The 143,563-nt window shown below is 39.4% G+C and overlaps 1 protein-coding gene and 1 long non-coding RNA gene across 6 annotated transcripts; one reads left to right on the top strand and one right to left on the bottom strand.

The window, feature by feature from the left end:
* Positions 1-58,393: 58,393 nt before the first annotated feature.
* Positions 58,394-61,196, bottom strand: LOC147915246 (uncharacterized). Its single transcript, XR_015554244.1, has 2 exons — positions 61,139-61,196; positions 58,394-58,750 (listed from the first exon to the last, which is right to left on the bottom strand). It is a non-coding gene; the product is annotated as an uncharacterized LOC147915246 (long non-coding RNA).
* On the top strand, positions 60,217-125,587 carry PPP4R1 (protein phosphatase 4 regulatory subunit 1). 5 transcript variants are annotated; one of them, XM_087438911.1, is made up of 20 exons: positions 60,217-60,378; positions 60,561-60,605; positions 79,535-79,619; positions 80,780-80,886; positions 87,381-87,523; positions 88,247-88,393; positions 92,150-92,257; positions 92,394-92,459; positions 93,156-93,314; positions 98,074-98,201; positions 105,519-106,042; positions 111,512-111,684; positions 113,192-113,287; positions 116,139-116,324; positions 118,034-118,195; positions 120,638-120,738; positions 121,951-122,071; positions 122,169-122,303; positions 123,077-123,218; positions 124,418-125,587. In XM_087438911.1, exons 1-20 carry the CDS (start codon positions 60,372-60,374, stop codon positions 124,579-124,581), a joined length of 2,799 nt encoding a protein of 932 aa, XP_087295037.1. In that variant the 5' UTR covers positions 60,217-60,371; the 3' UTR covers positions 124,582-125,587. The 5 variants fall into 5 exon arrangements, with proteins under 5 accessions (XP_087295037.1, XP_087295034.1, XP_087295039.1 ...); XM_087438908.1 differs by having other exon boundaries at positions 79,484-79,619; XM_087438913.1 differs by lacking the exon at positions 118,034-118,195 and having other exon boundaries at positions 79,484-79,619.
* Positions 125,588-143,563: the final 17,976 nt, after the last annotated feature.

Genomic DNA, 143,563 nt, shown 5'->3' with positions numbered 1-143,563 from the left:
ATTAAAAACTTCTGCTCTTCAAAAGACACTGTTAAACAAATGAAAGACAAGCCACAGACTGGGAGAAAATATTTGCAAATCATGATTCTGATGAATGACTTATATGTAGCATACATAAAATACTCTCAAAACTCAACGACAGAAAACAAACAATTTTAGAAAGGGCAAAAGATCTGAATAAACATTCATCGAAGAAGATATGAATAGCAAATAAGCACATGAAAAGATACTCAACATCATTACCTGTTAGGGAAATGTAAATTAAAACCCCAATAAGATACCCACCTATTAGAATGACTAAAATTAAGACTGATCATTCCAAGTGTTCGTAAAGATGAGGAGCAACTGGAACCTTCATATACTGCTGGTGGGAATGCAAAATTATAAGTGAGCATAAGTGAGGCCATCTTGTTATGCTAAACGGCCCCAGGCCTTCTTCTGTGTGACTACTCACTGCTCTGCGTGTACTCTAAAAGAATTCACATGCTCTCCTAATTTATGGCCTCCACTTACGTATGTACTCTTCGATAGCTTGATAAATTAAAACTTTGTTCTATGAGTTTCTCTCCAGGAACAGGCTGACCACAGGCGGAAAACACACCTGCAAGGTATCTATCACAGCTGACAGAAGAATGGAACAATAAAAGACCCTGGAGTCCATCATGCCTGAAGGAAACCCCCTCCTTACTGCCCATTTTCCCTATATAACTACCTCAAAATTCTGTAATTTTTGTAGATGGTTTTCTTGAGATGTTAGTCTGCCATCTTCTCAATTATGCCAGCTAACTGAATTAAAACTTCCTTTCTTGGGCCAGTCCTGTGGCATAGTGGTTAAGTGTGCACGTTCCGCTGCTGGCGGCCCGGGTTCGGATCTCGGGCATGCACCCATGCACCGCTTCTCAGGACACGCTGTGGCAGCGGCCCATATAAAGTAGAGGAAGATGGGCACGGATGTTAGCCCAGGGCCAGTCTTCCTCAGCAAAAAGAGGAGGATTGGCATGGATGTTAGCTCAGAGCTGATCTTCCTCACACACACACACAAAAAACCTTCCTTTCTCGATCCCTAACTTGTGATTAATTGGCTCAGATCGTGGCGAGCAGAGCAAACCCATTGCTCAGTATCAAAATGTTACAACCCTTTTGGAAAAAAGTTTTGCTGTTTCTTAAAAACTTAAACATTCACCTGTTTTATGATACAGATATTCCACTCTTAGGTGTCTACCAAGAGGAATGAAAATATATGTTTATAGCACTTTATTTGTAATTGTCCCAAACTAGAAACAATTCAAAGTCCATCTACAAGTGAATGGATAAGCAAATTGTGGTTGTGATATTGTAATTTATAGTAAGAAATACTATATTTGTCCCTGTTCCTGGCACAGAGCTCCTAAAATCCTTCAAATTTCATAAGTGACAAGAGCCATAAAGGTGAGAGTCTTCTGTTATTCATAACAAGCCCCTTTCAAACACACCTGAGTTTATGTTAGCCAGGTGACTTTTGGAAAGCCTAGATAACCAACCACAGGATGGGGCTGGTTGCCAGGGGAACCAATCATGTGACTAGAGGGTTGGAACTTTCAGCCCCAACCCCCTGGTTTCTGGGGAGGGGAGTGGGGCTGGAGGTTGACTTAATCATCAATGGCCAATGATTTAATCAACCATGCCTATGTAACGAAATCTCCATAAAAACCCAGAAGGATGGGGTTCCTCAGAGGGTCTGGGTTGGTGAACACATGGAGGTGCTGGGAGGGTGGTGTGCCTGGAAAGGGCATGGAAGCTCTGTGCCCCTTCCCCCATATGTTGCTCTATGCATTTCTTCCATCTGGATGTTCATTTGTAGCCTTTGAAATATACTTTGTAATAAATCGGCGATAGTAAGTAAAGAGTTTCCCTGAGTCTTGTGAGCCACTCTGGCAAATGATCAAACCCGAGTGTGGGTCATGAGAACCTCTGATTTATAGTTGGTAGGTCAGAAGCATGGGTGACAATCTGGACTTGTGATTGGCATCTGAAGTGGAGGCAGTCTTGTGGGACTGAGCCCTTCACATATGAGATCTGATGCTATGTCCGGGTAGATAGTGTCAGAATTGAGTAGGACACCCAGTTGGTGTCAGAGAATTACTTGATGTGGGAAGAACACCCACATTGATAACCAGGAGTATCAGAAGTGAAGTAGTATGGAGAGAACAGAAGTATTCTGTGAGTAAAATTGCTCTCAAAATTGAGGAGACACAAGAGAAATTTTCCTATTCAGTGGTATATCTGCCAAATCTACTGCCCCTCCCCCCCATACACCCAAAATATAAGCAACCAAGATTGATCATTCATCCGATGTAAACATGGAGGCACAGCAATGCCCCTTCATGCCATAAATCAGTTGCAAATTCTTTTGGAGTTTAATCATTTACGTGGAAAAAGAGGATATTTAAACAGCATCAGGGTGAGCCGTACTGCGTAACCAGTTTAAGAAGCAGAAGTTGGTGCTCAAAAGCTAAGAAGTACCTTCCTAAGAAGTCTTCCCCTTCTCATCATTTCGGGATAGGACTTATATCCCTTTCTAGCATCTAACATTCCTCTTTTCATCTGGAATTCACTTTTCCCAACATACTGTCAATAGACCTTGGCTTTATCTATTATTTTTGAAGAGCAAAACTCCCTGGAGCCAAAGAATTCCACTGATCCTTGATCCAATCTGGGCTTTCAAGTGTTCTCCGTCAAATGAATATTGAAAAGTCACCAGTGGATACCCTAGGGTAAAAACCCTAACCCCTTGATGTTGAAATTCTCTTGCTGATCTGATGTTGGAGGTGGGGAGGAGTATAAAGAATAAAAACTATGGACCTGTGCTTAATTTATTTAAACCTTTGGTTAAAAATAAGTTTGCTGCTTTGAATTTGATAAGAAATTTTCACATACTGAGGTGTACGGGGTAGCTATTCTGGCTTAAATCTGATTCGACCTAAACTAAAGAAACCTGACTTATGGCATGTCAAATACACATTGGACATCTGCTTTAACCATTAAAGATTGCATTAAACATTATCTCAAGGTAAAAGAATGCACTCTTTGAAGATAAGAATGCATATTTCCTTTCCTACCATGCCAGTATCAGTAATGCCAGTTATCAGTACTCCTGAAGATAAGTTTCCTTTCCTTGACATTAGGGTCATGTTGACCTGCTAATTTGCAACAAAATATCTCTTTGAAAGTTTGATGAATATGTATCTTGGGCATGTTTAATGTATGTTCTTTGTTCTAAAAAGGTATAAAACTCGGGCTGGCCCCGTGGCTTAGCGGTTAAGTGCACGTGCTCCACTGCTGGCGGCCCGGGTTCGGATCCCAGGCGAGCACCGACGCACCGCTTCTCCGGCCACACTGAGGCCACGTCCCACATACAGCAACTAGAAGGATGTGCAACTACGACATACAACTATCTGCTGGGGCTTTGGGGAAAAATAAATAAATAAATAAAATTATTAAAAAAAAAAAAAAGGTATAAAACTCTACTGAAAACCATGTTTCTCCAGAGCACTTTCATCCGTTGTGAAGGCTGCTCTCCCCAGTTATAATCCTCAGCTTGGCTCGAGTAAAATTCACCTTATCTCTCTTATCTATAGAATGGTTATTGGTTATTTGCATCAAAGAATTGTTTTAAGAGAAATCACAAAGTTCATGTTCAGTAGTGGAAGCAAAGAGTTGCGTGGAGAGGGCTGTAAGTACCCTATAACCGTGAGAATATCTCCCCAGCAGTTAACTCACAAAATATTTTTTCTATAGAAAATTGACCTTTTTCTTCATATTGTATAAATTGAGTAAAATCTATGCTGTCTTAAATGATGTGCAAGTAGGTAAGAGATCTAAGTAAAAACTGTGGTTTTACTGTGAAATATTGCTCTGATTTCAGCCAGATTGCTACCTCTGAACATTTCTTAGGTAGAAATGCTGTGCTCAGCCCATTGGTTTCATGAGATAAATTGAAAATACCTAAAATTCTGAAATCCAAGACTGTTCTATTTTCCTTACCATCTAATTCTAGGATCCCAGGGACACCATGACCATTGGAGTGTTGAAGATTCCAAGTGTCCAGGTATCCATTAAAAGTTTTAAAAATTTAAGCCTACACTTACTTACTAAAAGTGATATACCAATTACCGCACTAAGCACTTGAAATATGTTATCTCTTTTAGTACTCACAATAATAGTATCTAGCAAAGGTATAAGTGCCCCGGTTTCACAGATGAGGAAATGAGACATTATGGGAAGAGTAGACGCTGAGAGATCTGGGACTCGACCACCCTCTTCCCAGAACTCCCTGTGTCCTTGGGCAGTTCAGTAGCTCTTCATTTGCAGACAGGTTGGGCCAGCCTCTGGGTGGTTTCCAACCTCTAACATTAGATGGCAGTGACTCTAAGCTAACAATGCCCTTGAAGGTCCACTGCACTCGTATTAAGCAGTGAAAAGGAAGCATCCGTGTTATAGAAACTGAGAGACAAAAGAAACATCTTTTACTGCCTTATTAAACTGCTCCAGTAGGAAGTTTTATTTCTGGTTGACATCCATTTACTACACATGAGAGAAATGGTTACATTGCTTGAGGAATTATACACTAAAATAGCCTGATACTTGCATACAGGTGAGAGAGTGTCATTTGAGTGAGATGGTTCTATTAGTATCTAATTACCTTTCCTTAGTAGCTCAGAACCACATGACTTGTTGACTGTAAGGTCTCTTAGCTCACAAGGGTGCGGTTTTAGAGGTGGTGCAGGTCTGAAGACACCGCTGTGACAGAGCTGTGACTAAGCCATCTTAGGACAATGCATGTAAATTATTAACTCCAAATCTCAGAACTCGGTTATTCCATTAAAGACAGAGAGGCCATAACTAGGGAAACCATCCAGGTGATGATGATTGGAGCCAGAGAAAAGGCAAGGCCTGCCAGTTCAGGTTTAGAATTTCCAGAAAAGCATTCCTGTGAATTTGGTAGTATTTATATGCTGGAATATTTCTATACTCCTACAAAAAATATTTTTTATTTTCCTCTTGTCTAGTGTCTAACTCAGAACATAGCAGACATTAAAAATTATTCAGTAAATGAATGAAAAAAATACTTTTCCTTTAAATTGAAAACAGATATTTCTCATATGCAGTCACTTTTTCTTCTAATTTCTTTTTCTCTAAGGAGAACAAAGGAAGCAAATGATAAAGTCAAAAGTAAAAATGAATAAATTAGAAAACATAAAACAATATATTTGATAGACAAATCCAAGAACTCTGAAAGAAACAATTTGCGTACAGATGTAAGCAAGAAAAGAAGAGGTAATTCAACACCATTTCACTAGGAAAGAGTAAGGGAATATACCCACAGTTAATATGTGAGATTTGTGTGAAAAAAAAATTGTAATGTGTATGGAATAATTTTCTAAGAAAACATAAATGATCAAAACTAATATAACCAATAAAAATATTAACAGGATTATTTAAAAGTAAACTAGTCGTTTCTAAATTTCATTGGAAAGATAGACAAACAGTAAAAGCCAGGAAAAATCTGGGAAAAATATATATATATAAAAGAGGAAAGTGGTCCTATCAGATATCAAAATATATTAAAAAGTCACCGCAACTAAAATTATGTGTTACTGACACTTGAATAGAGAGATCAATGGACTGGAACATCATAAAGTCCAGACCAGACTCAAAAAATTATGAAAATTGTGTATAAGAAACAAGTGGCATTTCAAATCATGGAGGAAAGATGTTTTATCCAATACATAATATTGGGGACAAAAAGAATCACAAAGAAATCTTAAACTAAATTGATAGCGATAGCGATAATGTTAGTATTGTTGTTTTGAAATTATTTCATATACATAGTAGGATATATATACACACATGGATATGTACATATATGGGTATATGCATACATACACATATGTATGTATGTATACATATATACGTATGCTGTATGTACATATGTACCAGTCAGGAATCAATCAAAGAAGCAGAACCACTAGAAATGATATAGAATAAAAGATTCATATATAGGGATTTGACCTTACGCAATTATGGGAGCTGGTTAAACAGTCTCCATTCAGCTCTTTATTCTGTACCTGGTATTAAGCCTAAAGTCACAGGGCCATGGTAGGGAAAGAAAAATGCATGTGAAATGAGGGAGAACAGGGACTTCCTCCCTACCCTCTTCTCCTCACACCTGGCCCAGGATTTGGAGAAGCTGAAGGAAGAGATCCCACAGAAACTGGAGGACGCTGTCCACATCAACAGGTGAGCTGGCAGATCCGCAAAAACATGCTCCAGCTGCAACAGGGTCTAGCCTACACTGACCTGCAGAAAGTAAGCATGGCCACTTCAAAATCACAATTTTGAAATTTTGTGATTTGAAATCACAAATTTCTCTTGTGTCCAATCCTAAGCAGAGATCTACTGGGAAGGGAATTCTGGAAAATGTAGTTCTGTTTAGCCAAGTTGACATATTAGCCATCACTACACCCACACTCACACTTACACATACACACACACACTATATACATGTGTATATATAGTATATATGTATATACCTATATATATATAAAGTAATTATATTAATCTTATTAGGAACCAAGCTATTCAACATAAGAGGAAAAAGATACAAACATAAAATCAAGAAGTTAAGTCTGTGAGATATTTAATTTCAATTGAAAAATAAATATGAACACATAATGTATTTTTCTTTTTCAGACAAAAAAAATTAATATGCTTTACCTAGCTCTGAGCTGAAAAGACCTTGAAGCAATGATAACACAGTAGCAATGAGTATACCTGGCACCCATTCTGTGGTCTCTAAAGACCATTTCTCACTAAAAGGAACCAGGGCTTCTTGGAGAAATGGATGTTTACAGGTCTAGAGCAGGAAAAATACAAGATGAGCTTCTAATATCTTATATCAGAAAGCAAGGAAGCTATCAGAGACTTTGAGGTTTGTGTCGAAGGACACAAGAACCACCTTGAAGGGAAGATTGAAACACATTGACTATATAAAAACTCCTTAGTTCAACATGATGCTAAAAGACAAAGAGGAAAAAAAAAAGCCACTCAACAACTCATTGGAAACCACTGGAAAAATATGAACAAGTTGTTGAAGAACTTTCTCCAAAAAAGGTACTTTTAAGCCCGAGCTTCTGAAAAGATGGAAAAAGTCACAATTCATTTTATGAAGGTATTCTAACCCTAATATGAAAATCTGACAAAACAGCACAGAAAAGGAAACTACCATCAGATATCACGTACACTAGGAGCAAAATATTAACAAATGGAACACAGTCCCATTAGAAGACTAACAGAAAGTCAAGCATTTTTAGAAAACCCTGCTGCATTTTGAGATTACAAAAACAATTCTCCGATGGTTTCTTCCAGTGCTTTTTTGGTTTCAGTTTTTCCAATTAAGCCTTATTTATCCCATTGTAGGATGTGAGATATGTTACCCAGTTTTCCCAACATCATTTTTTTTTTTAAAGATTTTATTTATTTTCCCCCCAAAGCCCCAGTAGATAGTTGTATGTCATAGCTGCACATCCTTCTAGTTGCTGTATGTGGGACGCGGCCTCAGCATGGCCGGAGAAGCGGTGCATCGGTGCGCGCCCAGGATCCGAACCCGGGCCGCCAGCAGCAGAGTGCGCGCATTTAACCGCTAAGCCACGGGGCTGGCCCCACCCAACATCATTTTTATTGTGAAAATATTCAAACACGCACAAAAGTTGATTTTATGTGCAGAGTAGAATGACTTCCTATGACCCAGCTTCAACAATTACAAAGATTTGACCAATCTTGTTTTACCTATATCCCTCCCACCCATCTCCCCCAACTCAACTATTTTATAGCCACTCCAGAAAACATAACATTTCATCAGAAATACTTTGGGATGGACTCTAAGAGATGAAAATTCTTCTTTTTTTTAAAACATAACCATAATATTATATTATCTTCTCTTTTAAAAAAGGTGCCTTAATATTATCAAATACAGAGTCAGTTTAAATTTCCTTGATTGTCTTACAAATGCATTTTTACAATTAGTTTGGTCAAATCAGGATTCAAACTGGGTCCGGATAACGCATGTGATTCATAAGCCTCGACTCATTTAATCTTTAACAATTTACCTCTCCTCTTCTTTTTATTCCTGCCATTTATTTGTTGAAGCCAGTTTGACAATTTTCCTGTAGAATTTCTCACAATCTGATTCTGGTTGATTGAATTCTCATTGGTAGTTTAATATGCCCCATATTTCCTGTAAACTGATGTTAGATCCAGAAGTTTGTTGACATTCCAGTTCAATTTTATCGGAAGTAAAAATACTTCAAAGGTGGAGCTATACATTTCCCATTGCATCTCATGAGGAAGCACCCTCGGGTCTGATTGTCTGACCAGTTGCGTCAAGATTGATCAGTTGTTCAGTTTGGTCAGCCTGACCACCAGTAGAACGTTCCCCACCAACTGTTCACCTACTGGCTTTAGAGGCCATTCTTCAATGCCTGCATCTATTATTCCATTAGAGGAGGCACATGGTGATTTTCTATCTCTCCCCACAACCCCCACAGTCATTAATTTTGATCATTCTGTGAAGAAGAACATCTCCCATCAACTATTGTTTACTCTGAAACATGACCCATCAGGGAGGCAGGATAAATGCTTGACCCTTTTGCATTATGTTTCAATTATAAAAATAACAAATTGACTCTATATCAAACTTAGGGCTATCTCACTTCTTGTTCTCTCTTTCCCATCTCCTCTTCACCTAAGTCGACTTTTATTTAGAGGCGTTCTTCAGAGAAGTCTGTTTGTCAAATCCCCCACCATGTGCTTTCGTAGCACCCACTACTCCTTCTATAGCAGTTAAGAATTCTTTTGGTTGCAAATAACAGAACCCAATTTGGGAAAGCTTAAGAAAAAATATACAGTTTTTTGGAAGGATACTAGTTATTGCAGAATCAAAGAACTAAAGCAAAAAGAGAAGGAGTCAGGCCAGCTCTGAACACCTCAGCAGCAGGCATTGATGGACTTTCTCCTTGGAGTCACCACTCATGTGACTCGGCAACATTAAATCCCAGAGCCTGAGTGCAGGAGGTTAGCCTGCCGTCCAGTCAGAGAACAGTTCCCACAAGAGACCGCCATTCCTTCTGACACCAACTGCAAGTTTGGGCGGTTCCCAGGACCACCCTCAGTTTTTATAATATTGATGGTTATGGTTTATTACAGAGAAAAGAAACAGATTAAAATCAGCCAAGAGCAGGGACACATAGGGGCAGAGTCAGGAGGGTCCAAACATGGAGCTTCTGTCTGGCCAACCTCTCCACGTTTGTTGTGGACCGTGTTAACTCCTCCCAGCCATGACATGACAATATGCATGGAGTACTGCCAACCAGGGAAGCTGACCAGAGCCTTTGGTGTCCAGCGTTTTCTTCAAGGCTTAATCACATACCGCCCACATGACCAGCCTTTAGTTGCTAGCCCCTCCTGGAGGGCGGGCTGATACCTTTCATCTCTAGTCCCTTCCAGAGGCAGAACTGATAGCATGTGGCCCAAAGTCCCCATCACCAATCACATTGTTAGACTGTCCAATGACCAAAGCTCCCAGGGGAACAAAGACACTTCCATCAGGCAGGACACTCCAGGGCCAGGACATTACCTCCCAGCAGCCGAGGGCAAAGGCAAGACCTCTCTTTGGATGAGGTTAATTCTTCACCACACACTGGATCTCTCCATTCCAAGTTTAAAATTACACAAGAAACAGAAATGGATTAGTCCAGGTATACAAAATCACTTAGTTCAGACATGGCCACTAGAAAAAGACTTTGAGAAGGAGCCCTCTGTATTTCATATACACACCCCTTCCCTGATCCATTTAGAGATGCCCGTGTCTGACACAACTGAGCTAACCTCCTGTGCACCCCTGTTTCCCCAAGAGGACATAATCCCAAATTAAACTCAGCAGCTGCCTGTGGACATCATTTCACGGAGCCATGTTCTACAAGGCCAGGATCACAGGCCAGGCCCACATCTCTAGTTCTGCTGAGTTCCTGCTTCAATGTTCTGCACTTTAGAGACTGATACATTCAGGCAACAATACCACATCCGATATCAAGTAGAAGAAAGAAAAGAAAAAAGGACAAATTATGATAACTTCTTTTAAAAAGGGAAAATGGTGATAATTGGTTCACTCTGGCGATAAGCAATGTAATGTAGATGGAAGCACTTCATTTATTTTTCCACAACTGGTTATGAGGTTGGGCTGGTGTCATGGAATGAATTGTGTCCCCTCAAAAAGATGTATTGAAGTCCTAACCCCCAGTACCTCATTTGGAAATAGGGTCTTTACAAAGGTAATCGAGTTAAAACGAGGTCATTAGGATGGGCCCTAATCCAATATGACTGGTGTCCTTATAAAAAGAGGAAATTTGGACACGGAGACAAACTTGCACAGAGAGAAGATGACGTGAAGAGGCACAGGGAAAAGAAGGCCATCTACAAGTCAAGAAGAGAGATCTGGAACAGATCCTTCCCTAGCGCCTTCAGAGAGAGCACGGCCTTGTTGACACCTTGATTTCAGCCTTCTGGCCTCCAGAATTGTGAGGCAATCAATTTCTTCTGCTCTAAGCTGCCCAGCTTGTGGTACTGTGTGACGGCAGCCCTAGCACACTAATGGAGCTGGTGTTTATAATTTCCTCTTTCACGGTATAGTCTCTCTTTCCCTTGGTTGTGGCCCACCTTTAGCTCATTGGGTTACTTTTCTGGGTGAGGAGGCCCAAACCTTACTTAGGATCTAGGTCTTCAGCCGAAACTATGATGCCCTTGAGCATGAAAAGCCCAAAAAAGCCCTGTGGTCGTTTCATCTTCTAATTCAAAGGAACAATCATCCTGGCCTGCTGAAAACTTCACTTTAACTATTTAAACGAGTGATGAATAAGGACCTACTGGCTAATTCCGGAACTAACCTAATTCCAGGTTTGTTTTCTTTGAAATGAGGAGCGTCACTCACAGCATAGACTTCAGAGCCTACGTAGGTTCAGCACAACCAGTCTTTGATGTTCCTGTTCTCCTACGACCCGGAGGTGAAGAAAGGGAAAGAAAGCCCGAGAGTGGAGTTTAGAGGAACGATATCTCACCCTTCAGGCAGGTGCAGGATAAACTGACAGGGCAGGAGGGAGCCTCAGTCGTTCCAATAGCTGGAGGGTCCCCAGTCCTTGCTGCAAGTCTGCTAATGGCCGCCAGCAGGTGCAATGGGAGCAGCCCCACGTGAGTCATTCTCCTACGGCCGCAGGCTCTCCCAAAGAGATGGCCATCACGGAGCCCTCCCTTTTATAGGTTGCCTGGATCTAGTTCTGACTCTTATCAAGAGCAGGCAAGCATTCAGGAGCCTGGATTGAGCAGGACAAGTACCCCACAAATGTTTTTTTAATACATTTCAAACATAGTATCAAAACCTAACTTGTCCTCTAATCAGGTTGCACCAGCCAGCTTTGAATCCAAGGCCATCAGGATTCCAGTCTGTAGAGGACAACCTAGTGACCAAAGGAGGAAAGACAAGGTAAGCATCTACGTGTGCTTCTGCAAACACACAACCCTTCCAGAAGGACACGGCTGAGTGCTAAACAAGAGTTACTGTGGTGAAGGTGGAGGATAAAGAGGAGTAGGGACTTTTACTTTTCATTTTATGCTTTTCTCAATTGTTTGGACTTCTAAACATAAATATGTATTAGATTTACAATTTAACAAAAGAGTTTCTCCACTGACAGATGAAAGGATAAACAAAATATGGTATATCTATACAATGGAATATTATTCAGCCTTAAAAAGGAAAAAAATTCTGACACATGCTACAACATGGATGAACCTTGAGGATATCATGCTAAGTGAAATAAGCCAGTCACAAAAAAGAAATACCATATGATTCTACTTATATGAGGAACCTAGAGTAGTCAAGTTCATAGAGACAGAAAGTAGAATGGTGGTTGCCAGAGGCTGGAAGAGGAGGGATGGGGAGTTGTTTAATGGGTACAGAGTTTCAGTTCGGGGAGATGAAAAAGTTCTGGATATGGATGGTGGTGATGGTTGTACGTATGAATGTACTTGATGTCATTGAAATGTATACTTAGAAATGGTTAAAATGGTAAATTTTGTGTTATGTAGTTTATGTATATGCATTTATCACAATTTTTTCTAAAAAAGCAACTTTCTTTTTGTGTTCTCTCCATTGTATTTTTGTTGTTGTTGTTGTTGTTTATTGTGGTAACATTGGTTTATAACATTGTATATATTTCAGGTGTACATTATTATACTTCTATTTCTGCATGGATTACATCATGTTCTCATGTTCATCACCCAAAGACTAATTACAATCCATCACCACACACATGTGCCTAATTATCCCTTTTGCCCTCCTCCGCCCCCCGCCCCACTTCCCCTCTGGTAACCACCAATCCAATCTCTATGTGTTTGTTTGTTGTTGTTATTATCTACTACTTAATGAGTGAGATCATATGGTATTTGACATTCTCCCTCTGACTTATTTCACTTTGCATAATACCCTCAATGTCCATCCATGTTGTCACGAATGGCTGCATTTCATTGTTTCTTATGGCTGAGTAGTAATCCACTGTGTATATATACCACATCTTCTTTATCCATTCGTCCCTTGATGGGCACTTAGGTTGCTTCCACGTCTTGGCTATTGTGAATAACGCTGCAATGAACACAAGGGTGCATGTATCTTTACACATTGGTGTTTTCATGTTCTTTGGGTAAATACCCAGCAGTGGAATAGCTGGATCATATGGTAGTTCTATTCTTAATTTTTTGAGGCATCTCCATACTGTTTTCCATAGTGGCTGCACCAGTTTGCACTCCTACCAGCAGTGTATGAGAGTTCCCTTCTCTCCACATGCTCTCCAACACTTGTTTCCTGTCTTGTTAATTATAGCCATTCTGACGGGTGTGAAGTGATATCTCATTGTAGTTTTGATTTGCATTTCACTGATAATTAATGATGTTGAACATCTTTTCATGTACCTGTTGGCCATCTGTATATCTTCTTTGGGGAAATATCTGTTCATGTCTTTGGCCCATTTTTTAATTGGGTTGTTAGTTTTTTTGTTGTTGAGATGTATGAGTTCTTTATATATTTTGGAGATAAACCCCTTATCAGATGTATGGTTTGCAAATATCTTCTCCCAATTGTTAGGCTGTCTTTTCGTTTTGTTGATGGTTTCCTTTGCTGTGCAGAAGCTTTTTAGTTTGATGTAGTCCCATTTGTTTATTTTTTCTATTGTTTTTCTTGCCTGGTCAGACATGGTGCTTGAAAATATGTTGCTAAGACCAATGTCGAAGAGTGTACTGCCTATGTGTTCTTCTAGAAGTTTCATGGTTTCAGGTCTTACATTCAAGTCTTTAATCCATTTTGAGTTAATTTTTGTGTATGGTGTAAGGCAATGGTCTACTTTCATTCTTTTGCATGTGGCTGTCCAGTTTTCCCAACGCCATTTGTTGAAGAGAATTTCCTTTCTCCATTGTATGTTCTTGGCTCCTTTGTTGAAGATTAGCTGTCCATAGATGTGTGGGTTTATTTCTGGGCTTTTGATTCTATTCCATTGATCTGTGTGTCTGCTTTTGTGCCAGTACCATGCAGTTTTGGTTACTATAGCTTTGTAGTATATTTTGAAATCAGGGAATGTGACACCTCCAGCTTTGTTCTTTTTTCTCAGGATTCCTTTAGCTATTTGGGGTCTTTTGTTGTTCCATATAAATTTTAGGATTCTTTGTTCTATTTCTGTGAAAAATGTTGTTGGAAATTTGATAGGGATTGCATTGAATCTATAGATTGCTTTAGGAAGTATGAACATCTTAACTATGTTAATTCTTCCAATCCAAGAGCATGGAATATCTTTCCATTTCTTTGTGTCTTCTTCAATTCCTTTCAACAATGTTTTATAGTTTTCAGTGTACATATCTTTCACCTCTTTGCTTAAATTTATTCCTAGGTATTTTATTCTTTTTGTTGCAATTGTAAATGGGATTGTATTCTTAATTTCTCTTTCTGCTACTTCATTGTAAGTGCATAGAAATGCAACTTGATTTTTGCATGTTGATTTTGTATCCTGCAACTTTACCGTATTCGTTTATTACTTCTAAAAGTTTTTTGGTGGATTCTTGAGGGTTTTCTATATATAAAATCATGTCATCTGCAAACAGTGACAGTTTCACTTCTTCCTTTCCAATTTGGATCTCTTTTATTTCTTTTTCTTGCCTTATTGCTCTGGCTAGGACTTCCAATGCTATGTTACATAAGAGTGGTGAGAGTGGGCATCCTTGTCTGGTTCCTGTTCTTAGAGGGATGGCTTTCAGTTTTTCACCATTGAGGATGATATTAGCTGTGGGTTTGTCATATATGGCCTTTATTATGTTGAGGTACCTTCCTTCTATACCCATTTTATTCAGGGTTTTTATCATAAATGGATGCTGTATCTTGTCAAATGCTTTCTCTGCATCTATTGAGATGATCATGTGACTTTTATTCTTCATTTTATTAATGTGGTGTATCACATTGACTGATTTGTGAATGTTGAACCATCCCTGCATCCCTGGAATAAATCCCACCTGATCATGGTGTATAATCTTTTTAATGTATTGTTGTATGCAATTTGCTAGCATTTTGTTAAGGATTTATCCAGGGCCGGCCCCGTGGCTTAGCGGTTAAGTGTGCGCGCTCCGCTACTGGCAGCCCAGGTTCGGATCCCGGGCACACACCGACGCACAGCTTCTCCAGCCATGCTGAGGCGACGTCCCACATACAGCAGCTAGAAGGATGTGCAACTATGACATACAACTGTCTACTGGGGCTTTGGGGGAAAAAAATAAAAATAAGAAAAAAAGAATTTACCTATTTCTTCCAGATTCTCCAATTTGTTGGCATATAGCTTTTCGTAGTATTCTCTTATAATCTTTTGTATTTCTGAGGTGTCCATTATAATTTCTTGTCTTTCCTTTCTGATTTTACTTATTTGAACCTTCTCTCTGTTTTTCTTGGTGAGTCTAGCTAAAGCTTTGTCAATCTTGTTTATCTTTTCAAAGAACCAGCTGTTTGTTTTATTAATTTTTTCTATTTTTTTAGTCTCTCTTTCATTTATTTCTGCTCTGATTTTTATTATTTCCCATCTTCTACTGATTTTGGGCTTTGTTTGTTCTTCTTTTTCCAGTTCCTTTAGGTGCATTGTTAAATTGTTTATTTGAGATTTTTCTTGTTTGTTGAGACAGGCCTGTATTGCTATAAACTTCCCTCTCAGAACCACTTTTGCTGTATCCCATAAATTCTGGCATGTCGTATTTTCATTTTCATTTGTCCCTAGGTATTTTTTGATTTCTCCTTTGATTTCTTCGTTGACTCAATTGTTGTTCAGTAGCATTTTGTTTAACCTCCACATATTTGTGGCTTTTCTTATTTTCTTCCTGTAGTTGATTTCTAGTTTCATACTGTTGTGGTCAGAAAAGATGCTTGGTACTATTTCAATCTTCTTAAATTTATGGAGACTTGTTTTGTGGCCTAATATGTGATCAATCCTGGAGAATGTTCCATGTACATTTGAAAAGAATGTGTATTCTTCAGTTTTTGGATGGAATGTTCTGTATATATCTACTAGGTCCATCTGTTCTAGTGTGTCATTTAAGGCCAATGTTTCCTTATTGATCTTCTGCTTGGATGATCTATCCATTGGTGTAAGTGGAGTGTTAAAGTCTCCTACTATTATTGTGTTACTGTCTATTTCTCTTTTTCTGTCTGTTAATAATTGCTTTATATATTTAGGTGCTCCTATGTTGGGTGCATAGATATTTACAAGTGTTATATCCTCTTGTTGGATTGTTCCCTTGATCATTATGTAGTGCTCTTCTTTGTCTCTTGTTACAGTTTTTGTTTTAAAGTCTATTTTGTCTGATATGAGTATTGCTACCCCAGCTTTTTTTTCATTGCCAGTTGCATGGAGTATCTTTTTCCATCCCTTCACTTTCAGTTTGTGAGTGTCTTTAGATCTGAAGTGTGTCTCTTGTATGCAGCATATATATGGGTCTTGTTTTTTTATCCAATCAGCCACCCTATGCCTTTTAACTGGAGTATTTAGTCCGTTGACGTTTAAAGTAGCTGTTGATAAGTATGAACTTATTGCCATGTTTTAACTTTTTTTCCTCAGTGTTTTAGTAGTTCTTCTCTGTTCCTTTCTTCTCTTGCTCTCTTCCCTTGTTGTTTTTTGGCTTTCTTTAGTATTATGTTTGGGTTCCTTTCTCTTATTTTTTTGTGTATTTATTATGGTTTTCTGGTTTGTGATTACCATGGGGTTCATATACATAACTTATGTATATAGCAATCTATATTAAGTTGATGGTCTCTTTAGTTTGACCTCTGTCTGAATGCTCTACTCTTTAACTCCCCTCCTTCCACATTTTATGTTTTTGATATTGTATCTAACCTCGTTTTTTTGCATTTGTATCCATTACCTTCTCATCATGGAAATAGATAATTTTTCCTATTTATGGTCTTCTCTTTTCTCCTTAAATAAGTCCCTTTATCATTTCTGTAGTACTGGTTTCTTGGTGACAAACTCCTTTAGTTTTTCCTTGTCTGGGAAACTTTTTATCTCTGCTTCCATTTTGAACGATAACCTTGCCAGATAGAGTATTCTTGGCTGTAGGTGTTTTCCCTGTAGCACTTTAAATATGTCATGTCTGGGGCCGGCCCCGTGGCTTAGCGGTTAAGTGCGCGCACTCCGCTGCTGGCGGCCCAGGTTCGGATCCTGGGTGTGCACCTATGCACCGCTTGTCAGGCCATGCTGAGGCCGAGTCCCACATACAGCAACTAGAAGGATGTGCAACTATGACATACAACTATCTACTGGGGCTTTGGGGGGGGAAATAAATAATTAAAGTTTAAAAAAAATAAATATGTCATGTCACTCTCTCTTCACCTGTAAGGTTTCTGCTGAGAAGTCAGCTGATAGCCTTATGGGGTTTCCTTTGTATGTAACTTGTCTTTGTCTTGCAGCTTTTAGGATTCTCTCTTTAAGTCTGGACATTTTAATTATGATGCGTCTTGGTGTGGGCCTCTTTGGGTTTATCTTGTTTGGTGCTCTCTGTGCTTTCTGTACCTGGATGTCTGTTTCCTTCCTTAGGTTAGGGAAGTTTTCAGCTATTATTTCTTCAAATAGATTCTCTGCCCCTTTGTCTCACTTTTCTCCTTCTGGGATACCTATAACATGGATGTTAGTGCTCTTGATGTTGTCCCAGATATTCTCTCTATTGTAAATTTTCTCTTCTTGCCCTTTACCATTAGTCGATTCATTTGAATGAACTCTTTATATTAGAAGATACTAACCTTTTTTCTTCCATATTTACTTAGACTATATCTCAATATTTGTCATTTATTTCCTTTTTTATTTGAAAAAAATGGGATTTTTTTTGAAACTTAGAAGTTTAGCATAATTACGTAGTCATTTGAAAATCTTTTCATTTGGGATTTCTCTCACAACTTTAAGTTTCTGAAGTGCTCCACCTCCCCTCAGTGTTTTGATATTTTTTCTGCTGTTTTTTTCACATTTAATTCTTTAAGTCATCAGTTGTTGCAACATAATTAATTGAATAACTTTTCTTTCCCATTAAGTTGAGGTGATTCTTTAATCATATATTAAAATTTAAATATAATACGTCAAGTTGTTTGGCTTCCTATTTTGTGCCATTGGCCAGGATGTTTTGTTTTACATTGCTACAGTCCTATTCAATTATTGCAGTTTTATGTGCCAGATTATATTTTGCAAAAAATGGCTGCAGTAATATTTCCCACTTACATGGTCTTCTAGAACCTTAGCATTCCTCCATTAAGATATACAAGTATTCTCTCCACTTGAGACTGGGTGGACCCATGTAACTGCCTCGAGAACTGTTATGCAGTGCAGGTGACCCTGGTGACACTGGCCTTGGGAGTCCTGAGCTGTACGTAAGAAGTTTGGCTACCCTGAAGCAGCCATGTTGGAGGGACCACATGGGGAAGACAGAGATGCCCAGGAGCACCCTAGTTCCAGCCTCAGCAATTTAAGTCTTCCCAGCCCAAGTATCTACCAGGCATGGGAGAGAGCAGTTCCCTAGACATCGCAGCTCCGGCCACCATCTGATTCTAATGCCGTGTGGAACCCCAAGCAAGAATCACCCAACTGAGCCTAGGCAACGCAAGATTTACGAGATGATAATAACGTGATTATTGCTATGGAAGCTACTGCATTTGAGGTGATTTAGTATACAGCAATGATCACCAGAACACTTTATAATATGGTTTAGAGTAGTCCTGCCATGGTTTTTTTTTTTTGCAAAATTGTGCTTACTGTTTTCATCTATTTATTCTTCCCGTGAATTTTAGAATTGTTTGGTTACATTCTAACTTCCTTGTGGTTTCTTTTCTTAGAGTCTATTATAGTTGTAACCATGTCTATATAGAATTTCATTATCTTTTTTGAAAGTATATTTAAAACATTTTTCTCTGTAGCTACATAGCTTTGTAATTAGATTTACTTAAATTTTGTCTCCATTATTGAACATTTAAGTAATATCAGCTTTTTCCGCACTTGTAAATAATGCTATAACAAATATGTTCACATATGTAATCTTTTCAAATAATGGACTATCTCTCTAGGGTAATTTTTCTGAGGTGGACAGTACTGGGTCAGGGAAGTAGGAGCATTTTTAGAGGTTTGACATAGAATGCCAAGCTGCTTTCCAAAAAGGTTATAACAATTTCCACTCCCCACGAGTAATGTATACAGGTAGCACCACAGGTCCTCTAGAACTGCCTGTTATATTTTGTATATTTTAATTGGCAAACAATTATGTTTTATTACTTTTGTTTGACTTGTACTTGTTTGATTACTAGTGATATTGGACATTTTCCCATTTATGAGTTGTGGATTGTTTATTCACATCCTTTATTAATGTATGTATTGGAGTCATTGTTTTTCCTATTAACACTGTGAGTTCTTCAGTGAGTTCTTCAGTTCTTCAGCTCTTCTTTTTTTTTTTTTTTTTTTTTGGTGAGGAAGATTAGCCTTGAGCTAACATCTGCTGCCAATCTTCCTCTACTTTATATGGGACACCACCACAGCGTGGCTGACGAGTGGTATAGGTCCATGCCCCAGATCCAAACCCGTGACCTAGGCTGCCGAAGCCAAACACGTAGAACTTAACCACTATACCACAGGCTGGCCCCATTCAGTGTTCAGCTCTTTATAGTGAATCCTATGGTTGCCACCCAGAACCCTCATGAAGATGGGGGCTCTTGTTGCTGACATTTCACAACTGCTTCCCTCTCTGGTAATTGTCTTCAGGGAAAGGAGTGCCTTGCCCAAGGTTAGGCTCCCTCTCTGGTGACACCCAAAGACAAGTCCAGTGGAGACTAGCCCCCTTGACTCAATTTGAGACAATTCTGAAGGGCCCTCTGAGGCCTCAGCTGCTGCTGTGTCACTGCTGGGCTTCTCCTTCCACCCAGCCTTGCTGCCCTCACTCCCTCACAGGTGCTGTTTCTAGAACGCTCCCCAATAAACTTCGTTTCTTTCCCCAGGTTTATTAAGGTATAATTGACAACAAAATTGTGAGATATTTAAAGTGCACAATGTGATGGTTAGATATACGTATATGTGGTGAAATGATTTCCCCATGGAGTTAACACATTTGTCACTTCACATACTTAGTCTTTTTTTTTTTGTTTTTGGTGAAAACATTTAAGTTCTACTCTCTCAGCAAATTTCAATTATATAATACAGTATTTTCAACTACAGTCACCAAGTTATACATTAGATTCTCAGATCTTATTCCTCTTAGAGCCAAAAGTTTGTTCCCTTTACCAACCTCTCCCATTTCCCCCACCCTCCAGCCCCGGGCAACCACTTTTCTACCCTCTGTTTCTATGAGTTTGACTTCTTTTTAGATTCTACATGTAAATGATGCCATGCTGTATTTGTCTTTCTGTGTCTGGCTTATTTCACTTCACATAATGCCCTCCAGGTTCATCCATGTTGTTGCAAATGACAGGATTTCCTCCATTTTTAAGGCTGAATAATATTCCACTGTATATATAAACCATATTTTTTTGATCCATTCATCCGCTGATGGACACTTAGAGCCAAAAATCTTCTTGTAGAACAAAGCTCCACTGCAGCCTGCTGCCAGGACCCTGATATAAGGCAGAAATTAATCACTCATTTCTCATTGATCTGTGATTTTATTTCTCAGTCTTTTCCTTCTTCTTTTTTTTTTTTTTTTGCCTTTTTTGTTACTTGAGATATTGAATTTCAAAATATCATACGTTCACATCTATCTTTTTTCTATGTGATTTCTTCTAAACTTAAGGGATCCCTTACATGCACACACCAGAGGTTCAATTAATGCTCAGTTATATTTTCTTCCAGTCTTCCTGCAGTTGCCATTTTCTTCTTAACTTCTAATTCTAATGAATTTAATTTTTATTTTTTTTATTGAGGTAACATTGGTTTATAACATTATATAAATTTCAGGTTTACACCATTATATTTTGATTTCTATGTAGACTACATCATGTTCACCACCCAAAGACTAATTGCCACCCATCACCATACACATGTGCTCTGTCACCCCTTTCACCCTCCTCCTTCCCCGCTTCCCCTCTGGTAACCACCAATCTAATCTCTCTATCTATGTGTTTGTTGTTGTTTTTATCTTCTATTTATGAGTGAGATCACACAGTATTTGACTTTCTCCTTCTGACTCATTTCACTTAGCGTAATACCCTCGAGGTCCATCCGTGTTGTTGCAAATGGTAAGATTTCATCTTTTTGTTTATAGCTGAGTAGTATTCCATTGTGTATATATACCACATCTTCTTTGTCCATTTGTCCCTGATGGGCACTTAGGTTGTATCCAAGTCTTAACTATTGTGAATAATGCAGCAATGAACATGGGGGTGCATATGCCTTGATGCATTCATGTTTTCATGTTCTTTGGATAAATACCAAACAGTGGAATAGCTGAATTGTATGAGTTCTATTCTTAATTTTTGAGGAATTTCGATAGTTTTCCATAGTGGCTGCACCAGTTTACACTCCAGCCAGCTGTGCATGAGAGTTCCCTTCTCTCCACATCCTCTCCAACACTTGTTATTTCTTGTCTTGTTAATTATAGCCATTCTGATGGGCATCAGGTGATATCTAATTGTAGTTTTGATTTATGTTTCCCTAATAATTAGTGATGCTGAACAACTTTTCATGTGCTTGTTGGCCATCTGTATATCTTCTTTGGAAAAATGTCTGTTCAGATCTTTTGCCCATGTATTTAATTGAGTTGTTTGTTTTATTGTTGTTGAGGTGTATGAGTTCTTTATATATTTTGGATATTAACCCCTTATCAGATATATGATTTGCAAATATCTTCTTCCAGTTGTTAGGTTGTCTTTTCATTTTGTTGATGATTTCCTTTGCTGTGCAGAAGCTTTTTAGTTTGATGTAGTCCCATTTGTTTATTTTTTCTATTGTTTCCCGTTCCCAATCAGATATGGTACTTGAAAATATGCTGCTAATACTGATATCTTCTAGAAGTTTCATGGTTTCTAGTCTTACATTCAAATCTTTAATCTATTTTGAGTTAATTATCATGTATGGTGTAAGATAATGGTCTACTTTCCTTCTTTTGTGTGTGGCTGTCCAATTTTCCCAGGACTGTTTACTGAAGAGACTTTCCTTTCTCCATTGTATGTTCTTGGCTCCCTTGTCAAAAATTAGTGGTCCACAGATGTGTGGTTTTATTTCTGGGATTTCAATTCTGTTCCATTGATCTGTGTGTCTGTTTTTGTGCCAGTACCATGCTGTTTTGATTACTATAGCCTTGTATTATATTTTGAAATCAGGGAATGTGATCCTTCCAGCTTTGTTCTTTTTTCTCAGGATTCCTCTGGCTATTCGGGGTCTCTTGTTGTTTTAGGGTAATTTGTTCTATTTCTGTGAAAAATGTCATTGGAACTTCAATAGGATTGCATTGAATCTATAGATGATTAGGAAGTATGGACATTTTAACTATGTTAATTCTTCCAATCCAAGAGCACAGAATATCTTTCCATTTCTTTGTGTCTTCAATTTCTTTCAACAATGTTTTACAGTTTTAATGGACAGGTCTTTCACCTCTTTGGTTAAATTTATTCCTAGGTATTTTAGTCTCTTTGTTGCAATTGTAAATGGGATTGTATTCTTAATTTCTCTTTCTGCTACTTCATTATTAGCGTATAGAAATGCAACTGATTTTTGTATGTTGATTTTGTATCCTGCAACTTTACCATATTCGTTTATTATTTCTAAAAGTTTTTTGGTGGATTCTTTAGGGTTTTCTATGTATAAAATCATGTCATCTGCAAATAGTGACAGTTTCACTTCTTCCTTTCCAGTTTGGATTCCTCTTATTTCTTTTTCTAGCCTGATTGCTCTGACTAGGACTTCCAATACTATGTTAAAAAAGAGTGGTGAAAGTGGGCATCCTTATCTGGTTCCTGTTCTTAGAGGGATAGCTTTCAGTTTTTCTCCATTGAGGATGATATTAGCTGTGGGTTTGTCACATAAAGCCTTTATTATGTTGAGATACTTTCCTTCTATACCCATTTTATTCAGAGTTTTTATCATAAATAGATGCTGTATCTTGTCAAATGCTTTCTCTGCATCTATTGAGATGATCATGTGATTTTTATTCTTCATTTTGTTAATGTGGCGTATCACATTGATTGATTTGCAGATGTTGAACCATCCCTGCATCCCTGGAATAAATCCCACTTGATCGTGATGTATGATCTTTTTAATGTATTGTTGTATTCGATTTACTAGTATTTTGTTGAGGATTTTTGCATCAATGTTCATCAGTGATATCGGCCTGTAATTTTCTTGTTTTGTGTTGTCCTTGTCTGGTTTTGGTATCAGGGTAATCTTGGCTTTGTAGAATGAGTTAGGAAGCTTCCCCTCCTCTTCAATTTTTTGGAAGAGTTTGAGAAGGATAGGCATTAAGTTTTCTTTGAATGTTTGGTAGAATTCACCAGGGAAGCCATCTGGTCCTGGGCTTTTATTTTTTGGGAGGTTTTTGATTACTGTTTCGATCTCCTTACTGGTGATTGGTCTATTCGAATTCTCTATTTCTTCTTGATTCAGTTTTGGAAGGTTGTATGATTCTAAGAATTTATCCATTTCTACTAGATTGTCCAATTTTTTGGTGCATAGCTTTTCACAGTATTCTCTTATAATCTTTTGTGTTTCTGACTAATGAACTTAATTTTAGTGAAGGCTCTGAAGCAAACAAGTAAATGCCATTTCCTGACTATGCCTCTCCTCCTCCTTTCATTTGCGATGCTTCCATTACATTTTAAGTTTTTTTGAAGAAGATCAGCCCTGAGCTAGCATCCATGCTAATCCTCCTCTTTTTGCTGAGGAAGACCGGCTCTGAGCTAACATCTATTGCCAATCCTCCTCCTTTTTTTTCCCCAAAGCCCCAGTAGATAGTTGTATGTCATAGTTGCACATCCTTCTAGTTGCTGTATGTGGGATGCAGCCTCAGCATGGCTGGAGAAGCGGTGCGTCGGTGCGCGCCCGGGATCTGAACCCGGGCCACCAGTAGCAGAGCGTGCGCACTTAACCGCTAAGCCACGGGCCGGCCCTCCATGACATTTTAAATGGAGGCTGTGTTCTTACCATATTCTGCAGCTGCAAGAAGGCTGCTGATGAACCACCGCTTGGAAAGGATTTCCAATGCTATCAACAATTTCTTCCCTGGGCGTGGAAGATTCATGTGTTCTTGCCCAGCACCTCTCCCCTCTGCTTCCCTTCAGCACAGCCCAGCACGTTACCACGTTTATGTAGAAGGCTGATCCCAACACTGACCCACCTTTTCTTTCCAAGGAACTTACCCATACATTAATGAACCGGTAACTTTGCCCCCAAATACCAAATATTCAATACGCATGTCCATGTTTATTGACAATTTGCCAAGAAACCATTCACAATTACATTTCTTAATTAAAACAAATATTGTAAATAAGGGGGAGAAAAAGAGTATTAAGTTAAGGTCAGAATTTTGTTGTCCAATAAGCATACTTTTTGTGTGTATTGCCAAGTAAGGATAATATGCCCTTTTAATACACAGTCAGCATTCATGTCTTGCCAAGCAGGCATGAGGCTATGTCAAAAGATCCCAGTGTATTTTGTGCCAACCAAGTAGCTTTTATTCAGATCTGTCTGCAGAACCTTAGCCAATGGGTATGTTTTCACTTGTGTGTTTTTTCCTGATAAGTGTTCATGAGAAACCTATTTATAACTTTTCCCAAACTAGAATTCTGAACAGGCCTGAATGCAATTCACATGTTCAAAGCTTAGGTGCAGTCTAAACAACTTCTGTGACCAAGTGAGGAGCCATAACATTCAGAGAGCTTGGTTTTCCACCAAGCCCTCTTTATGAACTGTTCACACCTGTGTAACCCACGGACAGCGTCCTTAGCACTCCTGGGTTGGAGGAAGTGGAAATGTGGATGTCCAGTGCATTCACACACATCACACAGGACTCAAGCAACTTAAGGTCTCCAGCATTAAAACCCACGCAGTACAGAGTTTGGAGGCATTAGGAGAGAGTGAGAAAACCCCACTGGGGACTTTATATTCTCACTGATGCGTCTTTGGGTGTCGTACTAGACAGCCCTGCTTCACTACCCAAACTTCCCTTAATAAACACTCTTATGAGCACGACTTTTTCCTCCCCCAATGCCATTTGTCTCTTTAATTCCTTCTCTTCTCCCAAAAATTCCTGCCTCCCCCATTTTTTTGTAGCACCATATTCCCCCTGCTTTCCAGATGTTAGCAGATCTCAAAACTTCTCTGATGTCTTATAAATTTTCCCAGCCCCCTCCTTGAGTTGTAAATCAAAGCCATTCTCAACTCTGTCTATATCTGCTGCGCAGTAGAGGGGCGGTACAAACACGGGAGCCTGAGATTAGATGCAGGGGGAGAAAGGTTTGGGGTGATTCTCCGCTTCCCAGATACAGTTTAGCTTTCTGCTTCTCTTTGGTTGTTTCCAAATATATATATATATTTTTAAATTACACATAGCTCACACTACAAGAGTTAATCACTTTATCATTGCCTTCTTTGAGCTTTCGTATGGACTCAAATCACCATCCCAACTCCTGCCGGTATGTGTAAGTTAACTATGAAAAAAAAAATATTGGTTTCACACTGACCTTGAATTACATGGCAAAGCCTCTTCCATCAATTTGGCATTGGTAGGAGCCACACCAAAGTACCCTTTCCTAATTCCTGAGTAATCCAACCACATATATTTGATGCCATCTATGTATTCCCACTCATAGAAATGTTTTCAATTCTTCCCACCTCATCATTTGCTCCTCTCTATAACTGCTGTTTAAGTGTGTGGAGTGAAGAAGTTGGGGCAGCTGACTCTGAGGCCCACAGACGCCTTTGGATAGCCACTGAACCCAATCTGAGAAGTGGGTAAAAGCCACACTCATGGATGACCCAAGAGCCCTTAGTTGAGACACTATGACAACTTCCCAGAAAAGTTTCAACATGTTTTGGCAATCCTGTTGCAGAGTAACATGCTGCACAAGGTATTTGAAAGGGCATGACTCAGGCCACCATTACACCGGTATCTTCAGCATTCTTCTCCAAGACCCAAAGAAAGCTACCCTACTCACCCTTGGGTCATGCAGTTACTTACTGACACACCTGAAATATCACATCTCATATATCCATTGTTGGAGAACCTTGGAGACCTGATCACCCTACGTGTTTTCCTGAGGGGCAAGCTCAGCATGAGAGCCCAAAAGCAGTGCCTGATTTCCCCAGGAGACTGCCCCAGGCCCTGGCGATATGTTGCCAAAAGGCAAGTCAGAGCAGCTAGGTGACTCAGCAGTTCCTCACCCTGGGTGGATGTCCATTTATGCTGCTATAAAAGTCTACCCCACCAAACAATCGCCAGGACTGTCGATAGCATCAGGTGGTGGAGACTGCTAGTAGTCAATCACTCTTTCTTCCCTATTAATAGAGTTTAGACTGAGCACATGGCTGCCCAGCCAGAGACTACATTTCCCAGATACCCATGAGGCCAGGTGTAGCCAAGTGGCTAAACTATTAAGTGACTAAGCAGTGAGCAACTTCCTCTTCATTGCCTGAAAGGAAATTGCTTGTCCTGAACTTCTGCTTTTTGTCCTTCCCTTAAGTTGGAAAACCAAAGTGCCCAGCTTTCACCAGGCGTTTGACCAGGTCATGGTCTGACCAGGACTGTGATCTAACACAGGGGTCTTAGAACCTTTTGTGCCATGAACTCCCTCGAGAGTCTGGTGACACCTATGGATCCCTTCTCAGAAAAGTATTTTTAAGTACGTAAAATAAAATACACCACAAAACCCCCTCTAGAGTGGCTAAAGTTTAAAAGACTGATAATCCCTAATATTTGTGAGAATGTGGAGCAATAGAAAGTTTATGCATTGCTTGCTAGTAAGAGTATAATCTCATTCAACCACTTGGAAAAATAGTCTGGTAGTATCTACTAAAGCTAAATCCGTGTTTACCCTATGCCCCAGCAATCCCATCCACAGGTTTCTACCCAAGAGAAATGAGTGCATACGGACACCAAAGAGGTATACAAGAATGTTCATAGTAGCTTTATTTATAATAGTCAAAACCAGGAAACAACTCGTATGTTCATCAGCAGGAGAATAGATAAATCAATTATTTCTATTCATAAAATGAAATACTACACCACAATAAAGGGAATGGATTGCTAATATACGCAAGAACTTGGATGACTCTCACAGACGCTATGTTGAGTCAAAGAAGTAACACAAAAGTGTCTACACATTAACTAGACATATTGTGGTGATCATTTCGCAATATATACGCATATGGAATCATTATGTTGTACGCCTGAAACTAATATAATGTTATATGTCGATTATATCTCAATAAAAAAATATCCTGGGGTCAGGAGGAGAGATCAAGAGGCAGAGCACAGAGGATTTTTAGGGCAGTGCAAATACTCTGTATGATATTATAATGATAGATATATGTCATTATACATTTGTCCAAATCCATACAACACCAAGAGTTAACTGTAATATAAACTATGGAGTTTGGATGATTATGATATGTCAGTGTAGGTTCATCCTTGGTAAAAAATGTACCACTCTGGAGAGTGATGTTGATAATGGGGGAGTCTAGGCACGTGTGGGAACAGGGGGTATATGGGAAATCTGTACCTCCCTCTTAATTTTGTTGTAAATCTAAAACTGCTCTAAAAAAAAATCTTAAAAAAGAAGTGTACACACTATATGATTTCATTTATATTAATGTCAAAAATAGATAACACTAATTAATGATAACAGAAATTCAAATAATAGTTACCTTTGCAAAAGAGGCACCAAAAAAGAACTGGGAAGGACCACAAGGAAATTTTCTAGGGTGATGAAGTCCTATATTTTGATACCAGTAAAATGTATAATTTTAGCTAGAGGTACACTTAAGATTTATGTGTATTTTATTCACCTTACTGTGTATATATCATAACTCAGTGAAAAAAGTAGAATACACAAGTAAATAAATAGAAAATAAAATTCTTAAAATTATAGGGGGCCGGCCCTGTGGCTGAGTGGTTAAAGGTCCACACGCTCTGCTTCAGCGGCCCGGGTTTGCAGGTTCGGATCCCGGGTGTGTGTGTTCGGATCCCGGTTGTGGACCTACTGCACTCATCAGCCATGCTGTGGAGGCATCCCACATACAAAATAGAGGAAGACTGGCACAGATGTTAACTCAGGGCTAATCTTCCTTAATCAAAAAAAAAAAAGAAAGAGGAAAATTGGCAACGGATGTTAGCTCAGGGTGAATCTTCCTCATTGAAAAAAAATCTTAAAAGTATAAAGAAATTATATTGAAATACATTGTTAAAATAAATGTTTAAAAAGATAATTTGTGATATAGTAATATATATGCTTCTTTAGTGATGCATTAAATAATAAGAAGCAGCAGGTCTAATAATTACCATAATTTCAAAGTAATGATGAATATAAATGATACTTCAAGGCAATTGAAATTTATATAAAATATCTATTATTTGTATTGGTGATAAATTCATAAGTACTGCTAATAGTACTATGGTTTGTTACCTACATTCATACTTGAAGGAAGTGCTCAATATAAAATAGACATGGAATTTTTTTCCCATCCAAATTTATGGAGCCTCTGAACAGTCCAGGGACTCCTTGGAGGTGCATAATTTTGAAAAATTATAATCCCACATACTACCCTCGATGTTTAAATCAGGTAGTTTAGACACAGAGCCCCACTATGAGATGGTATATCCAGACCCTGGGCTCTAAGTCTCCACATGGCCATCTTCAGCAATGCTGATTATCATTGGGCAAACAAGGTCTACCATCGAAGAGCTCCAGGTAAAAACTCGAAATCCCACTATATATAGCGACTAAAACTCGTGCTCAGCTTATCCCATCCATCAGTGTCCCTTCCCAAAAATGTGACTGATAAGCAAGGAGGAAATTTTCTCCCTGAGAAGATTTAGAATTAAGTCTAGAAATGTTTAAGGAAAATCAAATTTGTAGAATGTTTATAAATAATTTTTTTTTTTTTTTTTTTTTTTTTGCTGAGGAAGGTCAGCCCTGAGCTAACACCTGATGCCAATCCTCCTCGTTTTGCTGAGGAAGATTGGCCCTGGGCTAACATCCGTGCCCATCTTCCTCTACTGTATATTTGGGACACTGGCACAGCATGGCTTGATAAGTGGTGTGTCGGTGCGCACTCAGGATCCCAACCTGGGAACCCCGGCTGCTGAAGCGGAGCACACGCACTTCACTGCTGCGCCACCAGGCCGGCCCCAATAAATGTATTTTTGTGTTATGGAATTTGTGAATTTAAATTTTATATACTTGCAAAGTTTTTAATAATTGGGTTATTAGAGTCAGAGAAATTATCATAGTGATTCAAATTTAAAATGTGTAACTATTTGATCGCTATTATTTAGTTGAAGTTTCAACATGCTTTACACAATTACAGAATATGTTTAATATTTAAAGCTTTACTAGCTATTTAAGGACTTGAGAAAATTGTTTCATTAAAGTTTGAGGTACTTAAAAAAATCAAGTATAATTATACAAACAGTTTGAAATATCTAAGGGAATTTAAGTTGTAACCTCAAAAAGTGATGAATAAAATGTTTCAAATTAGTAAATAGAGTAAGATACGGGAATTAAATGTAAATGCTTAAGAAAGAACTAGTTTTTTACAAATTTTAATTAATTGCAATTAATTTTTAACATCAAAGTAAACTCCTGGAAGATTAGCAAAAACTCGCCTTTGACTGAGACCAAACCAAGACACCATTCCTGATGACTAACGGCTCAGAAACCCCTTTTTGAGATTCTTGCCCTGGGCTGGTTCTCAAAGTCTCCTGAGAAGCTCGTTTAAAATGCAGATTGCTCGGCCTCCACTCCCAACTGAGTCAGGAAGTGGGGTGAAGTCTGGGACTGTGGATTTCCTCTTCACGTACCAGGGATGAGGAGACTTCTAGTGCGTTGAAGTCTGTTTAATACTAATTTCATTCATCTCTCTGCTTTCAGTAAGGAACTTATATCTGAACATGCGGTAACCATGACTCCAGGCCTGGTGGACCTACAGATGTCTCCATGGTAACGGTTCACTCTCTGGTCTCCATGGTGAGGTTTATAAGGACCCTCAAATTGACTATATTTTAAATTCTAAATTATTTTGCTGTTAATCAGACACACACAAAGAGCAGTGTTTTTAAAAATAACTCTCTAGCCCTATTTCAGGAGTACTATAAAAAAGGAAAGGAAAGAAAGGAAATAGGAAAAAAAGTAACAGTAATAAACCAGTCCCTCTCACAAAAGCTCGGTTTAGGTGGCAATGAATTAGAATATCAAGGTCAAATGATGTAAAACTGAATTAAACAACCTACATATTTTTTTAATCTGACACCTATTTGTCAGAATTTATTTTGTATTATTTAACACATAAAATGATCCATTGTTCAACCAGACATCATTTTTATGCATTAAAAACGTATAAATCATCTCAATATCCTTTATGTAGCCAATGTATTTCTCTTTATACAGCACGCAGCTTACTCAGATGTCTGATCATGGAAGAACCAACTGACAAGATGCTGTTGAATCAGCTGCCAGGCCCTGAGGGGAAGAACACCCCGCAATCAAATATGTGATTTAAAAAGAAAAGTTGTAACACAAATTATCCCTTCAAAAATGTCACAAGGTAAGTGAACCATTTTTCCCCTTTTGGTAAGATTTGGGTTAATTTACAAATGGAATTGTTAAATAAGGAAGCACCCTGCACATTCTAACCTCAGGGCCCAATATAGCAATAAACATATATTTATTGATTCCTTTCCTGTAGATTGGTAGAAAGACCAAAATGAACAGATTATAAGTGGTCCATTGAGTTATAACAATAGTTTCCAAGGGATGATGAAATAACCCCGAGCAGCACGACAAACTCATACTTGCCCTCAACACTCACTGCCTCTGATCTGGTCTACAAGATCCATCCTCTCTCAGGGTACTTGTCCGAGTGTCTGCCTTCTTCCTGGATTCGCCCTCAGGAGGACCTTCTGCACACTCAAACATTTCTAACTGCAGTACTTCCCAAGGTGGTGTTTACCTCTACAGACTGTTGGACAGAACTCAGTTGTGTGAAAGTTTAATACTGTGAACAACTCGATGGGACAGTAGGCTCTGTGAAGTCAACGTCCACAGGATTATTCATCTTTTCATTCTCTCCAGTCCCTACCACACCTACGCCCAGAGCAGGTACTTATTAGGTATTTTTCGACCGAGAACGAATGAATGAATGAATGACTATAGAGAGCATGAGCAAGGGTATGAGGCACTTGGATAGTCTGTATGTCATTGTTTCCTTGGGCCAGCAGGCTGGGACTACCAGTGCTGGGGTGCAGCCTCATGAGTCCCCCACCTGCTACCAGAATCTAGGGGAGGGACGCGCCCCTTTTTGGCCCCACTACCACAACTGGAGAACTCTTAGGAGGATGTACCATCTCCCTAAGCTTGGCCTGAGTACATGAAAGTAGCTTATTTTCAACACAGGATGAACCATTATCTTCGCTGTGTTACTTTTCTTCTATTGATTTTACCAAATCTTATCTCACTTATGCTTTCCGAACAAAGGACTTTCATTTTTCTCTCATGGGGCTCTAATCTTGTAACACATAAGTGACATTGATATTCTTGTTGAAAACAAGTATTCATCTAAAAGAATTACAAATGTTACCAGTGGTTATTTGGGAAGAAAACAATAGATTCTGTTTTGCCCCTCAAAGATCTGCTTCTGGTTTTGGTTTTGGACACTCCCTGCATGTCTTTTTAAAGTCACCTAGCATCCTGAGGCCTCATTTTCTTCATCTAGTAAAATAAGCTGAAAAAAATAGATGATCTCTAGGTTTCCTTCCAGCTTCAGAATTCTCTCTCTGCCTGTGGGTCTCCTGCATGCATCACAGTGCCAGCTGTGTTGGACACTGAGGTCATGTCTCTGGGACACGTGCCCTCATGCGGCACAGCTGGTGCCCTGGGGCTGAGGAGAGAACAAGTCCGGGGTTGTGCTGGGCCAACAACAATAAATGATGAGTGTATGTCATTTATTCTGTTACCCAAAAGGCAGCATCATAAGGATCAGGAGCTCAGGTGAAATTACCAAGTGCCCTTCCTGGAAATCTGGAGCCTATGGAAAGTGGAGGTGGAGACTGATGGTGTTGGGAGCATGAGTGGTTCAATCACCAGTTTGTTTAGACAAATTTAACTAAACCACATCTTGGTCAGCTGTATGTTTTTTAGTAAACCAACCACTTCATTCATGGGATAACTTCTGCTCTAAATCTCCTTAAAATGACATTCAATCTCTAATATAGTATGTGATAGCAGAATAATGCCCCCCGCCCCCAAAGATGTCCACATCCTAATCCCTGGAACCTCTGTATGTGTTAGGTTACATGGCAAGAGAGAATTACAGTTACAGATGGAATTAAGATGGCTAATCAGCTGGCCTTAAAGAGAGTATTCTCAATTATCCAGGTGGGCACATTGGAATCACAAGAGTCTTCTAAAGTGGAAGAGGGAGGCAGATGGGGTTAGAATCAGAGAGATACTTCAAGATGCTACACTGCTGGCTTTGAAGAGGGAGGAAGGGGCCATGAGCCCACAAATGCAGGTGGCCTCTAAAAGCTGGAAAAGGCCAGGAAACAGATCCTCTTCTAGAGCCTCCAGATGAACACAGACCTGCTGACACCTTGATTTTAACTAAGACCCATTTCAGACTTTTGACCTCCAGAGAATAAATGTTTGTTATTTTAAGCTACTAATTTTGTGGCAATAGGAAACTAGTAGATGGTATGTAATCTACTGCTTCAGAGATTTACTACAATGATTTCATTAAGATGGCTAAAACTGATAAATTTAAAGCAAAAGAGAGAGTAAATTAAAAATTCCAGGATAAAACTACAAAGAAATGAAATGCACGTTACTCTTTTGAGTTGAAAAAAATACAATTGTTCCGTCTTTCATTGTCACTATGAGCTGTCAGCACCAATAGATCACGGAGCAGAGTGAGGTGCCCAGACTGGGAGAAAGCGGGGAAAAATAAGCACCAGAAATGAAACTGGGTTGAACCTGGGGGTTGCTCAAACACCAGGTTCCAAATTCAAGAGAGAAATCAGAAGGTCGGAAACACGTGGGTGCTGGAGCTCTCAGCAAGGCAGCTGGCCAAGCAAGTGTCGGGAACCAGATCTTGCAGGAGTCCTGAGGCTCAGAGCAGAGCCAGAAGCTAGGAAGAAGATAATGACAGCAGACACGGGGCCCCCAGCAGGGAAGGCCTTAAAATAAGGCACCATCTACGTCAGCCAAGATGTCTCTTATACACCGCCTGATGGGTCAGGAGCCATTCTGGGGGCACAGAGGGAGGGCTGGGTGAGACGTGTTAAGGAGATGCTAGTTCAGCTTAGCCTTGCTGGCAGGGAGTGCAGGCCCACAGCAAAGGACACAATTTGACATTTGCCCAACGATAGAATAAGTGATTTTATTTATCTGGTCATTTTTAAAACTTTTTACTGTGAAAAATTTCAGATATATACCACAGAAAAGAGATGGCCAATTTTATCTGTACCCTCAATTACTTGTACCCCCCGCCCCTCCCCCCGGGAAGCAAGTCCCAGACATCATATCAGTTCATCTGTAAATATTTCAGTATTTGTCTCTAAAAGGTAAAAACTCTATATGACCAGTTTTTAATAAAAATACTCATTCTAAATTGTTTCAGCTCCCTTGCCCAACCTGCTTCTCTGGCCCCTGCTCTCCCAGCAGTCTGACTTACCTTCATCCTTTGGAACTGCTGCAGTTGGCTAGCAGCCAGGGAATCTGTGAACCATCTCAGACAGCCAAAGTCATGTCAACACTAATTCCCATGCACGTTGGATTTTACAATTTACCAAGGACTTACACAGATGTACATCCATCATCTCCAGAATGCTTTACATACCGGCCATCACTGGCAACATTTCTTGCAGTCCTTTCTTCATTTCAGGTGTAGAGACAAGTGAACAAGAGTTATAGACAAGAAAGTGGGTTTTTGCAAAGCTCTTTGAAGTAGGTAGCATCACAGTTTCCAGATGACTCGTCCCTTCACGTTGTTAAACACTTGTGGCGAGTTGGAGATTGGGCTGGGTATTTTAGAATGTTGTTTCCTTGAAACTATCCTCTGAAGTTGGCACTATTACAAATGATAATGACTATTTCCCCCTTTTTACAAACGAGAAACCTCAGGATCAAAAAGGTGGAGTCACTTGTCCAGGATCAACTCTGGAACATTCTGGAATGCCAGCCCAGGTCTCTCTGGTTCCTATACCTGTGCTTCATCTCACCCCAGCCTTCCTTCCTCACCCTCACCCTTTCCTGCACCCCAGGGCAGCAAGAGGTGGCCACTGGAACTCTAGTCCCTCTCCCCCCAAATGAGAAACACGGCACCATATTTTACTGAAGAACAGAGAATAAACAGATTCCTGGTCTGCGAGCATTTCAAATCTCAGAGTTTGATTTTCCAGAAAGTTAATGAAGCTTAAACTTCAGGGTCTCTCACTTATTGAGACTCTTGCAAGGCCCTGGGAGGCATCCTACTAGTATCTTCACACAGACTTAACGTTTTTGTAAAATTGGCAAAAGTAAGTGATTTCTAAATTCTTTTTCTTGAATAGAGCCACTAAAATTATGTAAGCTGATCCAGGCTCCACAACCTGGATTCACCCTTACAAATGTCCCCTGTCAGAGAAGCCCTCACTGTCCTTGTGTGTTGGCTTGAGACCTGAGGGAGCTGTAGACAGGGAGGAAAGCTGAGGGGGACAGCAGGAAGTTGTGTGCATAGCTTCAAACATTTGAACGGCCTGAATTTTCCCATAGGACCCCTGACATAATATCTATGTGTGGTTGAAAGAATATATTTATAATATTCCTCAGGGACATTGTGGGTTATATGAGCTCTTGTGAACAGACCAGGGAGACCGAAGACCAGATAGAATATTGTTTTTATGCAAAATATGTTCCAAATACCAACAGTCAACTTGAAAAGAAATTGTCTATGCACTATTTTTTTTTTTTAAGATTTTATTTATTTTATTTTTTCCCCCCAAAGCCCCAGTGGATAGTTGTGTGTCGTAGCTGCACATCCTTCTAGTTGCTGTATGTGGGACTCGGCCTCAGGATGAACGGAGAAGTGGTGCCTCGACGTGCACCCGGGATCCGAACCCGGGCCGCCAGCATCGCAGCGCGCGCACTTAACCACCAAGCCACAGGGCCGGCCATCTATGCACTATTGATGGAAGTGATTTTGATCAGCTCCACATGGACAGATCCTGCCCATTCTTTGAGGCTCAGTCTAAGTATCTGCTTTATGAGCCTTCCTGGATTTGCTCCAAGCTGAGTTATCCCTTTGTGTTCTGAAATCCCAACACATTTATCTCCATCCCTCTTATAGCACTTACCACTTTTCTTCCTTTATTTATAGTTATTTGTGTACATGACTTAGCTTGTCTACTTTACTACAAGTCCAAGGGGAAGGCCTCTTTCTTATTTGTCTTGAAATCCTCTTAGCACATGAATACAAAAGTCCATAAATACTCATTGGTTGAATGAATTGGTGATTGAGTGAATGAAATTTGTTAGAAGTCCATCTCTTTTCTGAACTTCTAAATCACATGTTTACATTTTTCCCTTAACAGTTAATTATATGCATATTCCCTGTGACAGCTCTTGTTTTGTTCACTTTTTTCCCCCAAGAAAGTTAAGCTTCTTTAAGAAGGAATCATGACTTCTATTTTTTGTATACTCCACAGTAATGAACACTGGGGCTTGCACAGAGTAGGAGCTTAGTAAATATGGTTGGCTGATGATTATCTTCAGGCAGAGGTATTCTAGTATATGCAGGACCTCACAATTATTAAATATAAATAGGCCTCGATATATCATCCATTCATTCACTCTCAGGAAAAATGAGCTACCAGAGATTTAATACTGATCAGCATAACTGACAGTATCTCCATTCTATTTAAATATCTTTACTACCAGGTGTGGAGCAAGGTTGCTCTGGAACTCCTTGGACTGCTAAGAATAAAAGACTAACTCCTTTAATTTTCAAAATGAAATCAAAAGTGAAAAAATTAAATACAATCTAACATCAAAAAACTAAAGAACAAAAGAGCAATTATGTTGGTCTATGTCATTATCTTAGATTGGAAACTTCTCTTAGAGGGAATTGGTACTTTTCTTGTAGGGAATGGGTACCCTGAATTTTTATCCCCACAGGCGCAGTGGGGACTTGGCAGAATTTCCTTTTCATGCCTTGTTAACAATCTTAAATAACACAGGGAGTTCTGGTCCTTGCCTGAGGCCCCTCCTATTACAGTTTGAACAAGGACAGGTGTGGTTCAGGGATAGTTACATTGCCAAGATAAGGGCACCGCAGGGCTCACGACCACAGGGCTGAATCACTTTGTCTCTATGCCATTACCAGAACATTCTTTTGCTTTAAAGTGGTCTGAAATGAAGTGGCACTTGTTAAAGAAGAGAGAAATTCCATACATTTTTAAGAACAAGAAAAAAGCTAGACAAACAACTCTCCAGTTCAGGTCATATTATCCAGTGTTACAAGGGTTACACTTAGTGACCCATGCGAGGGTGCCTATACAGTCAAATCAGAACAGGAAGCACCAAATTGGTGCCACAAAGAATGTGAGCACACAGCTTGTCCGTATCAGAGCAAGGCTGTGAAAGGGCGCTGTCACGACAGGCTCACACTTGGGTCGGTGACGCCATTTCATCACCTCAGACAATAGATGTGGAAAGTCAGGCCCAGAAAACTTGAGTGGATAGCCCCAGGTGTTGTTTAGTGCTGTAAATGCTAGAGAGGAGAAAGAACGTGGGGAGATGGTGGGGGAGCGAATTGGAGCTCCACCTAAACTCATCCATTTAAGGTCTCCTGCCTTTTCTGTTACCCTAGTCATGCTCCTAGCGATGAAAGTGGTTAAAGACTTCCTAATCAGACAGATTTGGGTGAGAATCTTACTTCTGACTCTTGCCAACTCTGCAACCTTGGGCAAGATACTTAATCTAAGTTTCAATTTTCTCAGCAATTTTCTATTCTTGGAGATAGTGCTTCCTCCCAGGATTATTGTGAGCACTAAATGTAATGGCGTAACATCTGCGTTACAATAGACACTCAGTAAATGACATTTCTATCCCTCCATATCCATATTCCAAAATGGGATTGTACATCCTACAGCAGCCAGCTTTGTATGTTTTTGTTTGTTTGTTTGTTTGTTTGTTTGGTGAGGAAGATTAGCCCTGAGCTAACATCTGTTGCCAATCCTCCTCTTTTTGCTGAGGAAGATTGGTCCTGAGCTAAAATCCAGGCCCATCTTCCTCTACTTTATATGTGGGACGCCTGCCACAGCATGGCTCGATAAGCGGTGCGTATGTCTGCGCCCGGGATCTGAACCCGTGAACCCCAGGCCGCTGAAGCAGAGTGTGAGAATTTAACCACTATGCACCAGGCTGGCCCCCAGCTTTGTATGTTTTCATTGCATCTTTAGCCTGAAAAGAGCTTTGGTTCCAGGGTATCGAGAAGTGGTGGACAGCACCAGAATCACTTCTTCCTCTGCATTTGCACAAGTTGGCTTTTGTAGGAGCCGGGAAGGGGCTGAAAAACTGCTGCAGTGACTTCCCCTTCACTCCCAGCAGCCCCTTCAGCTTCCCCAGTCCACTTACTATTCTTTGCCAGTTCTGAGTCACTTCAAGTTTGACTTTCTGATAAGAGATGGGGGAACAACAACGTTGCTCATTCGTATTACTTGCCCTAGACTTTGAGATTGCACAGGACAGCAATACATGGCACAGCCTAAGGGCCCTCGGTACTGCTCCTCACAGACTGGAATTTCCTGGAGCACACTTAGTGCCAAGCATTTATGTTCTCCTGGCTAGAAGGGAGTAAATGAGGCACAAGAGATATCCAGCAACTTAATTGTCCTTGGTGCCCAAGCTCAGTGGACGTTTGCAGTCTTCAGTTATTGATGCGATTGGAGCAGCAAAGAACTGATACAATTGTGCAAAGAACCATTATCAACCAGGGTTTAAAAGAGACAAAGATGCATAAGCAAGCGCAATAGGTCAAAGGAAAAATTTAGTTCGGAGGACAAATCAGGAAAGATCATTGTGAATGCCAAATAGTATCAGACGTTTTAAAGGGACAAGAGTCAATATTCTTTTACGTATACTATAAATAGCTTGTTTTTGGTGTCCCAAGATATAGCATGTTGGTGCCAGTCTATCGTCCATGATAGTGCCTAGGCTTCATTTTACAGAAACTGAGATGGTGGCATCTTGCCTAATTTTTTTTTGTCTGTCATTTGAGAGAATCTCATATGAAGAACTTGCATTTTCGAGCATTCTGAAAGATGGCATCTTGAAATTACCTACGTAACCACCAGCAAGTACAGTTCTCACATTGTTGGGCCTGAATTCTGGAAGCAGAGGCTGGGGGCTGGGCCGTGAGAAACAATGGTCATTTGTGAAAGAGAGAGCACTGATTGCTCCGTGTCTTCATAACAGGAGGCAAAACCATGTTGACCAATAAGGTTTCAAACCCTATTTAGCAAAATGAATTGTTAGGAAACACGGAGTAGATTTTTAAGAGACTGTACATCCACCAGAACAGAGCCACACCAAAAATTTAGTATAAAAGCAAGTATGAGAAGGGAACCTCAAAGGGCAAGAGATTTCCTCAAATGCCTTTGGCTTTGTGTAAGTTGAACTCTATAACAAGGCAGTCTGTTGTTCTACCCTAAAATTGTTTTAAATTTTTAAAGAAAATCTTGTTGACTTATTGACTCACGGTGGATACATAACTCTGTGAGTGATTTATTAGACTTCTAAAACACATCATTCCCCGAAACAGCTGAGTATCAGTTTAGAGGAGAAAATAGTTGTATTTCTGCCTAGCAGATAGTGTTTGTCATACTAATTATAGGCACATTTGCTTTAAAGATGCACCTTTGAACATGTAGCATATACTGCATTCTTTATCTTGACAAAAGGGCAGCAACACATACATGATCTTAACGCTACAACACAGTTGTACTGTCTTGGAAGAGGTTGACCGTCTTAGAAGAGGGAGGGAAAGGGTTTCAGTCTCTTCATAGAAAATGTTTTAATCAGGGCCGGCCCGGTGGCTTAGCGGTTAAGTGCGCGTGCTCTGCTGCTGGCAGCCCGGGGTTCGGATCCCGGGAGCTCACCGACGCACTGCTTCTCCGGCCATGCTGAGGCCGAGTCCCACATACAGCAACTAGAAGGATGTGCAACTACGACATACAACTATCTGCTGGGGCTTTGGGGGAAAAGAAATAAAAAAAAAAAAAAAAGAAAATGTTTTAATCGATTTGATCTGATTTCAAATTTAAACACAAGAAAACTCCTTGGCCTGTAATAGCAGAATTTTGCCTGTTCATAAAAATTACCATCTGTATAATCATTTTACTTTTCCAAATCTTCCATATACAAATTTAAAATCCCTTAGGATAAGCAAGGGAAACTAATACTTGGAGAGTGTCTGGAATATGCCGGGCATTTTGCTGGGAACTTTAATACATTGTTCCATTTAATTTTCCCTGTAACTCTAGGGGACGTGTGGTTAGGAGCTGCCCGAGAATGTGTTGGGGTACTGCTCCTGTTGTGGTAAAGATAATGCACCTCTTTCTATCTGTCAATTTCCAATGTCTCTGTTGCCAGGAAATAGAATTAGGGCATGGAAATTCCTTTCTCAGAGAATATGACTTTATCACTGTTAAAACATTTGTATCTTGAGTGATTTTAAAACTACTATAATATTGTAAAATTTCATCCAAGAAAGGGAACTAAACAGGAGTTTTTCTAGTCACAATACAAGTGTTTGCGTATCATCTTGAGGTTACCACTTGAACGATGGGTGTAGTGAGCAAGGTACATTCGTAATAGAGCTTAATATACAATTGGGGAACATTAAACTACCCCTCTAGGTTTTTGGCTTATTTATTTTTAAAATTACATTTCTCAGTGTAATATTTGCTCGAATGATTATAGTCTATCCGAATCCAGCACTACAGCTGTGAATTTATATAAACAGTTCTTGGTCAGGTTTCCTGTTAAATATATGGTTTTGACTTTGGAGACTGATGGAGGTTTGTGAAAATGATCACCAAATCCCTGAAGTACTTTTGCTCGTTCTTCACCCCTTAGATCATTTTTATATAAGTGCATAAACATATGGGTGAGTACCCTAGCAACCACAAAGACCACGTCAGCGGAAAGTCATCCAGCGGCATTCCACAGCCAGTACTCCCCCAAGCATCAGCAGCTTGGAACATCGCTCTTTCATAAATGTGGAAATAATTAGATTATTTCTAATGTAAATCTAACTGTATGTATGAGGGGGGAAGAGAGAGAAATACTAAAAATAAACTCTATGGCTTTCATGGGATTTGATTGCTCTGCAGTTATAAAGGTAGAATTGATTATGGATATTTCTGAATTGTCAAAATTGGAAAAAGTCATCACTAAGGAAAAGAAACGTGGGACATCTACTAATTGATGACTTGATTGATAGATTGAGTTGATCCCTGCTGAAGTCCTAAAATGACAGTTTTAACATATTATCCTTTGTGAGGTATTTACATTTTGATTGAGCAATCTGGAAAGTTAAAATCCTCTCAGGATTTGAAGGAATACACCCTAAATGGTGGCACTTTAGGCATTTTATGGCCTGAGATGACGGTCAGGGAGATATTTTGGGAAAGGCACCCTGAACTGTTGCCCACAATTAAAGCCTAGGGCTGGCTCCACTGAGAATTCTCACCAGAAACAGTTAAATTATTTCAATGTTTGGCACGTCATTCCATCCATATGAAAGATTCCATGCAGAATATATTTGGACACGATCTTCATATTTTACTTAACCATTGCTACTTCAATAAACCTGATCGCCAAATGTCCAGACAAGAAGTAAAATGTTTCAGATTAAACTGAAGTGGAATTTCTTCTATGCATGTGGACTGATGCTAAATTGGATCATGGAATACACACATGTGATATCCTGATCACACTTCACTAATTGCACTTTTGATACCTACTCAGTTCCATTGTCATGGATTTCTTCATTAATATTTCCTGAGTGCCCACCTCTGCCAGGCACTGCCCTGGTTACCAAGGCTGCAGCAGAAAAGGGACAGAAAGAGTCTTGTTCTCATGGGTCTTACAGTCTTATTATTATGGAAAATAAGGAATTGACTATATTCTGTTTGAGGGTAAATTTTAGATAGGAAGTTATAGGAAAGACACCAATTAAATTTAGATGTATTTATTTCAACCCCCTAAATATTTCTTGCTGGTTGGAAAGCTATGACAGTGAATGACTCAGAATGGCACCAATAGCAGGTCACTTTTGTGCAATGGTACAGAATTCTATAGAGCAAAACACTAGATATTTCATTAATCAATTATTTATTAAACATTGGGATGGTTAATTTTATGTGTCAACTTGGCTAGGCCACAGTATCCAGATATTTGGTCAAATATTATTCTAGATGTTGCTCTGAAGGTATTTTTTAAATGAGATTAACATTTAAATCAATAGGCTGAGTAAAGCAGATTACCCTCCAAAATGTGGGTGGGCCTCATCCAATCAACTGAAGGCCTGAATACAACAGACTGAAGTCCGCCGGGGAGCAGGGAATTCTGCCAGCAGACTGCCTTCAAACTCGGACAGCATCATCTTCTCTTCCCTGGCCATCCAGCCTGCCAGCCCTGCAGATTTTGGATTTGCCAGCCTCCACAATGGTCAATTCCTTAAAATAGGTCTTTCTGTCTCTCTGTTTCTCTCTCTCTCTGTCTCCCTCTCTCTCTCCTTCTCTGTGTGTGTGTGTGTGTGTATATATATATTTATTTATTATATATATTTATCCATCTTATTGGTTCTGTTTCTCTGGATAACCCTAATTAATAAAAGCACCTAGATCACTTTGAGAGATGATGGACCTCTTTGCAATCCAGAGTTTATTTCAAGACTTTACAAAGCCACGGGTATAAACAAGAAGGAGCAAAACTTGTGAGCTTTGCCCATTTGTGAAGCATTTTCATATTATTAAATCTTCACGTAACTTTGAATTTATTGTTATCATCACCAATTTACAAATGAGGAATCAGAGGTTCAGAGAATTTAAATGACTTGTGCAGCTAATATATGAGAAAGCCAGGAAATTGTTTAAACATAAATTTGAAATATATTTTTAACCTTTTATTTTGAAAAATTTCAAACATCAGAAAAGTAGAGAAGACAATCATGTGACCTACCCATTATTTAGATTTAACAATTAATATTCAACACATTTGCTTCATCCTCTTCTTTTGCTGGAACATTTTCTATTATAGACATGTCATTTCATCTTTAAATACTTAGAAGTTGCCTCTGAAAAATAAGGATATTTTCTTACATAACAATAGTAATGTTATCACACCAAACCTAATTAGCAGTCATTCCCCTCTCATCAACCGATACCCAGCCTATATTCAAATGTCCCTGGTTGCACCAAAATTACCTTTGACAGTTGGTTTATCCAAACCAGTCTCCAACTGAGATTATGCCTTACATTTGATTGTTTAAAAAAATTAAGCTTTTCTTTTAATCCAGAACAATACTCCCTCCTGTGCTTTTATTTATTTTTTTAATAATTTTATTTATTTATTTTTCCCCCAAAGCCCCAGTACATAGTTGTGTGTCATAGCTGCACATCCTGCTAGTTGCTGTATGTGGGACGCGGCCTCAGCATGGCTGGAGAAGTGGTGTGTCAGTGTGCGCCTGGGATCCGGCTGGGGCCGCCAGCAGCAGAGCACGCACACTTAACCGCTAAGCCACGGGGCTGGCCCCCTCCCGTGCTTTTAATTTTGACATTGACTTGTTGAAGTGGCCTGCTGTCCTGTCTAATTTCCCACTTTCTAGAATTCTGTTTTCTTGAGATGCTGTTTAACTTGCTCCTCTATCCCCTGTATTTTCAGTCATCTGGAAGTTAGATGTTAAAACTTGACTATATTCAGGTTAAACGTGTTCTCGCTCTGTTACATCACTCTGATTTCTCTGCAGAGAAATCTTAACCATAATAACTACCCATTTAGCTTTGTCATCGACTTTTTTGTTTTGGGAAGTTGAGAAACCAGGAAATAGGTTGTTAATGAAGACTTGGGGCATGCTATGGCAGGCTTTAGTGCTTATGGTTCTCATCAAAAGGGCTCTCTGGCTCTTGCTGCATTATCTACCAGGCTGGATAAACTATTGACTATTTAAAGACTGCTTGTGTCCTGTCACTTTCTATGATAAAGGAATAAGGCTCCACCTATGAGAACAAAAAGAAAGTGCTACTAATCTGCCAGCAAAAAGAACTTTGGTCTTTTCCCCAAACACGCGCAGTGGTCTGCACAGCTGCAGGCTCGAGTTTTGGGCTGGCCCCTCTAGCGACTGACAGCTGCTTGGAGTAAAGAAGCTTCTGTGGCTACTGCCAAGCACAGACCCTATAGAGGGGTTAAACCTGTGGTCTGGCTTTATTATAACTATTCTCCAGTCAGCTGAGTTGACCACTATTTACAGAAGAATTTACAAAAAAGATGTGATTTCTGGAATTTAAGGATTTAGCCTTTCACATCTTTCTCCTTAATTGTACCTCTACAAATATTTTCTTTTCTATGGAAGTAAATTGTAACTTTACTTCTAAAGTAAAAGTCAGCATGAGATGGAAGATGTTCATTTCATGCTTAATTCAAGAGACATTTTTTGTTTGTTTCAAATACCAGGTGGGAGCGGTTGTGGAATGTGCCACGGGAGAGAAAATTATTGGGTACTTCTTAAAATCAATTGCAGGGGCCGGCTCGTGGCACAGGTGGTTAAGCGCACCAGCTCTGCTGCAGCGGCCGGGGTTCCCCGGCCGGATCTGGACTCGGACCAATGCACCGCTTGTTAGGCCATGCTATGGCAGCATCCCACATAAAGTACAGGAAGATGGGCATGGATGTTAGCCCAGGGCCAGTCTTCCTCAGCAAAAAAAAAAGGAAGATTGGCATTGGGTGTTAGCTCAGGGCCGGTCCTCCTCACACAAACACAAAAAAATCAATTGCAAATTCCTTTAGATAATAACTGATTAAAAGCATTAGATTTGAGGGGACTTGGTTCAATTCCATAAACAGTTGAGCTCCTGCTAGGTGCAAGGTCCATTGTTAGGGGCTTTGTGGGGACTGCACAGAGGGCTTTAATTTTGTAATAATGCCAAGCTGCTTCATTGCAAAAAGCAAGGGTGAAGATAAAATAAGCTAATGTGTATACTGAGCCTAGCACTGCGTGTGGCATGTTCTGGGTGCATGAGGTGCTTTAAAATGGCTTCACGTGTCTGGTGCCTTAGAGCTGGGGAAGCGTCTTCCAGGCGCTTGCACTCCTCTGTATTTCGTCTGGCTCTCTGAACATCCGACGTTTGGAAGGTCACAGTAAGGGAGGCCACAGTCACCGGACACTGCATAGAATAAGCTAAGCACCCTGGGAGTGGGTCTCATGGGGGGGCTTGTCATCAAGAGAGAAAAGAGGACCCCTAGATCCACAGAGTCCCTGGAGTTCCATGCACGTGGTCCCGACAATAGGGAGGTAGGTTAGCATGATCCCTATTTTACAAAAGAAAAATTTTAAGACCTTTTTGTAAGCTATGTGCCTGGCAGGTAATGAGCCCTTAATAATTATGTTTTCTATATTAATGAATAAGTGAGTTCAGCTAAGGTCACACAGAGATAGGGTTAAGTCCCAGCTACTCTTTCAACCCCCCCGTGTCACCTGCTCTGTGTTTATCATACATGGGCAGACCAATAGGTTGCTCGTTTTTATTTAAATAGCAAACAGCCCAGCCTCATTCCTTGATCTGTAGGACTCCAAGGAAAGGCTTTTAATCAAAGATAAGACAAGCCCTTTGGGGAACTCCCAGGGACTTTTCTCCCCGCTGACTCAACAACATACCCCACAAGTGATTGATTCCATTCAGATACTGTGTGTCGTGCGCTTGAACCTTACCAAAAAGATCAATATCATTGTTCTTTAATTTTGTAAAAACGGAGATTTCTTTACTCCTCCCCTGCAAGGAAGGAGAGAAAATCAGAAAACCATATCCCTAGCTGTCACCTCTGCATTCCCGAAGATATAGATGCTTTTTAGAATTGTAATTGTGTCCTTTCATTGCCATCCTTTTCATCTACTTCACATTTTTTTTTTTTTGGAAGATTGGCCCTGTGCTAAGATCTGTTACTAATCTTCCTCTTTTTTTTTCCTTTTTCTGCCCAAAGCCGCAGTACATAGTTGTGTGTCATACCTGTGGAGTTGTAGTTCTTCTACGTGGAAGCCACCTCAGCCTGGCTTGAGATGAGCGGTGAGCATGTCTGCGCTCAGGATCCGAACCAGCGAACCCCGTGCCTCTAAAGCAGAACGCCCGAACTTAACCGCTGCGCCACGGGCCGGCTCCTAGTTTGCATTCTTAATGTAATGCTATAAACTCAGCTAGTTAGGGAAGGAGAAGGGATTGGTCTTGTTGCCCTGGACACGTCCCACAGCCTCTCTCCAGCCTTGTCTGATCTGTGGGCTGCTTAGCAGGGTCTTAAGTGATTCAGAACACGGGCCTCTTGGTTTATTGTTCCCTTTTCTTACAATACAAAGATGTCGGGGCGGCCCGGTGGTGCAAGCAGTTGGGTGCGTGCGCTCCGCTGCGGCGGCCCGGGGTTCGCTGGTTCAGATCCCGGGCGCGCACCGACGCACTGCTTGGCAAGCCATGCTGTGGCGGCGTCCCATATAAAGTGGAGGAAGATGGGCACACATGTTAGCCCAGGGCCATCTTCCTCAGCAAAAAAAGAGGAGAATTGGCGGATGTTAGCACAGGGCTGATCTCCTCACAAAAAAAAATAAAAAATACAAAGATGTCTTCTATAGGAACAATGATACATTCTTTCTACCTGAATTTCTGAAAATCTCTCTCAAAGTTCCAGCCCTTCTATTTTTTAAACTTTTTCATTGCAGTGTAATATGTCTTCTATTTAAGAAGAGGAAATATGAAAATTTGAAAAGAAGCAATTGTTATTAATGCAAATTTGTGAGGTTAGTACGTGCTTTCACCACAAGCTTTGTGTATGTCAGTGGTCCTCAAAGTATGGCCTCTAGACCAGCAGCGTCGGCATACGTCAAAAACTCACATTCTGGGGCCAGCCCAGTTAAGTTGGTACACTCTGCTTTGGCGGCCCTGGGGTTCACAGGTTCAGATCCTGGGAGTGGACCTACACACCACTCATCAAGCCATGCTGTGGTGGCATCCCACATATAAAATAGAGGAAAATGGGCACAGATGTTATCTCAGGGCCAATATTCCTTAGCAAAAAGAGGAAGATTGGCAATGGATGTTAGCTCAGGGCCACTCTTCCTCAGACACACACACAAATGCTCATTCTCAGGCCCCACCCCAGAACTGCTGAATCAGAAACTCTGGGGTGGGGCCCAGCTACCTGTGCTTTGAAAAGCCCTCCAGGAGATTCCGAAGCAAGCTACAGTTGGAGAACCACCGCTAGATGTATTATGCAACTTGCTCATCAGGCAGCTAAGCTCCCTAACCCAAGGGGGTCGATTGAATTCATAGTAAACTAAAGCGTGTCAATTATAAAATTTTCTCAGTATGATACTTATTGAAATACATTATGTCCTTAAATAAATATCGTCTCTTTAGTCAACAAATACAATTTAAATAAGTATGCTACAGAAGTAGTTCACACACATTCTTGTGCTTATCCTCTGGACTAAGGCAGACAGGTTAGAATAGTTAGTGGCAGAGTGGCCAGCAGACGCAGGGCTGGACACGGAAACGCAGGCCCATGAGGGGTGATGATTCCGGCCTGTTCATTGCGTGGCCAGACCTGCAGACAAACGCCGGGTGTGCTGTTTCGATAGACTTTTCACCACAGTCTGTGACTGCAGGGCAGTGGTCATAAATTAACCAAAATGCTTTTCCAGTGAATTTGTTCATCCTGCTAAACGAGGTTTCTCCAGAGGCTGGGCAAAGAACTCAGGCCCTCAGCAAATTCCATTCTCTTTAAATTAGCTTACGTAGAAATGTTTATGTAAATTAAAAGTGAAAAAAATCATGCTAAAAAAATATATGTACAAATGGATCCGTGTACATTAAACACAGACTGAAAGTAAATTAGAAATGACAATTATTTAAAATTCAAAATTATGAGGTCCCTTTTTTCTTCAATGGTGTCTACATACCTACTTTAAAATGTTTGTAGCTACTTGAAAATAAAGTATCTACTTTAAAACTTCTGACTGAGTCAGAAGAGCTGGGTTTCAGTCCTGACAGCCACAGACTACCCACACGGCCTAACCTACATTTCTACCGTTCAAAGCTGCAGGCCCCTCATCAGTAAATTGAAGCTAACACCTGCCCTTTGATTTCATAAGACCGTTTTGATTAACTACTGAGATAACTTATAAAGGGGCTTTATACACTGTAAAATGAAAAAAGGATGATTTTATTGGGCACCTGGCAGTTCTGGACTCAGGCAGTCATATCTATCAAATGTCCTTTCTAGGTGGTGCCCAGTGGTAGCTAACGAGGACATGGAATGGCGACCAAACAGTGGTCTTACTGACCAAGCTGCAAGCCCATGTCCTGGGTAGCACTGTGACACCAGTACTGGGGAGGTGGTGGGAACAGAAGCAAACGACTATGGAAGCCAACCTTTATTGAGCACTTACTATGTGTCGGGTGCCATGTAACTCTTTTCATAAACCCGGTAGTCTGATGATCACAGCAGCCTTAATATGAGTATCGTTGCCCTTGCGCAGCTGAGTGAGATAAAGCACACGAGGGACTCGTTAAATTAAGTGCGGAGCTGTGACGGGAAACGGCATGTGTATCCTTTCTGGCAGCCCAGTTCTGCTGCTGTAGGTCAGCCCAGCGTGCCCACACAGCACACTGCACATCTGATAAAGCAGAGGTGTGCGTGGCGTCTCTCCCGGGGCCTTGAGGCCTCTCTTGTTCTCGTCCTCCTCACTCATCTGAATCTGGCTTGGAGTCCTCAGGTACCTCCGTGGCCCCTGTTCAGAAATGTCAGGTGATTGTGACTCCAAAATACTGCATCCTTTTTGATGCAGCTGCAGCTCTCTGTTGACATCCAAGCTTGTAATTTGGTGAAACCTAAAAGGTTGATATTTTCAGTGTGTTGTTTGTGGGGAGAGGCAAAAAGATGCCACACTCTCCTTATGCAACCAGGTAATGCTCTCCTGGAGGACTCACCAATTCTAGCCACACTTTAGGACCTAGATAGCACGGCCAATGAGACCTCAGGCTAGTTCCATGTGGTCTCTCAGCTTCAGTTTCCTCATTTGTAAAATGGGGGCAACCACAGTCCTTGCCTCATCGCCTGCTCTTTGATATGCAGTTGTTTTGAGTTTCAGGAGAATCTCATGAGAAAGCTGCAGGCTGAAGCATATGGAAGGCACTCAGTAAATATTTTTCTGAAGGAATAAATAATACTTATGTAGTAGGCCTGGTTCTTGGACATTTGCCTCCATCTGAGGCCAAACTTCCTGAGAATAAATTGACATAAAGGTGAAGGTTTATTTGTTTGTCAGCATCTGGTGCTATTTGACAAGAAGAAGGATGCTAAACCCTGTCCTAGAAGGATGAGTGTGTCCTGGGCATGCTGGTCTGGATTGGTGTACGGTGTTTCAGATGTTGAGTCTAGAGGCCTGCAGAGACCCAAGATACAGCATCCTTAAGAGGTGACTTACAAAGTCATGGAAACCAGCCAAAGGGTCATCCATCCAGAGGGAAGTCAGGAAGGAAGACTCTGGGTACAAGCTGAGGATGAAGACCAGGGCAGAGAAGCTTCAAGCAGCGTGTGGGAGCCTGGCCTTTCCCACGCTCTGCTTTCCTGTGGTGGGATCCATAAAGCCTCCTGCCGCGTACTGCTCCCTATATGCACTAAATGCATATAACAGTTATGTGCTAGCAGTTGTTAGGTGCTCTGCATGTTTTTTCAGTTGGATCAACCATCAGCAACTCTGTCCATCACTAAGATGGACTGCATCTGAATATAGGACTACAGCTAACAAAAAACTGCCTTCCCAGCATGCCTAACCATTTGAATACTTGATGAGGGCCTTTTCACCCCCAGCATCCTGGCTGTGTTCCAAGGATTGACCTCAGTATCTTCTATGTTTCTAGAAGAACAAAAACGTCATACAGTGAAGTACGACATGGGCATACGCCACAGATGTGGTCAGACTTGTTACCATTCCCATCCGGTTCCCGATTCAACTCCCTCTCAGCCTTCATCCAGTCCAGGCCCTTTTGGCCTCGGTATTCACATGTGGCTGAGTTTTTCACCTTGGGATCCCCCTTGAACGCTCTGGTGGAGACCCCCCAAGACCTCCCAGTCTTGGATCACCTAAAGAAGTGTCTTTGTCCCAGCTTGGATCTCAACGCTAGGCCTTGGTCCACTGGCTAGTGCTGGGCCATTGGGAGCACTAAGATCTCTCAAAGAAACTCCTCTTTCCACTGTATCCTGCTGGCGCATGAGGAAAACACTTTATGTTCCAAGTCAAAGCACCTCGATCTACGCTCCTTTCCCCTTTTACTTCCTTAGGAGTACCTCGTCCTCACCCTGTCCACTGTAGTCAAATAAACATATAGACTACATATACATTTTTAAAATGTAAAGTAATTTTTTTATTGTGGTAAAATAGACATAAAATTTATAATTTTTAAGTATACAGTTCAGTGACATTAAGTGAATGCATTGTTGTGCAACCATCACCACCATCCATCTCCAGAAATTTTTCATCTTCCCAAACTGAAACTCTGTACACAATAAACACTAACTCCCCATTCCGCTATTCCCCTAGCCCCTGGCACCCACCATTCTACTTTCTGTGTCTATGAATTTGACTACTCCAGGGACTGCACAGAGGTGGAATCATACAGTATTTGTCCTTTTGCAACTGGCTTATTTCACTTAGCATAATGTCCTCAAGGTTCGTCCGTGCTGTAGGATGTGTCACAATTGGCTTCCTTTTTAAGGCCAAATAATATTTCATGTATGTGTAGGCCACATTTTGTTTATCCATTCGTCCATCAGTGGACGCTAGGGTTGATCCTACCTTTTGGCTATTGTGAATGATGCGGCTATGAATATAGGTGTGCAAATATCTGAGTCCCTGCTGTCAATTCTTTTGGGTGTATACCCAGAAGTGGAATTGCTGGATTATATGGTAGTTCTATGTTTAATTTTTTGAGGAAACACCGTACTGTTTTCCACAACAACTGCACCATTTTACATTGCCACCAGTAATGCACAAGGGTTCCAATTTCTCCTTGCAAATGCTTGTTATTTTCTTTCTTATTTTAGTAATAGCCATCCTAACGGGTATGAAGTGGTATCTCATTGTGGTTTTGAACCACAATTGTCTTCTTGTAAGTATTGTTGTGGCATCTATTTTTAAGTTTATTAGAAGTTTATGAAAATATATTTGGGATGCCTAGTTTTCCTCTAATATTTGTTTTTCTCCTACTGTTTACACACTTTAGTGTATCAATTTGGGTTAAAGATAGTTCATTATGGATTTATGGTATGTGGTTTTGGATTTTTTTAGTCCTTGTGAAATTGAGACGGCAAAATTGACATTATGATTTTAATGTTGCCCTCATGAGATGTAGAGCTTTCAAATAGGACCTTTTTTTAAAGATTCTTGTCTTAAAGGGAATTTTTAAAAACTTAAAACCAAATGCAGTTCTTACAGATTATTTCGTTTAATGATGGAATTGCCAGTACAACAAACAATTCTGAAAAGATTGGAATCATAGTATAATCACTATTCTATTACCTTATGTCAGTAATTAAATTTTTAAGAAAATTTATTAGCCCCCAAAGTATACACTGTTCTTTCTAAAATTAACTATCTAAAACATTCTTTTTAAAATAACAGCTTTCACAAAATTCATTAATGTTGCAGTGTTTACTCTGGAAATTATAAGTTTACATATAACTTTAATTGACAGAATTTCAATATAGGAAGCATATAAGGAGGTTTTCCTCCAAGTTGTATTTAGAATGTTTAATTTCATTTGAAAGGGTATCTTCAGATAATAATAACAAATCCATGCTGCAGTTATTCCTATTATTGACATTGTCGCACTGGTTGGACGCAGTGGGAACCTGTGCACACACGTGATCACTGAGCAGCACAATCTCAAAGATGCTAGAAATGATGCTGAAGTGAGCATTGGGTTGTTTAGCCTTCTGGAGGCTAAAATCAAAGCTGAGGTTAAATAGTAGATTTGGGCTGAGCACTAAGGCTGAAGTTAAATGCCATTACATCCCTAATAGGTGCATTATTTATTTCTAAAACAGCAGAAAGCTGGAAATGAGAGCACTGTGAGCATGGGGATCCCAGTTCATCTGAAGCACCATTAAATTTGGGGGACTGCCGTTTCCATTTACTGGAAAGCAGTGACAGCTAAAAGTAGAAAATCAGAGGCAAGTTAATTGGAATTCAGCTAGATCTACTAACATTACTCCTTACATCAGTAATTTCGGATGCTCAGAACGGATGATAATTTAATAAGTTCTCTGTTGAATTTATTTATTGAGTTCTTAGCAAGTGCCAGCCACTGTTTCAGCACTTTACAGGTATTAGCTCCTTCAAGCCTCACAACAGCCCGTGAGAAAGGCACTTTTATTATATTTCCATTTCACAAATATGGAAACTCAATCAGAAAGAGGTGAAGCAACTACTCAAAATCCACAGACTTGGAGTGGCAAAGCCAGCACCCAGGGTGCCAGGCCTGCAGACTCCACCACACCGCGTGCGTGTGTGAGGCGCGGAGATGGAGACGTTGTCTCATGATAGGCATCCAGGATTTCCTTTTCTCTCAAGTTTCGGGCTTGGAGACTTTCACCAGTGGTTTCCACCCTAGTGGCTTGGAGGCGCAGGGAGAGACTGAGAATCCTAAACTTGCAGCTGAGGGAAGGGGAGGGAAGAAATGAAAGGTAAGAAAGGAACGATAGAAGAGCTCGTGCTGGTTTCTCTAATCTGCCTGGGGAGAGGCAAAGTTTACCTTGCCCATAGAAGAACACTTTGTTTCAAAAAATAAAATAATTAATTATTAAATAAAGTCAGGTAAAACTTTCTTTTCTTCTTCCTCCTCCTCCTTTTCTTGTTCTTATTCTTTCCCCCTTGCTTCTCATTTCTCCCTAACGATGATATAGAGAAAAATTCAGAGTATTTGAAATTCATAAGCGCTAGTGCTGGGTTTTGTCACCCAAGTTTTTCCAAAAGAGGCAAATTCTTTTTTTTCCTTAATAATTTTTTTTAATTGTGGGGAAAAAAAAAATCACATTAAATTTACCATCTTAACCATTTTTAAGTGTACAGTTCTGTGGTGTTAAGTATATTCACATTGTTTGCATGCTTAATAAACTTTTATAAAGTAAAACATGCATACAGAAAAAAATGCCCAAATCATAAGATACAGCATGAAAAATTATCACAGAGCATTCACACATATGCAACCTCCACTCAGGTTAAGAAATGGAACATTACCAACACCCAGAACCCCTACTCAAGTCCTCGTCCGATCATTATCCACCATCCCCAAAGGTAACCTCTAGACTGACTTCTAACACCAAAGATTAGTTTTGCCTGTTTTTGAATTTTGTACAGACGGAATCACACAGAATGTATTCTTCAGTGTCTGGCTTCTTTCAGTTAACATTATGTCTATGAGAGTCATTCATTTTATTGTGTGTGGCAATAGTTCATTCATTTTCATTGCTATCTAGTTTTCCATAATATGACTATACCAGAATTTTATTTATCCATTCTAAATGTTGATGGACACTTGGATTTTTTCTAGTTTGGGTTTTTTTTGTTTTTCCAAATAATGGCAATATTTACATGTCTTTTGGAATGGAATTGCTGGATCATATGTTCTGCATGTGTTTGGCTTTAGTAAATATTGCCACTTATTTTCTAAAGTGGTTGTACCAATTTACATTCCCAAGAGCATTGTGTGAAAGTTGCGTTGCTTTATGTGGTAGGCAGAATAATGCCTCCCCACAAAGATGTCCGCATCCTAATTCCCAGAACTTATGAATACCTTACCTTACAAGGCAAAAGGGACTTTGTGGCCATGATTAAATTAAAGATCTTGATATAGAGAAATTATCCTGGATTATACAGGTGGGCCCAATGTCATCATATGAGTCCTTAAACGTGGAATAGAGAGGAAGAAGAGAATTAGAGGGATGTGACTGTGGAGGGATGGTCATAGAGATGCAACATTGCTGCTATGAAGATGAAGGAAGAAGGACAAGAGCCAAGGAACATTGAGAACTCTAGAAGCTAGAAAAGGCAAGGAAATAGATTCCCGTAAAGCCTCCAGAAAGGAACACAGCCCTGCTGAAACCTTGATATTAGCCCAGTGAAACCTGTATCAGACTTCCAACCCGCAGAACTGTAAGATAAATTTGAGTTGCTTTAAGCCACTAAATTTGTAATAATTATTACAGCATCAATAGAAAAGTAATAGACTCCACATCCTCAACAACACTTGGTATTGTCTTTTAAATGTTTTGCTATTTTGCTGGGTGTGTTACAGTATCTCATCATGGTTTTAATTTATATTTCTCTGATGAGAAATGAGATTGGGCACCTTTTTATGTGTTTATTAGCCATGTGGATATGCTCTTTTATGAACTGCCTGTTCATGTATATTGCCCATTTTTATATTGGTTTGTCTGTCCTTTTCTTATTGATTTGTAGTTCTTTGTATATTTTGAATATAAACCCATTTCAGTTATGTGTGTTGCAATTATCTTCCACTTTATGGCTTGTGTTTTTGCTCTCTTACTAGTGTCTTTGGGTAACAGAACTTCTAATATTGTCCAATTTATCTTTTTCCCTCATAGTCGGTGTTAGTGTGTCTGTTGAAGAAAGCATTCCCTACCCCAAGGCCAAAAAGATATTCTCCTATGTTATCTTTTGAAGCTTTATTGTTTTACATTTCATATTTGTGTCTCAACCCCTCTAGAGTTGATTTTTGTACATGCAGTGCAGTAGCGATCAAGTTTCATTTGTTTCCTCATGTGGCACTCCAACTGACCTAGCATCAGCTTTCTCTCACAGCCCTACAGTGCTACTTTTGTCTTTCTCTTCCTACTCTACGTCTCCACTGTTATCATAAATCAGGAATCCTTATATGTGTGGGTCTGTTTCTGGACTATTCGTTTTGTTTTATCAGTCTATTTTTTTATATTCACTCCAACACTACACTCTTAATTACTGTAGCTTTGATGTAAGTCTGGATATCCAATGGAGTAAGTTCCTCTTATTTTGTTGTTGTTCTTCAAAATTATTGGCTATTCTTACCTTGGCCCTTTGCATTTCACAGACAATAACAGCTTTACTTTGGAAGAGGCACATTTTGTGTAGGAGGATGTGGAAAAATTGGAACCCTCATACTTTACTGGTTGGAATATAAAATGGCGTGGCTGCTTTGCATGATAGTTGGCAATTCCTCAAAATAGCAAAGATAGAGTTACCATATGATCCAGCAATTCCACTCCTAGGTACATACCTGAGAGAATTGAAAGCATACATCTACATGAAAATTTATATATGAATGTTTACAGCAGCATTATTCATAATAACTAAAAAGTGGAAACAACCCAAATGTCCATCAACTGACCAGTGAATAAATAAAATGTTGTATATCTGTATAATGAAGTACTTTTTATCAATGAAAAGGAATGAAATACATTCTACAACATAGATGAAATTTGGAAACATTATGTTAAGTGAAAGAAGCCAGTCACAAAAGACCACATGTTGTATAAATCCATTTATATTTAATGTCCAGAACAGGCAAATCCATACAGAGAGAAAACAGATTAGTGGTTGCCTAGGGCTAGGGGTGTGTGGTGGGGGTGGTAACGGTGAGTGACTGCTGACAGGTATGTTTCTTTCAAGGGTAATGAAAATTTTCTCAAATTAGATGTGGTGATGGTTGCACAACTCTGTGAATATTCTAAAAACCAATGATTTATATCTTAATAAAGATGTTTAAAAATTTTTATATAGGACTTGGAAAGTTTAAAAAAGGAGGTAAAGATACACTAATGTTCTTTGATATAATCTCTGAATTGGGGGATTTGGGGCAATTTTAATTGTTCTTTATACTTTTTTGGATTTTTCCAAGAACATGTATTTTTATAATAGGAAAAATCAAAAAGAATAAATGCTACAAAGATGTAGAATCTCTCCCCCCTACCAACAGCAGCAACAACAACAAAACACAGAAAAAACAAGAACATGATTTGAGGGAGAAGTAAGTTGGCACCTGAGTTCAAGATTGTCTTAACTCTGGATAACTTAGCTTAAAACAGAGGAGTTACATGGTGGTAAACTTGCTGATGAAGTGGAGGGCATTTGGTGGGAAGAAAATACTAAGTCACATGCTTGGGATATTCACAGAATTGATATGAGCAAAATATTACAGAAGAAAAATAATTTTTGCATCCTTGGCCAGAATAAACTGAAAAAGGATAGTTAGAAAATTGCTAATATGGTTTTGAAGTGGTTAATACCTTGATCAGGATGTTAAGTGAGAAAAAAGTGAAACTCTCAAAATGTTTCAATGGCAAAATCAGCAGGAAATAGAGAGGCCTAGTTGGAATTAAAGATGATAGCAAGATCGTACATGTAGAAGGACAGGGGCTTTCTTGATGCCAGACAAATTGACTGAAGGACAATTTTGTTGGAAAAGTTGTAAACGTGATGATATACAAAGGCTATTACCAGTATTTAGAATCAGCATTCCAACATTTAAATTCCAACTCCACTATTTTTTGCTGTCTGACTTTTGTCAAAATACTTAACCTCTTTGAGCTTTGGTTTCCTTTATTTTTAAAAAGGAAATAATGATACTTCACAGAGTCCTTTTAAGGATTAATCAGAAAGTTCACAAAAGCATTTAGCATAATGCTTGGTATATACATCCCAAAATGTTTCAAAATGTACCATATTACCATTGGGGGAAACTGGGCAAAGAATACACAGGACCTCTCTGTACATTTTTTGCAACTTCCTGTGAATCTGTAATTATTTCAAAATAAAAAGTTAAAAAATGTATTAGCTATCTTGTGTATGAATTGTATTGTGTCATTGTGCTAATATTTTTCTTACTAAATGAAGGAATCAAGGACCAGGAACACAAGCAATTTTGTTACAATGAATTACACAGAAGTAAGATTAGAATGAAAGCAATTTCTCCTGAATCATAGAACCATATGGCAGCGTTAGCGTGAAGGGACCTTAGAATCAAGGCATTGTTTAATCGTTTAATCACTGAGCTTATCTAGGTTTGAATGTGTGGTTTGCTTATGGCTTTTTCTTGGTTCAACTTGACTCATCCATTCAGATTCAGAATAATAAACGTTTCCTCAACACATACTCTGCCAGACATGGGGGTAGGCTTTTCCACATTGCTTTGAATGTGATTGTAGCTAATGCTTTCTGCATTTTAAGAGAAGGCATAAAGGAAATTAACACTGCCATTTTAATCCATTTAAAGCTCACTGTTTTCACATCTTAGTTTTTCTAATGAAGTTAAAATGCATGGAACAAATTGTGTAGGATGTGGTGCCTTGGCTGGAATAACTACAAAATTACTCGGTGGAGAATCCTTTTGGCTCTACTGATCTGGAGCACTGTGAAATGCACTGGAGTACTTAACACGGTGGATAAGAAACAGAGGGTTTATTTTCCTTTATACTCCGTTTACAGTGGTGGTTCTAACAGATGCACTATTGGTTCAGAACAAGCCTGTGCTAAGAAACTTGAAGCCATGGCTGCCTGTGGGACAGAGCTCATGTTCTGTTGCATCTATGGGCAGGCTTCAACTCTTGTAAATGGAGGAAAAAACAGCCTGAACGCGGGTAACTCTGGAAGGGGCTCAGTTCTGTAGCTATTTTTTCCCTCTAGTCATTCATTCATTCATTCATTCTTTCTTTCTTTTCTAGGATGGTGTGAGTAAATGTGTCTTTAGCTGATGTGAATAAAAAGAGATCCAGTGTCTTTGAAAAACAAAACCAAACTATGAAAGCTCTAGGAACGGCTAAGAGCTCACATTTTGGAATGTCATCTTGACGTGGAGCCTCAAAAGGGGTTAGAAGAGAAAGGAAAGAAGAAAATAGTTAACAAATATTATTTACCTTTATACAATTTACCAAAATTTGTATAGGAGGCTTTAGGTAAGAAATGGGCAATTAATCAAAAAAAAAAAAGAGGAAAATATTTATTCTTTTTACTTGGGAATGGCAGTCTGTGAGGGACATCTCATCAACCTGGCTCACAAAACACAGAGATGAATGAAAATAAAAGTTAAAAATTTGTTTAAAAAGCATTTTTATCATATAAGTATTTCTCCATTTTCAGATTGATTCATTTTTCATTATTCAAAACAACAACTAATAGATCTGCCTTTTATATACTTTCAGTTTCAGGAATGATCATTCTGAAGAAATAAGTAAATGGTTCAATTACCAATACAAAAATTAACAAATGGGATAGCATGAAGCAACGCCACGTCGGTTTTTCCGTGTGTTTATTAGCAATATTTTCCCCACGATATTTATTATGTATGTTTGTGTCTGAAGAGCCAAATTCATCAATTTCCAAGGCTGCTTGGCTACTAATAAAAGTTTTAACTATCATTTGTAAGAGGACTTATTCTGAAAAATTCAGGCCTTAGTAGTCACATAGTTGGATACTACTATTTAAAAAATTGACTTGTGACACTTTCTTTATGTTACAGATTTCAGTGGCAGAGCAGGTTCAGAATTCAGACTTCATGTTGTGTTCTGACCACTAGACAACACACAGCTTTTGGCATCCGCAGGCTACATTGTAAATGAAATTAGGGTGAGGATACATAGATTAATGATTGCTATTCTTTGTTTAAATATTTTTTTATAAGGAGGGAACAGAGTGCATTTTATAGAGTAAATACTGGTTTAAAAACCATGTATCTTATCTTTGAGAAAGGAGTAGAGAGTGAGGGAAAATCAGATGTAAAAAACATGTACTTGTGCTGAACCATGAATAAAGATACCCTCACACTGAAATGTCTAAAAATCATCCTGCCTAGGGCCGGCCCCGTGGCTTAGCGGTTAAGTGCGTGCTCTCCGCTGCCGGCGGCCCGGGTTCGGATCCCGGGTGCGCACCGAGGCACCACTCCTCCAGCCATGCTGAGGCCGCATCCCACATACAGCAACTAGAAGGATGTGCAGCTATGACAGACAACTATGTACTGGGGCTTTGGGGCTTTGGGGGAAAAATAAATAAATAAAATCTTTAAAAAAATAAAATAAAAATCATCCTGCCTAAAGGGACCTGCTGTAACGTGTAATGCAGGTAAGATGATACCCAAATGCACAGCTCTTGAACTGTATGGACAAAACTACACAGACTCTCCTCTTCTGCTGCCTTCCCAGAGAATAGTGAAATAAAACTTACTGAGGCCTAGCTACCAAAGGCAGAGTTAGTCATTCCACACGCCAGGCTAGCATTTGGTACATAAGCTCTATTTCATCACGAGCACTGAGAATAAAACTGACTTTACTGCGTAAATCGTCTAGATAGCTTTCTTCATCTTTGTATGTCCAGCGGCTGAGGCATAGTTGGCACTGTAGATTTTGTGTTGTTGCAAGATCACCAGCTGGTGTAAAGAGCCAAATCCTCTTCCCTCCTCCTTCCACCCAGAACTGCTAAAGTGGTAGGTGTCAACACGACAAGTATCTCAGCAAGGCAAAACTCTCAGGAAGTGAGTAAATTGGGACTGGTTTCTGTTGATAGTTTGTGAATTTCCAACTCCTTGTCATTTTGAGAGTTAATGTCAGCTTAATTGACATAAGGGTATTCTGTAAGGAAAGGAGAGAAATATTATACAACAGATTGACCTGTAGTTTTAATTTTCAATATCTGAGAAAATTAAGACACCCACCTAGAGTTATAGATTTTATTCCAATTTTTATTACTCTAAGAAATGTAATACATACATATCACATGATATGTATCATCTCATAATATCTGAGAGGGCAGTTTTTGGAATAGCTATGTAGAACCTATTTTATTACACAGAATTATGAATTTCAGAGGATCCGATCCTTTAGACTGATTCTTCGATGGCACTAAATGCCAGTATAGTGTCCTTGGTTAAGACCACAACGCAGAAAGGAACAAACTGGTTAACAATTTAGAATTCCCTCTCCCCGACAATAGACCAGACCGCCAAAGTGGCATCAATCAAACAAGCCCTGTTCTGTTCTCCACTTCAGGAGATCACCACTGTGGAGGCCTTGGGTAGAGCTGGAGGTAAAGGAGAGTCATGGAGACAGGACAGCATGAAATGGAGTGAGAACACCTGGGCTTAGTCCCCTCTTTGCGCTTGGAAGCTTGTGCTGATCACTTACCACATGTAAAAAAAAGGGGAATAATAAAATCAGTGATACAGAGTCCAGTTGAGCCCCTCAAGTGCTACCAAAATTATTTAAACTAATGACTTAAAGACAAAAAAAAGCTAATCACAGGCACCCCTCATCAAGCACCTCCTAGATATCAAGTACTGTGCTAGGTTCCTTACATTCTTCATTAACCCCAATAATGCCAAAAGGCAGGTATCATCTTTCACTTTACAAATGGACAAGCCTACTAAGCAAATGGCAGCATCAAGGTCAGAACCCAGGCCTGCCGACGCTCTTGGTGGAAGATTTCTCATTTTGTCAGCTCAGGATTAGCAGGATTTGGGGATAATAACCTGCGCCTAAGCCTTAAACGTGCTGTGTGTGAAAGCCGGCTGAACAGAAGCACTGTCACTCGACGACCATGCCGCCGGGCCGGGCTTTGTTACAGCCACTTCGAGAGGGCCCGGCGCGCGGGGAGGCGGCGCTTCCTCCCCGGGAGGGTGGGACCCTGGGCCTCCGCCGGCCTCGGACCGCCGCCGACGTACGTGCAGCCCTGGGGAGGGGGCGCGGGGCGGCGAACGGCGCGCCCGCGGAGACGGGCCGCGGCGGCCAGGCGGTGGGCGAGGCCGGTGACACAATAAAGCGGCCGGGCCGCGGGAGCCCCGCCCGCCCGGGTTCCGGCCACACGCCGCAGGTCCCGGCCGGCGGCAGCTTGCGCGCCCCCGTCCGCAGCGCTCGGCGAGAGGGCGCCTCGGGCCGAGGGTGTGAGCGCGCGCCGCCGGGCCGGGCCGGGAGCGCGGGCGGGCGGCGCGAGGAGGAGGCGCCGGCCGCGCCGGAGCCGCGCGGAGCGGCCAGGCGAGGCGGGGCGAGGCCGGAGCCCGCGGCGCCCGCCCGCCCCCGGCGTCCGGGAGCGGCTCCGGCGCGGCCAGGCCCGGGCCCTCGGCCCGCCCCGCGCGCGTCCCCGCGGCCCGGCCTCCTCCCCGCCGCCCCTCCCGCGCGCGTCCACCGGCTCCCCGGCTCGCGCCGCTCCATGTAGCCCCGGATCCCGGGAGACCGCGGAGGAGGGGGCGACCACAAGATGGCGGGTACGTGCCCCTGCTCGGCGGCGGCGGCGGCGGCGGCGCCTCCCCCCGTCCGCCCGCCGCCTCTCCGAGTGGCGGCCCGGCCGAGGCCGGCGCGGGGGCCCGGCGCGGGGAGGGCGGGCGGCGGGGCGGGGCGCGGGTCCCGGGGGCGCTGACCGGGCCTTTCTTCTCTCCCCTCGGCGCAGACCTCTCGCTGCTCCAGGAGGACCTGCAGGAGGACGCGGACGGATGTGAGTGCGCCCGCCGCGCTGTCGCCGGCGCCGGCGGCCGGGGAGCTGCCGGGAAGGACGGGCGGCGGCGGCCTGGGCCTGGCCGTGGGGACGGGCTGGCGAGGCGTGGCCGTGGGCCGGCCGGGTGGCGATTCTGAGGGAGAATCGCGCTTCCTGGGGAAACGGTGTGCCCAGCTTCCGCCGGCGGCGAGAGGTGCCCAGTTACTGCCGGGGCTCGGCCTCTCCCCATCGCCCGCCCCTCGCAGCCCCACATCTCCTGTGGGCTCGCGAGCCGCCCGGCCGTCTGTTGCGGAGGAAGTAAGCGGTGGGCAGGAATTTGAAATGGGCGTTTGGGGTGTGTTTTCCCCCTCGAGTGCCTTCCGCGGCCCCCCGCCCTCCTGAGGAAGGAAGAGGCTGTAGCGAGGGAAGGTGTGCTTTCTGCGAGGTGCTCTCTCCACCAGGACCCAGCGGCCGGGGGTGGGAGTGGGGGGAGCCCGGGCCCTGAGAGCTGCTCGGTCCAGGGCCCCGTTTCTGATCGTGTGGAAAGGACTTACCTGTGATTTCACTTCAGCTCTTAGCAGCTTTTACATTGCCCCGCATCCGTCTGACTGCTGGATTACGGCAGGGGTAGAAGGTGTGGCCTTGCCAGGAGTTACTAGGTTTAGAGTATTTCCTTAGTGTACATGTTCACAAGTCACCCGGATGTCCTTAAATATTAAAATTTCAGCATTCCTTGGAGATATTGAAATTTTAAGAGTTTATTCTTTTGTTTAAAAAAAATACAAACTTTGACGTTGTTTCCAGAATACTATCAGAAAGGAATTGTTCATTTCGTGTGTACTTTTCTAAGCATCAGAAGATAATTTAGAAATCGTTCTGAGTTGAACTGATAACCATGGTAGACTTTGTGGTGTATTTAGGAGAAAGCTTGCCTGATGCCGAGATTCACTGTGGCGAATACCTGTGTAAGCAATTCAGAGATGGCTGCAGTTTGAAATTGCTCTTTTAAAAACTGTGTAGTTAATCCTTAGCATTGTCTAATGTGGTTTCCCTTGCCCAAATTAAGCTTAATTTTTAAATTCCTGGGTGTTTTGAGTGAAGTAAGGGGAATTTACTATTTAGAAGGATTCTTTAAAAAGAGTAATTATTTTTAAAGTGAATGAATCATATGCAGACTTATCTTTTGCTAAGTCTGGATTTTTTTTTTTTTTTTGAGTAAAAAGCTCCCTTAAAGGGAGCAGAACTTACATAATGAAGGACAACTTTCACATTTCATTTAATGTTTTACCTTAGGCCACATATTTGCCTATTTGTAAGTTTAAAATGTTATTTAAGGCAGCTGTTGATTTCTTGCAAAGTTAGGATTGGAGAGGTGGCTCTGATTATTATCTCTAGGCAGGGGCTTCTCATTCTGGTATTTAGGTTCAAGACTTTGTGAATAGAAGATACATTCATTCACCAGCTGTTTATGAATGTCTGGAGCAAGAACTTCTGCATTTTCATTTATTTTCACTTAATTTATTTATTTATCTTATTTCACTTTTTTGTATTTCATTTATTTGCACTCTTAAAGATGAACTGTAATGTCGTTTTCATCGTTGACCCTTAAGGAGCCTAGCCTAGAGGGGAGGGCATACCTGTGAAGAGCTCAACAATGATTCCTTCATGAGCCTTAAGACTTCTGCTCAGTACTGAGGAGATAGCTGTGTAGACTGGTCACAATCTGTGCCCTCTAGTGGTTTACAAGCAGTTTGAGTGTAAGTGTGGTAATGATGGTATCAGAGGCAGTATAGCACAGTAGTTAATAGACAAGACTTTAGAGCCAGACTGCTTTATTCCAGTCTTGGCATTGTCGCTTTGGACAGACTCCTGCAGCTCACTTGACCTCTCTGTGCCCAAGTTTTTCATGTGTAAATGGGTATAATAAATGTTACGTACCTTATGGAGTTGTTTAGAGCCTTACATAAATTAATACATATAAAGCAGTTAGAACAGTACCTGGTAAATAGTGACTATTATGTGTTTGTTGCTATTATGAGTAAAGAGTAAGGGAAGCTTAAAGAGCAGAGAAAGACTGATGTTGAACATTACACTACAGAATTAATGTATTTATAAATACTGCTTATGCTTGCAGTTAACTTTTTTAAGGTTTTGTTAGTTCCTATTGTGTTTAAACGTTAGACATTTGAAGAAACAAATAGTTTATTTGCATATTTATAATTTGGTTGAAGACTGTTAGAATAATTGCTTATTTTCTCAGTTCCTAAGGTTTTTACAGGTGATAGCTTTACCTAGAATATTCATGAACAAAGGATCTTTGAACATATGGCCAGTTGAGCGACCACTTGCTGTCTACTGTGAAGGGAGAAAGAATTGAGAGGGAAATCTGGCCACGGGCCTAGATTGAGGGCAACATTGTTGGTAAGGGAATGAAAAAGCTTGTCACATCCTGGAGAAGCTGGAGAAGGCAGAGGACCAGAGATGTTAGAGAGGTGGAGTTTGGGCTGCCCTTACTACATCTTCTGAGCTGGATTTTCTGTCTCAGGCAACACTGGTGCAGAGGCCGGCCTCGCAGGTAGTCGTGCATCAGGTCCTGCTGCTTCAGCCAGGCTAGGTCTGAGTTGGCCCTTAGAAGGGAAGGAACTATTTTGTGGTCAAGCTCTAGAATCTTGGTTGCCTTCCTAAATGCAGAGCCTAGGCTGAGACAGAAAGTAAATGCTATTGTGCAGGTAATCTGCAGCTGTGGAGACTAGGAGAGGACCTGGTGGGGTCTAGATCTTGAAAGGGAGGCATTGCCAGACCCCGGTAAGCTCTCAGGTCTTTTGTTTGTTTTGATTTGTCTTGTTTTAAGCCCCAAAATCTCTGTGTAGTCAGTAGAAAAGTGGGTAGAATGGGGAAAGGGATTGGTCAAAGACTGGCTTGACTGATACCCTTGGAGAAAAAGAAACAAAATCCTGTATGTGAAAAATGGTGCTTATCGAAAAGTCATAAAGGTAAGTAAATAAAATCATTACTATTAGGCACTATTAAAATTAAGTTTAGGAGAATAATGCAGTGAAAAACTATAAGTTTGTTTTAGTTTAAAAGTGATACTTTCAATACTGTATCATGAAACATACTTTGAATTTCAAAGTGAAAGCAAGGCAGTGAGTCACTGTGAATTGGTGTCTCAGCAGAGTGACTTCAGAGTTGGATAAACCGTGTCTGTTCCTTGAATAATGGGAGGCAATGCAAAATTACAGACTTTCAGAGAAAGGTATTTTAAATTTCTATTGTTAGTGTCCCAAAGATGCAATTTTGATTTACATTTAAGTTGCTAGATTTCTAAAATAGGACTTAAAATACAGTAAGATTTGATGAGTTAATGCTTGTAAAAATAATTTAACTGAAGGAGTTTGATTAAAATTTGAATTTTTATCAAAGTAATACATTGAAGAATATTATTTTGAATGATTGCATAACACTTAATAGTTTACAGTAGCCTTCATAAACAGATTATTCTTCACAGCAGTCCTCTGATGTGTAGGCTGTGGTAATCTGATATTAATAAGTCAACTGATGCACAAAGGAAGTAAATTATTTTCTCAGGGAACAAAACTCCTAAGTACCAGCCAGAATTTTAAGCTAGGTCTCCTGATTCTAAATAGTGTATTTTAAATGTTGTCTTTTCATCAATTGCCCAGTTTACGACATGGAGCAGCCCAGCCTTGTTGAATAGGCAGTTTGTTTGAACCCCTGCTTAAAAATATCCTTGAAGATTAATCTAGTGTGCTACATATGGTTTAATTTAACCTGGAGAGAGAATTAGAATAGGTTCTTTAGTCTGTTAACTTTTCTTTCTGCTGTAACTGACATGGAATTGAAGAGCTTTTAGAGCTATGTTATGGAATATGCCATACCACAGAATTTTTCATTGGAAAATTTTTTGTTGAAGTTCTGGAGTCCTTTTACGCTATATTATTTTTCAGGGTTGAGAGCAGTGTTGAAATACAGTGAATTAATGATGGATCCAGAACTAATTGGGTGTAACTACCTTGACTAGAGTCTCTGGGCCTCTAGCTGCTTTTGAAAACTAGTTTTGATAAGCTTCTGAAAGTCCTTGCCTGCCACCTGGGGAGGTGAGAAATAAAGAATAGGGGCTGTGTCCAGTGGCAGCCAGGGAATCAGTTGGAAACCCTAGCAAGGTGCCCTTGGACGTCACGATGTTTAGAAGTGTTGTTAAATAGGGATTTGGAAAAGAGTGAGTCATGAGACTTGGTAGTATGTTTTGATTGCTACCAACAAGAATGGACAGGAGAAATCTTTAGTTAGAGATAATATAATTGATACCCTAGAAAAAAGTGCTTAAAAATGGTTTTAGTGATATCCACATGTGTGTAGAATGTTATTGACACCTTGGGTAACAATTCCCTGTATAGAATTTTTTTAAAAAAGAAAGACAAAGAGGGAAAACCCTTTGTAAATATGCAAGTCGGCTGCCTGGGCTTGTTGCTGCCTGACCAAGAAGAAAAAAAAAACCACCTAAATGTGTAGGTTTTTGTTTGTTCTTCCTTTTTATGAAAGATAAGATAAACAGCCCTCTTGCCTAGGTAAAGTTCATTAGTCTGCCACATTTGTTTGACCACTGGTTTATTATTTCTGGTCCTTTTGCCTCAGTTCCTCCTCTCATCAAAACAAAGAATTTATATTTGTTTATTAAACTATTCTTACTTCACTCCTACGTTTGCCTTATATTTTGGAACTTTGGATTTTTCTCTCTTGACGGTGAAGAATTTTTACCATCAGCTACATGATAGGGTGGGCAGTCCCTAAACTTGAATTAGGGTGTTGTTTTGCTTTTAACTTGGATCTGATAATAAACATAATTTAATGTTTTGGGAAGAAGAGTGAGTGGCACACCTGTGGAATTTTGGCTGAGGAGGTTAAAAGGCCCACATTCTCTAGAACTTGTTAGAGGGTACTTTTGCACAGATCTTTCAGCTGGTAGATCACATAAGGTTCCCCCTCTCCACAACTGTCCCCTGACTCTCCTAAGTTTTAAGTTAAGTCTTCTTAGCTCCTTATCTCCTTGGACTTAGGAGCAGACTTATTTTCTGGCCCAGTTGGCATCAGTTTGGTATTTGAGCATTTATCATGCTATAATTCTGGAATATATCTAGTATAGTTCTGTGTAGGGGAAAGAACACTGGGCTTTGTAGACCTTTAGACCTGCATTTAATTTCTGACCCTTGCCGTTGATTCATTGTATAATCTTGAGTAAGTTAACTTTTCTCAGCTGTTTTCTATCTTTAAAATGTTGGTGGACTTTTGGATTGTTTCTAGTTTTTGACTATTAGAAATAAAGCTACTATGAGCATTCGTGTACAAGTCTTTGTGTGGATGTATACGTTCTTTCTCTTGGGTATATACCTAGGAGTTGAATGGCTGTTTAATTTTTTAAGAAACTGCCAAACTGTTTTCCAAGGTGGTTGTACCATTTCACACTCCCACCAGCAGTAGAGTTCCAGGTGCTCCTCACCGTTGTCAGCACTGGGTGTTGGCAGTCTTCGTTTTAGCCATTCTATTAAGTGTGTAGTGGTTTTTCTTTGTAGTTTGCATTTGCATTTCTTTAACAACTAGTAATGCTCATCTTTTTGTGTGCTCATTTACCATCTATATATCTTCTTTGGTGAAGTCTGTTCAGATCTTTGCCCATTTTGTATTGGTTTATTAGTTTTCTTAATAAGTTTTGAGAGTTCTTTATATATTCTGGATAAAAGTACTTTCTCAGGCCGGCCCCGTGGCTTGGTGGTTAAGTGAGCGCGCTCCACTGCTGGCGACCCGGGTTCGGATCCCGGGCTCGCACCGACGCGCTGCTTCTCCGGCCATGCTGAGGCCGCGTCCCACATACAGCAACTAGAAGGATGTGCAGCTATGACATACAACTATCTACTGGGGCTTTGGGGGAAAAAAATAAATAAATAAAATCTTTAAAAAAAAAAAAAAAAAAAAAAAAAAAAAGTACTTTCTCAGATATGTGATTTGCAAATATTGTTTTCCACCCTGTGACTTCTCTTTTTGTTGTCTTAAGAATGTATTTCAAAGAGCATAAGTTTTGAATTTTTGTTGTTCAACTTCTTATTTTTTCACAGATGCCCTTTATCAGGTTGAGAAAGTTCCCTGAGTTTACTGAGAGCTTTTTTGAAATTAGGTGTGGATGTTGGGTTTTTGTCAAATGTTTTTTCTTTTTCTTTTTTTTTTTTGTGAGGAAGATCACCCCTCAGCTAACATCCGTGCCAATCCTCCTCGTTTTTGCTGAGTAAGACTGGCCCTGAGCTAACATCTATTGCCAATCTTCCTCCTTCCCCCCCCCATTTTCTCCCCAAAGCCCCAGTAAATAGTTATGTGTCATAGTTGCACATCCTTCTAGTTGCTGTTTATGTGGGACGCCGCCTCAGCATGGCCAGAGAAGCAATGCGTCAGTGCGTGCCTGGGATCTGAACCCGGGCTGCCAGTAGCGGAGCACGCGCACTTAACCGCTACGCCATGTGCCGGCCCCTCAAATGCTTTTTCTGCATCTATGTTTTTTTCCTTCTTCAGTTTTTTAATGTGATGAACTACACTGATTTTTAAGTAAATATTGTTAATTTTTTTAATGGGAAATTTCAAACATAATGCAAAAGCAAATGAGCCGAGCCATCGTATACCCACCACTTCAGCTTTTGCATATCCCCCTCTAATATCTGAGCTTGTTATGGGGGAGGGAGAAGCAGCCAGAGTACTTCAAAGACATCCCAGGTGTATTTAATTATTTTAACTATAAATATTTCACAAGGCATATACTTGAATCTCTAATCTAATTAGGCATATACTCTAATCTCTGAACAGAAGGATATCTAAGGTAATGGTAAGGTATGATAATTTGTGAAAGTTTAAATTCTTTAGACATTTGCCTTGCTGGTTCTACTGTAATAAAGCACATCCATATAATTACTAAATTCACTTTCCTCTTATTAATGTTGATCACCAGATTAAGAGAAGCAACATCTTATTTTTATGTGAAGCACATTCACCCTTTCGGGTCAGCCCTAATGGTAACAAAAGAATATTGGTAAACAAAAGTTGAATTTTATTTTTTAATTGGTTTGCTATATCATCTAGAGGATCACATAAACTGTTAAAATTTGAATTGTGCTATGCCTCCAGTGAGCCAGTGATCCCAGAATTACAGAAATCAAGAGCTAGAGGACAGACTATATATTCATCCTTTTCATTTTAAGCTTGAGAAAGCTTAAGCCCAAGGTCTCACAGATAAAGGTGGCATGGGTGGCAGAGGCTAGAATACAATTCAGACCTTGTAGGTTTTCATATTCTTTTCCTAGATATCATCTAACATAGCTCTCTAACTTACTGCAAAAGGGAGATGGGAGAAATTTCTGGATTTTGTTTATTTATTTATTTATTTTTTTAATTTTATTTATTTAGTTTTTTTCCCCCAGAGCCCCAGTAGATAGTTCTATGTCATAGCTGCACATCCTTCTAGTTGCTGTATGTGGGACGCGGCCTCAGCATGGCCGGAGAAGCGGTGTGTCCGTGCACGGCCGGGAGCCGAACCCGGGCCGCCAGTAGCGGAGCGCGTGCACTTAACCACTAAGCCACGGGGCCGGCCCTGGATTTTGTTTATTTTTTAAATTACCATTTATTGTCATGCTGTCATATTGTTATAGCATTGTGCTATAACCTTACTTAAAATATTCCCCTATGAATTATGTAGTCCCCCAAATTTACAAGAGTGGTACCTGATGAGGCTTGTCTAACAGTTAAGTAATTTACTCAGTCACCTAACTTCAAAGTGTTAGGTTAAATTTAAAACCTGTCTGACACAATCTTTATTTATTACTTTATTACTACACTCTTACTCCCTTCCAACTTTGGCTTCCCTTAAGTTATCACTTACTTAGGTAGTTTAATCTCCTAAAGGTTCTGGAGGATAAAAATGGTAATAGCATGCTCTTAGTATTTGGTGGGTAAAATAATTTTTGTCCTGGGCAGCCCCTGTCTGTCATGGGAATGTTAGAAGCAAAATATACCTTTTTTCTTTGTGTTTTAAAGCACTCGTGTATTGAGGGAGCCAGTCAGTGGAGTAAAAGTGGGTAAGAAATCGATGTGATCTGATGTGTCTGATCCTGTCACTAGCTAATTACCTGAAGTGGTCATTCCAAAATCTTACTGCAAGTCAGATTTGATATAAATCATTTTTACATTTAAATCTGTCAAGTTAGTTTTTGGTAGAAATAACTTCAAGACTTCATTTATTGGGGATTGGTGGTAATTTGGACCTGGATTAGCTCAAATTTTATATTTGGATTACCTATGGAAAAAATAATTACTAACCAAAGTAATTGGGTTAATAAGACTATGAGAAAGATGGTTTACTCACTGAAGGGAACAAACAACACATCTATAATGTATGGAAGATCCACACCGGCAGGTGCTTTGATATGCTACATACCTCTCTGACTGTCAAACGCTGTTTAAAAAATGATCCTGGTAAGTAATTTGAAAGTAGATAAACACATCGCTGCCTCCTTTATTTACATGCATATTTTAGGGAACTGTTTTTTGAAATAGTCATAGAGTGAACTTTTAGCAAATTATTCTTGCTTAAATTCAATTGTGAGATTAAACATGCTATAGGACAATTTTATACTTACTGGTAAAGATCATTTCTAAGGATTTAGTAAACTTTTAATATTTATATTTGAAGGAAAGATTTCTGATAAACATTATATTGTCACAAATTACAGGTTGAAATTTGACATAACCTGTTGCTTGAGGCTGTATTTATAAGGACTGAGTTACATGATCCTTCAAATTTGTTATTCATCTTTTTCTATTAATTTTTTTCCCTCAGCATTGACTTAATTGCATTTCCACTACATCACAAGACCAGGGGTTGGCAAGTTTCTGTAAAGGGCCAGATAGTAAACATTTTAGTTTTGTGGGCCACGTGTTCTCTTGCAGCTACTCACATCTGCCATTGTAGGGTTAACCCAGCTATAGACAATGCATAAATGAATGAGCATAGCTGTCTTTCAATGAAACTACTTACAAAAACAGACAGTGAGTGAGCCAGTTTAACCTGCTAGCAATAGTTGGCTGACCCTGCACTATACTGTAAGTCCAAGGTCTGGAACAGTCTTATTCTTTACCCTTAGCAGAGTGCCCAGTACGCAGTAGGCCTTCAGTATACTTGCAAAGATGAATCTTGATTTTCTGGCCAAGCTGAATAAGGCCGTAACCTAATTGCAGTTAAATAATGAAGTAATTTATTTTTGAATTAATCTTGTTACTTTGAAAACTTTCCGACCTACACAGAAGTTGCACAGGTGTTATAATCAGTTCCCAAAACCCTTCACCTTCATTCAACCATTGTTAACATTTTGCCTGTTTGCTCTGTTTTTCTCTATACAATTATATACACACACATAAAATGTAGGTATGCATTATTCTTAATCTTAACTTCTTTGTTGTACCTTTTGAGAATAAGTTGTAGAGGTTTTTAGCTTGTATCTCCTAAAACCAAGGCCATTCTCTCACAATTAGCAATCAAATTCACAAAATGTAACATTGACACAATTCAAATATGTAATATGTAGTCTGTTTTCAGATTTCACCTATTGTCCAATAATGTCCTCTATAACAACTATCTTGCCAGTCCAGGCTCCTGTATTGCATTCAGTTGTCATGTCTCTTTAATTTGGAACAATTTCTCAGCATTTATCTTTTGTGATATTTATTTTAGAAGAGTCAATTTGGTTTTATCTTTTTCCTCATGATTTGATTTGGGTTATGATTTTTTTTGAGGTTTTATAACAATGTAAACATATAATGTTTATAAGATTATATAAATTTCAGGTGTACATCATTATATTTTGACTTGTGTATAGGTTGCATCGTGTTCACCACCAAAAGTCTAGTTGCCATCCATCGTTTTTTTTTTTTTGACAGGAATACTATCGTAAGTAATACTGTGATTTTTCTCAGTGCTTCATCTAAAGAAACATCTGATGTCAGTTGTCCGTTATTGGTAGTGGTGATTTTAACCACTTGGTTAAGGTGATGTCTGCCAGATTTCTGCGCTTAAACATTCTGTTTTTTCCTTTTGTAATTAGTAAGGAAAATAATCTGATGCTGGGGAAATATCCCATTCCCAAACAAACTTTTACCCTTTAGTGTTAGTGTGTTGATGGCTCTTACCTGAATCAACTACATTTACTAGCTGGCATTCTGCTTTACAGAAGAGCTTGCCCTTCCTCCCTATTTATTTGTTGTTTGTTTATTTGTTAAAATATTACTTAAAGCCCCAAATCTTAAGGTAACTCTTATAAAAATAATTAAATCTCTATGGTGTACCTCATTATCTTTCATTTTCTAAGACGTAAAGACTTGGGGAAACAAAAGAAAATTTGTCAAGTTTATTGTGGCCTAAGCAGTATCAAGGGAATAATAGAAGGGAGGGGCAGACTATCAGCTTTTTTCTGTTTTAGGGATATTATTAGAGGCTATGTGGAGAAAAGGAGGATGTTCTGATCAAGCTTGGTTGTACAAATTAACCAATTCTCTTTGGTGTAGCACTTCTCAAAGGTATTAATGTGCTAATATATTGTGAATATCTTAGGGGAGGGTAAAGTATGGTGAAAAGATCCTTCCTTGCCCCCTCAAGTATCTCTATGGACTACCTTTTCATTAACAAATAGTAATGAATGTGCATGCTTCAGGAGAAGCAATTAGATTCTGTTTTTTAGGTAATAAAAAGATTAGCAAGACGATCTTTGTCTTCAGGGAATTTATCTGTGTTTGCTGTAGGGAGAGGTAGAAGAAAATGAAAAAAAAGTGGAAAAAATAACTCAAACACTGTAATTGCTGGTGAAGTAAAAGCAAGGGCCCCCAGAGACTTCGGGGAATTCAAAGGAGGAAGAGATCTTAATTAGAAAGAATAGAAATGCTTCCTAAATGGTATTTGTAAATAGGTAAATGTGTTACCGAACCAGGTTCGTTTTGCCTGCTGCCCAGAAAGCCAAACACCGAGAGGACGAGATTGCAGCAGAGGGAGGGTTTAATCACAAGGCAGCCAAGTGAGGAATATGGGAGAACAAGTCTCAAATGCACCTCCCCGAAAATAGGGGCTCAGAGGTATTTATGGGGTAGGGGGCAGAGTGGTCTGAATTGTGGAGATAGATGATTGAAGGTGACGCGAGGTGAGGTAATTGATGATCTGTGCAAGCGTAGTCAGACTTCATGACTTTTCGTAGGACACCTGTTCACAAAATGACGGCATTGGCATGACCTGAGAGTGGAGTTTTTAGCCTCTTGATGTCAAAAGGTCAGTTATCGGACATCTTGGAGGGCCCAGTTTATGGGTTGGTGGTCTCAACCGGCCTGAAGTGGACAAGGGGCTCTAATTCCTGAAAAACAGCTCAAACATCTACTACCATGGTGGCCCAGGCTTCAAGGAGTTGTTATCTATAGGAACCTAGTGGGAGTCAGATAGCATATTGCCTAATCAGCACAGTTAACAGTGGGCGGGCGAACAGCTAAAAGCTACAATCAGTAATTGCAAAAAGGAAAAAAACTTGAGTTCCTAGCTACTTAGTCATCAATGGCTGTTTGTCAGTTTCAAATGTAAACGGAGATTAGAATCATATAAGACAGGAAAGTAATGGGGCATGTGGCAGAAAATGGACCCCAGCATGGGCTATGTGCAGGGGAGGAAAAGAGGTTGGGGCCAGATCATGGAGGCCCTTGAATTACAGCATGAGCAAGTGGTACCTTCCTTCAGATGCCTGGGAGGTTTGGGGGCGGGGAAGAGAGGAAGGGAGGAAGGGCAGGGAGTATATTGAACAGAGTAGTGCTTTAGGAAGATTGAAGTAGTTCTGATATGTAAACTGGATTAGAATGAGGAGAGACTGGAAGTAGATGGATTGAGGCAGTTGTAATAGTCTAGGGCAGTGGTCTTCAAACTTAATTACTGTATACCTCCTAAAATAATTGTGAAAACTCTGTATCTCTCATACATTTTAAAGTTTAAAGTTATTTTAAAAATAAAACTGTTATCACTTTTAAAAACGGAATCTAAATACCATAGCACTTTGATACCCACTATCATCCATTTTCAAAAATTCAAGAGTAAACTCGTTAATTTGGGAATTTTACACTTCTTTTTTTTTCTTGATCTCTTTCTATTTCCTACACAGAATTTTACCCTAATATATATATATTTGTGTGTGTGTGTGTGAGTGTGAGGGAGATTGGCCATGAGCTAACATCTGTTGCCAGTCTTCCTCTTTTTGCTGAGGAATATTGGCCCTGAGCTAACATCCATACCCATCCTCCTCCATTTTGTATATGGGATGCTGCCACAGCGTGGCTTGGTGAGCATTGCGTAGGTCCGCACCCTGGATCTGAACTGCAAACCCCAGGCCGCTGAATCGGAGCACACAAACTTAACCACTATGCCACTGGGCCAGCCCGTACCCTAGTATATTTTTATACTTAAAAGTTTTATTGATTTGCCCTATCACATTTCTTTGCACCAAAAATATGTATATAAAGAAAAATTGAAAATTTTAATTTCCTGTGGCCATAAAACTTTAAAAAAATTTTGTTTCCATTGTTATTAATAGTCGATCATCCAGAATATAGTACGAATGATGATAAACACTTAGTAAACAAAATTTTATTGAATAGGCTTCTCAATGAAATGGATGGGGCTTTTAAAAATAGTTAACTCATGTATTCATGGATTAATATGATTTATTGCTAGAATGAGACAATAGCATCAATTTCTACCTTTTATTTTAAGAACTCTAAGCACTGAGAAATTTTTTTGACATAAATAAGTTGATGAAAAGGGTTTTGTTAGCAATGCCACTAATTTGCTTGAACTTCCAATTTATGTGCCAAAAGTTTGTTTTGTTTTTTTTTTTTGAGAAAGATTAGCCCTGAGGTAACACCTGTTGCCAGTCCTCCTCTTTTTGCTGAGGAAGACTGGCCCTGGGCTAACATCCATGCCCATCTTCCTCTACTTTATACGGGATGCCTGCCACAGCATGGCTTTGATGAGCGGTTCGTAGGTCAGTGCCCGGTTTCCAAACCTGCGAACCCCGGACTCCGGGCTGCCAAAGCGGAGCGCGAGAACTTAAACCGCTTCGCCACCGGGCTGGCCCCCGCAAAAGTTATTTCTCACAATCAGTCTTTCAGTGTTTTTGAAAAGCAAAGGATTGAAAAATACCTGACTTGTAAAAAAAAAAAGTATTGATTATAGTCTTTAGAGAGTTGATCTCTTTAAGACTTTCATCAGTATTTCAGAGGGTCCGTTTGTTTAGGTTTTTTCTGCCTTGGGGCACTGCAGCAGGGAGCCTTGAGATAGTTTAGAGATATGGGTGGTGGAAGATTGTGAAAGGGAAAGCGTATATCCAACCCCCCAGGCACATTTTGGTGATAGAGCGGTCCTGGAAGTTGGGGTCTGGAATATCTCTACACATTATCCATCTGATATATTCCCAGGAAAATCTTCATGTACCTCATGGAGTTTGAATACCCCAGTTTGCTCTAAGCAAAAGATACCAGCCTCTGAATTAGGATATTGGGAACTGAGAGATGGGAATACAGAATACTTTATAAACGTAGAATTTGTAGTTCTTAGCAACTGATTAGATACGGGGGCAAGAAAGTTACAGTTAAAAAATAACTGAAGACCTCATGTTTGGGAACTCAAGGTGACCGGGGAGAATGATGGTAATTGGAAAGTCATGAGGAAGGGCTGATTTCTATAAGATTAATTTGGACAGGTTATTTTTCAGAACAAATGTGACATTCAGGTGGAGATTCTATGAAGTACCTGCAAATATGGATCTGAGGATTAGGGCAGGAGAATTTTGGGGGTCATCTACATTGTAAGTGATAGTTGAAGCTGTGAATTATCAAGGGGAGGATAGTATGTGTGTGTAAAATGGATGAGGACAAAAAGAGGGAAACTACCTACATAAAAGGGTCAGAAAGAAGTAAAGAGGAATAGTCCGGAAAGGTAGAAAAATACTCAGGATTGTGTACTTCCAGAGAACCCAAGAAAAGAGTATTTAAGAGGTGGGTGTTGGGATAGGGGGAGTCAGCCTTGTCAAATGCTGTAGAGAAGTAGGACAGTAGGTCTAAGAAGGGCCCTCAAAAATGGCAAATTTTTGCTCATCTTTGAGAAGAGTCACAAGAGTGAAAGAGAAATAGGACAGATTAAATTTGTCTTGATGAGGAGGTGAAGGCTGCAGAGGGAACCATACCTTTAAGAAGTTTGCTGAAAAAGTCATTTTGGAGAATAGCAAGCCTAAGTTCTAGACTCAGTGTGTCAGGAAAAAACCCATGCTGTCAGAATTGCCCTTAATTACCTTTGTATTGCTCATCAAGTATGGGATGCATGGCCGTATTTACAAGTCTAACAGCCATATTTTCCCTGTGCCATTGTAACATTGTTTCTGTAGTTGAGTCTTAGATGAGGTGGTTGATGTTTAAAGGCCATGTTGTTGGAAAATTATATCTTTAGATAGTGGGAATGAGATGCTCCATTTTGAGATGTATGTGAGAACAGCTGAAACACTTATATATCTCCTTCTCTTGCTCTTAAGCATATATATGGTCAAGGAGCGGAATGGTGGTCAGGTGCGCTGCTCAAACTGTTCTCTCCCTTGCTTTTGTTCTCATGGTTGCTGGCACTTTATACCCTGACTTGGCAACTATAGAGTGCACCAAATGCATGTATGATAGTAAGGTAGGAATGAAGGTGATTTCTTTTTGAGGGTTGTTTTGGGGACTTATAATACAATAAAGATTTGGAACATCTTCTGAGAGAATTGTAAGATTTAAGACTAGTACAGTAGTCCCCCTTATCCACGGTTTCACTTTCCACAGTTTCAGTTACCCATGGTCTGCTGGGTCCGAAAATATTAAATGGAAAATTCCAGAAATAAATAATTCATAAGTTTTAAATTGGGCACTGTCCTGAGTAACATGTTGAAATCTTGCACTGTCCAGCTCCTTCCTGCCCAGGACATGAATCACCCCTTTGCCCAGTATATCCACGCTGTATATGCCACCTGCCTGTTAGTCACTTAGGAGTCATTAGGTTATCAGATGACTGTCGCAGTATCACAGTGCTTGTGTTCAAGTACCCCTTAGTTTACTTAATAGTGGTCCCAAAGCACGAGCGTAGTGATGCTGGCAATTCGAATGCGCGAAAGAGAAGTTATTGTTGTTAATCTCTTACTGTGCCTAATTTATAAATTAAACTTAATCATAGGTATGTATGTATAGGAAGAACATAGTTTATGTAGGGTTTGGTTCTGTCCGAGGTTTCAGGCATCCGCTGGGGGTCTTGGAGCGTAACCCCAACGCATGACGGGGACTACTGTAGATTCAAAATTCTTAGTGAGTGAGCATGCAGTTAGCATGCATTTGTAGTGTATCTGAGCATTGTTATGGAGGAATAGAAAAGAGGCTTACTTATGGTATTGATGCGGGTAGAACTAGAATTGTCTCCATTGGATTAGAATTTTATATTCTTGAGGGCACTGGGCCTCCTATGTGCTCCTTCCCTCCTTTGCTCTTCCACAACTAAGAGTGTAGGGTGGTTGGAAGAGGAGTGACATGAGGCCTGGGGTTCTCCTAGAATGCTGCATAAAGACAGAGAGGTCTTTAGGTTGGAAAAGACATCATGATCTTTCCTTCTTTCTTAATTTTTAAAAAATAAATGATGGTTTTAATTAATAATTGATCATTTTAATCAAATTTTATTATAGCACAGTTGAATAAGTATATACACTGCCTGGAATTGTCTATTGCTCAAAGGAAATAATTGTTGAATTTAACTAAGTTGTTGCTTAGAAAATCTCAAATGCCATTTCTAATTACAGGGTGGTAATGTGGTTTCTCTAGCCAGGTAAGAGGATTTTGCAAAATATAATAATGTTACTCTTTGAAATTTAGAAGGCTAAGTTGATTTCGTTCTGTTCCATTCCCCTACTCCTGCCTTTTTTCTGTATGAACCCTGTGCCCCACTTGTAGTAAATTACTTGTAATTTTCTAAACATGACATGGGTTTTCCTGGACTCCCTATCTTTGGATTTCTCTGCTTAGAATGCCCTCTTCCGGCCCTCTGTCCTGCTTGGCAGACTCTAGTGTGTCTTCCAAGAATTGGTTTGACTTCTTTTACTCACCAGGGCAGACTTATAATAGTTAACAACGTACAATAGTTAACAGCATATTTTGTATGTATATACTCTTATACAATGTATCTTTTCTTAGTAAAGTATATATATGTCTATATATATGCACACACATATATACATATATATGTACATATATACTTACATGCATACACTTTTTGTCCAGTTTTTGTATCTGTGTTCCTTGTTGAGTGCCTGGCACTTACAGTATATATGCTGTCCTACTTACTGGTTGAATGAAATGAATGAAAACATTTAAAAACACATGGAGGGCCGGCCCTGTGGCTTGGTGGTTAAGTGCGCGCGCTGCGATGCTGGTGGCCCGGGTTCGGATCCCGGGTGCGCATCGAGGCACCACTTCTCCGTTCATCCTGAGGCCGAGTCCCACATACAACAACTAGAAGGATGTGCAGCTACGACACACAACTATCCACTGGGGCTTTGGGAAAATAAAATAAATAAAATCTTTAAAAACACATGGAAACCACATTGAGATTCTCTGTATCCAGAAAAAAACCAAAAAGCAGAGTGGGAAGGAACATTTACTTATTTGCCTGACACCATATTAGATATTTCATACACATTATCTTTGTATGTGTGTCTTAAAAGTCTTGACAACAAGCAAGTATTTTATAGATGAGGAAACAGACCCAAAATAGGTACTTGAGTAAGTTCACACAGGTAGTTTAGAAGTAGCAGAACATGAGATTTGAACCCAGATCTGTCTTACGTTAAAGAGCCTCTGCCCTTTTCACACCACTTTTGCTATGACTACATTGTGATTAAATTAATTGGCAACCATGATTGATTGAGTGGTGACAACAGCTGAAGCAAAATATGATTTTGTTACCCTCCAGGAGTATGTTTCTCAAATATGGTTGTTCAGCAATCTGCATTTGAATTAATGGGGGTATTTATTAAAAATGAATGCTCCTGGGCCTCACTTCAAATCTACATAATCAGTATCTGGGTATGAGATCTGGGAATCTGCATTTTAGAGGTAAGCGCTCCAAGTTTGTCTTAAACATAGCGATGTTTGACAGTCACCACCCTAGGAGTCTTCCCCACTGCCCCTGACTTTCAGTGGACCAGAATCAATATTATTAATGTCTATCTTTAAGATTAACAAGTGTGAGGCTGATGAAACAGTTGGGTCATAGTCGTAGAATTCTAGAGCCTGCATAAAGACGGTACCCTTGAGGTCGTGCTAGCTCTACGGTCTTATGTTACAAAGGAGAGAACTGAGACCAAATGAGAGTATCTGAATGGTTTTTGCAACTCTGATTCGTAATAAATAAGGTACTTTGCTGTGAATTGTAGATCAGAATAACCTGTATAAAATGTCTGTACTGTGTAAGTAATTATTTTCATGTTAGATGTTATTTTTAATCCAGTTTGGCAATCTCTGCCTTTTAATTGGGGTATTTAGACCATTTGCACTTAATGTGATTATTGATATGGTTGAGTTCAAATCTCTCATCTTGCTGTTTCTCATCTATTTGTCCTAGCTCTTCCTTCTTCCTTTCATGCTGTTTTTCTGCCTTGTTTTGGATTGAGTATTTTTTATGATTCCACTTTATGGCCTTTATTGGCTTACTAGGTATATGTCTTTAGTGGGTTTTTGATGTTTAGTGGTTGCTGTCGAGTTTATAATTAGTATATGTCTTTTAACTTATTACAGTCTACCTTCAAGTAATAGATATCTCTTCACATACCATGTAAGAGCTTTAGGATGGTATACTTCGTCCTTTTCCTGCCTTTGTACTACTGTATTCGTACATTTCACTTCTGTATATGATATAAACCCCACAGTCCATTTTTTTCTCTTTATTTTGCAGTACGTATTTTTGCTTTAAACAGTCAATTATCTTTTAAAGAGATTTTTTAAATAAGAAAGGGCTTTTGTATTTACCCACATAATTACCATTTCTGATGCTCTTCATTCTTTTTGTAGATCCAGATTTCCATCTGGTATAATTTTCTTTTTCTTGAAGGACTTCCTTTAATATTTCTCTTAGTGCAGATCTTCTGGTGATGATATCTGTCAGCTTTTGTATGTCTGAAAAAGTCTTTATTTCACCTTTATATTTGAAAGATACAAGTTTCAAAGCTATCGAAAGACTTGTGTTGCCTGGGTATAGAGCTGTAGGTTGACGTGTTACCTTTCAGTACTTGAAAGATGTTGGTCTGCTCTTGTCTGGCTTGTATTGTTTCTGATGAGAAGTCTGTTGTAATTCTTATCTTTGTTCTTCTGTATATAATGTGAGTTTTTCTCTGACTGCATTGCAGTATTAACCATATCAGTGTTTGACATTTTATTTATTTACAAGTAGTTAGTGTTCTGATTGAACGTGTAAGTTCTCAGGTCTCTGTGGTCCCTCATTTCTGATCCCTCTGTTCTGTGATCACCCCATACTGAGTTTCTACAGCCCCTGTGCTTCTAGAAACAATTAGAACATATCTGTAGTAAAAGGAGAGAAAGCATCCTTCATTTATTCATAGTTTCTAAATTGATTCTAAGATTCTCTTGTGATTCTTTGTACCACTCCAGAAACAAGGGCAGTTTTACTTACGCTACTTCAGACAGGCAAGGGGTACTTTTTAGTTTCAAAGTGTTGTAAGGAGTATTTCTGATGTCTCTGATAGTTGGTGTGGATGACTACAGCTCAGAGTCTGATGTGATTATTATACCTTCAGCCCTGGACTTTGTCTCACAAGATGAAATGTTGACGCCACTGGGGAGATTGGACAAGTATGCTGCAAGTGAGAACGTATTTAACAGGTATGTGCATATTCTTTTCATTAAAGTGGAAGTATGGTTTTTATTACATTAATTTCAGTAGGGAAAATAAAATTATCCGGTTTAAAGTTGGTATTATTAACATGTACAGCCTGAGTCACCAAGTTTAATTAATAATCACAGCCATGGCCTCTTTAATAGTTGTTTATTCCTTGATCCTAGTAAGCATATAACACTCTTTCTTTGCTTTTTGGCAAAAAAAAAAAAAAACCAGCACTTGTTTGCTATTAGGCATAATTTTGATATTTGTATAAAGTGATTACTGAGGAGTATATTATTCTTTCAACAGATGATGTTGTATACCTACTGTGTGCCAGGTGATGTTCAAGGGGATTGGGACACGGCAGTGACCAAGAGCTAACACTCTTCCTAATGCGTTGTTTCTCCAACTTTGGTCCCCAGTCCACCTGTATCAGACTTTTCTGGGAAATCTAAGTCTTTGCTTAAATTTTTTGAGTATAGGTTTGTAAAACTCATTTAGTAAAAATATGTAAAGATAATGTTTCATATAATGAAGAATGAGTATATTTTCCCATTATTATGATAATTGAAGATAACTGAAATGACCTTAGAAATTTGTCAAATCAGTTAGATAAAAATGAGAAGTATTTTGGTAAATGTTCAGTCTCATCTTGTTAAAATAAGACCCATACTAGCATTTGTCACTTAGGAAATTAGGGACTTAATATGTGTTATAACAAATATAAAAAAATTTTCTTTAAAACTATATGGATTCTGCCTTTTGACATTCTAAATACAGGCACACCTCGGAGATATCGTGGGTTCGGTTCCAGACCACTGCAGTAAAGTGAATATCACCATAAAGAGAGTCACACGAATTTTTTGGTTTCCCAGTGTATATAAAAGTTATATTTACACCAGACTGTAGTCTCCTAAGTGTGCAATAGCATTATGTCTAAAATAAACCAATGTACACACCTTAATTAAAAAACACTTGGTTGCTAAAAAATGCTAACCGTCGTCTGAGCCTTCAACAAGTCGTAGTCTTTTTGCTGGTGGAGGGTGTTATAAAAAATCAAATTATTTGGGAAGTGCAATAAAGCAAAGCACAATAAAACTAGGTATGCCTGTATTAACTATTGACGCCACTGAACGCTATATAATTTTCTTTTTCTGCGTAGACAAATGGTGGCCCGGAGTTTGCTGGATACATTGAGGGAAGTCTGTGATGATGAAAGAGATTGTATTGCTGTTTTGGAAAGAATTAGCAGATTGGCTGATGATTCAGGTATATGTTTATGCAGAGAACAGTTTCCTTTACCAAATTTGTGTTTCTAAAAACTAATGAAAAACTTAGTGTGTTATGAGATTTCTTTAAAAGATTTCCTAATTATCAAACCCATCAGTAACAAGAAAATAAAAATCTGTTACTAAGATCCAAAATTTTATAGTAGGCCCATTTAGTTTAATTTGGGGAATTTCTCATCAGAAAAATCTAAGAACATTGTTTTGCATCATGTACCTTAATATTTTAGAATTAATAAAAACTTTAAAAAATAATTTTGAATAAATTAAAAGGGATTGGAGTGAGCTGTAGATTTTTTTAGGCAAATATAAAATGCTTTCTTTCTGTTTGCTTTCTCTCTTGCAAAAAAATGTTAATCACCGCCTGTAAGACTAAAGCTGTTTGTCTCCAAAGTGAAGATAGAAGGGTCTGCTTAAGGGAGAGGTCAACTTGATTTGAGGCTTAGAATATAATTATATTAAGTTTTTAAAAAATGCATTTTATTGTGGTAAAATCTGCATAGCATAAAATTTACCATTTTAACCTAATATTAAGTTTTAAGCATATTTTTATATTTGATTTTAGAAACATTCAAAAGTAAAGTTTTTTTTCTTAAACCCATTATCTCTTTATTAATATGTTATTTTTCAATTTCTAAGAAACTTTTTGGCAAGTCAACAAGCCTGATTTTTAAATTTTTAGATGAGCTCATCTTTTAGTAAGCAATTCATTTTTATGGGAATATGTTTACTCTTTACATAAGCCTTAAATATTTTTAATTTTTTTATAGGGTGGAAAAACATTTATAAGCTTACTAATAATCTGTCTCATTATGATGTTCTCTGTACGTAATTGCTCATGTATATGCTTGTTCCAGAATACTTTTAGGAGAGTCTCATCAATTATATTTTTTAACTTATAATTTATTTTTTGACTTGGCAGAGATATAACAGTTTAACTTAAATTTTTGGCACTGTTGACTCCCATTGTGGTTATTCCTTTCTTAGTCAAGACATAGATACTCTTTAAGGAGGAATTTATTTTCTCTTAACTGTTTATCAACTATAGTGCTGGTTTTTATAAATATGTATATGTATATATATATTTTAAAAATATGTCCTCACCTTGTTGAGTTCATGATAAATATCTCTGTTGACATTTACACTTTCCATTCATTCAGTAAATGTAAAACAGTGCATACTCTATGCCAGGTTCCAGATTGAAAGCTAGAGTGTTACTGAGATGAATAAGAATTCCTGTCATCAGATTAACAGTTTAATGAATGCACCCTACATATAAACAGTAAATTAAAATGGGGTGGATTGGGGCTGTCTTCAGAAAGTTTGTGACATTTAAGTTGGGTTTGATAGAGTGATAAGGTACAAAGAGGGAAAGAGCATACTCTGGAGAGGAAAAGACAGGTTTAGAGGCTGGAGGAATTGAAGATAGTGGCCCATTTGGTCAACAGAGAGTTTACTTACTGAGTCTACAGTTTAGAAAAATGAGGCTGTTAAACAAGGTAGTTGAGGACTAGATAGTAAAGGTTTATACTGTGCCATGCTAGAGAGTTTGCATTTTTTGTCATTTAGAACAATAGCAGTATGAATTGACTTGCTAAAAAAGATGGGTGGCAGGAAGACCAGTTGGGAGACTCTACTAATTGTTGTTTGAGAGAAGTTGAAGTGCTAGGGAGGGATTTCAGGGCTACTGTGATGGTTGAAGGGAATGAAGGAAGAGGGAGTTGACCCTGAGGTTTCTAACTTGGTAGGCTGGGTGGGTTGCGATGTTCAAGTAAGATAAAGACTATTGAAAAATATGCAACTCCAAAGTTAATGCATATAATCTATCCTCCTAAACAAATAAGGAGCTTAGAATTTTTAAATCTTTCTTCTGCCTTATCTTTATCAACTTTTACCTTGATTTTTTTATTTCTCTAAATTTATCTTTTACATTTTTATGATTTTATGTAGTAAATGCTTGTTTAGATTTACTGCTAAATTTACTAAGTTTTTTTCCCCTCATCAAGTACATCTTTGATTCTTTTCTGGTTCAATTTCCTCTTTCTGAAAGGATATGTATTGATGAGGTCTGGCAGTGACATATCCTTTTTCCTTTGTCTGAAAAGGACATTTCACCATTATTCTTAAATGATCATTTGGCTAAATGTAAAAATCTAGTTGATAGTTTAATATTATTCTATTCTCATCTTACTGTTGTTACTGTTGAGAAGTCTACTAGTCTCATTTAGTCTTTGTAGGAATCTGTTTTTTCTTCCTGCTTTTAAGACTTCTTTTCCTTGACATTCTGCAGTTTCACTGTCATGTGTTTAGGTACAGATTTATTTTTATTTGTTTTACTAAGGACTTTGCCCTACTTCTTGACTTTGATGATTCTTGTCTTTCCATCAGATATGGGAAATTTTCAACCTTTAACATTTTGAATGTTGCCTCTCCTCCATCTCAAACTCCTTTTTTTTAAGTTTATTTTTTGTTTGAGTAGATTTTTTGTATGTGGTTCAGAATATAAGACTCTTGTTAGATAAATGTATTTTCCATGGCTCTTAACCTGTTCTAACTTTCTACTCCTTTAACTCCCATCTTCATTTTGGTAATTTCTCTCAGCGAAGTATTTGCTACCAAATTCTAACCTGCCATCATTTGACTGTTGACTGTTTCATTGCCGTTAACTCCATTTTTATTTTCAGGAGTCTTTAAGTGCTTTGTTTTCAGATCCTCTTGTTTTTCTTTCCCTATTATCATGTTTCTTTTCAGTATATTTCCTTTTATTGTATCTTTAAAATAGAATGTTTAAAATGATCATGACCTAGGGCTGGCCCCGTGGCATAGCAGTTAAGTGCATGCGCTCCGCTGCTGGTGGCTCCGGTTCGGGATCCCGGGTGCACACCAACGTACTGCTTGTCAGGCCATGCTGTGGCGGCATCCCACATAAAGTGGAGGAAGATGGGCACGGATGTTAGCTCAGGGCCAGTCTTCCTCAGCAAAAAGAGGAGGATTGGCATGGATGTTAGCTCAGGGCTGATCATCCTCAAAAAAATAAATAAATAAATAAAATAAAATAAAATGATCGTGACCTCTAAAGATTGTTCATGGTAGCTGAAGTTCTTGGTGTCATAATCCCGTTAATCGCGTCTTAATCTTTTTACTCCTGAAGGATCATTTCTTGTCTTTTTTTTTTTTTATAGTTTTGGATTGTGAGCTCATCTTTAGTGGGTCTTCATAGGCATTTGGTGTTTGGCTCAGCCTTCATTGTGGGAATGGGAGTGACCCCCAAGTGGTTTTGAGTTGTTTTCCCAGGCTCAGGGTTGTTAGCAACTAGGAGTAAATCCTTGTGCGTGTGTTTTTGTAATTGTTTTAGGGGAGAGGATGGAAGAGGGAGGCAGTTTTCAAACTATTCCTGGTTGTGTAAATTTGGAATCCAAACCAGTTACAAGTATATTCTCAGGGTTTCAGAAATAACATACTTGAAGCAAATTTTTTTTCTTTTCTTTTAATATGGAATATAACACCATACAAAAAGTATATGAACTATAAATGTACAGCTCCGTGAAGTATCACAAAATGAAGGCCCATGTAATTAGTACTCAGATCAAGAAATAGAACTAGCATCCCAGAAACCATCTCAGTGCACCTCCTAATTTCTGTCCTTCTTCCCCAAAGGTAATCAACATTTTGACCACTAAATGTATAGTTTGCCTGTCTGAACCTTATATGGAATCATATTGAATATATTATTTTGTGTCTCGCTTGTTTATACTTCTGAAGCTCATCATGTCATTGCATGTAACTGTATTTATACATTTTTTAAATTGTTATTCAGTGATTACTGTGTGAATATACTGCAATGCTGTATGAATACACTGCAATTTATTTATCCGTTATTCTGTTAGGAGACATATGGATTGCTTCTAGCTTTAGGTTGTTAATGCTGCTGTGAGCCAAGGAGTCACATGGAGCTCATGTGCATACATTTCTGTTGGTATATACTTAGAATTGGAGTTATTAGGTCATAGGGTATGCATATATTCATCTTTGATATGCCGTAGAGTTTTTTAAAGTGGTATAGCAGTTTGTAGTCCCACCAGCAGTGTATGAGTGTTCCTGTTGTTTCACATCTTCACCAACACTTGTTTATTTTAAATTTTAGTTTAAATTTATATCTCATTGTAGTTTTAATTTACATTTCCTCAGTAACCAGTAAAGCTGAGCACTTGGTTACATGCTTATTGGCTATTTGCGCATCTTCTTTTTTTATGTTATTTTATTTATTTTTTGGTGAGGAAGATTAGCCCTGAGCTAACATCCATTGCCAATCCACCTCTTTTTGCTGAGCAAGATTGGCCCTGAGCTAACATCCCTGCCCATCTTCCTCTACCTTGTATGTGGGACGCCGCCATGACATGGCTTGATAAGTGGTGCATAGGTCCATGCACCCAGGATCCAAACCTGCGAACCGCGGGCTGCTGAAGCCGAACGCACAAACTTAACCATTATGCCACTGGGCTGGCCCTCTGCATCTTCTTTATTGAAATATCCGTTCAAGTCTCTTCCCCTTTTTTTAAATTGACAGTCTTTTTATTACAGATTTGCAGGAATTCTTTATTCTGGTTATGAGCCCTGTGTCATTTGTGTGTATTATAGGTATCCTTTTCACTCTGACTTGTCTTTTTACTCTCTTAGTGGTGCCTGTTACAGAAGAGAAGTGTTCTTTTCTTTTAAGGGTAGTACTATTTGTGTCCCGTTTAAGAAAATATTCCTTACCTCAAAGTCATGAATATTTTCTCCTGTTATCTAATCTAGAAGCTTTATTGTTTTTGCCTTTGACATGTAAATCTGCATTCTACCTGGAATTTATTCTTGTGTATGATGTGAAGTAGGGGACAAGTTTCATTTTGTTTTTCTTTTTGTTAATATGGGTATCCAGTTGACACAGCATCATTTATTGAGAAGGCTATCTTTCCCTTCCACCTTTTTATAAATCAGTTGTCTGTATATGCATAAGTCCATTTCTGGACTCTGTTTTGTTCCATTGGTCTCTTTGCCTAATCAGGGTTTTGAAGAAAGAAAAGTTACTGATTTCATTCTTAACTAAAACTGTAACTTATGTCCTTCTTTTGCTTCAAAAAGATAGGTAAGTATCAGGTCAATGTAAGCAAATTCAGAGTCAGAGAGAAAAAGTAAAGGCTTATATGTCTACTTTTTTTTTTTAACTAAGTTTTTATTTTTCAAAACAGAAGCATTCTATTTTATTCAGATACTGACTTCAAATGGCACAGCCGTGTAATAGAAATTCCAAATATTGGTTTGTTGATAAGATTCTTAGCTTTGTAAAATGCCAGTACATTTTCTACTGATAGTTTAATTTCTATTTGTTGAAATCTGACATTCCTCTGGACACATTCATGCATATTTACCTTAAGGTAACTTTAATTTCATCATTAATAGGTGCCAAGTTCTAATTAGGTCTGATGTGATGACTTGTATTGATAATCCCTCAGGTCTGTATGTGTTTCAATCACTTACATTTCTCCTATGAATTGCTTATTTGTATCCTTATTTTCTTTGTTGTATTCATTTGAACAGTGAGTTCTTTGTGTATTTAGTTATTAATACTTTGTTATACATGTATTTTCTCCCAGGCTGTTGTGCCTTTTAACTGAGTGTGGTATCTGTTGTCTATATTGAAGTCTTTACAAAGTGAAATTAACTGGTCTTTTAGTTGGTTTTGGGGTTTTGTTTGCCTTGAAAGGGCTTCCCACCTCTCAAGATTAAACATTTTTAAAAATGTTGTCTTTTAGTGCTTTTGATCTTTAAGAAAAATATTTGGAACTTTAATTCACCCAGAATTTATGTATGGTGTGTGTTATAGGAATCTTATCTTTTTTTCTCACATAACTAGCTGATTTTCCTACCATTCATTACCTATTGGATAGTCATCCTTTTGAAACCCAGAGATTTGAAAGGCCATGTTTGTCACCTTTAAATTACCATATATAATTGGGTCTTTTCGGGTTTTTCTTTTTGTTTAAATCTGTTAGTCTCCTTTAATATTCACTTATCCTTTTTAGTCTTAGTTAGGTCTAACTATAAATCCTCCATTCATTAACTAAATTTAGATTAGGAGCCAGTCCTTATAACTTGTCCTAGGAGGTTCTTCAATAGTAGAGTGTATAGATAATACCATATTATAGTTGATGTGAATGTCAGATATTTAACCCCTAGCACTGTGTAGCACAATGTAGGTGATGAATAAATTCAGTCATAGGAAATGATTGCATTGTGAAGCTAGAAGCTTGGGATGGGATTAAGATCCTCCTTTCACTCATGGGGGTGAAAAGGATCGGAGAGTTAGAGAACGTTTTGTAAGCCCTTTTTATGTTGAGGGTGAAAGTCCAAAGCTTTCCTAATAGTCTCGAGCCCAGGCAAAAGTTTTGTTACCGTGGAAGAATGTGTTTGCTCACATTTCTGTTATTTCAATAGAACCAACTGTGAGAGCAGAGCTGATGGAACAGGTGCCTCATATTGCATTGTTTTGTCAAGAAAACCGGCCTTCAATCCCATATGCTTTTTCCAAATACTTACTACCCATTGTGGTTAGATATCTCGCAGATCAGAATAATCAGGTAAGAGTGCTATTTACATGTTCTTCAGGAAATTTATGTAGTATGGTGTGTGTAGAATGGCCTGCCCTAAGTGGTCTTATTTGAATGTTTTTTCCTCTTTGACTTCGTTATTCTGTTTTTCAAAATGACCATTTGTCTTAGACCAAGATGTGTTGAGAGTCTGGCAAATCTAGGAGGTCTCCTTAGTGCTGTTATAGACAACGCCTAGGAGCTGCATTCTCACTTCATGTTTTCATAGGTGTCCCTCAAAAAATTTGTTACTTTGTGAGACATCTTCAACAAGGATGGCTTTTCTGTTTCACTTCATTAATTATAAACAGTCTGCCAAGTTCAGTCTTTGCAATAGTTGAAGAAAATAGCCATAAATTTTTATTTGCAAGGTTTTGCCAGTTATGAGTCCCTTTAATAATTTTAATAATTTTATTTATTTATTTTTCCCCCAAAGCCCCAGTAGATAGCTGTATGTCATAGCTGCACATCCTTCTAGTTGCTGTATGTGGGACGCGGCCTCAGCATGGCCGGAGAAGTGGTGCGTCGGTGCGCGCCCGGGATCTGAACCCCGGCCGCCAGTAGCGGAGCGCGCGCACTTAACCGCTAAGCCACGGGGCCGGCCCCTGAGTCCCTTTAACTTGGAATGAGAAGTCTTTAAATTTGTAAAAATCAAGAATAGAATTTTGTTATATCGTGTATGTACTTTGTTTATACTGTTTAATTTTTCCCTAGGTAAGAAAAACAAGTCAGGCAGCTTTGCTGGCTCTGCTGGAGCAGGAGTTAATTGAGCGATTTGATGTGGAGACCAAAGTGTGCCCGGTCCTCATAGAGCTGACTGCCCCAGATAGCAATGACGATGTGAAAACAGAAGCCGTGGCTGTAAGTAGAACGCAATTTTTCAGTTTAGGTAAAACATTAGTCACTATATTGACTAATAGGGGGTGTTCATTAAATATTATGCTACATTACTTACTCTAGGGTTTATACATATTATGTATCAAAGTAGCCACAAATCATTAAATTTGAAATATAATGCTAGGATAGAAAGGGACATAGGCTTACAAGGGAAGAGATGTATTTTCTGTGGGCACTATATTGTGCTAAGCACCTGGGAAGTAGATGGCTCTGCCCCTGAACTCGGAGAAAGCAAGATATACAGCAAGAAAATAATAAGTAACTGTAAATTCATTATTATGTCAAAATGGAAAAAGAGGATGGTAGAAATAACCAGTACAGTTAAAAATTAAAAAGACAAAAAACGCTATATTGAATGAAGAAACATTTGAACCCCTTTAATTGCTATTGAGTACTTTTCTAGGCACTGTGTAAGCACGGTAGAAAAAATAATAATAATACTTGGCTCCTGCCATTTGATGATATGGTCTTGGGAGGAAGGGTAATCAGGCAAGTCATTATACTGTGATATGATAGATGATACAAATTATGGTTATTAGAAAAATATATAGATTAAGTCATTATGCACATAGTTAAGTCAAGTATAAAATTAAGTTTTCTGAGTTTTTTGACATGATTATCAAATATTTTGATTATTTGAGAGCTGTCCATAAATAGGGCATGAATTAGAGTATAGTAGTATATGTTGCAATTCACATCTATGGTTCCTGAGTTCAGAGTAAGAATTCTGATAATAAATTAGGTAGGAAAATGATAAGTTCATCTGAAAATTTATTCAAATCTATTTGGGTAGTGAAAGTTTATTATAAACCTAAAATGATATAATTGCATCTCTGTTGATAGAAAAAAATGATACCAAAATTTTCTAGTGCTTCTGGATCATTAGTAGGATGAACTAGATCATCTCTCTAGTTCCTTTCCTTTGGAAATTCCTTGATTCCATTATTTTATTGTTAGATACTCAGGTACCAGTTAACTAATAAATTTTGTTGTTGTTAGTGCTGTCGAGTTGATTCCAACTCCTAATGACGCTGTGTACAGCAGAGCAGAGCCCTGCCTGGTCTTTTTGCACCATCCTTTCCACCTTCCGCTGCTATATCAGACAATGCTCTGCTGTTATTCATAGGGTTTTCCTGGTCAATTTTTTCAGAAGTGGGTGGCCAGGTCCTTCTTCCTAGTCTGTCCTAGTCTGGAAACTCTGCTGAAACCTCTCCACCATGGGTGACCCTGCTGGTATTTGAAATACCAGTGGCGTAGCTTTCAGCATCACAGCAACACTCAGCCACCACAGTGTGACAACCGACAGACGGGTGGTCTGGTTCCCTGAGCGGGAAGTGAACCCGAGCCGTGGCACTGAGAGCACCGAATGCTAACCAGTAGACTACCAGGGCTGGCTAATAATAAATTTAGATACTTTTTTTCCTGTAATATTTTTTTTGAAGTGAAATTCACGTACTGTAAAATTAACCATTTTAAAGTGTACAATTAAGAAGCATTTAGTACATTCACAGTGTTGTGCAACCACCACCTCTGTCAAGATCCAAAACAGATTTTTTTTTTTTATGTTTCTTAAGTTCCTCAATAAAGGAAATCAGTTTTGGCATAACTTTATATTGAGTGGAGTTTAACTTCCTCTATTATAATTTTTGATGGGATTTAACAATAGTAAAACATTATAATTATAATAAAAAGACTATGTCCAGCACTAGTATGAAACCCATCATTCTCTTATAATTGGTTTATGTTTATTTTGTCATGATTTGCATTTCTTGGCTCCCTAGTTGTTCTCTCTCTTGGCTCCCTAGTTGTTCTCTCTCTTGGGAATAATTCATTTTGATAAATTTAATTATGCTAGATCAGTGATACAGTGTAGCTTCGGATCTTTAACTAGAGCTTGGAATGCTTAGAAACAGTGTGGAGTCAAAAAACAAAACTGGGTTTGGGGTTTGGGAGATGTAGGTGTTATCGCCAGTTCTGAGGATGCTAGGATTTTGGCAGGGATGTGTTGAAACTACAGATCAATTTGGGGATAATTGCCAGCCTAACAATCCATGATCATCCTAGATCTCTCCATCTGTTTATCCTGTCAGTCTTGTGTAGTTTTCAGTAGATAGATCATATATATATTTTGTTAGATTTAGTGTTCTTTAACACTATTGTGAAGGATACTGTAGCTAAATGTTTCCAGTTGTTCATTGCTAATTTATAGAAATACATTTGATTATTGTATTCTGACATATGTCCTGCAAACTTCCTAAACTCAGGTATGTGTTCTGGTGGCTTCTTTGTAGATTCCTTGGGATTTTCTGTGTAGACAATCATGTCATATGTGAATAGTTTTTTCTTTGCAATCTGTATGCCTTTTACTTCTTGTCATATTTGCAGTGGCTAGGAGTAGATGTAATAGATAAATGATGACAGACCATTGTATTTCTGTCTGTACTGACTGTGGGAGGAATTTATTTTAAAAACTTGGCCTGATTTTCAAACAGTTCATCTTCACTTTGCCTGGTAATGTGTTAACTGAAACACATGCATATCAGGACCATGTCCTTGCCTTCCTTGGAACCTGGGTTTTGCTGAGTGGGGAACCTTGTGCCCATATGCACAAGGTTCAGTTAAAACAGTACTTAGCAAGGTAAGGACTGCCTCTGTATAGTCTTTTCTTAGCAATACAGATGTATGCAACCCAGATCCTTCCTATGGATAATCTTTTCCTTTGAGCAGTCACCATTTATTTCTTCACTGGGAAAATGGAGGGGTTGTTTTTTGCTTTTAAAGTTACCAGGCAGGGCCTGCCCCATGGCTTGGCGGTTGAGTGCACACGCTCTGCTACTGGCGGCCTGGGTTCGGATCCCGGGCGCGCACTGACGCACCGCTTCTCCGGCCATGCTGAGGCCGCGTCCCACATACAGCAGCTGGAAGGATGTGCAACCATGACATACAACTATCTACTGGGGCTTTGGGGGAGAAAAAGGAGGAGGATTGGCAATAGATGTTAGCTCAGAGCCAGTCTTCCTCAGCAAAAAGAGGAGGGTTAGCATGGATGTTAGCTCAGGGCTGATCTTCCTCACAAAAAAAAAAAAAAAAAAGTTACCAGGCAGGGCCAGCCCCATGGCTTAGTGGTTAAGTGCGCGCGCTCCGCTACTAGCGGCCCGGGTTCGGATCCCGGGCTCACACCGACGCACCACTTCTCCGGCCATGCTGAGGCCACGTCCCACATACAGCAACTAGAAGGATGTGCAACTATGACATACGACTATCTACTGGGGCTTTGGGGGAAAAAAAGGAGGAGGATTGGCAATAGATGTTAGCTCAGAGCCGGTCTTCCTCAGCAAAAAGAGGAGGATTAGCACGGATGTCAGCTCAGGGCTGATCTTCCTCACAAAATAAATAAATAAATAAATAAAAATAAAGTTACCAGGCAAAATGATTAATAAGATTGAAACTATAGACAAAAATGAAATTTTTAGGATTTTTCTCTGGGTTTACTGTGCATTTAGTAATTATTGGTTGATTTTACTAGTAGTAAATATCTATTTTTCTGTCTTCAACTCAGATAAATAAGGTGAATGTTTTTGGTGATGTGTGCAGTATAATGATACCATATTATGTTTTATATTTCCTTAAATTATATACTTGTAATAAGTTAGCAAACTTAACTGGAAAAGTCTTAGTTTGAAGATATTTTCAGTGCGTTTTTGTTCTTATTTATTTTAGATAATGTGCAAAATGGCTCCCATGGTTGGGAAGGACATCACAGAACGTCTTATCCTCCCTAGGTTTTGTGAGATGTGCTGTGATTGCAGAATGTTTCATGTTCGAAAGGTATTGTTTAGTCTTTTGTTTGTTTAAGAACACATGGTTCTAGTGGTTACTGTATTGATATGTGAAATTTAAAAGATTATTTTTAAAGAATCCTATATGTAATATTTTGAAATGTCAATGATGCTTTTGTTGTCAGGTCTGTGCTGCCAATTTTGGAGATATTTGCAGCGTAGTTGGCCAGCAAGCTACTGAGGAAATGTTGGTAAGTTTTACAGAAACAAAAGAGTAAGCAATGGAATACAAAGTGGCACATAAAGTTTGAAACATACATTTACCCCAAAATCTTATTAACATAATCTCATGAATGTAAACCAGAAAGTTAATATGATTTGGAGTTTAGGAGTTTAAATTTCTGTAATCTGGGCACTTGAGTTGTGTTTTGATAACAATGGTTTGTTTAAAATGCAGATGTGTGTAAGAACCATTGATCCATTTTTACCTCTCCTATTTCTGTTGGACAAATCAATTCTTATTTATTCAAATCTTTCATTTTATTGCAACCCTCAAGTATTTTAGTGACAAATTAAATGTACAGCAGTTTATTTTTAAATAGTCACTACATGGAATATATATGCTTAATATGAAAGTTAACATACTTGAAGAGTTTCTGAAACCATCTGTTATCTGTTATGCAAAATAATTAAGTTTAGGTACGAGCGCTTGGATAACATTTAAGCTGTATTTGTTGGGAGTATTTTTGCTTTTCCATAGTCAATAGTATTATGAATTAGGTGTGATTTATTTAAAATTACTGAGTATTAATAATAAATGGGTCTTCTAAATTTTGTTAAGAAAATCTAGTATTTTAAAACACTATGAAAGCAGAAAATGAAATAAAAGTAGCTACTGAAACCTACTCTGTTTGTCTGCCTGACAAAACACTGTCTTCCTTGCATAGCTGCCCAGGTTTTTCCAACTATGTTCTGATAACGTATGGGGAGTCCGGAAGGCTTGTGCTGAATGCTTCATGGCGGTTTCCTGTGCAACATGTCAAGAAATCCGACGGACTAAATTATCAGCACTATTTATTAATTTGATCAGTGATCCTTCACGTTGGGTAGGGTTTTGTTTAATCATTATTTTTGTAAAATAGTACATTTTATGGCGAATGTGATTTTGATTTCATAATTTAAGAAATAATGTATAACTTAAGGTATGTTATTGTTAGTACTTTTAGGAGTAGACAATAGACAGACTACTATATTAACTTTTTTATTTTTTTTACTGGATAAAATTTTTGTACAAATATAAATCATGTTCATCCTATTGATGTATTATATTGATGTTCAGATGTTCAGTCCCTGGGGTAAGTCTCACGTGGTCGTAGTGTAATAATTCTTTGTATGTTGCTGGATTTAGCTTGCTAGTATTTTGTTAAGGAATTTTATGTCTATATTATAAAAGATAATGGTGTGTAGTTTTCTTGTGATGGCTTTTTTTTTTTTCCTGCTTGGTTTTGTTATCAGGGTAATAATGGCCTTGTAAAAGGAGTTGGGAAGTGTTCCCTCCTCTTCTGTTTTGGGAGAATTTGTGAAGAATTGGTATTCTCTTTTAAATGTTTGGTAGAATTCAGCAGTGAGGCCATCTGGGCCTAGATTTTTCTTTGTGGATAGTTTTTTTTTTTTTAATTACTAATTTAATCTCTTCTTAGAGATTGGTCTTAGTCTATTCAGATTGTCTATTTCTTCTTGCCTTCAGTTTTGGTAGTTTGTGTCTTTCTAGGAATCTCCCCATTTTATCTAAGTTATCTACTTTGTTGGTCTATGATTATCCATAGTATTTCTTTGTAATCTTTTTATTTCTGTAAGGTCAGTAGTAATGTGCCATCTTTCTGATTTTCTAGTAATTTGAGTCTTGTCTCTTTGTTTCTTGTCCAGTCTGCTCAAGGTTTGTGAGTTTTGTTGATCTTTCTAAGGTTTTTGGTTTCACTGATTTTCTCTGTATTTCTATTCTCTATTTCATTAATTTCCATTCTAATCTTTATTAAATCCTTCCTTCTGCTTGCTTTTGGTTTAGTTTGCTCTTCTTTCAGTGTCTTGAGGTAGATGGTTAGGTTATTAATTTGAGATCTTCTTTATTGGAATTACCATATACGGTAACTGGCTTTCAACCTGAAGAGCTTCCTTTTGTATTTCTTGTAATGTGAGTCTGGTAGCAACAGATTCTCAGTTTTTGTTTATTTGGGAATATCTTTATCTTGCCTGCATTTTTGAAAGATAGCTTTCTGGGGTATAAGATTCTTGGTTAATGGGGCCGGCCCCGTGGCGTAGCGGTTAAGTGCACGCGCTCCACTGCTGGCGGCCCGGGTTTGGATCCCGGACGCGCACAGATGCACCGCTTATCGGGCCATGCTGTGGCGGCGTCCCATATAAAGTGGAGGAAGATGGGCACGGATGTTAGCCCAGGGCCAGTCTTCCTCAGCAAAAAGAGGAGGATTGACAGTGGATGTTAGCTCAGGACTGATCTCCCTCACAAAAAAAAAAAAAAAAGAAAGATTCTTGGTTAACAGTTTTTCTCTTTGAGCTTTTGAATATGTTATCCCCACTGCCTTCTGGCCTCCTTTATTTCTGTTGAGAAGTCAGGTGTTTATTTTATTGGGGTTCCCTTGTAAGTGATGTGTCACTTTCCTTTTGCTGCTTTCAAGATTTTCTCCTTGCTTTTGACTTGCAGTATGTTTACTATGATGTGTGTGTTTGTATTTCTTTTAGTTTATCCTATTTGTTGAGCTTCCTGGATGTGTAGGTTATTGTTTTTTAATAAATTTGGGAAGTTTTGAGCCATCATTCCCTCAAAGATTTTGTTTTCTCTTTTCTCTCTGTCTTCTCTCCTGGTATCCCCATTACATATGTGTTGGTGTGCTTGATGGTATCCCACATTTTTCTGAGGCTCTATTCATTTTTCCTCATTTTCTTTTTTCTCTCTATTCTTCTTTCTTTCTTTCTTTCTTTATTTTTCCCCCCCAAAGCCCCAGTAGATAGCTGTATGTCATAGTTGCACAACTTTCTAGTTGCTGTATGTGGGACGTGGCCTCAGCATGGCCAGAGAAGTGGTATGTCGGTGCGCACCCGGGATCCGACCCTGGGCCGCCAGTAGCAGAGCGCGTGCACTTAACCGCTAAGCCACGGGGCCGGCCCTCTCTATTCTTCAACTTGCATAATCTATATTGGTATACCTTGAGTTCACTAATTCTTTTTTTACCAGTTCAGCTCTACTGTTGGGTTCATGTAGTAAGTTTTTTATTTTAGTTGCTATACTTTTCAACTCCAGGATTTCCATTTGGTTCTCTTTTATAATTTCTGTCTCTGTATTAATATTCTTTATTTGATATGACGTTGTCCTCATACCTTATTTTGCTTCTTTAATCATGCTTTCCTTTAGTTCTGTGAACAATTTATAGTGGCTACTTTGAAGTTTTTTTTTCTGTGGAGTCCAGCATCTTATTGCTCTTAGAGAGTTTGTTACCCAATTTTTTTTCAGTGTATGGATCATACTTTTCTGTTCCGTTGCATGTCTTGTATTTTTTTGTTGGAAACTGGACATTTTAGATACTATATTGTAGCAAATTTGGGTACTGATACCCCTCTCTGGGGCTTGTTGTTGTTATTTGCTTGTTTGTTCACTGACTGGCTGGAATACTTTCGTGGACTCTTAGTTCCTCCCTCCAGGAGGTGCAGTTTGGGGTATGCCCACAGTCACCCTTGGGATGACAACGTTTTGGTGGGCATGGGAGGGCCAGCAGCCTGAGCTTCTCTTGGCTTTTCTTTCCTGGCCTTATGAGTTGGGCCAGGGGCTGTTGGGGCCCCAGTATTCTGAGCCACGTCCGAGGTAGAGCTTCCATTCCACTAATGGGCATTGGGCAGAAGAAGGGAAGCCCCCACCTCTCCACAGCACTTGCCCAGGACCTGGCCGCAGCAACAGGTAGCTGGGGGCAAGATGAGAAACACTGAAAGCCCTCTGGCTGGGAACTGGGGGAGAGGGAGCCCAGTGTTCTTGGCTGCAGTGGTCTGGAGTGGAAGCTCTGCCTCCCTGAGCTGGTCTTGGTTCAGATACCACAAACTCGCGCATTTTTTTTTTTTTACTGAATTTTTGTAGATTTCCTTGAATAGATTTTCCTTCATTTGTTGTTTGCCCTTAGGACCAATTCTAGAGGTGTTGAATGGTGGAGTCTTTTTTTCCATTTTCACTCATTTTACTGGGGAGTGTGTCAGTGGAGTTCCTGACACTGTCATGCCAGAAGTTGATCTCAGGATCTTACCACATTCAATTTTCAAAACAAATCTACACAGAGAAAGACGGTTAAGCCTTAGTACTATTTTAACGTTTTTTTTTTTTTTTTTTTTTTATTAATTTTATTTATTTATTTTTCCCCCAAAGCCCCAGTAGATAGTTGTATGTCACAGTTGCACATCCTTCTAGTTGCTGTATATGGGACGCGGCCTCAGCATGGCCGGAGAAGCAGTGCATCGGTGCACGCCGGGGATCCGAACCTGGGCCACCAGCAGCAGAGCGCACGCACTTAACCGCTAAGCCACGGGGCCGGCCCTATTTTAACGTTTTTATAATATCTTGTATAAGATTGTTACAAAAGACCATGTGGCATATTTGAAGTTTTCATTTTTAAACTTTAAGTACTTGTCATTGTTTTGGCTCCATAACATGCAGTATTTCCTGTTAATTTGGGAATATGTTTATGTTAAAATGAAGGACTCCTTTAATCTCACTCGTTTGAGGTATATATAAATCCTATGCCTATTTGAGACAAGCTCAGAGTTGTAACACTAATCAGAGTAGACTAAACTCATGCATATAATTTTAAAAGTTACCTTTTATGCTTTTATGGAAGTAACGTTTATTGACTATAAAGTAGAAAAAATCTGTAAGTTCACGTGTACACAATATTCTTTTTTGCTATTGTGCATATAATTCTAGCCTTTTTTTTTAACCAATTGAATAATTTTGTATCTGCCTCTCCAAGTAGGTGAATACTAATAATGGGCATCTTTACATGTATTTGCCTTTGTAAAATTTCTATATTTTTTTTTGTAAAAATTACGTTTCATGTAATCCTCATTTTAAAACTTGGAGAAGGTATTGTTAGGCGTGAAAGGCATAATCTCAGAGAAATTGGTTTGCAGTCTTTCCCATCACAGTTGCTTTGTCAGATTCTACTTCCTCTCATGAAACTTCTCCTTTCCAGATTTTTTTTAAATCTTGATTACAAAAATAATCCAGGAATACAATATGACGTAAAATTCTATAACCTCCTTTTCAACTTTCCTACTTGAGATATTCATTGATAATAGTAATATATGCTTCTAGATTTTTGTGTAGTGTATTGTAAGTCAGTGTTATATTTCTGATGAGTGTGTGGTTCTGGTACAGCTGTCTTGCTTCCTTGTAGTGAACAAATTATAGTCTTTCCTACCTGAAAATATTAAATGGATTTATCACATTTTGTTGACTTTATTGCTTTATGTTTTCTGTTTGGCAGTCTTGTTTTTTTCATTTGTTTTGTTCTTGAGAACACAACAGGACTTTCTTCAGTTTCGTTCCATGCTAGCGTTTTATTTGGATCTCATATTCATATTCTCATGGTTTAAATAGTCAAGCCAGGATTTAAAAAATTGAAAGTAAAAAAAAGAGAGAATAGTTTATAAAGAATTTTAAATCCTACCTGAAGAATGATTTATAGTTCTGAATCTGGGTTTCTTTTAGAAAAACGTTATTATTATCTTAACCATCTTTCTGTATATGGAAAGTAGCTTATTAATAACCCCTTATTTTTCTGTGTTATTACTGTCCTATCTCCTTCCCAGGTTCGCCAAGCAGCCTTCCAGTCTCTGGGGCCTTTCATTTCTACTTTTGCTAACCCATCTAGCTCAGGCCAGTATTTTAAAGAAGAAAGCAAAAGTTCAGAAGATACATCAATAGAAGACAAAAATAGGTATAATTTTTTAAAACTTTGCATTCTGGTTTTACTGCTTGTGAACATTTTTTTCAAATCCACTATTTTATAATAAGTGTTCTTTTGGAGAGTTTACTATTTCTCTTGATTATAAAAACTGGTAAATATTTTTATGGAGTTTTATTTAAATACATTCGTTAAACATCTCTTTGGTTAGTTACATATTAAATGAGAAGATGAAGATGTATGTAACACTTAGCTTGATGCTGGGCACAAAGAAAACTATAAATGATAGATTTGATAATAGTTTTTGAATAAGTTTATTTAATAAATTTTATACCTCATAAATAATCTGTTGACATTTAGAATGTACAAGGTAATGGTTATAAATTTAAAGGGTTTGTTTTTTAGGGAGTAAAGCCTAATTTAGGAATATGTTTGTTTTAGTATATAGTCATTTTCTTACTATTATTTTTTCTTTCAGTCAATTGATTTAATTATGGATCTTGGATTCTCTGTCTACAGAATGATAAGTGTATCTCTCAATTGAGGGGGAAAGTATCTTAATGGTTAGCACCAAATTAGTGTACTTATTAACTAGAATACCAGTTTTAAGTGTATTAATCTAATAGGGCAATCAAATTTTAAAGCTTGAAGAAGACAACTCTGATTTTTATTAAAAAATTTTTTTGAATTAAAAACTTTTGAGTTTTAGTTTTTAAAATTTATTATATACATAGGGAAAAAAATGATTCAAACCTAACTTAGTGCATGGGAAATATGCACAAACTTTTAGAGGTATGCACTGGAAATAATTTAGTACCTGTTTTTGAAACAGTCCCTACTGTAATGCTTGAGTTACCGTAGTGTCTTGTCCCTCCCTTGTCATGATGCTAATGGACATTTTCTTCTGTAGGTCTTGATACTGTGATATTTGCTTTCTTGGTGTTTTGATTTGGCAGTTCTTCCTTTCTTCTCTGCTGCCTTGTTTTACCTTTTTGCCCGTTCTCCTACTGTCCTGCTGAATAGCCAAACAAACCTGAGGTACTGTTTTTTGTAAAGGAAGAAAAATCACTCTAAACCTGTCTTCCTAGCAAGCAAAGTCTGTCAGTTCTTTTGAAAACAGCTGCTGCAAGGAGTTTGACAAAAATCGTGATGGGGGGGAAATGTTATCTGTTTTTCATTTGTAAAGTTAGCATACCTTTCACTATCTAATTGTACAAAGACTATTATGTAACTTTTATTTATTTTTAAATCTGCGGAGAGTCTAGTAACTGAAAATATAAATTTACAAAGAATTATGTAGGACAGGGGTCAGCAAACTTTCTGTAAAAGGCCAAACCATAAATATTTTTGGTCTCCGTCACAGCTACTCAACTCTGCCTTTGCAGTGTGAAAGCAGCCATAGACAGTACATAAATGGATGGACTTGGCTGTGTTTCAGTAAAACTTTATTGACAAAAATAGTTGATGTGGCTGTTCATGGCCAGTAGTTTTGCTGACTGCCGGTGTAGATCATTATTGGAAGAGCTATTTAAAGGTAGTTATCTTTTAGCTACAAACCTTAATTTCTCTTCCATTATAATGAGGTATGTCTTGATGTCAGATCAATACTATTTATAGCATTGGATTTTCACTATATTATTAGACTTTATTAAATTGTGTTAATGGTGTAGGGAAGGGAAGAGAGTTCCTAGCTAAGGAAGGAAGTGTGTGAAATATTGTAAAAGCTTTTGTATTGTTTCATTATCCTAGCTTCAAAAAGAGTAGTCCTATATATCATTAATCTCAGAACCATTAGTTTGTTTGCCCTCTCTTAAGTACTGCACTGGCTTTTGTTTTAAGCTGTCTTAAAACTGTTGTTTTGGGCCGGCCCCGTGGCTTAGCGGTTAAGCGTGCGCGCTCCGCTACTGGCGGCCCGGGTTCGGATCCCGGGCGCGCACCGACGCACCGCTTCTCTGGCCATGCTGAGGCCGCATCCCACATACAGCAACTAGAAGGATGTGCAGCTATGACACACAACTATCTACTGGGGCTTTGGGGGGAAAAAAAAAAAGGAGGAGGATTGGCAATAGATGTTAGCTCAGAGCCGGTCTTCCTCAGCAAAAAGAGGAGGATTAGCATGTTAGCTCAGGGCTGATCTTCCTCACAAAAATAAATAAATAAATAAACAAATAAATAAGTAAACTGTTTTAAAAAACTATTGTTATTCAAGATTGATTGATTATGCAAAAATTAATTGAGCACCTACTATGAACCAGCTACTGTAGATAGAAATGTAGAACTTGGTTCCTGTTCTCAAGGTCCTCTCAGTTTCCTAGAATTCAGATTTCTCAAAGAAATATCTTACAAAGTAAGCAAGTTTTTGGCAATATATTTCCACTACTGTTTATTTATTATATGGTGTTTCATCTGATCCTGGAAACATTTAATATCACTTAATATTCTTTGAAGCATTTGTGGGTTATAAACCTCTGACTTGGGCCAGCCCCATAGCTTGGCGGTTAAGTGCTCTAGCTCTGCTACTGGCGGCCCGGGTTTGGATCCCAGGCGCGCACCAGTGCACCACTTGTCTGGCCATGCTGAGGCCGCGTCCCACGTACAGCAACTAGAAGGATGTGCAACTATGACATACAACTATCTACTGGGGCTTTGGGGAGAAAAAGCAAAAAAAAAAAGAGGAAGATTGGCAATAGATGTTAGCTCAGGGCCGGTCTTCCTCAGCAAAAAAAGAGGAGGATTGGCATGGATGTTAGCTCAGGGCTAATCTTCCTCACAAAAAAAAAAAAAAAACACCTCTGACTTTATATACCAGATTTATCTTTCACTGAGCCTGGATCAGGCTGTTAATGCTTCTTTGAAGGTGTTAATGAAGGCTACTTCCAGAAGCAGAGTTAAACATTCAAATTTGTATTTTTAAATTATGTAAAATAAGCATTCTCTTTTCTATTTAGTCAAACCAACTATTATATTATTCTCTGAATACACTGTATTCTTTTGGTTCTCCCTGCCATCTATTTGGGAAGCTGTCCTCTTCCATCCATACTTCATATTTAACAGAGTGAGTGTCAGCGTGTTTGCTGTTTCTAGACTCACCATCTCCAAGAATCTTTTCCTGAGTTTTTCAGGAAATTCAGAGCTTTTGTGTCTTGGCTGTCAATAGCACTAGAAAGAGAGCACTAATTTTAATCATCGTTTTAATTGTATATTTGCACATATTATCCCTTAGACTACAGGTCCCTCCGATGTAGCAGTCGAGTTGTTTATCTTTGTGTGTACTAACACCTTCACTGGGCCTGGCACATGGTTGGCACATACTTGAATGAATTATTGTAAGGAAATAATGGATTTAATCTCAAAAGCCTTAAGTAACTACACCACTTACGTTAGTTTTTATCAGTTTAGCTTAATGCCAACTATGTGCAAGTAAAATTGATTGTTATTGGTACAAATTTGCAAGTATTTCTTTGTTGTTAAAACTTCAATTAGTTAATTCACAGTACTTTAAAGACATATGTTGGAGAGTGTTCTTTGCTTCCATCTCAGGATACAGTGCTTCCTTAACCAGATGTTCCACACATCAGTTTCTTCTTGGAATACGTGTACTTTATTTTTCTAGGCCCATGGTCTTTAGTCAAGAACTCTGAAATGTTAACTGTAAACTTATGTAGACACTAAAGGAAACTTAAGGCTCTTTTGAGAGAAATTTCTAGCTTACCTTCTGGTGCTCTTGTTACTACAGTCTCTTAGGACAATTCTCTCATTATGCAAAATCATAAGTCTCCTCAATTTTCAAAACAATGTTTGCTTGTATAATAGCATTTCAAAGTTGACAATTAAGAATATCAGACTTTTGACATTTAGCAGCTTGATCTTGCATTGACTATTATCCAGCTCCAGGAAAAATCAGTATTTATAAGATTTATATTTTTGACAGTTTGAAGCAACTGTTATTCATATATGTAGTAATTCTTCCCAGAATTTAATACTAGGGAAAAAGTTTGTGTCTCTTTAAAACTGTACTAGGAGTTTTAAGTTTGAACAAACTAGTAATTTTACATTAGACAGAATGAGTTTGCCAGTCATTCTTTGTTTTTTCTGCTAAGAATATTAAAATTTAATCTAATACTATGGTGAGATAGTGATCAAAGAACTTCAGGCCCTTGGAATAGTTTTACGTACTGAATGGCCTTTTAATTGGGTTCTTTTTGTGTATTTTAAAGGGAAATTTCTTAAAATCATCAGGTAATAGATAAAGTCTTACAAGTTTTGCCCGTTTGCTCTCTACCCTGGCCAAAAAATATCATGTTACTATAATTTTTAAAATTTAGTTTGCATGATATCAGAAAAACTGTGAAAATAGCACAAAGAATCCATATACCCTTCATCCAGATTCTCCAAATGTTAACATTTTACCATACTTTATTATTCTTTTTTTTTGAACTCTTGGAGAATAAGTTTTAGACGTGATATTCTTTTTGCCTTTCTTAAATATTTCACTGTGTGTTTCCTCAAAACACAGACATTAATACAGAACTACAGTCCAGTTATCAAAATTAAGAAATTAACATAGAATATTGTCATCTAATCTAGAGACTTCATTCAAATTTCAGCAGTTATCCCACTACTGTTCTTTAAAGCAAAACAAAAAAATATCTTTTAATAAGGACAAACCTGATTGGAAAATAGTATATAATTCATACACATAGAGAAGGCATTTATTTTGCATAATAGCACTAGCTTCAAGAACTGTTTTGGAGAGGGAAGGATCTTAAAGGTCATCTGGGCCAATCCCTCATTTTTATGAATAAGGAGTAATTGTGGAATCTGAGTCCCTAAAAGGCTTAGAGTTTTATATTAATATAGTACCAGTGCTGCAAAGGAATCTGAGAGCTTACAATCCATTTCTTTTGCAGTTGTAACAGAATTTTATTACGTGTACACTCTATATATTTTATAGTTATGAGAGTAGAAGATAAACACCAGAATTTAAAATGCTGTCACTGCATGGTGTGTTTTCAGATGACTTATTAAATATTTTTATCTGTATTTTAAATTTTTTGAAAATAATCATCATGTGTTTTTAAAAAAGATGTTTCTGAAAACGATGTGAACATTACTATGAGATAAAGCCTAATCAGAGGGAAGGTGATAATTTCATGAGAACATGTATGGTGGCTGTTTACCCGGGATGTTATGTGAGCATTAACGTCACCTTCCGTTTGCACAGTCCTAGTAAGCCTCCTGTTTAGTATCTTTTATTGGGTATGTTTAAAGGCACATAATGTTTCAAGGGAGCACCTTTAATTTTTTCCCCACACTCACCTTACAAATTTACCTACATATCTGTCCTTGTTTCTCTTTCATATTTCTTAGAAAGAGGTGTCTCTTCACTCATTTAATCTGTGCACCTGTGTTTTTCAGCCCATATTCTTTCTTCTCAGAAAGACATTGCTTTCTTCAGTGTCTTTATTTAGTTATTTCATCAGTCTCCTGTGTCTTCAATTCCTTCATCTCTTGTGACCTCTTTCTCTAAGCCTAAAAATATATTCATCTTTACCATCCTTTTATACAATAAAAATGCTTCACTCTTTGTTATTCCACACAACTGTCGTGTTTTCCTTCATTCGTATTTCTTGCCTCACACACATCTAAGCCCCACACCTGTCCTTCTGAGTTGATAACCTCCAAATCTGTCTCCAGCATCTGACCACTTCCTATACACATCACCACCTAGAATTTGACACAGATACCTAACTCAGCCTATCCAAATCAGAACTCATTTGCTTTCTTATTAAACTATTCTTGCATTTTTCACTTTTAGTTGGTGCTACCAGCATCTACTCAATTGCTCTAACTGGAAATCTGGAACTCTTCCTAGATTCCTCCCTTTGTCTCTCATCTCCAGCGTGCAATAGTGAACAGATCTTATTGGTTTTGTCAACATTTAAATGTGTTTACTTTTTCTGTAGCCCCAGAAACACTGCCTTCATTCAGAAAGTCATCACTATCTCTCACTTGCTCTTCTGTAATTCCTGCCTCCTGTCTCACGTCCAACCCATTTTCTACACTTCTTCCAGAATGGTCTTTCAAAAATAACACACCTAAAAACATAATTCTTTTAATTTCTACATTATTTCCTGTAGCCCATAGGATAAATTCCAGAGGTATTTAGTTTGGAGTACAGTGGTTCCTGCAAAGTTTTTCATCCTTGTCGTCCATCGTCTCCTACTCTTAGCCATAGTGAACTCAATTGCTGTTTTCTGAAAGTGTTCTACCTCTTCTGTTGCTCTTGCCTTTGCATATTCTATTTCTTCTTTGAATACATTTTCTTTCCCTTAGCCTCGTAAACATTTATTAGTTCTTCTAAACACAACTCATATCATTTCCTCTAAAGCCTTTTAATTTCAACTCCCATCTCTGCTGTCCATGTTCATTGTGCATCCGTCTGAACTTACCACTCTGGCAATTATTTGCTTATATGTTCATTTCTCCTATTTGCCTCTAATTGTAATCTCATGAGCAAGATCTGCATCTCATTCACATATGAGTCTTCGATATCGGTTTCATTTCCTGGCTCCTAGTAGGTGCTCAATACATGTTTGTTAAATTTGAGTCAAATAAAATATAGGGGATAAACATTAAAACTTATTGTAGTGCTTTAGTTTAGATAATGGATGGCGGTAATCAATGGGCTTTAATTTAGGATCTTGTACCATCTGTCCTTATCAATTAAGTCATGACTCCATTTTGGGAAAACCTTTGGAAGTAGAGCTGGAAAGTGTGGAAGAAATAAAAATAACTGTATTTACACTTAAGTGGATTTTAATACGTTTTGTGAGGTAGTAAATAAGGATCTTGTCTAATGCTGTGTAAAGGTGGTTTTTTTTTTCTATTTTTTTATGTAAGCAAATAGGTTCTAATTCTCAGCTTTTTGGTATGTCATCGGAGCAGAGTGGCAGTACCGTAATCCTAAAAATCAGATAATTTTTGTAATGTCTGTCTTAAAATGCATTGTAGGAATTTATCTTTCTACTATTTCTCTTTAGTTTTTTTTATTATTGAAATTAACATGGTATTATAGAATCCCATGGGTCTTAAATGTTATCTTCTCCAACTAATATATAATGCTTTAATATCTAGACTTATGCTTAACAGATGTTTACATCTCTGAACACAGAACAACTGATGGAAAAAGCAGCATTATCAGTAATATACATAAACTACTCAATTGTACAGATAATCTAACTTTTAATATTTAACATGTCTAAATGCTTTATGTAGTATCTTTCATTGATTTTTTTTCAGTAATTATTTTTATACTTTCATTTTTTTCCCCAAATGAAACAATAAAAGGATCAGAGATCAAGAAGTCTCAGAGGATATACAAATCAGGCCAGAGGATGTTACTTCAGATCCCAGTACCAGTAATTCCAGTGTCAAACTGGAAAACACAATGGAAGATCACGCTGAAACATCTAGGAAGTCTCCAGGTGAAATAAGTGTTTCAGTGGACAACTCTTTACTTTGTACTTTGTCCTCAGAATCTCATCAGGAAGCAGCTAGTAATGAGAATGATAAAAAACCTGGTAACTACAAATCTACATTACGGCCAGAGGTTGGCACCAGTTCACAAGATTCAGCTTTCTTAGATCAGGAATTGTACAACTCCTTCCATTTCTGGAGGACTCCTCTTCCTGAAATAGATCTAGATATAGAGCTTGAGCAGGGCTCTGGGAATGAACTCAGCCCAGAGACACCAGAAGAAGCACCTGAAGTCACCACACCAGGTTCTTCAAATATCACCATGGCCACCAGAAAGGAACTTGAAGAAATGATAGAAAATCTGGAGCCACATATTGACGATCCAGATGTTAAAGGTATGAGAGAGTCAGTCAAGTTCTTTCTTCTAAAGTTGATATAAAATGTTATTTTTCCAGAAAAATTGCCTTTAAAACTTTTTTTTTAACTATCGTCATTATACATTCTTGTCTTGATAAATATAATATCTTATTTTTAGGAAGTTTTGTTGCAATAAGCTCATCATTTTGTTCCTAACTGTAGCATATACAGATTTGTTGATGCCCAAGTCACTCTCTGAAATTTTCACAATCATTCAAACAGCGTTTTTACATTTACAATTTTAAATCTTGAGCTCTGCCTTAACTATTTTGCTCTGGGTCTCATTAGCTTTTTTATGAAATAGCAGCAGGTGCAGTGTTGTTTTTCACGGAAAGACTATAGTCTATTAACAGTAAACAAAGTTATCTATTTCCCTGTGGAATATGATGTTTTAATAGCTGTAGACGCTCACAAGAGTCATTTGGATTTCTTTGTTTTTCAGTTTTTACTTTTTTCCATTGGGTTACACATGTATCACCTTGACCCTTTCATTGTGAACAACAGCTTTAAGGTTGTTCTATGTTAAGTAAACAGAATGTGTGTCAGTGTGTGAAGTGAGATGTCCTGAAGCAGCTGTTCTGCTTGCTGGGCTTGGGAGGTGGTTTCAGATCCATGGGGCTGGAACCTGGTGCAGCTGTTCTTTCTACACCTGTGAAGACAAGGGCCTTCCTGATGTCTCTCTATAACCATTCAATGAAATCTGAAATGTTGTTTAAAACAAAAACAATTTTAAAAAATCCCACAACTATAAGTCTTCAGATCTTATATCACTTTGTGGATTTTTTTTTTCCGTCTAGTTCCAAAAACTAAAATTACTAAACTGTCAGCTTACTCAGTGTTAGGAAATATCCATTTTTAAAGCAGATAAAGTGATATCTTCAGTATCCTTTTGAAACATACAAAACCTTACTGTGTTTAAACTTTGAAAATTGCGTTGGTGGTAAAGTAAAGCAGTTATCTTTATTTGGCTTTAATTTATCATGATTTTTAAAGATTTCCTATTATAATTTTACACTTGGAGAAAATTAAATGATTTGATTAAAGGCAAATTCATGTCCTTGATTGTTGAAAGTTATTTTAATGTAACTGGCAGATGGTCAGTTTTATTCTTTTTAACGTTTTTTTTTTAGGTTTATTGGGATATAATTTATATCAGTAATATTCAGCCTTTTGAATGGACGGTTCTGTGAGATTTGACAAACATATACAGTTGCGTGTAACCACCAGAGTCAAGATACAAAACAGTTCATCACCCCAAAACATTCGCTTGCCCCCCTTTCTAGTCCTTCCTTCCTTCCATCCCAGCCTCTAGCAACCACTGATCTGTTTTCTGTCCCTATGATTTTGCCTTTTCCAGAATGCCACATAAATAGAATCAAGCAGTATAAGCCTTTTTGAGTCTAACCTCTGTCACTTAGCATAATGTGTTTGAGATTTATGCTTATTGTTCCATGTATCCGTAGTTCATTCCTTTTTGTTAAGTTCTGAAACAAAGGCAAGAACAGAAGACTGAATATTTTCAATAGAATATCCTATTCTCGTCTCTCATGGTAGATTATTTTTTATGAAATCATACAGCTTCACTTTCTTTGCTTATTTTCATTTGTGGCTCCTGGCATTGCTTCTTACCCCCCTTTAACCACTCTGCTGCATTTTATGACAGCTTGATGATGTATCAAGTACTGAGGGTTTTGTTTCACGTTCTCCCTCCATCCCTCCAACTCTCTTCCACCTCCAAATGAGGAGAATTGAGACACAGAGAAAATTACACCTAAAACTAAGAGTGTTCACAGCTTAGGACAGTCAACTCTTCATAAATGTTTGTCTTTACAGCTTTCTGCTTTTTGTCTAAGTAAGTTTTATCATTTATCAACTTAACTTTTATTTGGTTGATCAGACTTCAATAACTCTCATATTTTGTTTTTCTTGTACTCCATTTTTATGAAAAGAAGATTGTTAGCTAGGCTTTAAGCCTGTTGTGGGAGTTCTCACTGTGTTACAGTCCCTCCTAGTTCTCTGACACATAGTACGCATGCAACAAATATGAACTGAAATATTGAATAAGCTACTTTAAATTTTTTTTAAAAAATAAGCTAAAAGTAATATGCATAGTTTGCTTTTTAAAAAGACCTACATGTACACAAGGGTCATTACAAAGATGGCTAATACTGTTAACTTAAAATTGTACTAGAGGGGGGTGGGCAAAAGGGGCACATATATATGGTGTACTGATAAATAATAGTGTATGCCTGAAAGTTGACAATGTTATAAACTATTCTGACCTCAATAAAAAAATTGTACTGTAAATTTACAGGCTGCAGTTGAGAGATTTTAATACAAATATTATGTTGTGATTTAATCAATTTTCTTTCTAATTCAGTTCTTAAACCTGCTACGATGTAAATTTGTCCTGTTCTTTCTCTTCATAATGGTGATCCTTCCATAACATATTTGTTGACTGAGTCATTCATTCAGCATTACTTATGCAGTGCCTTCTATGTGCCAGATCCTCTCCTAGGCACTAAACATACAGCAGCAACCACCCAGACAGAAACCCCAGCCTCAGAGAGCCCAGGAGGGTGAGATAGTACTGAACTGCCTGTATGGCAGATGTTCTGTGGATGATGTTGAGGGGCCATGTTGGCATTTTCTGCTTAGGCTACAGAATTCTTGAGCATTTGATCTTCCTGAAATCTGAGGGTGTGTTCATTTCAGTAACGATGCCTTGATTTCCATAGTGCTGCAAGGTGGTTGGGTTTTTAAGGAGTATAGCTTAAGTCTGGATACTTCGTGTTGTGGGCAGTTGTTTCCCACAGACTGTCAGAAAATGTCTACCTTTTTGAAAGGCAGAACTTAAGTCCAAAATTGGAAACTAGATTCTGACCGGGGATTAAACTAGTTACGTTGCACGTATAAATTTTTTCACGACAGTTGGGCAGCAAGGTGGTGGGGAGGCACTCCCCAGAGAAACCATCGTAGGGCCTGCCCCCAGGAGTTGAAGGGGAGCTTTCACAAGCCTCCTCACTTGATCTTTTCATTGTCATGGGAAATAATAGCAAGACTTAAGTATTTTCTCTTTTAGGGCAGCCTTTGCTTCACAGTCTTGCTAATTTAACTCTTACCTTCATGAAGCATTGATAGGGGGTTTTTGTGTGCGGGCTTTTGGTCAAAAATTTAAGCGTTTCCAGGGAGTAGAATGAGATGTTCCTGTCAGGAAAAGAAAGCCCTTTCTTGGTTATAGAGCAGAAACAGATCCTACATGGAAGGCCAGAAAAGGAAGTAGTAAAATATGAAGGTGTAAAAGATCCCCTTTTCCAAAATGCTCACCAAGGGGATTTGAGGCTTGTCTGTCTTCGTCCAGGATAGTTCGACACCCTGACATTTGGGATGGCCAGGTTGATTGAGGATTGAACTTGAGCAATGACTGAGTAGAATTGTTGATGCCAGTTTGATTAACACAGCTAGGTTCATATACTACAAAAAGAAAAACTGCCCAAGCTCACAAAACACAGATTTCTTTCCAGTTAGGCCCAGTGGAAGAAGTGGACCCTTTTAGCAGTCACGGTTAGAAAAATCATATTGTTTGCTGATTGAGATCAACAGATTGTTAGGAATTTGTGACTGACCACCAGTGAATTTTGTGGAAGAGTTAGAGATTATAGAGATTATAGAGATTATAAAGGTTTAGCTCAGCTGTCCCAGCTTGTTCAGGGAAGAAGTAAAGTTCAAAGTTTCCAGGTGGTCTCTATTTCTGAGCATGAGTCACTAGGCACTGTTTCTGTACAAATCCATGGTTCAGTGAGCTCTGGTTCCTGGGATTTCAGTCCACACTGGATCTGAAAGTAAAGTGCAGATCTTGGTAAAGACCTGTGTGTTTAGTTTTCTTAAATTCAACACGGTGGTGTATCCTGCTGAAGTTTCAGTATTAGCCAAGCGTTAGATTCTACCTCCTTCTCTGGCTGGAGAGTGTAAGCATCAGATTTCCTCAGGAATCAGCACTAGGCTCTTTCTTCATGATCTTTATATCAATTTTTGAAGAAGGTAACTTCACAGTGAACTCATTTAGACTTTTATGAATGTGCAAACCTAAAAATAAAGATTAACGTAGACAGAGAAGTAGGTAATCCATTTCGAGATAAATGACCTATTTAAGGCATTTTCTGTGTAAGGCTCTGATTTTAGTTACTTCCCAGGAAACAGAATTGAGCTGTACTAGGGATCACACACACACACACACACACACACACGCATTTTATGTGGGACAAAACATTTTAACCTTTATGTGTTGTGCAGTGTCCTTTAGTACTATTTTGATTTCATTTTGGAGACTTAAAAGATTCCAAAAGGGGGAGCTAAAGTAATTAAAAGGATTAGTACAAATTTCAGCTGCATTGCTCAAAAGATTGAGGATACTTTTCATGAGTAACTTTTTATGATTAATACCTTCAGTTTACTTACTTAAGTTAGCAAATAATGACCTAATAGAATAGAACCTCATCCTGTGTGTATCTTATATCTCTATTGCCAGGTACCTAATGAACTTAGACTAGAATTTTATAAATGCTGCAGCTTAGTAATAGCTTATCCTAATAAAATAGTTACTCTGATTGCTTCTTTTATAATCTGTAAGTAGAGTGGGGGTACACTTTCTAATCTTGGTACTAAACAAATTTGAACAAAAAAAATTTTAATTTATAAATTTTTATATTTTGAGCATCCAGTTGGATTGTTACTTGAAGTAATACTAAGCAATACTTTTTGCTAAATTTCTCATTTTTTGGGGGGGAAGGAAAAATCCTAGTTTTAAATCACTTTTATAAAAAAGGAGTAACTCAACCCAGACAGTGCCATTTGCCAGATTTAAGAACCACTACTTGGTAAGTTGTCATTTGGTTTGTTGCAAACAAAGCAGTGCTTATTTGGGATCTTGTGTTTGGGACAAATCACTAATATTATGTTCAAAAAGAATTAGAGAAAAGTAAACTGGAATAAGATATGAGATGTTTAAATGTAACTGCAACAAAAATCTTTGTAATTACCATTGTTTTATGTTGGCAGGGTTTGTGTGACTGCTCTTCTGCTAAAATAGCTTAGTAAGTAAGCCTTGTCAGTTCGATTCATGCACTACCAAAACATAGTTAACTTATACTGAAATTGACTCCTTTTAATAAACTGGAAGCACCTCCAAAACTAGATAGCATTTCTCTTTTCATACTAACGCAGAATAATGTACAGTAGTAGATAAACATTTTTAATCTCATGAAAGCATATTAGTTTTCTACTTTTTCTCTTGGAGGACTAATGATTCACCACAGTAGAGTTTTTTTTTCAGCTTTTTGATGGCAGTGTCAAAAAAGTATACATTTCATTGATAACATATAATGCAAAGGGAGGAAAAACTTGCAAGCACATTGTAATTCTGCTGCTCATTTGCCATTTCCCTACAGCACAAGTGGATGTGCTGTCTGCTGCGCTGCGCGCTTCCAGTCTGGACGCTCGTGAAGAGGCTAGTGGTGCAGAAAAGAGAAGTGATGTGCAGGATGAGCTGGGCGTAAATGAGCTACCAAACTGCAAAATAAATCCTGATGTCTCCGTGCCTTTTGTCAGCGATGCTGTTGAGGTAATGCCTCCGTAAAGTGTTTATCACGTGAGAGCAGTTTGAATCAGAAGTCCCTTGTTGGGGAATGGTTGTAGCTAGTCAGTGTCTAGTTAGTACATTCTGTTTGTTACTAATTTTCTCAGCTTCCCCTTTTGCATATAAAGTAAAAGTAATTGTCACCACATCCTATCTTTGTGACGTTAGTGTCATGTTCAGTGCTTGGAAAAGTAAATCCTGATCCTGTCTACATGACCAGTTTGGTAGCCTCAATGTTAATGTAGCTCACTGCAGTGAAATAGTCTTACTGGAAACAAAGCCCTTTGTCAAGAATAATTAACTCTTCCCTTTTCTTTTTGGAGAGGTGCTTTGTTTCTGATCGGACCATTTCACTGCAGCAAGCAACACAGTATTCTGAGCAGAAGATCGGGACTTGAGGCCATGTTGCGGAGGGCCAGTGGCATTATCTGGACTCGAGTGTGAGGGTGGGTACTGTTATTAGCATCATCTTCGCTGTGTACTTCGAGCTGTTCTCTATGATCCTTCCCTGATTTCCTGCTACATGCCACCAAGCCAGCATCATTTGGTATCAGTATTTCTTATGCCTTGTTTATATAAACGGGATTTGTCAGATTGTCAGAATCAAATGGTCACAGATCAGAGCAGCTTGAATGATAAGCTCAGGAAAGAGTGGCTGCATACACATTGGGGGTGGCAAGAGGGTTCTTAGAACTTTAGTGGATGTCTGTTTTGTTTTTTATTAGATGACATCTGGTATAGTTAGAAATCTTGTATAATAGTAGTACATCAGAATGAAACCCTGACCACTTATCATCATTGGAGATTTGAGTCCTGTGATATTGCTGCATTTTAGAAGATGTTTTGGGGCCAGCCTGGTGGTATAGTGGTTAAGTTCGCGTGCTTTGGCACCCTGGGGTTCGCAGGTTTGGATCCCGGGCACAGACCTACCACTCGTAGAGCCATGCTGTGGTGGCATCCCACGTACAAAATAGAGAAATATGGGCACAGATGTCAGCTCAGGGCTAATCTTCCTCACCAAAAAGAAAAAGAAAAAGGAAAGAAGGTGTTTTGTTTTGGGGTTTTTTGCGGACTGTTAAAAAATATATTTACGAAATTAGAAATAGCCAAGAATAGAAACAATAGAAGAAAAACCGTATATGATATTTGTGGCTTCTAAAACAGTTGACTGAAAGCAACCCTCTACATACTATTTTATAAATAAAGCAATTTTAGATATTTGAGCCATTTCAAAATTACTTCTAAGTTTCCTTTTCAATAAGTTTGATTCTGAAATTCATTTTGATACATTTAGCAACCTATTCAGAAAGTTTGATTTAAGGCAGGGGTAAGTTCTTATGAGATCTTAGGTATGTTTATAAACTTTTAAAAGCATGAAGAATTTATATGACTTTGTACCTTTGGCAGTCTTGAAAGGTAAGTAATAAGGTAGTTTAAATGAAGGAAACCTACAGACAGGACAGTGCTTTAAGTAAATATTTTTTCCTGACAGAATATGGACTCCAGCCTTTGCTATATTCACAATGATTCGGACTTGAGCACCAATAGCAGTTTTAGTCCTGATGAGGAAAGGAGATCTAAAGTACAAGTAAGTGACAAAAAAATGCTTTATTTTGTGTAGGTGTTGTTAATTCCTCTTTGAAACCCATTTCTCACTGAATTGGGTCCTTCTTATAAGGAGGTTTTTTAAAGATTGACTAATATATTCGATAAGATATAATATATCATATTCTTATCATATTCGATAAGAAAATTCAAATAAGAGAGTAGTAAAATATAAGCAAAAATGTTCCTCTTCTGGGGCCGGCCCGGTGGCACAAGCAGTTAAGTGCATGCGCTCTGCTGCAGCAGCCCGGGGTTCGCCGGTTCAGAACCCTGGGTGCACACCAGTGCACTGCTTGGCAAGCCATGCTGTGGCAGCGTCCCATATAAAGTGGAGGAAGATGGTCACGATGTTAGCCCAGGGCCAGTCTTCCTCAGAAAAAAAAAAAAAAAAAGAGGAGGATTGGCAGATGTTAGCACAGGGCTGATCTCCTCACACACACAAAAAAAATGGACCTCTTCTCACACCTGTGAGCCCATTCGTCATTCACAGTAACCTCAGATCACTGTGCCATCTGTATTTCTTCATAAATTTTTTTAGGGTACATATGTACCCGTTTTTGTCTTTTAAAGATTTTATTTATTTAATTTTTTCCCCCCAAAGCCCCAGTAGATAGTTGTATGTCATAGCTGCACATCCTTCTAGTTGCTGTATGTGGGACTCGGCCTCAGGATGGACGGAGAAGTGGTGCCTCGATGCGCACCCGGGATCCGAACCCGGGCCACCAGCATTGCAGCGCGCGCACTTAACCACCAAGCCACAGGGCCGGCCCCCGTTTTTGTCTTGAAGACAAATAGAATCATACCATCATGCCTAGATATTTCATCAGGCCTAAGTTGCCAAGAATTATGATACAGCTTGATTTCAGGGATGAAAACATGAAAAAATGACTGAACATCATTATAAAGTGCCGTCAATGACAAGGTGAACTCCAGTTTCAGAGATTTTTAAGGTGGGAAAATATGCTTATGGAATTAGTGAAATTGCCTTTCTTTCTTTCTTTCTTTCTTTTTTTTAAATATTTACTTATTTATTTACTTATTTATTTAGTGTGCGTGTGTGTGTGAGGAAGATCAGCCCTGAGCTGACATCCATGCTGATCCTCCTCTTTTTGCTGAGGAAGACTGGCCCTGGGCTAACGTCTGTGCCCAGCTTCCTCCACTTCATGTGGGACGCCACCACAGCATGGCCTGTCAAGCAGTGTGTTGGTGCGCGCCCAGGATCCGAACCCAGGCCGCCAGCAGCGGAGCACGCGCACTTAACCGCTATGTCACAGGGCTGGCCCCTTTTTTTCTATTTTTAAAACTTGTGTCTTGGAGATCTTTCCGTATGAGCATGTAAGGACTCTCCCCCCACCAGCAGCACAGCCCCCACACAGCGCTGTGTCGTTATCCGTTCTGAGAAGGTGCTCGTACTTCACCAGCTCCTTACCTGCATCCAGGTTAAGTTTTGTTGTGATTTTACAAGCAGTGCTACATTCATCATCATTATGTGTGTTGTTTGCTTCTGGGACTATATATTTTTATAAGTAGATTTCCTAGGTCAGATGGTATATGTTCTTTATTTTCGTTTGTTCTGTTTATTAAACATGGAATCAGTATTCGTGGTGTTTTGAAACATGCTTTTTACCACTTTTATTGTAGATGTCTTGTCAAGACAAACAGATTGTCTCATTCTTTGCATGAATTTATTTCAATTTTAATTTATTTTTTTTTTTTATTTATTTTTTTTTTGTGAGGAGGACTAACCCTGAGCTAACATCTGATGCCAATCCTCCCCTTTTTTCTTGAGGAAGATGGGTCCTGAGCTAACAACCGTGGCCATCTTCCTCCACTTTATATGGGACGCCGCCACAGCATGGCTTAACAAGCAATACGTCGGTGCACGCCGGGGATCCGAACCTGCGAACCCCAGGCCGCCGCAGCAGAGCGCACGCACTTAACAGCTTGTGCCACCAGGCCGGCCCCTAATTTATTTTTTTTAAATAGCTAACAAGTTTATGGGCCGGCCCCGTGGCTTAGTGGTTAAGTGTGCGCGCTCCACTGCTGGTGGCCCGGGTTCGGATCCCAGGCGCACACCGACGCACCGCTTCTCCGGCCATGCTGAGGCCGCGTCCCACATACAGCAACTAGAAGGATGTGCAGCTATGACATACAACTATCTACTGGGGCTTTGGGGGAATAAATAAATAAATAAGTAAAATTAAATAGCTAACAAGTTTACATGGTTCAAAATTCAAAAGGTACAAAAGCATTCAGTGATGTTTTTCTCCTCCACCATCCACTTTGCTTCCCCTAAAGCTGTCAATTTTACCTTTCTTTTTTATATCCTTCCCAAGTTATATTATACATACATTCTTCTTTTCCTCACATTTATACAAATGGTTAGAGATATATATACTTCAAATTTTTATAGTTTCCGTCTAACGGTGGGTGGTGGTGTTTTTTTAAAATACATGTTGGTAATAGTGCACGGGCGTGCCTGTTTACCACATTCATTAGGTTACATCAGACTTTATGATCTTTGCCCACATTTGAAAGGTGCTGTTCTTAGTCTTAGTGTATCTTTGAAATTTAGTAATCAATTCTAATTGTCCCTTAAGCTGTTCTCTGTTTTAGGATCTGAGTCATTGTTTTTCTCCTGGAGTTGTTTATTTATATGTTTTTCCGTTGGCATGTTTTTCTTAGCTCTTTTCACTTACTAGATACCTGAAAATTAGAGATTGTTTTCTCTACTGTTTGAGATGCTATGTTAAATCCATATATTTAAAAATAAGTTTAGCTAATTTATGTGTCAGCTGCTCCTGGTGCATCACTGTCGTGTCTCTCTTCCTTAGGATGTTGTGCCACAGGCTCTCCTAGATCAGTATTTGTCTATGACTGACCCCTCTCGTGCACAGACGGTGGATACTGAAATTGCTAAGCACTGTGCATATAGCCTTCCAGGCGTGGCCCTGACACTCGGCAGGCAGAACTGGCACTGCCTGAGAGAGACTTACGAGACTCTGGCGTCAGACATGCAGGTGAGTGAGGCCACTAGGGAATTAATCAGACGTGCATACGGAAGGCACAGTGTTTCGCCTTTCAAAACCTAGTAGAATTTCTGTTCATGTTCTGGCAAGTACTTGGTATTACAGGAAGTTATGTGCAGAAGAGTTTAAAAGTAATATCAAAGAGCTCTCTTTTTGCATGGTTCAAGTTCCACAGTTTGGTGGCTTCTCTTTTATCTAAAGTATTAGAAATTATCATCACATTTGACATGCCTAAATTCCTAATTTCCAAATGTGTTATTGTCTAGAGTTTATGTATAGATGTAGCTTTCCCCCTAGAAACAATGCTATAAACACTTCTTTGACTGTTTTTTAAACCTTAGCAGTCCTGAGTCCAGGGCTTTGCAGTGCAGGGGAGGGGTTAATGGGGCTGCTCTGCCCTGTACCCACCCCCACCCCCTTGGAAGAACACAGATGTGAAGCGTTGACCCTAGGGCGTTTTGTCTGCATATCTGTGACTTTTGGGGGGCTCTTTTCCTAGGCTTTGTTGACTTAACTTCCCCTGCTGTTAGGTTTGGTTTCCGTGTAACAGAATTTTTCCCCTCTTCCACAAAACCTATTGCTTTGGTGAAATTAATCTCTCAGTTATTAAGAAAGCAGTCTGGTTAGACTAATGTGGACTGAGGTATGAATGATTTTCCCTTAAATGTCTTACTAATTACTGCACTTTTCAAAGAATCAGTGCCGTTGACTCAGCAAGTTAGAAGTTGAAAGTAAGAGCACATAATTGAAGTTCCTCCTCTACCTATGAGTTAGGAAACCACTGTTGACACACTTTTTCAGCAGTGGCACTGGGCAAGGGACCACAAAGGCCCAGTTTCCTTAGAGTACTTCTCCTCTGTTATTAGTGGATTTCCATCCTTATTCCTCAGAACTCTCGGGGTTCCTGTGGGGCAGGTACCTTAGGACTCCTGGTGACGAGGACGGCTCTCGATGGGCGGGGCTTCATGCCTTCCGTCTCCTCCCCTCCATCAGAATATCTCTGCCTTCATCTGTTTGATATATTGAATATGGGTATAAAATTTTATTTCAAGAACGGGTTCTAGTGTTTGGGAGCAAGAATAAAACTTTGCTCAAAACAGCTTCTTAGCGGTAAAGTTCTCAGCTGAGTAACAAAGTAAAGATTTTTAAATTAAGGCAACATGAAGAAAAAGATGTTTTTAATGTAAAGTTTCCTGTAAATGCAAGGCATTTCTGTTTAGGAGTTCTTGTTCAGGGCTGTGTGCAAAAGATTTTCCTATTTTTGTATTTCTTTAATTGCCAGTTCCTTAAAAACAAGTTTTGTTGTTTTTTAATCCAGGATAGGCTGTACAGGAGCCGGAAGGGGAACATTAAAGCGAGGATGATGCTAGCCCGCCTTTGGTTGATGTGGGACATCAGTAAATCAAGCATCTAGTGTTCAGACAACTACAAAAACTATGTAGTGATTTCCAAGCATTTATTTCTTCACAAATCAAAGGGAGATAATACATACCATGCAGGAATTTAAATTTTTTCTGCTGGTTTGTGTTACATAGTAGGCATTTTTAAATCTCTTACTACTATTACTTTTATTCTGATTTAATTTTTTGAGATTAATAACATTCAGATTTAAATTGCCTTCGTATATTAGTTAGAAGTAGAAGTTAGAGTACTAAGCGTTTGTGCTTAGCTGCCTAACGCAGTTCTTTTTATTTCTGCAGTGGAAAGTGCGGAGAACACTAGCCTTCTCCATCCACGAGCTTGCAGTCATTCTTGGAGACCAGTTGACAGCTGCAGATCTGGTTCCAATTTTTAATGGATTTTTAAAAGACCTCGATGAAGTCAGGATAGGTGTCCTTAAACATTTGCATGATTTTCTGAAGGTAACTTTTAAATTATTTTGCATAAAAACACTAAAATTCCACTGTAGATCTAAAATTTTGATTTTCTGCTACCACCAAGATAGATTTCTCTGTGTTTTATGTGAGGAAATGTAGTCATGAGTCAATGGTGAGATATGACTTAAAAAAAAAAAAGTCTTATTCTGATCAGTTTTGCTGGTGTTGTAATTTTTAATTTAAAAATACATATGCTAAATTTCATTTTTAAATGATGTAAGATCATGGTTACAAGCCTTTGTACCTTTTTTCCAAAATTATTGAATTAAATATATGTAAAAACTTTCCATAAACATGAAGTTTGGAGGCTTTATGTGGTGTCCAGGGGGCTGAGAATGCACCTTTAGTCCTCACTCCTTCGCTGTGGAGTCGCCGGTCTCTAAGGTGAGCAGCCCTGACTTTACAAATCATTCAGTCCTGGAATACTATTGTTCTTTAGACTTTAGCCTTGAAATTGGTTCTCCTTTAGTTCTAAGGTTTGAGGTACAGAAGTATTGTAATCTTACTTTTTAAAAAACGTTGATACCATGTTATACAGATCATGTTGAAATGTCTCTAATTGTCCCAGTAATGTCTTTTATAGCTTCCCCCCTGCCCTGATTCAGAATCCAGTCAGGAATTGCATATCGAATTTAAATATCATGTTTCTTTAGTCCTCTTAAGTTTAGAACAGTTTCCCTGTTTGTCTTTAATGCCATTGGCATTTTTGAAGAGGCCAAGCCAGTTGTTTTGCAGAATACCACTCAATTTGAAATTGTCTCTGTGTTGTTACACAGTTAGATTCATGTTAAACAGGTTTTCTTTGTGGGAATATTCCCCATCTGTGGGTGTTTTTCTGAGTGCATTACACCAGGGGTGACTGATGCTGACTCTTCTGATCACCGATGATGCTGAGTCTGGTCCCTTGGTTATGGTGGTCTCAGCTCGCTTTCTCCATTGTAAACGACCCCTTTGTGATTGATAACCACTGGGTGGGTCGATGCTTTCAAACTCTGTGAATATCTCCCCCCACCCCACCCCCAAATCTTTCACCCAGAGCTTTTGCATCCGTGCATCTATATGTGGTTCTTGCCTGAATCAGTTGTTACTGTGTTAGTTGTCAAATACTGATTTTCTATTTTTATAGTTCCTTCTATATTTATTAGTTGGCATTCTCATGTAAAGATAACCTTTCCCTTCTCTCCTTCCCCCTTTTCAGAAGTTTTTTTAGTATGAGTGTGGACTCTAGAATTTTTTTTTTATTCAGTGTAATGTAATCCATTTCTGTCATTTGTTTTAAACATGAAATTTGGCTAATAGGAACCCCTTACAGCTGCCTCCTGTGTCCTTTTGATCTGTCCCCTCATTTTTAAGCACATCCTCACTTCCAGGCCCACCTTCTCCTTTCTCGGCCCTAGCCTGGAGTTAGCTATTTCTCAGAGAACCCTGGTCTTTTTTAGTGATAAGTGGCAGTTAGAAGCCAAGATCCAGGCAGTAAATGTGCACATTGCTCCCGGGTTTCATTTCTTTTAGGCCTTTTCAGGGGATGGGAACTAGGAGGGGGATTTTTGTTTTTTGGGTTTTTTTAAATTATTGAATTCATATTAATATCTCTACTTCTAATATCATTTCCTCTCCTTCACTTCATATTTTTTTTCTCATGGTAAAAACTCCGTTCTTAACAACATTAACATGTTTAGTCCTTTGCTCAGTTCTACAACATACATGAAATAGTTTCAGAATTACTCCACCAATAATAATTCCAACATCAAATCAACTAAGTCACGTTCAAGATTTCCTTCAGTGCTTTGTCGTTAGCAGGTCTACCTTGAAGATGTGTGGTCAGAGTACTAAGTTCAAACTGAGGCTTTTTTTTTCTGTGTGATTCTTACCTATTCAGCATACAGTTATGTTTATTCGCTTCTGTTGATATCAAATTTCAGGGTTTTCCCTCTTGTTGACTATACACCTACTTGTAAATATTTGTAGAGCGATTATTGGGATAAATTTATTTTTATTTTTTTCACTCAACAAACATTTGTTGAGCACTGACTATGTGCCGTCACAGTGCCCTCCACTGAGCTCAGTATGAATAAGAGCATAGTTAGTGTCTTCAAGGACCTGGGGTGGGTAACAAGGGTGTCATGTGATTAAAGTCGTTGGGAGCTATAACAAAGCTGTGCCCAAGGCACTGGAGAGGTCAGTGGAGGTCACTCACTGGCTCAATAAGTAAATGTTTCAAAAGAGGATAATGACTCCTGAAGGTAAATGGGATTATCAGGGGAAAATGAAGTTAATACCAGTTTTTAAAACAGTTAAGTGTATGTACTACGTCTATACTCCTTCAGAAGAATTAAGCATATTATTTATCGTCATTTTTAAGCAGTCTAGTAAAAGAAATAATGTCTATACCTTGTCCTCGTGAATACTTTTATTTTGTTACTTCAGCTTCTTCATATTGACAAAAGAAGAGAATATCTTTATCAACTTCAGGAGTTTTTGGTGACAGATAATAGTAGAAATTGGCGCTTTCGAGCTGAGCTGGCTGAGTAAGTTCTAACAGTTTATTAGACTATGTGTTGGGAGGGGTACGTATGTACTTCATCGTTACCTTTTCTGGGTTTGTTCGTTACTCTGTGTAGATCTAAGTTTCTGTCTGGTATCCTATTCCTTTACTATTTCTTGTAATGCAGGTCTTGCCAGCACTGAATTTTCTGGTTTTTTTAAGGTCTATTTCACCTTCATTTTTTTTTAAATTGTGGTTAAATACACATAACCAAATTTGCCGTTGGTGACATTTAGTGCATTCACAATGTTGTGCAACCGTTAGCACCAGCTAGTTCTAGAATGTTTCATCATCCCAAAAGGAAAACCTATGCCCTTTAAGCAGTCACTCCTCATCCCTCCCTCTCTCCACTTTCCTTCTCTGATCTCAGGCTTTCTCATGAGCATCCAGGGGAGGGCAGTGAGAAAATCTGCAGTGTCAGAAAATAGAGGTGATAAGTGTGCCTCTCTCCTTGAGGATTTATGTTTATGTATATACACGGGTGCGTTTAACATTGTTACATTATCTACGTTCATGTTTAGAGTTCACTTCCTGCTGATTATAAATATAAATAACGTTAAACGTAAAACCTGAAAGGCAAAAGTCTCATTCGTATCCGAGGCATTTCTTCAAGGGCATTGTTGCATCTACTTAAATTAGCCTGGTGGATCTGTTAGTCTTCAGTTCTCATCAGATGTAGTAGGAACAGTTGCTAGAGGACCTCTTATGTTATCCCTAGTAAATGTATCATCCCCTTGGAGGCTGCTCAGAGCCTTGACAAATACACTCCAGGCTACCTAAAACTGCTAGAACTTTCCTACTTAGATAACTGATTTGTGGATGGAATTTTTTCAGCACATTCATAACAGTTACTATGGAAAAAATGTGTTCCATGTTCCGATTGAACATACTAGGAAATACTTTGCTCTTTCTGTCCCTGTGGACACAGAATTCCACAGCATTTGTTTTCCTTACATTCTGAGGAGAAGAGATACTTCTTGAACTTGCATAGTGTTTAAATGCAGCTCCACATTCACAGAGACTGGAGGTAATTCTGTGCATGAGAGACCAGGTTAATCACCAGTCTGTGTGTAATTAATACTATCTTACAGATACTCTCCAGTATTACAGATTATTCAGATGAATAACATATTTTCATTTGTTATTTATTTTTAAATTTTAATTATATTTTTATTTTTATAATTCATTTCTGTAGACAGCTGATTTTACTTCTAGAGTTATATAGTCCCAGAGATGTTTATGACTATTTACGCCCCATTGCCCTGAATCTATGTGCAGATAAAGTTTCTTCTGTTCGTTGGATTTCCTACAAGTTGGTATGTATTAAAATTTTTACAATTTTAGATGAGCAAACTATTTAATAAGATCATAGAACAGAAGGTATTTCTCACTTCTCTCTGTTCACCCTGCTAGGTCAGTGAGATGGTGAAGAAACTGCACACGGCAACACCACCGACATTTGCAGTGGACCTCATCAATGAGCTTGTGGAAAATTTTGGTAGATGTCCCAAGTGGTCTGGTCGGCAGGCCTTCGTCTTTGTTTGCCAGGTGAGCAAGGACTTGCCTGTGTGTGACTTACCCCTTTTCTATCTAGAACTGTGTTTCTGTGGTTACCAGAGGGGAAGGGGGGAGGGAGGGGGGTAAAAGGGATAATTCAGCACATGTGTGTGGTGATGGCTTGTAATTAGTATTTGAGTGGTGAACATGATGTAATCCATGCAGAAATAAAAGTATAATGATGTACACCTGAAATTTACACAATGTTATAAACCATATTACTGCAATAAACAAAAAATAAAAAATAAATTAAAAAAAAAGAAAGTACACCGTGAAAAAAAAAAATAGAACTGTGTTTCTTCTTTCACTCCTTACCTCTCAACACCCTCTTTCTTATCCTTAAGGAATAGAACTTGCCATCTGGCTCTTTATAGGGTTACTTGTTCCCTCAGACTGGGTATTGATCTGCCTGGCTCATCCTCTCTCCCTCAGTCCACCCAGCTCTTTACAAAGCTGGCCCCCGCTCCCCCGTACCCCCAGCCATCCATTGGAGGATGCTCCGGGGTCTGGCCTGTAGCACAGGTGTGAAAATGAACATGACTGTGAACACTCCAGGTCTCCTTGGAGCAGTTGAGAAACTGTGTCTCTGGAGGGACTTAGTTATGTCATTTTTGTTTTGAGTTCCCAAGTGCCTGGAATATTGGTTTAAAAAGCAAGAACTAAAATCTGTAGCACATAACTTGTTACTAAAAGATTTCGTGAGCTAGTATGATGGCTTTGTAGGCTACATGGGCAAATCTAAAGCAGTTGTTTGTTTTCCCCAGACTGTCATTGAAGACGATTGCCTTCCTATGGACCAGTTTGCTGTGCATCTGATGCCACATTTGCTCACCTTAGCAAATGACAGGGTTCCCAACGTTAGAGTGCTCCTTGCAAAGACATTACGACAAACCCTACTAGAAAAAGGTAGGTGGTGCCTCTATGCAGAAATGTGTATTTGGTAGGGAGGAGGTTCATAGACTGCATGAATAGATAAATATCTAAGCAGAAGTATTATATGTTCATAGGAATAATCTGCGATAGAAGAATATATTGTAAGTTGTTGATAGTGGCTCCCTCTGGGAGAGGACACAGAAGATTAAAGGGCAAGGAAAGGGACTTTTAATTATCACTCTTCTGTTCTAGGTGAATTTATTTTTATAATTTAAAACTTAGTAGTTTGAAAAATTGGATATTCACTTATGACTATGAAAAATTATTGCCTTTGGTGCACCCCACTTGACATCTGTTAACTGCTGTTTGGGGCTGGGAGGCATGAGTGTGTTTCCTCCCCTTTTCATTTGTCAGGCTGCAAACAAGTGCCCCATTGTATTTGCTTTGCTGCAAATTATAAGCTCCTCAAGATTCAGGTTATTTATTGTAATCCCCCCAAAATGCCTAATAAATATCATTTGAAGGCATGAATTCATGAGTGAAGCACAGAAAGAAGTTTGTAATAGGCTTCACAGAATATGAGTAAATGAATATTGCTTCTTTTTTCTCCTTGGGAGTTCATTTGAATTTCTTTAATAGCAATTATAATGGAATGGCTAGAGAAGACTCTGGTTTTCTGTGTGTGGGGGGGGGGTGTGGGGGGTTGGTATTTGGAAGTATTTTTCCTTTTACTAAGCTAATTAATACCTATAACAAGTATAAGTTTTAGTATATTTATTATCTTCCCTGCTGTTGAATACCACGAGACTTAATCCTATAAAAACAATGAGGGTGGGCCAGCCCTGGTGGCCTAGTGGTTAAGTTCGGTGCGTTCTGCTTTGGCGGCCCAGGTTCCATTCCTAGGCGTGGACCTACCACTTGTCTGTCAGTGGCCATGCTTTGGCAGCAGCTCACATATAAAAAGAGGAAGATTGGCAACAGATGTTAGCTCAGGGCAAATTTTCCTCAACAACAACAACAAAAAAAAAACAGGGTAAATGTTACAATTCCCTTATGTTTGGGGATTTTTTTTCATATAGTACAAATCAGTTTGGATTACTGTTTATGAATTCAACATAACTTATGTTTATACTTGTAAGAAAATTGTGTTTCTAATGACTAAGAACTGTATATACTTGACAAAACTGAACTCACGGACTGATTTGGTTTGTAACTGCACTTCTCACTTCCAGACTACTTCTTAACCTCCGCCAGCTGTCATCAGGAAGCCGTGGAGCAGACCATCATGGCTCTTCAGATGGATCGGGACAGTGACGTCAAGTACTTTGCAAGCATCCACCCTGCCAGTACCAAAATCTCTGAAGATGCCATGAGCACAGCTTCCTCGACCTACTAGACAGCTTGAGCCTCGGTGTTTGTCCTGCTTCCTAGGTGGCTGAGGTTCGACAGTGCTCTCCACGTGTGTGGTCTGGGGCAGCCCTTGGGAGTAGGAGAGACCTTCCTCCCTTGCAGACTTAATTGCAGGTGCAAGTTGCCTACACCAATACCAGGGATTTTATGAGTCAAGAGAAAGTACAGTAAACACTATTATCTTATCTTGACTTTAAGGGAAAATAATTTCTCAGAGGATTGTAATTGTCACCGAAGCCTTAAATCCTTCCGTCTTCCTGACTGAGTGAAACTTGAATTGGCAGAGCATTTTTCTTATGGAAGGGATGAGATTCCCAGAGACCTGCATTGCTTTCTGCTGGTTTTATTTAATGACCGATAGATGGAATTATAGCCAGAAGGTGGCTGTGAGCCAGGATATGAAAGAGACCTTCAGTATTAGCCCTCACTGTTTCCACGCGGGCAAGGACCTAGTGGGTTCTGTGGCCAGCTGCCCCGTTCGGCCCTAAGTGTGAATAGTTTTTGATGTGTGTAAATGGGGAAGGAGATTTTTTTTGGATTTCTCCTAAGGGCTTGATGCTAACACTAAAGTAGAATCTGATTTTAACTCTTAAATGCAGCATATTGCTGTACACATTTACAAAACGTTTGCTGAGTGTCTGCCTCCTGATATTTTTCATGCTGGTCATGACCTGAAGGAAGTTTATTAGCACGTATACTATATGTCAGGTGTTTTTAACTTGATCATGATCGGCTCTGAGGTGCAACTTTTTCTTCCCATGTTGTACATATCTGTGACCACTCTTGGAGTGTTGCAGTCTTTCATCATGCTGTTTAAACTGTTGTGGCACAAGTTCTCTTGTCCAAATAAAATTTATTAATAAGATCTATAGAGAGAGGTATATATACACTTTTGATTGTTTTCTAGATGTTTGCGAATAAATGCAATTTGTGACCTGTATTAATGATTTAGTACAAAATGGGAAAACTAGATTAAAATATTTGTCTTTTAACTGGTTTAGTAATTTCTTTGAAATCTGCATATGCCCCCTGGGCCAGGCTCTGCTCTTGGCTGACAGGAGGGGCATCCTGGCTCCACAATCCTTGAGCTTCTGCCTGCAGCCCCCAGAGGGCGAGTGAGTGCCTAGCACTGGTCTGGAAGCTCTTCATTTACAAGAATGCATCTCTGAGCCTTGATTGCATCTGTAAAATGGGAACAAATAAAAGCTGCCTTGTCTCTCACAGGGTTGTTTTGCAGTCAGATGTGAAAGTGCTTTTGTGAAGGGCTGTGTTGAAAGACCCTTGGCCTATCTGAGTCCCGTGGTGCTTCTATGAGTTCTGGTTGTATTTACTCAGCTGGCGGGGACTCCTCAAGGTTACAGTAAGCGGAATAGGGCCCCCTAACCTTGGTGTGTGGATTTGGGAATGTATGGGCAGCTTCCTATACAAACTATTACAAGTAAGCCTTTGGTTTCTTGTTCTTGCATCATAACCCAGATTTGTGCACTGGGAATATAAGCATGAACAAATTCCACTGGGACAAATAAATCAGTAAATACCTAGGTAAAATGTGAGGCAGGTAGTAAGGACAGGGCCGGGGAGAATAGAAAAGTGCTGGTTTGGGGGGTGGGGGGGTGCCTGGGGAAGGCATCTGTGAAGGAGCATCAGAATGGAGATTGAAGGAGGTTGTGACCTCTTTTGATTTAATGTAGCCTATTTTTTGAGGTGCGTATTCTCTGCTATTAAGTTATAATAATACACCTTGCCCCCCCGAATTTCAGTTCCATAAATTACATTAGAATTATATACTAATAGCTGCATTTTTTTAAATCAGTGGCAAAAACAGTACATTTTGGGGTAAAGAACTTGAATTTGTGGTATGCTAGAGCACCTGTAAACTTAAAAATGCACGGGCCAATTCTTCCTCTCTAGCCTTCATGCTGCTGCCTGGATCCTACTGAGGAACATCCTCCAATACCCTTGGGGTCTTGAAGTGCTCCAGATACTCTATGGAATTCCAGTTATCTCACTGGCAATGAACACAGAAGGCATCTGCATTGGTTAACAACTTCACTGCAGTTCAACCAAGGCGGTCCCAGCTTGAATAATCTCCAATGAAATTCAAAATAAGAAAATAGAGGGGACTCACCTCTTAATTTCAACTCTATTTACTAGTGACTGTGGCGGTACTTGTGTGGCTCCCTACAGAAGGCTGGTCAAGGTGTGGCTTATCCTTTTTCCTCTGCGTGATGCAGCAGTGGCACCCGAATCCTGAGGACGCAAGGAGTGTTGGAATCTGTCTAAAGTGTAGCCTCTCTTTGCACAGGATTGTCTAAGGGAGGAAATTGGACTTCCAAAGGCAGTATAAAACCAAGCAAACGTAGAAAATTGATGATTCAATAGTTCTTTGAAATCCCCCAGGAGGCAAAAACTGCAAACCAATTAGTATTCAAACTATTAATTTCACAATAGAAAAGTGAATAAAATGGTAATAATTATGTCCTCATAGGTATTTAATATTGGGTAGCTAATCTCAGAAGATTTTCTGTCATGTATTAGGACTTTTGAGTGACCAAGGTGAAGAGGAAAACTATTTTTCAGAAATGAGAGCTTAGGGCCGGCCCTGTGGCTTAGCAGTTAAGTGCTCGTGCTCTGCTACTGGCGGCCCGGGTTCGGATCTCGGGCGCGCACCGACGCACCGCTTCTCTGGCCATGCTGAGGCCGCGTCCCACATACCGCAACTAGAAGCATGTGCAACTAGGACATACAACTATCTCCTGGGGCTTTGGGGAAAAAAAAGGAGGAGGATTGGCACTAGATGTTAGCTTAGAGCCAGTCTTCCTCAGCAAAAAGAGGAGGATTAGCATGGGTGTTAGCTCAGGGCTGATCTTCCTCACAAAAAAAAAAAAAAAAGCTTATTGCTCAGTGGGGGTACTTGGCATTGCCATTGTTTCTTGCTGCCCCATCCTCCCCTCCCATCTTCCCCTCCCATCCCAGGTGAGCTTCCTCCTTAGTGTGCCTGGCACCCAAGTCATGATGCTCTGCATGATTCCTGCCACCCCTCCCCCGGGCTGGGAGAAATCTGTTTGTGAGCTTTCCTGAGTTTTCAGTGTCCCTTTCTGAATTTACCCAGCCCCAGGCCACCAGACCTCCTCTCTGACTGCTTAGTGGAGTGGCTTGGGGGTCACCTTTTTGCCAGTGATCTTTTTTCTTTTTTTTTTTTGGCTGAGGAAGATTCGCCCTGAGCTAACATCTGTGCAAGTCTTCCTCTATTTGGATGTGGGTTGCCGCCACAGCATGGCTACTGACAAGTGGTGTAGGGCCACACGTAGGAACCAAACCTCTGCTGCCAAAGCAGAGTGCACCAATCTTTAACCACTAGGCTGCGGGGCTGACCCTATGCCAGTGATCTTTGTCCTTAAGTCTTGGAGATATTTCTGTAGTGCCAGACCACTGTCTTTCTGGAACTCTTGAACTCTGAGTTGGCAAGTGCTGAGTTCCTGCGAGAGCCCCCATGCTAAAGCCCTAAGTGCTGTCCACGCTGCTGGTCTTCTCAAGGAGCACTTTTGCGGCTCCTAGTCTCTAGGTGGCCCTCAGGGTGTGCTGTGTATTATGGACTCTTCTCATACCTGCTCAGTCCAGGTCCCACTTTAAATCGAGATGAGGGGGTCGGCCCAGTGGCGTAGCGGTTAAGTTTCCGTGGTCCGCTCCGGCGGCCTGGGGTCTACCAGTTTGGATCCTGGGCATGGACCTCCGCACCACTCATCAAGCCATGCTGAGGCGGCGTCCCACATAGAGCAACTAGAAGGATGTACAACTATGACATACAACTATCTACTGGGGCTTTGGGGGGATAAAAGGAAAGAAACAAGGAAGATTGGCAACAGATGTTAGCTCAGGGTCAATCTTCCTCAAAAATCTTAAAAAATATATATATATGTTGCAATTAAATTTAACTTTATTTAAAAAATAAATAAATCAGGCTGAGTCGATTTCCTGGCACACTGGAAGCTGAATGTGCCAAAGGAAATGTGTCATAAATCTCATGCCCACTGCAGCGTCAGCTTTCCAGGGGAACATGGAACGGCTGAAACACTTGGTCATGCTTTGCGTATTTGGGAAGCATTAGTGAGGATGCTTCACAAATGCAGCTCAGGGAGGGAAGCAGCTGGGAGGAGGGGGCAGCAAGGTTTTTAAACTGACCACCTATAGGAAACAGCGCTGCTGCTCAGGCTCTGGGACGCGTGATTGTTTCCTTGTATGGTAACGTTTCTGTGCAAGATTCCAGAAGGAGACAAAAAGAGTGAAGGGAGGAAAAGAAAGAAACTGAGCAACTCAAACCAAGCAAACGGCCTCTTTAATAATCCTCTGACACAAACTGGGAAAAAAAGTTGAGTCTGGAGATACTCAGGAGTAAGCAAGGCTGGGTGGATGCTGTGGTTGTTTTGAATTCTTGCCTAAGCCTTTATGAACTCGTCATGCTAGATGTAGAACGTCAAGATCAGGGCCACCAGGAGGAGCTGGCTGCTGGAGGAAGAGGCCAGTGGAGCAAGGAACCTGGCCGCACCCTGCGCTAGAGCACACGCATGGGAGGCTGGGGCCCAAGAGGGTGGCTGGCCCTTCCTGCTTTGTAAGTGACCTGCACGGGTCAGAGCCTCCCGACTTCATGTATCTCTTTCCCACTAGAAAACCAGATGGTGTTTTAGGTGAGGGTGGGAAGGAGACCCAACTCTCAAATCCTTCCACTAGAAACTCCAAACAGGTAGTTTTGTGATACTCTGAATATGAATGTTTTGACCTTGAGAACATTTTGACTGTAAACACGAAAATTCCAACAGTGATATATTTTTGTTGAAGGCATTTTCTGCAGTGAACTCAATTAAGCCAATTTTATTCCTGCATCCATTTTTTATAGAGAATAAACTAGTTTTAGTTTTCTTACAGAAATTATTTTCGTTAAGAAACCTTTTCCCAGAAACTCGACACGTTCCATTCAGTGATCAGATTTTAGTCCCTGCGACGTTTCACAGTGCTGCTGTAGGTTTATCTCTACCAATTCATATTTTTTTATTTTTTTGTGTGAGGAAGATTAGTCCTGAGCCAACATCCGATGCCAGTCCTCCTCCTTTTGCTGAGGAAGACTGGCCCTGGGCTAACATCCGTGCCCATCTTCCTCCACTTTATATGGGATGGCCAGCATGGCTTGATAAGCCGTGTGTAGGTCTGTGCCCAGGATCCGAACCCGTGAACCCTGGGCTGCCGAAGCAGAGCACGCAAACTTAACCACTATGCCACCACGATGGCCCCTATTTATTTTTTAGGTCAAATTTTGCTGATTTAAATTTGGCAAGATTTGATACTGGGAGTTTTAGTCAGTAATTTTACCATATGAGTCTTTAACGCTGATCAGCTGTATTTAGTGTTAATGATACCAATAGTTGTTATTAATTGGATACAAAACATCTATTAGGTAGTATTTTCAGATGTTCCATGAGAAAATTGCAGGCAGTTCTTGGAGATTCCTGAGTTGAGTTGCCATGTTGTCTAGTGGACTGTTGCCACTCCGACCCCTGGAGCTCTCACAGCAAAGAGTGCGCCAAGACACCGCTTTATCTGATGCTCCAGTGTTAGCCCAGCGCTCTGAGAAAGTACAAGTTTGGGAATGAAATCACTGGAGGAAAGGAAGTTGTGTAGGAAACATTCCCTAGGCAGCTGCTGAGGGGAGAGGCTTCTCACAGGGGTGTGGGAACAGTTTCCCTGGGCTTACCCTTCTCTCACAGTTTCCCAGAGTCCGCACCAGCTGCCATTTCACTACTGATGCCACCAGAGTAGGGATTCACCCCTCTCAGCCGGCCGGTGCCAGTGCACGGGAGAGTTCTTAATGGCTCAGGCAGAATAAGAACAGCAACAATGTAGTGCAGAGCGTGTGTGTACGTGCACATGTGTGTGTGCACGCATTGAAAGGCTGCCACCCAACTTGTAGTGGATGGTTATTTTTCTGGGTTTTTTTGTTTTGGTTTTTAAATATCTCTAGCAAACCATTGGTAATTTAGAACGGTGCCTCTCAAAACGCGAATGTGCGTTTCGGTCACCTGGGGTCTTGTTAAAATGCAGAGTCTGATCCAGCAGGTCTGGGGTGGGGCCTGAGACCCAGCGCTCCTAACAAGAGTCAAGGTGACATTTTTAAATAACAAGGCCCTGGAAGAATCTCTTGGTGTGGCATCTTACCTTTTCCAGATTAACACTTTCCATAATTTTGATATCTTGTGTGTGTGTGTGTGTGTGTGTGTGTGTGTGAGGAAGATTAGCCCTGAGCTAACATCTGATGCCAACCCTCCTTTTTTTGCTGAGGAAGATTGGCCCTGGCCTAACATCCGTGCCCATCTTCCTCTACGTTATATGGGACGCCGCCATAGCATGGCTTGACAAGCGGTGCGTCGGTCCGCGCCTGGGATCCGAACCTGCGAACCCTGGGCCGCTGAAGCAGAGCGCACACATTTAACTGCTGCACCACCGGGCCAGCCCCCATAATTTTGATATCTTAACTACAACAGCACAGTAATCAAAAATGTTGTTAAGCATTTAACATTTGTGTTTCATCTCCTCACTTGCAGGTCAATGCTTTAAGATGAGTTTGGTGTTGACACCACACGATGACTGGCCATTATGACAGGTGGTTGTGACCACAGCCGCTGCGATGGCAGCACTAGCCACTGAGCTTGTCTGGGAGCCCAAAGCCTTGGAGTAGCCGGGGGCAGCTTTCCTGCAGGTGACCTGAAGCAGCGAGGGCCAGCTAGGTACAGGGTCGTAGGATCAGCATGGCCACCTGCCCCAGCTCACCATCTTTTTTATTGCAGAGCTGCTTCCTCTTGTGCCTAAAGCCCATAGGTATCGGTATCAGACTATATGCATTGCTTAGCGAATGTCCTCACAATTTTATATTCAAGGCAAAGGACCAAACCTGGTCAATTCTAAAGCCATCCTTCCCCTCCCCGGTTCCATCTACTTGATACTGTCAGCATTTCATGCATTTCATCCTACTTTTGATTGCCTTGGGTCCTCTTCTGCTTCCCTCAAGTAATAACAGCTCTGATTTGTATGGCACTGAAGGATCACTTGGACCTTTTGTAGTAGGTATTACCAGCCCTAAGAGACACCAAGGTAGGATGGCCAGACTTAAAAAATAAAAATACAGAAAAGGAGAGAAAAGCCAGGAAAAGGTCTGTTACTGAGGTCACTCACGACTTTAGGCAAAAGGGCTCAAAAAAAAAAAATAATAATACAGGACGCTCAATTAAATATGGATTGCTTGGGACTTCCTTATACTCAAATACTAGTCACTGTTGATCTGAAATTCAAATGTAACAAGGTATCTGCATTTTACATGGCAACCTCACAGTAAAGTCAACCCAAGACAACAGATGGAAGCCCAGGGAGCTATACAGTATCGCTTCTCCTCAGGGGACTCTTCATCCCTGGAAGCGTCACCCTCGGGGTTGTGCCTGGTGGCCCCACCTGCCAGAGCTGAGTTAATGTTTCATTCCAGAGAAGTTACCATTCTTTCTATACTACTGCCCCCTGCTTAGGAAGGCCAACAGTAGCTGTCACTGAGACAATCTTAATAGCAGTAAATGATATATTTTTTTATCCCCATGTGAGAAACTCAAGAATTTTTGGTGCGACCTTTTTTAGAAGGCTACAGACACTTTCCCGAAAAGATGGCTCTTGCTCTCTCTAATTGTAGTTGGAACTTTTAGCAGTTTCTTGCCTTTTGTTGGAGCTGAGGCACTCCAGTTCAAACAAGAGTCATGCTTGTTGTCGCTTCTCCTATGTCCCTCTATTTTGACCTCGTCAGGACTTCTGAGCCCAGGGTGCCTGCACGGATGCTGCTTCATTCTCTCTCGGTCTTAGGGACATGTGGTGACAGTACAGGCAGCAACAACCAACTGCAGGTCACACCACTGCTTGAGCCTAGTCTCCTGTATATTGTTGAAAACAAAACAACAGGCCCAAAATGGAGTCACTTATGCTAAGACCCACGTCACCAAAACAAGACTTGACTTAACTCCAGTCTCAGCTCTCCAAGAAATGGAATCTTAAACCAGTCAATCAGGAACCGCCTGACCAGCACTAGTTAGGTGATCTCCCTAATAGATTCCTGCCATCCCCTAAAGGAAAATAACTTTACAATAACCAACTCACTTTTTTGCCTAGTATAAACTTTTTGTTCCTGCTCCCTTATGCCTATAAAAGTCTTTCATTTTGTACAGCTCCTTGGAACTCCTTTCTATATGCTAGATTGGATGCTGCCTGATTCAAATTGATTTTTATTCAAACTCTTAAAATTTTTAATATGCCTCAGTTTGTCTTTTAACAGTTCTGGTGTCAGAAGTGGGATCTGAAGGCGAACACCAATGCCCTCAAGAGCAATGAACAACCAGGCATAGGAACCCATTGAGCCATTTGAGCTCGCTGCTTTCTCACTGCCTCTGGAGGTCATGGGTAAGTCTCTCTCAGATCCTAGCTCTGTAGCTTTTGCATTATGAGTTTTGAGACTTTATTTGAGCATTTCTTTTTCTAGACTGGATCCAACCTGGAAATCAGACTGGGTCTGAGGTTGGAGTGGGTCTGACTTAAGCTGGACTGGGTCCAATGTGAGGCCTCAGGTGAATAAAATTTTGTTTTAAGGCTGAAAGCAGGTTAAACTTACCAAAGATAATCTTGAATTATAGTGGCCACATTGGAGAACTTTTAACCTAAATAAGCTTATTCATTTATTAGGTACCCTAGAGAAAAAGGGGTCTCAGCCAAGCACTCACCATAAAGGGTGGGGGAAAAATTATTTTTCCTTCTCTGCAGTGTCTGGTGACCAGGATGAGACCTGCTGGGACACTCCACTCACTCCAGAGTCTACAGAGAGGATCCTCGGAAAACTGGCAGAAGCCAGCAATGGGAGAAAATTCTTGTCAAAGTTAGGTCTCCCAGATCTCTATCTGTGGTGCTTGGTCAAGAAAGGAAGGTAAAATTTCACATTGTTTCTTCCTTTCCAAATTCAGATGGCAGAAAAAACATTTGTAAAATTAGATTTTTGAATTGCAACTCGTGAATTTGCTTTCAAGTACTGATTGGTTGTCAATCCTTTCTCTCCCAGGGACAGCTATATTGCCTTCTTTGAGACTTTTCTTGTTTCTTGAGGTAGGTCTGTATTGCTATAAATTTCTCTCATAGTACCACTTTTGCTGCATCCCATAAGAGTTGGTATATTGTGTTTTCATTTGTCTCCAGGCATTTTTAAATTTCTCCTTTGATTTCTTTATTGATCCAATGGTGATTCAGTAGCATGTTGTTTAGTCTCCACATATTTGTGACTTTCCCAGCTTTTTTCTTGTAGTTGATTTCTAGTTTCATATCATTATGTTGATATGATTACAATCTTCTTAAATTTGTTGAGGCTTGCTTTGTTTCCCAACATATGTTCTATTTTTGAGGATGTCCCATGTGCATTTGAGAAGAATGTGTATTCTGCTGTTTTTGGATGGAATGTTTTAGATATATCTATTAAGTCCATCTGGTCTAGTGTTTCATTGTTTCCTTGTTGACTTTCTGTCTGGGTGATCGATCCATTGAGGTAAGTGGAGTGTTGAGGGCCTCTACTATTGTCTTGCTGTCAATTTCTCCCTTTAGGTCTGTTAATAGTTGCTTTATATACTTTGGTGCTCCTGTGTTAGGTGCATATATATTAATAAGTGTTATGTCTTCTTGGTGGAATGTCCCTTTTATCATTATATAATGCCCATCTTTGTCTCTCGTTATCTTTTTTATCTTGAAGTTTATTTGTCTGATGTAAGTATGGCTACACTCACTTTCTTTTGCTTGCCATTTGCTTGAAGTATCATCTTCCATCCCTTTGCTCTGAGCCTATGTTTGTCTTTAGAGCTGAGATGTGTTTCCTAAAGGCAGCATATTGTTGGGTCTTTTTTTTTAATCCATCCAGCCACTCTGTGTCTTTTGATTGGTGAATTCAGTCCATTTACATTTAGTGATTATTGATATATGAGGGCTTAATACTGCCATTTTATCTTTTGTTTTCCAGTTGTTCTATGTTTCCATTGTTTCTTTTTCCTTGTATTTCTGTCTGCCATTTCAGTTTAGTGGTTTCCTGTGTTCTTTTTCTCTATTTTCTCTTTATTTATGATTTATGACTCTGCTCTGAATTTGTGTTTTTTTTGGTGAGGAAGATTGGCCCTGAGCTAACATCTGTTGCCAATCTTCCTTTTTGCTGAGGAAGATTAGCCATGACCTAACATCTGTGCTCATCTTCCTCTATTTTTTGTATATGGGATGCCACCACAGTACGGCTTGATGAGCGGTGTGTAGGTCCATGCCTGGGATCCAAACCTGCGAACCCCAGGCTACCAAAGCGGAGCACGTGAACTTATCCACCATGCCACCAGGCCAGCCCCCGTTACCATGAGGTTTATATTAAAGATCTCACAGATGTGACAGCCCTTTTTCTGATAAGGCTCTTATCTCCATTAGCCTATGCAGATTCCATCCCTTTCCTCTTATCCACTGTTTTCGTTGTCACAAACAATTCTTTTTTGTGTTGTGAGTTTGTGATGAAATTGTAGTGGTTATAGTTATTTTTGATGCTTCATTTCTCTTTATCTTTTATAATTGTTTACTATTCTGATATAGAGCTGCAATTTTCTGATTCTGTCTATTTATCTCCTTGCTCAAGGTTTTGTAAACCTTTGTCTTTTTGTTTCAGGTAGGGGGGTTCCTTTCAACATTTCTTATGAGGCAGGTTAAGTGGCAATGAATTCCCTCAACATTTTTCATCTGGGAAAGCTTTTATTTCTCTGTCATATCTGAAGGATAATTTTGCTGGATAAGATATTCCTGGTTGATTTTTGTCTTTCAGTATTTTGAATATGTCATTCCACTCTCTCCTGGCCTGTAGAGTTGCTGCTGAGAAATCTGCGGAAAGCCTGATGGGGATTCCTTTGTAGGTTTTTTCTTCTGTCTTGCTACCCTTAGTATATTTTTTTTCATTGGCTTTTGACAGTTTTAATATTATAGGCCTTGGAGAAGGTCTTTTTGCATTGAGGTAATTAGGAGTTCTATTAGCTTCATGTACTTGTATGTCCAGTTCCTTCACCAGGTTTAGGAAGTTCTCAGCTATTATTTCTTTGAATAAGCTCTCTGCTCCTTTCTCCCTCTCTTCTCCTTTTGAGATACCTATGATCCTTATGTCACTTTTCCTAATTGAGTGGATATCTCTTGAAGAATTTCTTCGTTTTTTAAAAATCTTAGTTCTCTCTCCTCTTCCACCTGAACCATTTCTAGGTTTCCATCTTTGAGCTCACTAATTCACTCCTCCATATAGTCGGCTCTATTTTTAATGCTTTCTACATTATTTTTCATCTCATTAATTATATTGTTCATCTCCAGAATTTCTGTTTGGTTCCTTTTTGGAGTTTCAATCTCTTTGGCAAAGTAATCCTTCTGTTCATTAATTTTATTCCTGAGCTCATTGAACTTTCTGAGTTTTCTTGTAACCTGTTGAGTTTCTTTATGACAGCTGTTTTGAATTCTCTGTCAGTTAGATTGTAATATTCTATGAATTCAAGCTTAGTTTCTGGAGAGCTGTCTTTCTTCTGTTCTGCCGTGTTACTGTAGTTCTTCATGGTGTTTGATGAACTGATCCTGTGCTGGCCCATTTGTGGTAGTAAACACCTTTCTTTTTGGGGTATGGCTTTGGTTACTTTGGTTCTGTGCTGCTTCTGGTTGTAATTAAGAGCCTGCGCTTTCCACCCTCCACTGCCTCTGCCAGGGGCATTGTCAGTGCCCTCCTTGTACAGCTTGTGCCTCTGGGGTTGCTGGTGCCTTACTGCTTACAATGTCTTTTCAGCCTCAGGTGTCGCCAGTGGGATCACCAGACTGTGAGCACTTCTGCTGCTTCCAAGGTTGCCTAGGTCTCATGTTCCTCCACTGGCTCTTGATGGGCTCTCCATGGGCTTAGGTACTGCTGTCCCATGCACAACCTGTACTGCTGTTTCTGGGTTGTCTGTGGGTGCTGATTGCACTGCTGCCAAGGATGCTAGGTTCAGCGGTATCACTGCTGCTGCCAGGGTCCCAGAGACCCAGGGAATTGTATGCAGCCCCCACTGCTGGTGGAGCTGGTGTCAGGGGTGCTGCCACTGGGGGCTGGATCACCAGTTCTGCTGTGGTTCCTGAAGCCACTGGTCACAGGTTCTACCTGACACCACTAGCGGGGAGCAGGGGCTGAGCAGGGAGAGGTACAGCCTCTGGTCTCTGGTGTTAGCCGGTGTGTTATGAAAAGTCAGGTCAGGGCACCCCACCTCAGTAGGGAAAATCCAAGTTTTGTATACTATGCCCACTGTTTGAAATACCTGGCCACTGCCAGGGGAGAGGGAGAGGGTGCACATGCTGGATCTGCTGGGAGATGGGCAGGGAGCAAGCTGCATCTGTTTTCTTGCAGGCATGTGGGCCAGTGTGAGGATCCATGTCCTGGATTGCTGCTGCCAGGGGAGGGGGGAGGAGGCTGCTCCCCTGGTTCCACTCCCTCCTGGAGGTCTAGTCTACCCACTTTCAGCTGTATAGATGCATGGATCTCTTAGGCGTCCTGTTGTACTGTAGAATCCTCTGTTGGTCAATGGATGTCTGATTGGTTGTAACTTAGAGGGGAGAGACAAAGGGAATAACTCACTCTGCATGATGCTGACATTGATATTGACTTCTTGTTTGTCTCCTTTTGTGTCTTGAGAACTTGGCTTGGCAACCTTCAGGTTGGGAGCACCAAAAATATGGCCAGACCGAAATGTGGGTTACACTCCATCTGCAGCTAGATAAGGCTGGACAGAAATGTGGGTTGCACTCTCCATTTGCAGCTAGGGTCCTATCAACTGTTGCCAGCTCTCAGGGGAATTGTCTAAATTTTTCCTTTTTTGGCTCATTATCTTTAGGAGTGGCTCTGGATCTTGAGAGGATAGTTATCTTTTACACTCTCTTTGGGGATGCCTCTTGCACCCAGGTGTTCTTCAGTACTGCCAGGAATATTTACTATTTGTCCAGGCTGAAACTTGACAAGATAATTGAAAGAATTTTTTTTTTAAATAATTTTATTTATTTTTTTCCTCCCCCAAAGCCCAGTAGATAGTTATATGTCATAGCTATGCATCCTTCTAGTTGCTGTATGTGGGACTCGGCCTCAGCATGGCCGGAGAAGCAGTGCGTCGGCATGCGCCCGGGATCCGAATCCGGGCCGACAGCAGTGGAGCGCGTGCGCTTAACCGCTAAGCCACGGGGCCGGCCCTAGGATTTTTTTTTTTTTAATTAGCTCCGTGATCAGAAGTTGGTGAAAATGGAAGCTAATATTCAGAGCCTGATAGAAACTTTTTTTTTTTTGGTGAGGAAGATTAGCCCTGAGTTAACATCTGTTGCCAATTCTCCTCTTTTTGCTAAGGAAGATTGGCCCTGGGCTAACATCCATGCCCAGCTTCCTCTACTTTATATGTGGGACAGCTGCCACAGCATGGTTTGATAAACAATGCGTTGGTCCATGCCCGGGATCCGAACATGCGAACCTCGGCCACCAAAGCAGAGCACACGAACTTAACCACTACGCCACCAAGCTGGCCCCCTGATAGAAACTTTTTTAAAGGCCTTTTCTCCAAAGCTAAAATGAAACTATGTGCCCAGAAGGAAAGGAAAACATTCTGAAGTGTTTGTGGAAGGATTTACTAAAATATCCCAAAGACACACAGCTCTAAATCTAGAACATAGAAATCTTTTCGATTTTCATTTTATTTATTTTTTTATTTTTTATTTTTTTCCCCCCAAAGCCCCAGTAGATAGTTGTATGTCATAGCTGCACATCCTTCTAGTTGATGTATGTGGGACGCGGCCTCAGCATGGCCGGAGAAGCGGTATGTCGGTGCGCGCCCGGGATCCGAACCTGGGCTGCCAGCAGCGGAGCGCGTGCACTTAACCGCTAAGCTACGGGGCCGGCCCTGATTTTCATTTTAGTTGAAGATCTTCCTGATATATAGAAGCAAATTGAAGATCATATAGTTGGATGAGTGAGTCAGCCTCTTGATATCATTCAGGTTGCAAGCCAGATCTTTGAGGAATTGAAAATTAGACTTACTTGTCTTACAAATTGAGTCTTCACAAGAACCGAAATGTGGCTCTAGAAACAATCCAAATCTCACCTATCCTTTTTGCCCAAAGGTAAAACCTTCCCTATTCATCTCAGAAGGCTTGTAGGTATTGTAAAAGATCTGGAGATAGGAAACAAGAGTCCTTCTTGGTGGAACTTGCATTCTTTCTCTGTGCCTTTTGAGATGTAAGTATTCTACCGGGTCTTATTTATAAAAGGAAAGGCTATTGAAAACTAGGCCTATGAAAAATGTTTAAAATCTTTGCCACAAATGTTAGTGAAAAGTTTAAGCCATCTGAGCAGGTAACCTTAACTTATTCCGTCTGCCAGAAACATAATTTAGATCAAATTGTTCTTGTATAAACTAGTAAGTTTTTCATTATACCTGTCTCATGGCTAAAATTTTAAAACGAAAGCTACAAGATCTCTGTTTGCTTCTCTCTGTATTTTTATGTATGTCTATGTATGTATGTTTTTTTTTAATTAATTAATTTATTTTTTTTGTGAGGAAGATCAGCCCTGAGCTAACATCCATGCTAATCCTCCTCTTTTTGCTGTGGAAGACCGGCTCTGAGCTAACATCTATTGCCAATCCTCCTCCTTTTTTCCCACAAAGCCCCAGTAGATAGTTGTATGTCATAGTTGCACATCCTTCTAGTTGCTGTATGTGGGACACGGCCTCAGCACGGAGAAGCGGTGCGTCGGTGCACGCCCGGGATCCAAACCCAGGCCACCAGTAGCAGAGTGCGCACACTTAACCGCTAAGCCATGGGGCCAGCCCTATGTATGTATGTTTTAAATGTGTGATTTTTTCCTAGCTCTGGACAGTATTGCCGAAATTAATTTGTAAAGAGCTCTATTTAATTGGCTTAAAGAAAAATAAGCCTTCTATAAATCAAGTGTACTCTCAGAAATATAGAAACTAACCCAAATGTTTTTCAATTTTACATGATCTAGCATTATCTTCAGTAAATAAAACCTAGTTTAAGAAGTTTGTTGGTTTAATTAAAACAGGCATATCTTTAGAGTTATCAGCATGAAATATAATGCAGACATACAACTTTTATTGTACTTAGGTTTACTAAAAATCAAATAAGCTCATGTTGTCTCTGTTACAGAATATGTCAGCAAGAAACATAACTTTAGATGACAGCTGTTTAATGTCTTGTAAAATTGTCATGATTAATCTAAACATAATTAAGAAAAAGTGAATTAAATAGATGTAAGTAAAATAAAAGTTTATCAATGAACTTTTCAATAATAATTATATTGCTTTATGGTATCTCTACTTAAAAATAGTTTCCAGAATCTTTTTGGTAACTTGAAACCTTAAAGTTACACTGAGGTAAGTTAAGTGGATATTCATTCAATATGTAGATCATTTCCAAAAAAGATAAAATACTGAAACATTAATTACTGAACACAGATTTATCCACTTTTGGCTTCCTTTTACAGAGGAACTAAAGATATTTGGGTCTATCAGTAAATCTATTTTGTGCCACACTGGAAAATTTACTATGAAGAAGAATATGCTTCTAGAAATTATGAAATGTACAGTATTTATAAATTTGCCAATTCACAGAATGCTAGTGTAACAGTCCACAACTGCTTACTTCTTAGTATATAGCTAATTAAAACTACTTAGAAATAATTAGGGTGAAAGGAAACAACTGTATATGAAAAGTAGGTAAGGAAAGTAAAATGACTGATTGTCCTAGAAGGAGAAAGAGGAAAAAACATAGGACAAAATCTGGATGGATATAAAAAGTTGTAGAAAAGGAATCTTGGGAAAGGAGTTTTATGTGTACTCAAGCTGGCCAAGCTTAGAATAGATTTATTTAAGTTTTTTTAAAAAATGAGTTTTAATATCAAAAGTGCATGGGTGAAAAATGAGAATTTGGCTTTCTGTCTGTTAAAGGACAAAGGTTTCTTAGATTAATGGTCTGCTCTTAATAAGAAATTGTCAACAAAGTTTTTTGTTTTGTATTTGTTTTTTACCTTTAAGTAATCTGCCCAGATAGCAAAGATTTTGTGTCTTACCCAAAAGCTTACTGTGCTGCTCATTGTTTTTATCAAGTCCTTGATTATTCAAGAAAACCCAGTCTTCTCAATATAAGAAAACTAACTTTTCTTCACAACCATATAACCTTCTGTATTTGCCTTTAACATCTATTTTCACTTTGGTTCAATACACAATTTAAGTATTATTTCATAATGATCTGTGACCTTATTTAATCGGATGTTCAAACCTTTTGACTTTTTCTCAAAATCAAATTTTTAATAGAGTTTTTTTTTAACCTCAAACTAACTTTGAGATTTCCCAGAGGACTCCCAGAAACTCTCCAAGGATTTGTCCTTCCTGTTGTAAAAGAGAGATGCTCAATTAATTAAGTTTATTTGGTATGTTAAAATACATGGGAAGCATTGTCAAACAAGAAGTGATTATAGGACTGGCCCCGTGGCTTAGCAGTTAAGTGCGCACACTCTGCTGCTGGAGGCCCGGGTTCAGATCCCAGGTGCACACTGACGCACCACTTCTCCGGCCATGGTGAGGCCGTGTCCCACATACAGCAACTAGAAGGATGCACAACTATGACATACAACTATCTACTGAGGCATTGGGGAAAAAAATTTAAAAATATAAAAAAATAAATAAATAAAATAAAAAGAAAAAAAAGTGATGATAAACCTTCTTAGGTTGTATGTGTATACATTACTAATATAGGTATTACAGAAATTGTTTGAAGTTCTAGAAATTTGTCAGTACTCTCATTGTCCAATTATTATCCTAAATTATTGTATGCCACAGAAATAACTACATTTCCTTATAAAATGAACTCTCATCAGCTATTTAACCATGGGCATTTTTTTTTTTTTTTTTTTTAAAGATTTTATTTATTCAGTTTTTTTCCCCCCAAAGCCCCAGCAGACAGTTGTATGTCATAGGTTCACATCCTTTTAGTTGCTGTACGTGGGACTCGGCCTCACGTTGGACGGAGAAGTGGTGCCTCGGGGCGCTCCCGGGATCCGAACCCAGGCCGCCAGCATCAGAGTGCGCGCACTTAACCGCTAAGCCACGGAGCCGGCCCACCATGGGCATTTTTAAGTCTTTTGTCATTTACAGACTGGTGTTTTAACTTGCATGTTTTTGCAAAAGTGAGATTCATGGAAAGGACTCTACCAAATACTCTTAACCACTGACACTGCCACCAAATTACGAGGTGTTGAACTTTGGGTGCATATTTTATAACTGAAGAAGGCTCCCCCTGACAAATGCTGGAGATGTCAAAATCAAATTGATGAGGAAAAGTAGCTGACATTGACATAGATTGCTTTCTCCCAAGATGTCAAGATCAAGAATGTTTCTTTCCATTCCTCCTTCCCTGACTATCCTTTTCCTGATTCTTACACCATGAAGGTCTTTATGATTCTTTTCTTCACTTTTGTCTTGCTCTGGCCCAGAAAGATAATGCCATTTCAGGCCATTGCAAGGGGGTGAGTGATCCAACTTCCAAACAGCTGTTGCATTTGTCACACTGCGGTGATCCTGCAGTTCTGCGCATCACAAACTTCTCCCTGACTGCCACTGCCTCAGTTTTTCTGGAACAGACTCAGCCCCCCCTGTCATGTCAGGCGCCCTAACTCTGGGGTCCACTTCCCTGTCTCTGGTTAACAACCCCAGACCCAGGGAACTTTGCATCCAAGCTCTGTACAAAGAAAAGGACAAAAGGCAAGGGAAAACAGAATAAAACCACCTGTGTGGTCTACAGACCCTTAAATCTTACTGGCCTCCACGGCTGTCACCTTTCTAGTCCTGAGTCACTGACTCAAACTGGAATTACTAGGAGGCATTCATGATTCAAAATTCACTTCATTCAACAGATTCCTATTCCTCTGGCTAGGATTAAGTGCAAATGAGGCTATGATCGGGAACCTCTCCCTAACTCTTGAAGATATTGCAGAATCTGCTGCTAAAACAATACCTGCCCAACAAAAAAATCCCTAGACTCTCTGGCCAAAGTTCTTGATAACAGGATATCCCTTGATTATCTTTTAGATGTGCTGGCAAGTGTCTGTGCTGCGGCCAACACCACTTGCTGCACTTGGATTAACACTTCCCGGGAAGTTGAGGCTCAGCTAAATAAGATCACTGAAGAAGTCATTTGGCTTTAAAAAGTGACTTCCTGGGGCTGGCCCCATGGCCTAGTGGTGAAGTTCAGCACGCTCCGCTTCAGTGGCCCAGGTTTGGTTCCCGGGCACAGACCTATACCACTAGTCAGTGGCCATGCTGTGGCCGACAACCCACATACCAAATAGAAGGCACAGATGTTAGCTTAGGGCGAATCTTCCTCAGCGGAAAAAAAAAAAAGTGACTTCTTCAGCAGTAGCTTTCTTTGCTGATTAGTTTGGGTCTCAGGGACCGTGGCTCTGAAGTGCACTCCATACATTGGGAATTATCCTGCTTATAATCATAGTAGTCTCCTCGGTGTGCTGTGTTCTCTCAAAAGCTTTAAATGCATGCTTGCAGCCACTAACCACCAAGCAAATGATCTCCTTGAGAATAGAATGTCAAAAAAGGAACAAAAAGAAGGACTGACTTAAAAGAATGTGAACCTGACATCATGACCTGTGAACCTCACACAGAAATTCAGCAAAAACTACGAGAACTCCAGAGCAGCAGCTGGGAGTACCCCTAATGCCTTAAATTTTGATCACATCTCTGTTAGGCTGCGAGTCTGATCAAAAGGGGGAAATTGTTAAAAATAAGACAACAGGCCCAAAATGGAGTCATTCATGCTAAGCC

Source organism: Ceratotherium simum, chromosome 14 (genome assembly GCF_057802395.1).
Source record: "Ceratotherium simum simum isolate JZ-2026a chromosome 14, ASM5780239v1, whole genome shotgun sequence".
Classification (NCBI taxonomy): domain Eukaryota; kingdom Metazoa; phylum Chordata; class Mammalia; order Perissodactyla; family Rhinocerotidae; genus Ceratotherium; species Ceratotherium simum.
This window is presented reverse-complemented; position numbering and strand designations above follow the sequence as displayed.

Bases quoted from the DNA above. Each gene is read 5' to 3' on its own strand.
- PPP4R1 (XM_087438908.1), top strand. The intron at 120,739-121,950 runs GTAAGTTCTAAC...TCATTTCTGTAG, and splicing joins TTTCGAGCTGAGCTGGCTGA to ACAGCTGATTTTACTTCTAG. The intron at 122,304-123,076 runs GTGAGCAAGGAC...TGTTTTCCCCAG, and splicing joins CCTTCGTCTTTGTTTGCCAG to ACTGTCATTGAAGACGATTG.